Source organism: Enhydra lutris, unplaced genomic scaffold (assembly GCF_002288905.1).
Source record: "Enhydra lutris kenyoni isolate GAN:26980312 unplaced genomic scaffold, ASM228890v2 scaffoldscaffold34, whole genome shotgun sequence".
Lineage (NCBI taxonomy): Eukaryota > Metazoa > Chordata > Mammalia > Carnivora > Mustelidae > Enhydra > Enhydra lutris.
In genome coordinates this window covers 11,845,672-11,989,850 of record NW_019154118.1, presented here as the reverse complement: position 1 = coordinate 11,989,850, position 144,179 = coordinate 11,845,672, and the positions used below count along the sequence as shown (strand labels likewise).

General features: G+C 43.5%; 3 protein-coding genes across 5 annotated transcripts in view; all 3 read left to right on the top strand.

Moving 5' to 3' along the window:
* LOC111153743 (ubiquitin associated and SH3 domain containing B) overlaps positions 1 to 34,089 on the top strand; it is a 136,272-nt gene extending 102,183 nt beyond the window's left edge. For 2 of the 3 annotated variants that reach the window (XM_022512943.1, XM_022512946.1), the window contains exons 2-14: positions 216 to 269; positions 993 to 1,179; positions 2,574 to 2,772; positions 5,526 to 5,695; positions 9,920 to 10,128; positions 14,036 to 14,168; positions 15,345 to 15,465; positions 16,103 to 16,225; positions 17,652 to 17,744; positions 19,157 to 19,301; positions 26,501 to 26,607; positions 28,145 to 28,254; positions 29,498 to 34,089. In XM_022512943.1, coding sequence (XP_022368651.1) covers positions 216 to 269; positions 993 to 1,179; positions 2,574 to 2,772; positions 5,526 to 5,695; positions 9,920 to 10,128; positions 14,036 to 14,168; positions 15,345 to 15,465; positions 16,103 to 16,225; positions 17,652 to 17,744; positions 19,157 to 19,301; positions 26,501 to 26,607; positions 28,145 to 28,254; positions 29,498 to 29,635 — 1,789 coding nt within the window. In that variant the 3' untranslated portion in view covers positions 29,636 to 34,089. Of the gene's footprint in view, positions 1 to 215; positions 274 to 992; positions 1,180 to 2,573; positions 2,773 to 5,525; positions 5,696 to 9,919; positions 10,129 to 14,035; positions 14,169 to 15,344; positions 15,466 to 16,102; positions 16,226 to 17,651; positions 17,745 to 19,156; positions 19,302 to 26,500; positions 26,608 to 28,144; positions 28,255 to 29,497 lie in introns of all 3 variants that reach the window. The other variant, XM_022512945.1, reaches the window with a different exon arrangement.
* Positions 34,090 to 43,432: 9,343 nt separating this feature from the next.
* On the top strand, positions 43,433 to 69,134 carry LOC111153927 (cytotoxic and regulatory T-cell molecule). The gene is made up of 10 exons (XM_022513243.1): positions 43,433 to 43,478; positions 50,744 to 50,890; positions 53,442 to 53,594; positions 55,676 to 55,819; positions 56,693 to 56,854; positions 60,713 to 60,793; positions 63,156 to 63,239; positions 65,013 to 65,159; positions 67,149 to 67,235; positions 69,004 to 69,134. Exons 1-10 carry the CDS (start codon positions 43,433 to 43,435, stop codon positions 69,132 to 69,134), a joined length of 1,182 nt encoding a protein of 393 aa, XP_022368951.1.
* Positions 69,135 to 87,223: 18,089 nt separating this feature from the next.
* LOC111154025 (chromosome unknown C11orf63 homolog) lies at positions 87,224 to 138,904 on the top strand. The gene is made up of 8 exons (XM_022513375.1): positions 87,224 to 87,540; positions 99,811 to 100,330; positions 115,150 to 115,263; positions 123,334 to 123,992; positions 128,352 to 128,646; positions 135,205 to 135,312; positions 136,075 to 136,203; positions 138,707 to 138,904. Exons 1-8 carry the CDS (start codon positions 87,224 to 87,226, stop codon positions 138,902 to 138,904), a joined length of 2,340 nt encoding a protein of 779 aa, XP_022369083.1.
* The last annotated feature ends 5,275 nt before the right edge of the window (positions 138,905 to 144,179 follow it).

Here is a 144,179-nt window from a genome sequence, read left to right as displayed (position 1 = left end):
GAAATTAAGTACATGTCCTCATTTCCATATGCCTTGCTATGACCCTGGGTTGGGGGGGTTGGGGGGGCGGGGGGCAGGATCCTGACGCAGGTGTCTCCCCCACCCCGCCAAGGAGGCTGGGGTGTCGCCTACTTCACACTCTTGCCACAATAGTGAGAAAAGCTGATAGGAAGCTAAAAATACTAACAATAGAAATTTGATTTTTTTCCTTCCAGACAAAAAGCCTTGGCATCCACAGGAGGAAGAAGTGTTCAGGCAGCATGTGACTGGTTGGTATGAAATAAATAAATAGAGAAAATAGCATATAATTAGCTCTGAGTGTATGTGGAAGAGCGGGGATATGCAGCCTTTCTCTAATGGACTGTTGGGGGAGGGGAGCGGCGGGATGAGCCAAAAGACCATGTGACAAGCCCGTTTCTCAAGCCAGTTGCCTCCTCGATCCCAGCCCCAGGATGTGCTTCTCCTTAAAGCTGTTTAAAGAAATTCCAAGCATATCCAAGACGGGGCCCTTATCACAATGTCTGCCCATATTAGTCACTTAAAGATACACTTTAGGGTATGGGGATGCTAGGTAGATAAAAGAAAAAAAATCTTGCTTGCATTGTAGGACATCACTACCCAGGGCAGCCCCCACAGCCTGTGCTCCTGACGCTTCCCATATGTTTGGAGGCGTGTGGGTTTAATGGGAGCCGAACTGAAGGGTCAGACGGGGTTGGAACAGCCCTAGTGGGCGGAAGGGATTCGGAGCGTATCTGGAGTGACTTTAGGATTTTGGAGGGAGTTGTGGGATGTGGTTGCAGTAAGACATCTAAGAGTTGGTCATGCCATATGAGCTTTGAGGGATGGGTTTTTAAAGCACAAAAAGTACCCCCTTGGCAGAGCCTGGGGTATGGAGCATGCATACGGATCTGTCTCTGGGTCTTCCTTCCCTTCCGTTGTTCTCATGTGGGGCCTGCTTGGCTCCCTTCTCTCTCTCTCTCTCTCTCTGGCAGGCTGTTCTCTCATGTTGGCGACCCCTTCCTGGATGACCCCCTGCCCCGGGAGTATGTCCTCTACCTCCGACCCACCGGCCCCTTAGCACAGAAGCTCTCCGACTTTTGGCAACAGTCGAAGCAGATCTGCGGGAAGAACAAGGCCCACAACATCTTCCCACACATCACCCTCTGCCAGTTCTTCATGGTGAGTCACAGACCACCCCCCCAACCCCCCACCATGGGGAGCCTGGCTGCCTTACTCCCGCCAGCGCCTCGCAACCTGGAACCAGAGTCAGGAGCCCCCCAGACAGCTGGTGGGAGAGTCACGGGCTCCTCGGCTTGGATGGCCCTGCTCGGAATGAGTAAGGTCCATGGCTCCTTTCACTCGCTCCTCTTTCTAAGACCTACTGAGGCCCTGGAGCACCGCAGGTCTGATGAGCCACCATGATGACTGCTGGACTCCAGGGGCAAGCCTGACCCACTGAGTCAGGACTCGGACAGGCAGCCACAGCCATGAAACGAAGGCAGTGTCCACTCTTGTCCACTGTACGAGTAGATATGAGATGGGAATGACAGATGTACTCTACAGACAGGCGGAGGTGACCTTAGCCTCATGGACAGACACTGTCCACAGGTCTGTCTCACCAGATCTTTCCAGAGACAGCAAAGATACCTGTGACCTTGGTCACAATCCCGGGGTCCTGGGATAGAGCACTGGGCTCCCTGCTCAGCAGAGAGCTGCTTCTCTCTCTCCCTCTGCCAGCTTGTGCTCTCTCTCTATTGCTCTGTCAAATAAATAAATAAAATCTTTAAAAAAAAAAAATGATACCTGTGACCTGCCATGGTCACCTAATCTACATCCCAGCCATCACAGGCCTTACTTAATAACTAAATTAAATCCCCCTCACCATAATAAATATAAATACATTTCATCTACTTTGGTTTGCTGTGGAGAAGGAGCAGAACTGGTTTATCCAGTTATGTTAAAGAGGAGGCAGGACGGGAGCGTGTTAAGACAACATTTTCCAAAAAATCATTTTGAGGTATGTTCCCCCCAGCTTTTCTCTGTCTCTTTAAGGTAAAAAATGTGTTCCTAACACCTTCTTTCTTACCGTTCACTTTGAAAATTAAAATAATTACCACTTCCTCTTAGTCATCCCAGGATCTTTCTCAAAAGCATTCAGAGTTCTAGAGACACTCTTTTTTTTTCCCCACCCAGTGCTCCAAAGAGGGTAGGAGGATGACGTCACAGCTCTCTGAGCCCCATTCTTCCCAACTATCATGGGACTGACAGTCAAGTCAATTTCCAGTCGTCTAGAAGGGATAGAAATGTCACAGATGATGGGAGGCCGTGGAAGGCACACCCTTTACCCTGGGATGCTGTGCTCTCCAGGCGCGTTCCCTCCTCCCCTTCTGCTGGATGATCTTACTGGCAAATTACACAATGGACCAAATCTTCTGTTCCCCACGCCCCGCCCAGCTTCTGTACCCCTGAGCCCAGCCAGGATGCCTCCAGCTCCAGGTGGAGGAGACCATGAGCTCTGGAGCAGTAGACCTCTTTCTCCCCTCTGAATGGAGCGTCTTGTCTTCCCCTGCCAGTGTGAGGACAGCAAGGTGGATGCCCTGGGGGAAGCCCTGCAGACCACGGTCAGTCGCTGGAAGTGCAAGTTCTCGGCCCCGCTGCCCCTGGAGCTCTATACCTCCTCCAACTTCATCGGCCTCTTCGTGAAGGAAGACAGCGCAGAGGTCCTCAAGAAGTTTGCCGCTGACTTTGCCGCAGAGGCTGCGTCTAAAACCGGTGAGCTAATGGCCCTGGGTCCTGGGAACCAAAAAACTGGGAAGGAAAGGGGGAGGAAGGTATGGAGGGGCAGGCTGGGGCTGGGAGCCTCGGGGTCCTGCAGGAATGCCACCCTTTCCTGCAGCAGCCTTTGCCTCTTTGCCCCCTTTTTTAAAAAAACCAGCTACTGTTCTGCTAAGCCTCCTGAGAGAACGTCCAGGGCCTGCCCCGACACCGAAGTTAAAGGCACACAATTGGCTGTGACACACTGAACTAAATGCAACCTTTGTAGCTACACCGTGTTTCCCGTTCAGAGTCAAGGAACCTTCCCGCACAACCTCCCCCTCGGACAGGCATTTGCCTGGGTCTCCCGGCTCACTCTGTGAGGACCCAGGGCTGTGCTTGGGTGGTGGGATCGCACAGTGAGCTGAGGGGAACCACTTAGTATCAAATAATGAATCCACTTAGCCAATGTCCACAACTCGCAGAAACCCATGAGATGGGTCCCTGAAGCCTCAGCAGCCTGCCCCAAAACGTCACTCCTTCCAGACGTTTCTTCCTCTTCCCATGGCAGCTCTCAGTTCCAGTCAGCTGAGGTCTCCTGTCGGAGGAATTAGCGTAGAGAGGGACTCGGGACGCGCACTGACGTAGAGGCAGGAGGCATGGGAAGGGGACAAATGGGAGAAGCTGCCGACGCTGTCCTGTCTGCCGGTAGACGAGCCCGCTTAGGTCGAGGAGAGCTTTGCTGCAGTGGGACAGACTGTCGGGTAGAGGGAGGGAGGCGCTGGCGGGGGTGGTTCCCTGTTGGCCCCCTGGAGGGAGATCACGGGGATTTATTGGGGACCACTCTGTGTTTATCAGTGAAGCTTGCCACAGCAGAGGTGGGGGCAGGCAGTGTGAACCCAGGCAGGAAGGGAGGAAGGGCCAGGGTGTGTGCAGAGGACTGTGCCGAGCCCGAGCTGCGTGTGGGAGGTACAGCTGAATCTGAGCATTGACTCCAACGTTGGAGGAAGCCCAGAGCTGGCCAGGGCCCACCCCTGCCCCACCACCCCAGAGGTACCTCTTCTACTCGGGGAACCGGGCCTCGTTAGAGGCCCTCCCCAGGCACGCCTTCTTCCCAGGGCCCAGACTCTGTCTTCTGATGTCCCTGGAGCCCGTTATCTCCTAGCTTAATATTTCAGTGAAATAACATAATAGAGAGGCAAATTGTTTCCTGTTCCTATCCCTCTAACTCAGGGAAATGGCTCTTTTTCATCCCACAGTAGCTATTAACAAAACCACAAAAACTCCCACAAGACCCAAAACTGGTGTTGTAGCCACAAAACCCAAATCCTTCACAAATGCGTAAAGCAGGTATGGGCCAGGTCTGTGGCCAAGATTCTGAAGGCACATGAGCCAGAGACAGGAGGCCCTCGCTCCCTTTCTTTGTAGGGTGCGGGAGGGCCGTCTTCTCTTGCAGAGCTGTGGCCACTCTCTAGAAGAACCTGACCTTCTGGGTTTCCTGCCCCTGTGCGGCCCCCTGGTGGTGACTTGGAGAACTGCATGGCCTTGCCCTGTGCAGCTGCTCCTGCTCCTTACCTCCTTTTTGTGCAGAGCTGGCCATCCCATCTTGGCCCTAGAACTTAATCCTCAGTATTCTAGAGTGTTTTTGGCAGACCCAGATTCCTTTAGCAAGTAGATTTAGTTTCTTCATCCTGGGTGGTTTAAGGAGTTCCGTGCATGTGTATTCAATCATCTACAAATACTAAAAGCCCGTATGGTGCTGAGCGCGGGGCATACATTGTGAACAGGACCCAGAAAGCCCTTGTCTCATGGGACTTCAAACTAGAGAAATCCACCGTAGCATAACAGAGAGATGTAACCGGTACTTCTGTCTCCGTGAGACATGAGCAAGCCCCTTAATTTCTCAAATTCCCTATGTCCCCTCTGGTTGAATCTTCTGCGGTGTTCTAGCTTAGATAGTAGACAGATCTACCCCACGCAGAGATGTACAAAGGAGAAATAAAATCCATTGCCTTGGGTAGGTAGGTTGGTTTCTTTTATTACCCACGGGGTCTTAGAATAATAGTCTGGATACTTCAAGCCAGTGGTTTTCAGTCGGGGAGATTTCATCCCCCAGGGGCCGTGTGGCAATGTCTGGAGTCCTTTTTGCTTGCCACAACGCGGGGGGTGCTACCAGAAGCTAGTGGGTAGGGGCCAGGGATGTGCTTAAAGACACCCCCCCCCCCAGTGCACACAAGAGCCCCCACAGCAAAGAATTAATTCTGCCCAAATGCTGCTGGGAAGTGCTGTTTGAGACTTTGAAAATATTCCATCTTCTTCCTCCAGTTCTGGTTCCTCCATCGGAGCTGTCCAGAAGCTAAGAGACTTGATTTCAACATGAGGGTGATACAGCTCTGGCCCCCCAGTAAGGACATAATCTCTGTTTCTACATCAATCAGCTCATCCTTCTATGTCTCGGTTTCCTCTTCTGAATGGTGGGCTGTGATAACCAGTGGGAGAGGAGGAAAAGCCAACCCCTCGGTGACCTCAGCTGATGCATGGTTCCTGCAGAAGAGCTGAATGAGTGGCTTTTCGCCTCTCAGATTGTAGGTTGATTCAGGGTCTTTTCCACACTCCTCTCCCCTCATTCTGCCGCCGTGAAGGAGGGAAACAGGTTTCACCTGGCTGAGGGACTCCCTCCTCTGTCACTTGGGAGGCAGAACTGACCAGGGCAGGTCTCCGCCATGGCTGTGATGGCCACATTCTAATACTGGTTTCCTTCCTTTTTCCAGAAGTCCATGTGGAACCTCATAAGAAGCAGCTGCACGTCACCCTGGCTTACCACTTCCAAGCGAGCCATTTACCCACCCTGGAGAAGCTAGCCCAGAACATCGATGTCAAACTAGGTTGCGACTGGGTGGCCACCATATTCTCGCGAGATATCCGGTTCGCGAACCATGAGGTAATGTCTCCCCGTGGCTCCTGACCCTACCAGAGAAGCGGGGGTGCTGTGTGAACCGGGAGCACTTGTGGCCCACTGCTGCAGGGAGATGGGTACCAAAGGAAAGCAGTGTAGTGAGCACCAGACCAGGAGTCGGTTGGCCCACAGTTTTCTCCGGGCTCTGCCTGACTCCCTGGGAAGCTTGAAGCTTGCACCCCTCCTCCCTGGGTCCCAAGTGACTCATCTGCATACTGTCCCCATTGTTCTCTCTGCCCTGCCAAACTTCCTGGACTGAAACAGAAATGAAATGGGAGGATAGGAAAGTATACTGGCAACATTTTAATTCTATAAATTCACGGTGTTCATGAAAGACCTCATCCAGACCTTAGGTAAGAAGAATACAGAAGTACCAAAAAACCAAAAAAAGACAAAAAACTGCAAACACATAATTAACAGATATTTGTTGAGTATCAATGGCATATAAGTTACCATGGAACATACTAGAATTTTAAAACATGGTCCTGTCCTCAAGGAGTTTGAGTCCAGCACGGGGGGAAACAATAGAAACATGACATAAAAACAGAGGCCACATGTTGAGACAGTCTGTGTGTGTCCCCTGGGAGGCAGGAGGGGGACCACTGACTCCCAGCGCGTGTGGAAAGGTTGGCATAACCCTACCATCCTTCTTTTGAGCGAATGAATATTGATTTCCAGGACAAGCCTGTGACACTGAAGAGTAATATTGCCCTTTATTTTCCTGAAGGAGAACCAGAGGTCCAAAGAGAGTAACTCTCTGATTCAAGGCTAACTAGCACTTTAGGACCAGAGCTGAAGCCAGAGCCCAGCGATCCCAAATAATAAAGACAAGCAACCCATCTTAAAAACCAAAAAACCATAGTTTGATGAAAAACTTGTCATCCAATTTAACTACATTTATGAAACCGTATTTAATTTGTTTCCCGATTTTTCAACAGCAAAAGGACTGGTACTTTTGTCAGTTTATGTAGCTTTTTTTAAACCTGTTAGACTTTTTTTTTAAATATGAAAAACAGTTGGGCTCTCGCTCTAGCCCAGCTGATCTCATCACTGTTTTGGAAGTGAGAAGAGCCAACCCATGAACCAAAGGTGAGGGCCTGTGTCAGGGACATGTAGCTTTGACCAACGCTGCTGACGGGAATGTTGTGTCTTCCTTCCAAGTCAGTTGGTGGAAGTTTCTGGAAAGATACAACAAGGAGACTGGGCTTGATCTTACTTAAGAATTCTGACAACTCCTGGAATTGCTTAGGATGAGCCCTAAATATAACGAGGGAGGTATGGCTGACTGGGCTCCTCACAAGGACGAAGGACAAAAAAGTCAAGGGTTGCATGCAGATGGGCCGGGAGAAGTCACCTTTCTAGGAGAAAGGCGGCGGCAATGGAATTTTACAAGGAATATCTTCTAATCAACACTGCCCTCCAGTTAACTCGAAGGGTAATTGCTTTTCTGCCTGACCCACATTCTGCTCCATTGGCACTGAGGGAAAGAGGCAGCAAGTGCCCATGTGAAGTATTTTCTAAAAATAACTTGGCCTCTTTTATCTCTTATTTGTAAAAGCTCATTTATTACTGTTCCTGCTGATACAGCTCGCTCTCGGAGGTCATTTGGCTTTACCTGAGCCCCCCTGCTTAGAAACACCCTTTCTCGCCTGCCGCCTTCTGTCCCCGGGAGGCAGGTTTGATTGATGGTGCCGGGGAGGCAACAGATGACCAGAGGAGGAGAATGGTTTGGACAAGGGCACTCAGCAAGCCAGGCACAGGAAAGCATCCACGGCTCATCCCTCTGCTGGCTCCCACTTTGATTTGGACTCGCAGATGCCTACTTGTACGTCCCGTAGTCTTCCGTGTTAGTGACCGCGTGGGGCCACGCCGGGTCTCCAGGCCAAGCCAGTCTGAGGAAGGACAGCGTTTTACACACACAGCACATGTGGCTGTGGAGCCTGGCTCCACCCCTTTGGCGGTCATCAGGGTCCCATCCATCCAACACTTCTAGAACACACCCATCCTTGGCCGTCTCATGCGTACAATGGTGATAATATTTTGCTGGACGGCTGCTGTCACATGGACTCCTGAAGAAGATAATGGAAAGGTCCCGACAGCGCAGAATTTCTGTGGCTACAAGGGACACAAGGAGCTTTGAACGCGGTGTTAGGTTCCTACAATCACATAGGGCTGCCCCTTACGAGGGGAGAAAAAAACATCTTTGAGATAGACTCAACAATTCTCACAGGTTAGCGCTAAGCATAAAAAAAATAAGTAGATAATGCAGGGCACAAGTAGGCACGCGTTCCGCAGCTCTCGAACATAGGCTGACCTTTTGCATGTGCTTTTGGTGAGTGGAATGGGCTGTGCTGGTTGTAATTTTAGATTTGCTGCAACGTCTTATTTTATTGTATATTCAATAAGTCAAAGCTCCCCGTGGTCTAACTACCCTCTGCTTAGGACACACAGTCTCTTCTGTACCTTTGCTGTGCCTCAGTTTCCCTGGAGATAGTATACTCACCCCGCACCAAGTGAGAGGAGGAATGAGTTCTCGTCTGAAGTCACTTTCCTGAGTCTCTCAAAGGAAAGACACTTCTCGGCTAAAGACATAATTAGTCAAAACTATGCTATGCTCAAGTCTCTAAGAGACATGAGTTTCGACTTGCTCCCCCATGGTTTGGTGCCTCTCTCCACCCTGTTCCAGGAAAAGGAGTGTTCCTTTTGGTGCCTCATCACATACCTAGCTCAGAGAGTTGCTCTGTTTTGTTTTGCTTTTTAAGCTGTTTTCACAGCCCTGCAGAAAACCTCCCTGGCTAGTTTGGAATGGCAGTTCGTGCACGAACGTGGCGGAGGACAGGGGAAGGAGTAGGAGGCAAACAGGGGGCAAAGATCTGGAGCTGTAAGACTCTGGAGAGTAGGGAAAGGAACAGGTGCACTAAGCGAAAGGAAAAAAAATCATAATCCAGTGGTACAATTGAATCCTGTGCGTTTTCACACAGTCATGTCTTTTTGCCAATGCCTTTCCTTAGAGAATTCCAGAAGGAAGTTCTTTATAGCGTGTTCTGATGGGTTTCCCTGACAGACACCGGCATGCTGGTGAGCTCACAGGCACACAGTCCAGGAGTCTGGCTAGAAGGAAAATCAAGTGTCATGGTTCAAGAGACATAATTATGCGCCTTCTGGGTATGGGCTTTGTCCTATAAAGAGTTTTCTTAGATTGTCTCAGTAACGTTTATAGTCTAGGCATTATTCTACAGATGAGGAAAGGGAGGCCAGACAACGTTAAAAACTTGGAGGCAGAACCAGAATAGTTAGCCCTACCACTCATGACTTCAAGACTGCAGGAAAGGCTGTTTAGGCGTCTCCATTTTTGGGTCCCAGGTGACATAAATAGCATAGGAAATATTGTCCTAACTACTGAGGGCCCTTGCTCTTAATGAAAAAAGTAGGAATACTTTTTCCAAAGTATCTTCATGCCGATGCCATTTATATATCCCAAGAAAGGAGGCAAAAAATCAAATCAGCCAAGCAGCATGGTCTGTGGTTGGCTCTGAAGGCTCTTTCCGAGCCCAGAGAAGAAACACGCGGTCTCCATCTGTTCCCTGGTGAAAGCTGGTTGCCCAGACGTACACATCGATGGCTGTGAAAGATATTTTTCTTTCAAGGTCTTTGTGAGTCATGCAGATTTAGGGACAGCTCCTTGAAGGCAGAGACTGTCTTGTGTCAGCCCCAGAGTTACCTATAAAGGGAAATGCATCAGTCCCAAAGCCTTCCTCCAAGGAGAGTGTCTCCACCCAGACCATCTGTAACCCCCATATGGAAGACCGACTTTCCACGAGTGAGGTTTCAAGTGTCTGCGACGGTGCCTTCCCCTGCAGATGGAGAAGGGGAAACTAGGTCCAACCCCATTGGTCTAGCCGCTTAACAGAGCTTGAAGATCAGTGCCTAAAAACTGTATCTGAGTCCCAACAGGAAGAAAGACATGCCAGAGGGGAAGTCTGGAGCCATCCAGTAGCTCCAGGCACACATCCACAATACCCCAGGGGAAAAAAAATACAAAAAACCACATTTTCTGATCTGAGTCCAAATCTGCTCTGAGCCGGCAGACCCCAGGGGCTCCCGTAAATGTCAGCATCTGGATGTGTGCGCCATTAAAGCAGGACGCACAGACATGCCCCGGGCCACGCGCTCTGGGTCACATGGGGGCCTCGCTCCTCCCTCTTTCAGACATTACAGGTGATCTACCCCTACACCCCACAAAATGATGACGAGCTCGAGCTGACCCCCGGGGACTTCATCTTCATGTCTCCGATGGAGCAGACCAGCACCAGTGAGGGCTGGATCTACGGTACGTCCCTAACCACCGGCTGCTCAGGACTCCTGCCCGAGAACTACATTACCAAGGCGGATGAGTGCAGCACTTGGATATTTCATGGGTGAGCAGACTCGTGTTCTTCGCCCGCCGCAGCCTGGGAGAACGGGGCAGGGAAACAGACGTGAGCCTGGACCCACAGGGCAGCCGTGACAGGAGAGGAGTTCGTGGGGGCAGAAAGCTCTTGGTTCAGGGCATTCGGGAGGGGCTGACTCCGGGCAGGGGATCATGACGGATGGATCCGCTGTCCTGCTCTCTGCCGGCCCCACTTGATGAAGCGGTCTCAGTTCCTGATCAGAGATGGCATGCAGGCAGCTAGAAGGACCATCTCTTGGGGGAAAGTATAGGTCATGCCAGCACTGAGACTTCATGGTCTTTGGGCTTCTGTACCCTTGGTCCTGGGTCGTTGCTCTAGAGTGGTCTGACTCCCCAGAACAGCGGGGCAAGTTGCCATCACGCCGGCCAGGACAGGAGTGATAGGGTTTGCAAGGATCAGGAGACCTACCTGCCCCTCGCTTGTTGGGCGACCCTGAGCAAGTCCCCAGCCTTGGGCACATGAATGCCCAGATGAGAGAGACTGTCTCAGGAAATGGGCAATGCCGGAACCTTGAAAAGACACATGGTGGCCCTTAGTCTTCTTTAGAGGGATAACTGTCCACCCAGCCCCTCCCTCCTGTCTTGCCCCCAGACCAAACTGGTCCCATGTTCCAAGCAGCCTGTGTCAGATGGCCAGCTTTGTCTGGACAGATAAAAGAGGGACGAGAGGCACCTTCTCTTTCTTAATCGGAGCAGCTCGAAGCCAGCCCTTCCCCAGCGTACTGGGGCATCTTGCCAGGGCGCGCACGCTGGCTCGTCTCTCCTCCCTCCTGCCACATGCCAAAGTGGCTGTGAGCCGGGAGCGGGGAGCACCAGCTGCGTGGGGTGTCGAACGCTATCATTACTGCCGTAAAAGAGAAGCAGAGAGGGGCCGTTTCAGCGAGCGTTTTGCTTGGAGGGAGAAAAGACAAGTAGACTCTCTACCCTAGTTAGCAGCAGGCAGGCAAACCACACACCCAGAGGTGGGAAACATCTTCTTCTTCCGGAATGATCCCCTGCCCTGCCATTCCTTCCTCTCCCCCCTAGCCCACCCTCCACCCCCACCCCTGCCCAGGAGCGTTCTGTGGCACAACCGGGAGGTCAGAGCTGCCTCACAGTCCCCAAACATTTTGGTTTTTCAGAAATCTAAGTTGGATTTCAAAGTCACCACGTCATGCCCGTAAAAACAAGTGAAGCACAACACACATAGGTACAGGGAGGTCTCAGAGGGTTTGTCTGAGGATACACGGTGCCCAGACCACTTTTTTTTTTTAAAGTCAGGCCGTACGTGGGCGAAAAGTCTGTGTGAGAAGCCCTGCTGACCCATTTCAGATCGGTGTTTCCCAGACCACTTTTTTTTTTTTAAAGTCAGGCCGTACGTGGGCGAAAAGTCTATGTGAGAAGCCCTGCTGACCCATTTCAGATCGGTGTTTCCAGATCTGCTCCCATCCAAATTAGAGCTCGGGCCAAAACATGGGGACACTGGTCCAGGGACCATGGGGAGGTTTGCGTGTCCTCTCCTTTTATTTGGAGAGATCAGTAGCAAGGAGAGCACCCTGGGAACCATGTCTGAGGTGAAACTCTCAGCTGCCATAGCCAAGGCTGCTCAGAGTGGGAAGTACTACTAACTGTTAGGACACTACCATCAAGAATTTGAGTGTTTGTTCCTGTAGGCTTGGGTTCAGTTCCTAACAGTCCCACTCAAAAGCTATGTGACCTCGGCCAAGTTACATTACCTCTCTGAGCCCCTGTTCGTTAATCTGGAAGATGGAGATGAGAATTGCCTTTACCACATAGGGGTGTTAAGACAAGAAAGGACTTAACTTGACATTGATCAGTACCACATAGATAATAGCACTGAACCTAAGAAGCCATCAGCTCTATGGGTTTTTATCTTTTCTTTTCTTTCCAACTTGTGTTTTCCAGTCCTCTCCAACATGCTTGTCAAATGTCTCTTCCACAGAGGTGATCCTGTAGAAGAACTGCACTTTCCTGTTTAACCCCAGAAGCAGAAATGACCTAAGGAGGCTCCCTATAAGACAGATCTTCTCTCTCTTTCCCCACTAACCAAAGTCAGCCTTGAGGGGATAAAGCCCCCGGAAGTGCTCCAAAATGGCTGCCTTGATGGGAAGTTGCAGAGGGGATCCAAGCAACAAGTAGGGACTTGGGGTCAGTTACCCTTCGCAGCCCTTTCTTTCGGCCCTGTCATTCTTCTCATTTCTAAGTCCCTTCTAAGAAAATCTCTCTCACCACCCTTCTGTTGGGGCATCTTGCCTGGTTCTAAGTGTCTCGAGATGCTTTGTAGTTGGTGAAGCCCCATCATGTCCCTTGCATTGTGGGTGAGGGGCCGGCTGGTCCTTCCGGGCTTTACCCACAGGACTGATGTGGCCTAGGGATGTGCCAGCACCCCCCCACCCCCAGTACTTGAGAAGATGTCCTGGGTATCAGGCTTCAGCTTCCTCCCTCCGCTGCTCTCAGCATAAAGCCTCTGCCTTTTGTCTTCTGGAACTGACAGCACCAGACCGTCTCAGAGCGAGTCAGGTCCTTTGATTACGACGACACTTGAGAAGAGAAGGAGGTTGGCATTCTCCTTGCCAAGGGAGCTGAAGGAGAGACAGAGAGAAGGGATTCTGCCAGTGTCTTCATAGCTATAATAAAGGAAAGAAAATTAAGGGACGTGTACAAGCCGGGTGTCAAGACGATGCCATCTATCCAGACATTTCAGGCCCTGAAGCTTTGATGAATCAGACAGTGAAACTGAATTTCTTTAACGGTGATGTTTACAAAGGAGAGCGCCTGTCCATCAGGCTGCGAGCGGCACTAGATTTTCTTTGTCTGTGGTTGCTTAATTTTTTCACTAGGTCCCTCAGGCTGCACCCCACACTGGCTGGTGCCGCCGGCTAGGTCCCCCCTCCCGGGCACCCCAAACCTGCTGAATCACAGTCTCTGATAAGTGGGGCTCAGACATGTATTTTTTTTTTTTTTTTTAAAGCTCCCCTGGCGATTCTGATAGGCGCGAGGGCTGACATATCTCTTTTTCAGGGTAGGAAGCTTCTGAAACCCTTGTGTGGAAGTAGGGACAGGTCGCTGTACAGACACAAAAGGGGGTCCTTCAGAGAGGGGAGGGGGTCCTAAAATTATTAAAAGTCAGAGCATTTAAAAAACTCTTGGCGTCACAACTGGTCGGCTTTATTATACTGCTGAATCTAAAAAGTTCTTTTCCAAGATGAATTTCAAAGCCTACACCTGTGTTAACACTTAATATTCCTGAATGGATGGGGTTAATGGTACAAACCAAGACGGTGCTGAGGAGACTCAAATGAACGGCCACCCTCGTTATAACAAAGCAGGAAATTGAAAACGTAAACGCTCTCCCTTGAACACTGCTCGGGCAGGCAGAGGAGATCTTCGAGGGATTTGCCTCACGACCATACTTACAGGGCAGTGTTGATTAGATAAAGCTTTCTGGAGGCCTCGTTAATCACAGTAATTTGAATGTGGCCTAATTTGCTGCCCCTGCTGTCAGCGAGACCTCGTTGGGGCTTCTGTAGTCAGCGTCACACCCAGCAATGAGAGTTCTTGGCTCACGGCTCTATACATCTGGTAGAATGGCCTCCTCTGAAACAGTTCTCAATTTCATCATCTCGTTGGAGGTATTATTAAGACAGGGAGAGCGGTGGGGCGAGGGAAGAAGGTGGAAGAGGGGAGAACAGCCCTAAGGCTTCCTTGGTCATTGGGCACTACAGGCCAAGTGGTGGAGGGAGTAAGAACCCTGCCCCCAGCTTGTCGCCCAGGGCGTGCTTCCTGCTCATGCCCACACTCCTGTTGAGCCCAAGGGTGACATGCTGGTGACTTCTGGCCAAACCAGTAACCATCTTCCTTATCTTCCCCTGCAGGTCTTATTCGATCTTAAACACAGCATCTTCTAATGCGCTCTCATTCGGTGACGGTGTGTTGGAGAGGCGACAGTATGAGGACCAGGGCCTGGGGGAGACGGCGCCCCTGACCATCATTTGCCAGCCCACGCAGGTAACGCTGACCCGTGGGGTCATGGCCTCAGCTCTACTCGGGATTCACTGGGCACTTACTTGCTAAGTGGGAAGGCTTGCCCTCAAGGCCCGAAATGGTCCCCGATCTCTTGGGGAGAAAGGGCACAAAATTATAAAAGATACACAGAGATGTAAAGCTAGAGGAGTCACGTGGGGAGAACGGACAGCGCCTACCGCACCTGGGTCTCGACTCGTCGAAAAGGTGGATCTGCAAACAGGACACGTTATCTGTAAAGTCGTAAGAGTTCTATTTCAGAAGCCACTGTGACATTAAAGAAAATAAAGCTCTTAGCCCAGCGCCTGGCACATGGTGAGGGCTCACGTATGTCTGAGTGCTTAGTACACGCCAGGAGCATCGCAGAATGGAGGAGTAGGGGGTGGGGATCCTTCTGAAAATAGAGACAAAAGCAAGTTGGGGGGCAAGAGACTAGATCACATTGGCTGGAGCCCAGGCTTGAATTAGGGATGAGTAAGAGAAGAAATGGGAAGGATCATGGCACGATCCCATATACTAACCCTGGCGGGGCAGCTACCTGGCAGCAAATACAAAAAGTGTTGGCCGCACCAGGGAAGCTGGGACTAGCCAGCTATCAACAAGAAGGAACACAGAAGCGTCTACAAGGATCCACCCAGCAGTTATAGAACCTGAAGTCATTTGGACATGCCTTGGACTAGACCTACCTATTTCATCATTCAGAGGGAGCCAGTGTCCTCCCTGAATGGTTTCTGGGAACACCAGCACACATGTAGTCAGACAACAGAACCAAAAGTGGGATCAGAAGGGGCCAAGCTGGGGGAGACCATCCACCCCTATGGTCTCACCACCCTGTGTTAGAGGTGAGGCAGACACTTTTGTGATAAAAGTCCTCGCCCCCTGAAGTTGTTGATCAGGTATCCCTTTGGGGGAGGACTGGATGGCTCGCTTGACCTACTGGCCAGCTCTCCCTTGGAGCTGTAGAACTAACGGTCTTTGTCCTTGTGCCCCCATGTGCAGACAGGCCAACATAAATTCCAGGTAGTTCCGAGATGTGTCCAAGTCCTGCGCTGGCAGAACTTGTTCTAGAACTCGGCTCTGCTCCTCTGGCAGCTCTGGCACGTGTTCACTTTCTTATATGCTTTCCCCACTAATAGCCTTTCTCTCTCTCTCTCTCTGCAGCCTCTGAGGGTTAATAGCCAGCCCGGCCCTCAGAAGAGATGCCTCTTTGTGTGTCGGCACGGTGAGAGGATGGATGTCGTGTTTGGGAAGTACTGGCTCTCCCAGTGCTTTGATGCCAAAGGTGAGTGGGTAGTTGACCTGCTTGGCATTGGCATACCTATCATGGCCTCTAGGGGGCAGAGTGACGCTGCATTTGTCTAGATGGAGTCCTTTAGGGTTGTTCCACAAGCTAGAGGAAATGTCTATCATCTGTTACAGGGTACATTCTTCCCCCTGGTCTTGAGTGTTAGTGAAGAGGTAGGTGTTCTTGTCCCCATTCCGTAAACTGGGACACCAGGCACCAAAGACAGCAAACGTCTTCCCATGGTCATTTGGCAGAGGCAGAGACAAGTGTCCCGACTCTGTGGCCAGAAAGTCCCTCCATTAAGTCACCCTGGCTCCTTTTGGCTCCCTTTCCATGTGAGTGGCGCGTCTAAGATTGAGTGGCTGGTATATCCCAGAATCCTCCTGCTTTAAAGCGTGTGGCTCTTTCTTTCACTTAAAAACTCTCTCTCGTCACATCGTCAACAAATGCAGGCATAGATGTCAAGACTCTACCAGAGGAAGTGTCCGCTTCAGTGTTTTCTAGAAAGTTCACTTCTGTTTCTTTGGCCCAAAAGGAATGGAAATGGGGGGCTCTGAGGTTCAGCAACAAAAGTCCTAAGGAAAACAAAGTCATCCTTTCTCTGCCTTTTTTTTTTTTTTTTTTTTTTGGCCAGGCCGCTACATACGCACCAACCTGAACATGCCTCATAGCTTACCTCAGCGGAGTGGTGGTTTCCGGGATTACGAGAAAGATGCCCCGATCACCGTGTTTGGATGTATGCAGGCAAGACTGGTGGGTAAGTGTCCTGAACTGATTACGCAGTCTTTCCTGGTTACTTCTTCCAAAGACTGGTTCCAGTGGGCATGCCAGGACACTCTGTATGGCTTTCTACAACTTTCCTGCCAGCAGTTTATTTCCCCAGTTCAAAAGGGATTTATTACGTAACCATGAAGTTCAGAACACTGTGCTAGGCACTGGGCTGGTTTACCCAAGTGAATGAGGTGTGATCCCTTGAGGGCCATATGACCCAGGGATGGGGCAAGGTCAGCTTCTAGAGCAGGGGTGCAGAGGAGAGAAGCCTGCAGGGGCTGGGTATAGAGAGGCCAAGGGGACCCTTTGAAGAGGGTCAGTTCTTTGCAGGTCTGTTCCATACCTGCCCGGCGGAGACAGCAGCCGTGTCCCGTGCAGTCATGTCACGCAGTCACTGACCACTTACTTCGTGCAGGGTCCTGTGCTAGGTGTTGGGGATCCAAGCGAGGGCCCCCACCCTCGGGGAAACAGACTTATCAGTGGATAAATATCATACAGGCCGAGTATACTCAGAAATAGAACCGGGCACGGAGTATTAGGAGACCATTAAAAAACGCACAGAAGAGTGGAGAAGTCACTTGGGCAGAGAAGAACCCAGAGCGTAGGAGAGAACAACATAAAGTCACAGACATGTGGGGCGCCTGGGTGGCTCAGTTGGGTTAAGCCTCTACATTTTGGCTCAGGTCATGATCTCAGGGTTCTGGGATCGAGCCCCGCATCGGGCTCTCTGCTCAGCAGGGAGCCTTCCTCCCACCTCTCCTTGTGTCTCTGTCTACTTGTGATCTGTCAAATAAATAAAATCAAAAAAAAAAAAAAAAGAAAAAGAAGTCATAGACATGAAAAATAGCATCGAAAGGACTTAGAAAGCAAACTCTTTTTGTAGAACACTGCTTGTGAGCCACACGCGGTAAGGCTGGTGAGCTGGATAAAGACGAGTTCACAGAAGACCGTACCCCTTCATAGTAAGGTGTTTAGACTTTAACCAGTAGAGAAAAGAAGGGTGTTCCACGAGGAAAGTGTTAAAGTACCAGGTATAGGGATTTACCTCTGTTATCTAAGAATACAACAGGCTGAGACCTTGTTTAGTACAGGATAAAAGTAAATCAAGATCTAACTGTCACAGTACAGACCAACTCGTTTGTATCACAAGTGTGAAATCAGAGCATTCTCGTGTTTCTGCATCTCTCCTAGATGGATATTTTCCTGCTTGTTAGCACCAGAGAGAAGGGAAGAAAAAGACAAGGCGGGGAGGGGAGGGGCGTCTTGGAAACCAAGCTAACGATGCCAGCTGTGTGTGAGCCCCCACTGAAAAGGGAGGTTTGCAGGGTCTGCCTGCCGCCTGCTCCCACGCGGAGCTCCAGCGGAGGCTGCCTAAACCCAGCAAACTGGTTGTTCTTTGTGTTCTGTTGCAGGGGAAGCCTTACTGGAGAGCAACACCATCATCGACCACGTCTACTGCTCCCCATCCCTGCGCTGCGTGCAGACTGCATACAACATCTTGAAAGGTTAGACGCCATAAAGGTCCACAAATCCATCCACCTGCCTCCAGATAGCCCTACAGCTAGACTATCCTAGACTTGTGGGACATTAGCCAATGGGAAGCTTCAAATGTGGAATTTATAGCCGTGATTCTTTTGGAAGCTATCTTTGCAAGTATCCCCAAATCATACTCTGGTGGCATTAAATGAGATGAAAGGAGGTATAAAGATCGTTTTTTGCTTGAAAATGTAAAGCCCTCTTGGATGAATGGTAGGCTTGTGAAATATCGTTGTCTGGCAATAATTTGGAGCCTACAGCGTGTGATTTTTTTTTTTCTTAACAGTGAAATCATTTCCTCCCACTCTGCTCTGTTTGCTTCTTGTTTATAATAGCAACGGTGCTCCTGAGTATCTACAAATCTTAATCGTCCCTGTTTCTGTAGTTAATTGGATGGCTTTAGAAGCACCATTGCTATAAAGATACTCAACTTTCACCCTAAAATCTGGGGAAGCTTGAGTTACAGGGATCTCTGCTCTCATTTCACTGGAAGGAAAACCAGTAGAAACAGAGTGGAACAGAGTGGAGTAAGTATTCACTTATACCAAACCAATGAATGAGCCAGAATTAGCCAAGCCAGAGAAGAATGGACACTTCCTTTGAGACTTCCATTCCTTAAGTAAACCAGAATGCATTTATATATTAAAATACTTTGGGCACCTGGGTGGCTCAGTCAGTTAAGCATCTGCCTTCAGCTCAGGTTGTGATCTCAGGGTCCTGGGATCGAGTCCCACGTCAGGCTCCCTGTTCAGTGGGAACCTGGTTTTCCCTTTCCCACTGCCCCTGCTTGTGTTCCCTCTCTCACACTCTGTCAAATAAATAATATCTTTTAAAATAAATAATAAAATAAGATACTTTATATATTAAAACACTGGGCTAAAAGCATTATACAGAAAGTTCAGCAGGGACAAGTCCTACTCTGAGGGTAATTACCCTTCGAGAAAATGCAGGACTTGTGCACTGGCAATTGGAAATACTCAAAATTGGATTTCCTGGTCGAGAAAGTGAATAGTTTCCATGATATTCAAAGACCGTTTCAGCTGTTGTGGGGCAGAGGATGCTAAGAGAATTTCTGAAGTTTCTCCGTAAGGCCGTCTTGGGACTTCCCTTAGGAAAAGCCAGTCTAGTCGTCACAGAAGTGAATACAGGACACGGGTAATGACTTGTGTTCCTTAAGTCAGAGACCCCTAAAGCCAGCATCCATCCTGTCGCCGGGGCCAGAGGATGAAGCTTGTCTGTTTGTCGCACGTGGAAATGAGAAACCCTTGACTGAACCCCCGTGCTGCCACCTTCCATGCAGCACCCGGCAGAAAAGAGACTGACCAGAATTTATACAACAGTTTTGCCTGTTCCTTCATCTTCCTTTCCTTTCACATCTAAGGTTTACAACAAGAAAACCACCTGAAGATCCGTGTAGAGCCTGGCTTATTTGAGTGGACAAAATGGGTTCCTGGGAACACCTTACCTGCGTGGATACCTCCGTCAGAGCTAGCGGCCGCCAACCTGAGTGTGGATACAACCTACAGGTAACCCTCTGGGCTGCTGCCTCCCAGAGTCAGTGTGGAAGTACTTTTCTACACCAGGTCGGGCCGACTCAGGAGACGGAGGACCAGGCAGAGCCCATGGGCGGTTGTCCATAGTGGTGGGAGTCAAGTGATCATTTCAAAGACCACAACTGAGAAAGCCAGCATTCCCTCGTACTTAGCACCCCCTGTGCACACACTGGGCTTTCCTGACTTCGTTCTGTCTCTTTCCGTGAAGGATAAAACCATTTTGCATTCCAGGATTGTCCACCAGCGAAGCCTGATGCAGTTCCAGAAGCTTGCGGGGGGTGGGGGGTGGGTTGAGGGAAAGGACATGGTCTTGCCTTGGACTTTCCTTTTTCATTTTTTTCCAGAGCATTCTTAATTCTCTCGATCTTCATTTATTATTGCTGTCACCCCAAAACACAGGCAAGCCACTTGTCCTCTCTTACAGACAAAGTCATTCTATTTCGTGAGCACACAGAAGTGACGGCAGCAACAACTATAACCCGTACTGATCCTTTTCTGTGCGACGAGCACGCGTAATCTAATCGCTTTACCGTCTCCCATTCCTAGTCCTTTGCTTTTTCTGTGAGACTAGACGGTGCTGGGAGTAAAAAGGAAAGAAGCGTTCGTAGATGGATCACAAATGAATAACCCTCATGAGCCATTAGTGTAACAACATTATTACTGGTGAATTCTTAACTCTCAAAACTCCACTAGGGTGTTTGTAAAATGTCCCTGAGAAGGGATATTCATGCCCATTATAGAGGAGAATTAAGTTCCTATTTCTTAAGGCAGAATTTGAAGCAAGCGACCAAAGAGCAATTTCCTCCTTGTGATATCCTGTGACCTTTCATTTCAAATACCTGCCCAAACCACAAATGAAGCAATGTGAGCTTCTGGCAAAGATAGGAGAAAATATCTATTTTTCCAAATTCATTTTCCTTTTCTGTAAATAAAACTTCGGATGACCCCATAAATGAATGAATGTGTGCTACCTGCTTAAAGGAATTAGCATTCCTCAAAAATAAGATTAAACCAATCAATCAGATCCCCTACTAGTAATTCACTCTTGAACACAGGGGGTGAAGGATGCTGACCCCCCAACACAGTCAAATTCACATACAATTTTAGATTTCCCAAAAGCTCAACAACTAATAACCTACTGTCCACCAGAATTCTTACCGATAACATAGGCAATGGACACGTATGTTGTATGTTTATGTAGTCTATACCGTATTCTTACAATAAAGTAAGCTAGACAAAAGAAAATAATAAAATAAATTTATAGTACTGAACTGTACTTATCAAAAAAAAAATCCACATATAAATGGACCCACACAGTTCAAACCCATGTTACTCAAGGCTCAATCACACTTCACATTTTGCCCTATCTCCCCTATGGCAACTGTTTTTCCATCCTTTGGGGGAAATGGCAATCAATTATTGTCCCCATGCCAACAGCCCTCATCCCTCTGGGCTGGAAAGAGGGTGAGTTATTGTCAACATTGGTGAAATGACATTCTTGATTCACTCCCCCTCAGCATCTCCCAGCCAACCTGGGCCATAGTTCACCCCCTTAACTGCATCCTGCACATCTTCCCAAGCTCATTTACAAAGTTCTCCAGAATCATCCTGTCTGAGCCTTTCCATGCACATGCAGACACACGCAGCAACAGTAGTACAAGCAGAAGAAGGAACACTAGGAACTTGGGGGCCAGGACCTGGTCCTTACTCCAGATTTTTCTTTTGTTCTACAGTAAATCGAAATTCAGTTCAACCACTTTGTATACAAGGGGGAGAAAAGGATTAAGCCTCTAATACTATAAATTCATTGTGAAAGTCGACATCAACAATAAAGCATGTGAGAGGCACATGCCCTGGAGTTAAAGTCTCTGTGCATTTATGCCAAGTGTGCCAACCTTTTGAAGCAAGTAGTGATGCCCAAATGGTTGAGTAAATGTGGTGGGCAGAGGGGCAAGGACTGATAGGGTATTATACATCAAGCAAGCCCCAGTTGGAGAGTCCTCTCACCTTGGAACAAGGAGGAGGAGGGATGGAAGTAGGTTAAGGAAAATCCAGCCCGGTGACTAATACCCGGTGTCATCCACAGGCCCCAAGACCAAGCCTAGGGGCTGGGTGTTGAAAGCAGTACCAGTCTTAGGGAGCTGGGCCAGAAGGATTAAGACATAATATATATATTTTTTAATATATATTTTATATATATATATATGGTGTGTGTGTGTGTGTATATATATATATGTATATATATATATATACACACACACACCAGTTGGATTGGGCTTCAGAACAGGGCTCTAACTAGAGGTGCTAGGGGAATGGTGTGTAGATGGGGCATGAGTCTGGAGTGTTGGAGGGGCAGTGAATCATACTTTGGTGTGGGGCTCAAGGCAGAAGCCCACAGTATAGCCTATGTCAAAGCAAGGTTGGGAGTAGAGCTTGTACCACGATGAATCCTATTCCAGGGCTGCTACCTGAGCACCCAGGTCTAGCTGGTGTTTGGAGGCCTACCTGACTGTGAGCTCTAGAAGCTATGCCTGCTGCAGACGGCGGTGAGGAAGCTTGGACTCTGGCCTCCCCCCATCAGAACTAGTTCAACCACGGAAGCCTTTTGTAGGTTCCACTTCAAGGCAAGAACTGCCAAAGGCAAGAGCTGACCTGGAGAAACCGGATCCCAGCATCTACCTGCTCTTCCCTTCTGCAAATCTCAGACATGACCATGGTCTCACCATGGAGATGACTCTCTGAGCCATACAAAGTGGCCTTTTGTCACTGTGCTGGGCTCCTGGGAGACCAGGTGATGTAAGTGGTAATGGAACTAGACAGGAGGTGGGGATGGAAAAAAGGGTTTGCTCCAGAACAATGAGCTCCGTCCCTAAAAGTGGTGATTCACGTCTCCTTCTGTCCCCTGGGGTGTTGTGAGACTCAGAAGGTTGTCTCCTAGGAGAAGTATGCTTGCTGAGGGAATGTGATTTCAAGGAGTGTGGGTTTCCTTCAGATGGATGGGGATGGCACTGAAAATGCCATTCTTCCTCTCTGGACAGTAAACCCAAGTGCACAGAAGGGCTGCCTTGGGGGTGGCGCACTGTCAAAACCATCCAGAATGCCTCCGGGTTTACAGGTAGTGATCTCAGACCAGACTCAAATCCAGGCCCAAGAGTTGCTAATGGTATAAGTAGAGGCAAGTCCTCTCTAGCCTTTCTGAGCCTTAGTTTTGTCAACCATGAACAGGATTTTGCAAAAGGGTTGCTAGGAGGGCTATATTCACAGCATGCAAGTCGGTCACTTTGCACAGAGCCTGACACATGGGAACCTCTCAATAAATCTTTGTGGTAGTGGTAGCAGCAGTAACGTGTTCTGATCAAGATGCCGTGTGACTTCCCTTTGAGGACTCACAACCACCTCTATCCACTAAACACCAACAATGAAAGATGAGACAGAAAATACGATATAGTTGTACTCAAAGACAAGATACACATCTCATAGACTAGCAACTCAAAGTAGTACAGGGAGACAGGAGCAGACAGCAGTGGCTGAGACTGAAGACATGCAGTGTCACCAAGATGGGAGAGCCCTGCATTGGTCATCCTCTTACATGCCTTTGTACAGCGTTCATAATTACCATTTGCACAAATAGTCTGCACACCCCAGCCACACACTGAGAACTCCCTAAGCACAGAAGCTGGTTCTCTTCATCTCTGTGTTCCCTGAGCTTTTCCTATTTCCAGGTGTATGGTCTGTGTTCAAAATAAGAAAAATAAAAGACTGGTGATTTCACATAAGTTCACAAATCCAATGGACCTAATATCTGCATTCAAAATCTATCCTTACAACTCCCCAAACTCATTTTATAAGACCAGCGTTACCCTGATACCAAAGCCAGATAAGTATTCTATAGGAAAGAGATAAGGACTCTGTAAGAGAAGAGAACCGTAGACCAATACTCCTAATAAATATAGATGTAAAAATTCTCAACAAAATATTAGTGAACCAAATTCAACAGCACCTTAAAGGAATCATACACCGTGATCAAATGGGGTTTATCCCTTGGATGCCAGGATGGTTCAACATACAAAAATCAATATATGACATACTGCATTTATAGAATGAAAGTTAAAAATCATATGCTCAACTCATGAAGAAAAATCATTTGACAGAATACCCCACCCTTTAATAATAAAAATGCTCAGGCACCTGGGTGGCTCAGTGGGTTAAGCCGCTGCCTTCGGCTCAGGTCATGATCTCAGGGTCCTGGCATTGAGTCCCGCATCGGGCTCTCTGCTCAGCAGGGAGCCTGCTTCCCTCTCTCTCTCTGCCTGCCTCTCTGCCTACTTGTGATCTCTGTCTGTCAAATAAATAAAAAATAAAATAAAAATAAAAAAAATTAAGATGCTCAACAAATTGGGCATAGAAAGAATATACCAAAACATAATAAAGGCCATATATGACAAGCCCAAAGCTAACATCAAACTCATGGTGAAAGACTGAAAGCTTTTCCTCTAAGATAGGAACAAGGCCCATTCACAAAGTATTGAGAGCAGTCAGGCAAGAAAAAGCAATAGAAGGCATACAGATTGGAAAGAAAGAAGTAAAAATGTCTTCGTAGAGCATATGATTCTATATATAGAAAATCCTAAAGGCTATGAGAATTAATCAACAAACTCAGTAAAGTGCCAGGATACAAAAATCAACATACAGAAATAATTTGTCTTTCTATGTAGTAACAACACGTCTGAAGGAGAAATAAAACAATCCCATTCACAATAGCATCGAAAACAAAAAAAAAACGCTTAGGAATAAAATCAAGGAAAGAGGTGAAGGATCTGTATACTGAAATATACCAGACCGCTGAAAGAAACTGAAGACACAAACAAATGGAAAGATATCCTATGTTCATGGATCAGAAGAATAGTATTAGAATGTCCATACTACCCAAAGCCATCTCTAGATTAAAGGCAATCCCTATCAAAATCTCTGTATGGTTTTCCACAGAAATAGAAAAGACCATCCTAAATTGGTATGGTACTACAAAAGATCCTAAATAGCCAAAGTAAACCCAACAAAGAACAACAAAGCTGGAAGCATCACACCTCCTGAATTCAAACTATACTTATCTGTACTAATCAAAATAGTATGGTACTGGCATAAAAATAGACACAGACCACTGGAGGAGAATTGACAGCCTAGAAGTAAATCCTCAAATATATGTTCAGCTAACATTTGAGAAGGGAACTGAGAATACTCACTGAGGTACCATAGTTTTTTCAATAAACGGTATAAGGAAAATTGGATAACACCATGCAAATATACCAATGACAAAATTAACTCAAGATGAATTAAAGACTTATGCATAAGAACTGAAACCATATAAAGTGAAACTCCATCAAACTAAAAAGTTCTTGCAAAGCAAAAGAAACAATCCAAAAAATGAAAAACAACCTACAAAAGAGGACAGCATATTGCAAATCATATATCTGATAAGGGGTTAATATCTAAAACATATGAAGAACTCCTACAACTCGAGAGTAAAAAAAAAAAAAAAAAAAATCTAATTTAAAAATGGGCAGAAGGGGGCACCTTGGTGGCTCAGTGGGTTAAGCCTCTGCCTTCGGCTCAGGTCATGATCTCGGGGTCCTGGGATGGAGCCCTAATCGGGCTCTCTGCTCAGTGGGAAGTCTGCTTCCCTCTCTCTCTGCCTGCCTCTCTGCCTACTTGTGATCTCTGTCAATAAATTTAAAAAATCTTTAAAATAAACAAAACAAAAAAAAGGAGAATTTAACAGATATTTTTCCAAAGATGACATACAAATGGCTAACAAGTTCAGGAAAAGATGTCAGCATCACTAGTCATCAGGGAAATGCAATTTAAACCCACAATTGAGAAGTGAGGTGTGGGAAATCGGGGGTGGGGGGGATGAACCATGAGAGATTGTGAACTCTGAGAAACAAACTGAGGGTTTTGGAGGGGAGGGGGATGGGGTGTTGGGTGAGCCTGCACTGGAGCACCGGGTGTGGTGCATAAACAATCCTGGAACACTGAAAAAATAAAATAAAGTTTAAAAAAATAAACTATTTTGAACTAAAAAATAAAATTCCACATATGAGTGGGGGGAAAAAAAGGGAAAAAAAAAAAACCCACAATTGAGATACCACCTCACGCCTGTTAGAATGGCTGTCCTCAAAAAGACAAGAGCTGTGTTGGTGAGAATGTAAATTGGTGCAGCCACTATGGAAAACAATATGGAGATTCCTTTAAAAATTAAAAATAGAACTACCATATGATCCAGCAATCCCCCTTCTGGGTATGTATTCAAAGGAAATGAATACAAGAGCTCGAAGAGATACCCGCACATGGTATCACTCGTATGTGGAATCTAAAAAGCCAAACTCAGAGAAACAGACAGCAGAAGGAGGATTTCCAGGGACTGGGGGCTGGGGAAAATGGGGAGACGTTGGTCAAAGGATACAAACTTCTAGTTAGAAGTTCTGGGGATCTACTGCACAGTATGGTAATTAGTCCATAATATGGTATCGTATAGTTGAAAGTTGCCGAGAGGAGGGTCAATCTTAAATGTTCTCACCACAAAAGGGGAAACGGTGATTAGGTGACCTGATGGAGATGGTAGCTTAACACTGTGGTGGAAATCATTTTATAACAATAGGTAGACCCGATCAACACTTTTATACCTTGAACTTGTACAACGTGAAGCAGCAATTCTATCCCAATAAAACTGGGAAAAAACTTCAAAAATAAACAAAACCTATTCTTATAGCTTATGGTGTATAAGGCTAGAAAAGAGGGGCTTGGGAAATCTCTGGTGATCTATAAAGAGATCTAACTCTGCTTTGCTTCCTGTTAGCTGCATGACCCAGCGCTGATGGTCAGAAAATTAGTCAAACTGCTCATGAGTTAACCCACAAGTGGCACCTGTACGGTTTCCCTTTTCCACCGGTCACTGAGACACCTTGCATGCACGGCCTTGATTTCTGCACATTTCGACCCCACTTCCATAGAGTGGAACTACTCTTTCTCTCTACCTCCCTCCTTTCTAGGGAAATGGGTAAACAGAACTATGGGAACTCTAGAAAGGTCTTGAAATAAAAGTTTAGAATCCTAGCAGTTGCTTTGTCTTGGGATCAAAATGTTTTCATCGCCTTTGTTCATTTCTTCTCTTACAGACCTCACATTCCAGTCAGCAAATTAGTGGTTTCAGAATCCTATGACACTTACATTAGTAGAAGTTTCCAAGTGACAAAAGAAATAATAAGTGAGTGTAAAAGTAAAGGTAGGTGATATCATTTTGGACTCTCTCATTAATTATGTGGTCATTCCTCCCTCGCGGTCCGTAAGCTATTCAAGCTGTTGCAACTTGCTTTGGCAGACTTGCTTAGTAAGGAAGAAAGAAAGACTTTTCTTATAGATACTTTCATGTTAAATTTGTTTTTAACAAATTTAATTTAAATTTAAATTAGTTTAAATTACTCTCTAGTAAATGGTAGATATGCCATGGGAATCTACCAGACTTAGTTGCTATATGAAAGCATTTAGAATTCTGCACTACATCTGTTTATCTTGCACTCTATGAAGGAAGTTCCCCGTTAAAATTTCCAGACGTTTCTTAACCTAACACTGTTGTTGCCCAGGATTTGACCCAGGAGCATGGACACCCACACCTTCACCAACACAGTCACTGCTACCACTGACCAAGAGCGGTGTTCTGGAAGACTCCAGTCTGTCACTGTATTTGATAAACACTGAACTCAAATATTTAATGATACCTAAGACTAGTCACCATCCATATTTAGGGGAAAAAAAGAGATGCCGAAAGTCTATGCACATTTCCACTGCTTTTTAAGTTATCTTCATAGAGCAAAAACTGGTATTACACACACCGAAATGTGACCCATGGAGAGCCCCGGTCAGCAGTATTGCCACAATTAACAGTGATAAACCACTCATTTCATTTACTACTCCTGTGCTCCCCACTGTAAAGATACTCGCCGGCACAGTCTATCCTCCAGAAAGTATCAGGTGCTCCCAGTTCTACGGTGGCAGCTTTGACAACTGTATTATAAGAAGTAGCAGAGAGCCCTGTAGACACAGAATTGTTTTGTATCTTGACTGTGGTGTTTACAAAGAGTTTCACACGTGATAGAGAAAGTAAGCTGCATTACACCTGCACCCATTTCCTGATTTTGCTCGAGTACCATAGGTAGGCAACATGTTCCCACTAGGGGAGGTCAGATGCCTGGTATGTGGGACCTCCCAGCTGTGCCTATAGTATATATACTATAATGCAGTATAATATAGTATAGTATATGTACTATATACTACACACACACATAATATGTGTATCCATGTTTGTGTGTACCCATATTATGCAATGTCATAAATATATATGAGATGTAATTTTACACATTGTCTATATTTACATACTGTATATATACATAATTATAGCCTCCCGTGCATCTATAATTATTTTCAGATTAAAAGGTTATTTTTTTAAATGATATTAGTCTGCCTTAGAAATTCAAAGCTTTTCAAAATATTGTTTGGCCAAATTGTCTCATTTTTTTAGGATGTCTGTCCCTCCCTGGAACATTTGACCTCCCACATTTACAAAGTTTACATAGGTCTTTATAGAAACAGTCTTCCCAGGGGTGCCTGGGTGGCTCAGTCGGTTAAGCATCCCACACTGGCCTCCACGCTCAGTGGGGGGTCTGCTTGAAGATTCTCTCTCTCTCTCAAATAAATAAATCTTTAAAAGGAAGGAGGGAAGGAAGAAAGAAATGGTCTCCCCAGTCCCTGCTTTTCTTCCCCAGGAAATAACATCCTGATTGTGGCTCACGCGTCTTCCCTGGAAGCGTGTACCTGCCAGCTGCAGGGCCTGTCCCCCCAGAACTCCAAGGACTTCGTACAAATGGTCCGAAAGGTAATTCATTATTTCTATCGTGGAGGCTGTGGGGCCAGGCAGTGTTAGAACGTTCCCTGACCAGCCGACAGCTAAGCTGTTTGCAGCATGTGTTTCTGAGCTGGGAAGATGCACGTATCAATTCACTCGACCAAGCTGTACTGGGTGGTGCTCTGTGTAGGGCCTTGTGTAAGAGAAAAGGATGTGTCTGAGCGAGTTTTAGTTTCCAGGAGCACAAATTTGGGAAGTAGCTAAGAATTCAAGGCAGACTGTCTGGATTTCCCTGAGGAACCATGGACTGGATGAACAGGGGTGAGGGGACCCAGAAAGCATCTGACGGCTCAGCTAGACGAGAGGGCCTGGGTGGTAGGCCAAAGGAAGCGGTGATTTAAAACGATCAGCCTGCAAGGCAAACCAGGAACGAGGCCACGAGACAAAAACCCATGAGAGTGACCCACACATCTGGATTCTTCCTTCTCAAGCCTGTGGAAGAGGCTTTCCCATCAGCTGCCCTCCCACACACTTCCCTCCAGGCTTCCTGTATCTGCCCCCAGAGAACCGGATTCAAACTCGATTGCAATGCTTTTCTCATTTTTTTTTAAAGTTCCTTTATGCATCTGTGTCCACCCCCATTACTCTGTAAGCTGCTTGAAGGCAGAGATTTTTGTCTTGTTTATAACCACAGCTCTGGGCCCGTGCACAGAAATACGTTTAGGGACTCCATGGCTCCTGACATTAGGAAAGGCGAGCTTCGGCTTCGACTATTACGGATACCCATGCCAAGAAGGGGGAATAAAAGAAGAAAAGACGAAACTGGGTGAAAAATGTTTTAAAATAGCGTAATCTCTCCCATTGTCCAAATATAATTTATGAAATGTCTGAGCTCCATTTTCAGCTTGGTTCACAATTACAAATTAACTCTGGGCACCTCAGCTTTCTGTATGATTGTCCTCTTTCCTCCCACACTATTAAGCAGCAATCTATAAACAATTACTTAATTACACTAGGGGAGCTCACCGTTTAATGAATCTTTTCTGATGAATCCCTTTGCCGTGTAAATGCCTTTCCCTCTAATTTGTCAATTTTATCTGTTTTGTTTTCCTTTATTGATTTTTGGAAGAGAGGCCGGTCTACAAAGCCCCTGTCAATTCCTGGGACTGTTCCTTATTCCCAAGGGCCACCTGAAGATCTTTATGTGTAGGTTAAAATGAAAGCATTAAACTTCTGTTTTCTGTTTCCCCTTCCTTGACTGCTCTGACTTCAGATCCCATACTTGGGGTTTTGTTCCTGCGAAGAACTGGGAGAAACTGGGATTTGGCAGCTGACAGACCCACCTATCCTCCCTCTCACCCATGGACCAACTGGGGGCTTCAACTGGAGAGAGACCTTGCTGCAAGAATAAATCATGGCAGTGAACGAGAAGAGGAGGCTCTAGAAGGCCTTTGGGAGAAGTGTCTTTCTGTGTGTTTAGTGACAATGGCCAAGTCCGTACCACCTCCTAAGTGGACAGCTCAGAGTCTTTCAGCAGATTTCCTTTCATGCTTTAAAGCTCTGATGATGAGACTGTGGGAATGAGAAAAAGACCTGATTCAGGGATGGAATTCATTCTCTCTGGATGCTTACCTAGCTAACAAAGCTTTCGAGAACTGTCTTCATAAATCAAGGCACCTGCTACAGCAGCAGATGTGTTCTTCCTTCCTTCTGTGCGTGGCTGAGGAGCCGGAGAGCTCCTGAAGGGAGCAGTCAACCTGCTCCAAGGAAGAATGCGAGAGGGGGGCGGGTGTCCAGAATCCAGCTGGAGAGACACCGAGCTGCCAGTTTGGGGATGGGATTCTCTTTTGGACTCCATGTCCAGTTAGGCAAAGCCAAGCTGAGAGATTCTTTTTAAGGTTATTAGAAAACATGGCCCTGCAGAGAGTTGTTCTTATTACACATCAAATTCGACCCTCCCTAGGACCCCCACACCCATGCTGCTGGCTCAAGGCGCCTGCTGGATGACTCCGTCCACCCTGGTACCTACTCCCGCCGCGTTTTCTCTAGAACAACTGGCTACGGCTTTTTGCTATGGCCCTTCCCCCTCGCTTCTCTCTGTGAAATGGGGAGACCAAGCACTTTTGGACACTCAGGAGGAAGACAGACGTGTGACGTATTCAATTGTGAGAGCAAAGAACTTACAAAATATAAAGCGACCTGGCGTTATCCACGTCACAGCATTTCCAAATCACCATGATCTGCTCATCTTTGCCCCTAGAGTCTAGACTGGTAACTGGTAAAGGACGTTGGCATTTTGAAAGCGTGTGTGTTTGGTCCGTTACTTGAGTCAGCAAGAAGTTCATTCCTGTGCAATATGGACGTCTTTACAGACCGTACCCAGGGTCAGGTCGTTGTACACAGAGTACTTGTCACCGAGGGCAGAACACCCACCAATGCATCAATGACACCAGGGACGCTCAAAGAAGTCAGGGAACTAATTTAAAGGATGACAGTCACAATTGCTGTGCGTGCTGTCATTTTCTATTTGTTTTTCTAGAACTTAACATACCGAGGTAAGGCTACTTAAGAAAAGGTGGGAGAGCCACGTCCTGTGGCTTCTCGTCACACCCGCTTCCTGAATTCAGAGGGAGTTTATTTAAAAGAAAAATAAATGACAATCAAACTAAGACATCAGTGTATTTAATTGTGTGACTAGCTGACTGTTGGCCACACACGACGGTCTGGTGCGGTGTAGTTCACTGTGTAGACTATGTGTGCGGATGAGATCTGAGACATGTAGAGAAACAGTGTAGAACAAAACAGTGTATGTTGTAGCAAATAGTACATATGAAACCCAAAAACAGATCTGTGCTCCTATTTGAAACTGGAAAGTGAGGATTCCTAAAAAGAGGAGGAAAGTGAAAGGATGCTGGCTATGTGTCTTAATCAGCAAGAGGATTACAGTTGGGTTTTTTTTTTTTTTAGGCCACTTAGACAAATATGTCATGAATTTTAGATTTTAAGAAACAAACTTGATATTTTCTAGCATTGCACCAACACTGATCCAGCTACTGGGTATAAAAATACTCTGTGCTGATACCATTGAGTAATAGAAAATATTTGAACCTTAAAAATAGGGGAAATATTCCCAGTAAGAGATTTCTAGGAGAAAAATCACATTACGGGTGATAGGATGTCACTGCTATTCATTCTTTCATCTGTAATGAAATGAATCTACTCTTTAATCAGATCCGTAATGTTCGTTAGACTCTCCACAAATTTTCTTGGACATGCAATGGTCAGAATAATGCTTGAGCACCTCACATCTGACTTCCTTGAAGATTGTGGCTGTGTGTTCTGGGCAGCGTCTGTACCTGGACAGAATAGGGCTCGGGATAGGTTATCCTCTCCCCCTCTTGGCTGTCTTGGTCCTGTGATGACCTGAGATGCCAGTTCAGCTGGGTACCAGTCCATTGTCCTTAGCACAATATGGACGGAGTCTTAGGCTGTCCTCTACATGAGCAGGAGGCAGAGATCTGAAATCATTTGCTGAGTAATTGAGGTGGAAAACCCTGAATTCAGGAGTTTATCCTTCTGCTTTCATTATCCGGATCGTTGATCAAAATGGCCTGAATGATCTGAATTCACATTCAATTCTCTTTTCACATATTGGTATTTTAAAAACTAAGACTCCAACAGAGCTATTCTTTGAAAATCATGTTGAATCTGTGCGTAATAAAAAGAATGCAGGAATGTATTACACAATTTCATTTTCATCCCAAAATTCTAGGTTGACATCACACCCTGAACTTCAGCTCGGTTCTTTTTGATCCGAGGCTGATGCTTATTTAGAACTAACATTGGGGGGTGGGGAAGACAGGGAAGTAAGGAAGGATGAAGGAGGGAAGGACAGACGGACATCAAGAGAAGAACCAAATATTACTTGCAGAGGGGAATTTTTTGTTTTATTGTAGAAAGTTGCCTGAAATGGAGATGAAATTAACTAAAGGCTTTGTTCTGGGATTGAAACTCTGAAACAGTTTGCTGCTGGTACAGAGTGTCCCATCAACCTGCTAATGCCCCAGTATTATTCATAGGTAGGACTTCGGTTTCGGTGATTTTAACATGCCACGGCTATTCCTTGTGGACAAGAATAATTGGCACATTTTAATGCACAAGCTGGGGGTCTCACTTTCCCAGGCCCTCTTCTCCATCACTGCATCGGTAGCTGGGAGTTTATTGCTTTACCCCGGTGTGGAGTTAGAATACAGTGTTTTCCATTACATTTAGATTCATAGAATCTGAATGGCTGATTAAATGGCCATCTGATGGCTGAAAGAGGGGGGTATTTTTCACCCTGTAGTGAATGGCTTGGAGGAGTTTCTACTTTTTATTTGAATTATACTTTAACCAAAGAATTATTTTAAAATAACCTTATATTTAAAAGATGATTTTACAGAAAATAAAAAATTTAAAAAAAAATCTCCTGGAGTGATGTCCGTTTGGTAAATCATTGTGGATAATTTTCTTGCATTTTAGGCTGATGTGGTCATTCTCCTGTCAGTGGTATTTGGATGCATCTACATTGTCCTCCAACGGCACTTAGCATTACCATAAATGTATCTTTTCCACTCAACTAGCTGTGTTCCTATTGAAGGAAGTCTTCTATTTCAATTACCTAGTGTCACTGGGAACTAAGTGAAAAGCTGCAGTAAGAGAAGTTCTGTCTCATTGTCTTTGCAGAAAAGCGTCCCTCTGTAGCAAAAAGGGAGGCAATCCTCCGTAACCTAGGCACTCTGCAACTCCCGGGTTTAATTTGAAAGCGGTGATGAATTGCTCTTTTGAATCTACTCTGAGTAATGCGTGTGTTCGAATACAGATGAACCTCCCTCCCTTAATTTTCACAGGCAGAGTCACAACTGTACTGTGTCTGCGGGAACTCAGATAATGAGGCTCAAGGTTATTTGCATTTAAATTGTAGTCCTGCACACGTATGAGAACTAAGAGGCAGGAGTCTAGTCCGGCTGCCTTGCCAGCAGGGATGAGACTGGCCTTGGAGGGTAGGGGAAAAGAGCATTTTTAAAATCTACTTGGGTTAATACTCACTTTACAGAGGTGATGGGAGGATATTTTGTTCAGTGATGGCAGATGCTTTTCATGTTTAAACATAGGATTCAAATTGGATTTGCTTCTCTTTAACACTTCAACATAATGAATTTTTCCTGGGAAAGTAACTAGCTATAATGAAAATTCGAGGGAAGGGGGAAAAAAATGCCGCTAAAGACAGAGGAAATAACTTGATCTTTAAATACATATAATATTATGTTCAGCGTATGTAAGTTTAAAATTATAGTGAGGAGCAGTCAAACTTAATAGACAATCAGCTCTTACGGATGTCTTACACAGTACCACTTAGCTGCCATTACCCACACAAAAATCAGGATTTTGCAGCTGTTGAACTATTTTTGGACTATGTACGCATGTATCGTGGGAAATGTGTGCTGGTTCTTTCTCGGACGGGAACGCCATCCCAAAGCATTTCGGTTATACATAGACCATTCTCAACCTGCTGTGTTTAGAGGTATATTGGTTTCTTTCTCATTTTAAGGCTATTGTATTTTTTATCATTCTTCTATGTGATTCAGGTGTATTTATTTGAAGAAAAAGGTTTATCATTATAAGAAGGGAAACCACACGGAATTGTATCGCCAAATCCCTTGTAAACTACCTGCGGCGTCTATGCTTTCCCAGCTGTGTGCTCTTCCTCTGGATACAGCCCCAGCGCCATTGTAACTAGATCATTCCATTCCAGGAGCATCTCCGTTTACGTGGTTCACAGATGATTTAATAAAGAGGAACTGAGTCCTCAGTCAATCCAGAGCAATCTCATATTAAATTCTCAGTGGTCTCTATGTGTTCTTCCTTCCTTCTGTGCGTGGCTGAGGAGCCGGAGAGCTCCTGAAGGTCTCTATTCCTATCGTGTTTTGAGACGTTACTGTGGTCATTATTGTTTCATGAATGTCCATTAAGAGTGGGATTCTTCGCTCAGGGGCCCAGAGGGGGCTTTGCTGCTGATGGAAATGGAAAGATGCTCTGGGAGCACTGCGGGGGGGGGGGTCTCTGATTCCCCTTTGGCGAGGCTTCCCTCTGGGTCACCCAGGCTGGAGAGGTGACACTCGCCCAGGAGTGAGAAACCGTGCTCCGAAATGCTCTCATTGCCCATGTGCGAGCCCTCAGCCCTCACCCCTGCTTGCCTTGAGGAGGTAGGTGTGCGAGGGACCACCCATAGATTAAGAATTCGGGTAAGAAAAGGGAAATCCAGCGCAAGCTAGGTTCCGCACTACCAAAAGTCATAACAGGCCACCCCTCTTCTTTTTTTGAGAAAGAGAGCGTGAGCAGGAGGAGGGGCAGAGAGAGAATCTCAAGCAGACTCCCCGCTGAGCGCAGAGCCCCACGAAAGGGCTCGATCTCTCCACCCTGAGATCATGACCTGAGCTGAAATCAAGAATCAGATGCTCGACGAACTGAGCCACCCGGGCACCCCAACCCCATTTTTGAAGTAAGGCTATGTGAAGCTAATAGAAGTTAGAATAAACGGTGTATGCAGATTTATTCTCGGGACACGAACGCAGGTTTTCCTGGACAGAGCCAGCCACAATCTGGGCCTGGTTTACTTCCTGAGGAAACCTAACAGCGAGTGCTCCTACCTGACAAAGGACCAAGCTATGTTTAGCCTCGCGGCTGGTTCTTGGTGGTTCTCTGCCTGACAGATCCCCAAACTCATTTTGCCCTCTTGTGATGTATGTAAAGGCTGCCTGCACATCCAGGGAAAATGAATCCATGTGCTCTGGATTTGTTTAAGCCAAAATCAGCAAAAAAAAAAAAAATTTTTTTAAGTAAGTTGAGGACCAAAAAGCACTCTTCCTTCTGAAGAAACAGAATACTTTGTTTTGCCATCAATAAACACTTGCTCTTGACCGTGGAGAACTGCAGGTCTGGAGAGCTCCTGGGTGACACTGTGCTGGTGGTATAATCCAGAAGGTCTGTGTATCGCCAGAGAAGAATCTCGTGCCGTACCAGGGAAGCTGCCCTTATTCTGGCATCAGACAGAGCTGGGTTCTTATCCTGGCTCAGCCGCTTATTGGACCGCTTAAACCGTTCTCACCCGTAAAATGGGCACATGAGTTTTTACAGCACGGTTGTGGGATATGGAATAATGACTATAAAATGCCTAATAGGGACGCCTGGGTGGCTCAGCGGGTCAAGCGTCTGACTTGTGGTTTCGGCTCAGGTCCTGGTCTCGGGGTCCTGGCATCGATCCCGGGATCAGGCTCTGCACTCAGCGTGAGAGTCTTGTCCCTCACCCTCTGCACCTCCCCCTGCTCATGATTGCTCTGTCCCTAAAGTGAATAAATAAAATCTTTTTTAAAAAGGATTTTCTCTTTCTCCCTCTCTCTCTGTGTGCCCCGCCCACTCTCTCTGGCTCCTTCTCTTAAAACAAATTAACAAACAAATAAATAAATAAAATGCCTAATAGGACACCCTAGTAAGATACTATCTGCTAGTAAATAAATAATTGCTTTTCCTAAGGCCAAAGAGAAATGAACACATATCGCCATTTCCTTATCTGTGGAAAATATCAGAGACAAGGAACAAAAGCAGCCTTATTCATACCGGTATCACTTACTATTATCCCCAGAAGTTATCTTCCTCAGTAAGAGGATGTGTTGGTTGCATTCTGCAGTCTGCCTATGAGGCTGCCTTAAAGATTTACCACCTTCCTCTTAAATGCCCATTTTCGTTTCTCGTAATTTTACAAGGTAAGGAGAGCAGGTATTATGAATGCACTATATGAAAGAAACAAAGACACGGAGGGCGTGGATTCATCCCCCATTCTACAGTACTGACTGAACACGATGTTCTTGGCAGGGCGGCAAGCTGATGCTACAGTGGCAAAGAAAGCAAGGTCCCCGCCCTTATGGAGCAGAGACAGAGACACGGAATACACAGACAAGATAATGACAGAGGCTGATCAATGTCGTCTAGGAAGAAAACTGGGTTATCCAATAGTAACTCTGGGACGGATGTGGGGCAGGGCGTACTTGACATAAGGTCGGGCGAGGTGTCCCTGAGCAGCTGGCCAGGAAGCCAGGTGCAGGGCTAAATGGGATTTCAAGGAAGACCAAAGGAATTCAGATGCCTCTCAGTGAAAAGGAGTTCTCTGGGTTAGCACACCAGGGGTCAGGGAGCTAAAGCTTAGGAAGCACAGCAGAAAGTGGGGAGAGGGGCGCCTGGGTGGCTCAGTGGGTTAAAGCCTCTGCCTTTGGCTCAGGTCGTGATCCCAGGGTCCCGGGATGGAGCCCTGCATCGGGCTCTCTACTCAGTGGGGAGCCTGCTTCCTCCTCTCTCTCTGCCTGCCTCTCTGCCTACTTGTGATCTCTGTCTGTCAAATAAATAAATAAAATCTTAAAAAAAAAAAAGTGGGGAGAGACAAGATTGGAGAGGTAGGCAGACCTAGACACAGGGCTCTGTACACCAGGGCTTGGCGAGCTACACGCCCACAAGCAGAATCCAGCCCACGGCCTGTGTTTAAACAGCCCACAAGCTAAAAATGTCTTTACAATTTCAAATGGTTAAAGAACACCAAAAGAGGAATGCTATTTCACGGCACATGCTAATTATACAGAATCCAAATTCCAAGGCCTATCAATAAAGTTTTATTGGCACAAAGCCATGCTCATTCATTTACATTTTGCCCAAGGCTGCTTCCAGCCCGCTAGGGCAGGCGCTGCTGCAGACTCTGTACGGCCCACAAAGCCTAAAATATTTACCACTTGGTGCTTGACAGAAAAAGTTCACCAACCTCCACTGAGACCGTGGTGAAGCATTTGGGTTTTATTCTAAGCCTGAAGAATCCAGCACAGACACAAGTTTACCTGGCATAAAAATTGGTGGGTTCAGAGGCTGGCAAAGTGATAGCCAACATCTCCCGAGTGTTAATGTGTATCAGACACTGTTCTAAGTACTTAACAGGTAGAAACTTCCTTAATCTTGACCACCCTATTCAATAGATACTCTTATTATTCCAAGTTTATGGAAGAGGAAGCAGAGTCTTATAAAAATCTGATAACTCGCCCAAAATCACATGGCTAGTACACGCTAGGGTACAGATCTGCGCTGTGTCAGCCTTGTTCCAAAGCCTGGACTAATCGTTTAAGATATTTTTGTAAAGAAATCTTAAGGCAAATATTGCCCAGCCCTGAGGCACCCGGGGGGATACTTGGGTTTCTTCAGAATGCAGTTTAGAAACCACTGGTTTCATTTAACCCCCTCATTTGCAGACGAGGACCGCTTGGGAAGTCATTTGTCCTGGGAAAAGAGGTGTGAAGGGAGACGTGAAGCCTGCACCTGCCTGTCTGGGTGCGTTTCCCCCAAACCACAGTCATCAACTCCCACTTGGGTTCATTTTTCAGTGTGATCCATTTGATTCGATTCTAGGCATCAGTCTTTAGAACAAAAGCTTAGCGGATTTTCTCCTTTTGCAGGTCGATCTAACCTACCAGGGTTCAAGGGAGCATGAGATAAGAGCTCCGACTGATGGAGGATCTTCTGTGTGCCACTGTGCTGGGCGCTTGGGATACTATATTGAATTCATACCTCCTGGTCATACCTCCCACGCTGTAATTATTCTCCCCATTCTACAGATGGGGAAACTGACACCAAGAGGCTTGGGCGTTATTGAGGGCTACAAGGCCACCAAGTGGCAGGGCCCACATGACAAGTCCCGATCTGTCTGCCTCCTACCCTCCCCGCATACTCATCCCACTAGGCTTCGCTGCTGCTGAAAAGCCTTTTCTCAATAATTACTGCTGTTGCCCTCTGGTTTAGAAACTCTGTAGCCACATTGTGTATCTACAACAGAGCTCAAAGACTCCCCAGCACCAGCTGCAAAGTAGCCACCCAAGGCATCTGCTGGGAAATGCAGGCAAGACCACTTCATGCCCTAGCCTTGGGAAAGACCACAGATTCTTCCCACCAGCCAGAAAATGTCAAGAAGAAAGTTTAGGCCCCTCTTATAATTGCAACAAAAACCCCAGTGGCTTCTACACATGGGGAAATCCCCTGTCATTTCTGACCCTTAAAACCATCCATCTTTCACCTACTTCATAAATGTCTCCTTCTTCAGTTTTTCTTTTTCCCTCAGAAAGCCTAGATTGACCAAGGTGATGGTGGGAGAGAGAAGATGTCTATTTCTCTAAAATCTGTACACCCCCCCATGAAATGTTATTTCCTATTAGTACTGGAACATAGTAGAAGGATTCATTCAAGAAGATCAAAATGACAACCGGCCGTCAGCGGCAAGGCCTCCAACATGCAAGGTGGTCAGTAGACACTCTTCCATTAGCAAACAGGTAGAAGATCACTCCCTGACCACTGCACTCCAACCTCATCTTTTCCTTCCATGCAGCAAAGCAGCCACAGCAGCTGCCTTCCTCTGCTAAGCCCCCCCGGGGCTGCAGGCTGAAGGGGGGCGGGGAGGGGACAGGAAGAACCATGCAAACCACAACTGTGTGTCATTCACAGTCATAAGCCTGCCTTGAGGCTCTGCACCCACGGGCCATTTTAAACCTCAGTCCAGTGGACGACCATGACGTTTGTCAGGGTTTGTGACCAAGTGACTATCACACCCGTGGGTGAAAAATATACACTCATCATTGTCCACAGCACAATCTAAAGTGAGGTCTTCTTTAAGACTCTGGAAGAATTCGAAGTCCAGCATCCTTTTAGGCTTCAGAGCAAAAAGAACATCTCAAATGTTCTTTCATTCATTCATTCATTTGCTAATTTATTTCATGTGCTATTGTGGGTCAGGTGCCCCATATTAGATGTTGAGATGGAAGAGGGAGGATGTCGGGTGAGATGGGTCTCTTCCACTGACAGCAATTCCCACAGAAGGACCCAGCTGGCATATCCCGTCCTTCCAGCCCCTGGGGGACCAGGGGAGAATCTGGGTGGCATGTCAGAGAGTACATCCCAAATGCCAACTAAGGACCGGTATTTAATAAACTAACCTGAACTTTCTTTCTCTGAATTAGATTATCATGAAAAGCAAATGTGGGAACATACCAGGTTCTCTTTAATGTTACCCTACAACTGATTCAATGTAATAAACAATTATTTAAAACTACCCTATGATAAATAACCCAGCAATCTAGCTACAGGCAAACAGGTAAACAAACTGTGGTATATTTACATAATGAGCTACTACTTGGCGCTAGAAATGAATGAACCCTGAACACGTGCTACGCCGCAGATGAACCTCAAAATAATTATCCAAGTGAAAGAAGCCAGACGAAAGAAAGTGCACACCGTATGATTCCATTTATGGAAACTTCTAGATAATGAAAAGCGAACCAATAGAGACAGAAAGCAGATCCGTGGGGGCTTCTGGATGGGAGATAGGGAGGGACAGGAGGAAACTTGCAGGGATGATTGGAATAGTCACCATCTTGACACTGATGAAGTGTTCATGGGTGTAGGCATGTGTCAAAATGCATCAAATTGTATACTTTTGGACAGGCAGGGTCATTATGTCAGTTACACCACAATAAAGCTATTTGGAAAACAACTATGCTGTGGAAGGATCAGTGCCAGGAACACCAAGGTAAGTGAAACTGTGCATTCAGGAAGCTAGGAGCCTAGCAAGGGAGAAAGATACATACTCAATTAATAGAATGCTAATCACAAGACAAACCAGTATGAGAAAAAGAAAAAAACAATTATGGGGCAAAGAAAAGGAGAGAGGTGATTTCCTTTTTTTTCTAGGAGTCCAGAGGACAGTAATGGCTAACCACATGCCAGAAACTATGCACAGTAACTTCTTTCATTCTTACAGCAACCCTATGAGTGGGTATTATCATTGTACCCATTTCACAGGTGAGGAAATAGGCTTTGGCCCCAGAATGCATGTTCTAGTCCCTACTCTTCTCTGAGAAGTGCCACATTTGATCTGGGCCTTAGAAGAGGACTAGAATCTCCCTAGATAGAGAAGGCCATTTGGGGCCGAGAGGGCCATATGAACTATGACCCAGTAAGACTATGACTATCAAAATGTACTATATGCTTGAAATACGGCAAGAAAGTTCTAGGAGCATATTTTGAGTTGGGGTAGAGAAGAGGGCTGAAAAGTCGATTGTGGTTAGGGTGTGAATGGCCTTCGATGATGTGCTGAAGAGTTTGGATGACAATCTTCAGGCAGAAGGAAGCCACTGGAAGTTTCTGAGCAGAAGAATATTCGTGTTTTAGAAGAAGAATGGGAAGAAAACAGAAAATCTACCTGTCTGCAGTTAAATGAACACCTGGAACATTTCTTGGAAACTGATTCACAGGTGTGGCACTAAAATCACATTAAATCAATAGATTTGGGCTGAACTACACTGTAATTTTAATTTCAACCTCAGGATATTTTATTCTCTGGTAACCTGAGTCCTATGTTCATTCTGTTTTCACCTATGTTTCCATACATTTTTACCCAACAATGAAAATTACAGAAAATCACCCCTGGAAAAGAGAGAAGCAGGGGCACCTGGGTGACTCAGTTGGTTAGGCATCCCAACTCTAGATTTTGGCTCAGCTCATGATCTCAGGGTTCTGGGATGGAGCCCTGCATCAGGGTCCACGCTCAGTCAGGAGTCTGCTTAAGGAATCTCTCCCTCCTCTGCCCTTCCCCCAGCACTCATTCAACTCTCTCTCTCTTTCTCAAATAAATAAATCTTTAAAAGAGAGAGAGAGAGAGAAGTAAAGTAATCCTTCTCCAGGACTCTATCTGAATTTAATTCACAACTGGACCAAGATTTCTTCCCACTGGCTTAAAAGGAAAAGTCCCATGCTGACATTTTTACTTCTGTTTCCTGTAAAAGTGGTTTCTGACCTCCTCATACATTCGAGTTAGAAGATAAGCTCATGATCTGGAAAATGAGTATCTAGGTCCAGACAAGATGTTGGCGCCATGCTGGCCCATGTGATATTACCAGAAATAAACTCCTTGCCCTCTGTGCTTCGACAGGAAGCATTAGGAGATCCTATAAGGAACAGCACTCTTCCAGGTGAAAATGTGAGAAATTATCAACTAACCAAGGGCAATTCACATCTTCCATGGAAGACCCAAAAAGACACTGTGTCCCCCGTTCCTTGGACTTTCTTAAAGAGGTAGACAGGGTACAAAAAGAAGGCACCACCCTAAAGCAAGGACATGGCAATCACAGGAAAACTGAATGCTTAGACACCATAGAGCCTTAAATATGAAACTGGAAGTACCTGGAGGAATTTCATGCAAAAAAAAAAAAAAAAAAAAATCCAACCAAAGACTGAAGTCTTGTCTTGTCTTCTCAGCTCTGCCACTAACTGTAATACTCCAAGCAAACCATTCAGTCCTCTATTTTTTAAAAAAAATGGTAGGATGCAACTTATCCATTCCCTGTTTCCATAAGTAAGTCCGTATATGTCAAAAGAGTCAACAAGCAATTTATGGAGAATCCCGTCTGACCTCAGCCACACCAGCTGGTAACAGAGTGAGGGTTAGCTCCTAGATGTCTTGATTTCCGTTCCAGAACGCTGTCCGTGTTGCTCAAACTTGACTTATGATACCCCAAAGAGCTTGTTAAACACGCAGGTGGCTCCTCATTCAAGTGAGAGTCTGATTGAATCACTCCGGGGCTCACCCTAGCCGACTGCATTTTTTGGCTGGAGGCCCAAGGCCTTTATATCATCATACAATTAGGGAAACGTTACCTTCTATCATGCTATGCCCTACAAGGAAATTCTATTTTCTCTCCTCTTTTCATTCTATCTGTTAAAATAGGTAAAATATTTGAGAGGCACCTGGGTGGTCTGGTCGGTTAAGCGTCCGACTCTTGATTTCGGCTCAGGTCATGATCTCAGGGTCATGGGATCAAGCCCTGCATCAGACTCCAGGCTCAAAACAGAGTCTGCTTGAGATTCTCCCTCTCCCTCTCCCTCTGCCCTCCCTTTGCTCACACACCCTCTTGCTCCCCCTCTCTCTCAAATAAATAAAATCTGTAAAAAAATAAAAAGGTAAAATATTTGAAAGATATTTTTGATGGATAAAATTTTCTCTACCAAAGGTATCAACAGATTTACAGAGTAATAGTGGTCATTTTTGTTTTTAAGTTTTATTCCATTATTTTGTAAAGTAATCTCTACACCAAGTGAGGCTTGAACTCACCACCCCAAAATCAAGAGCCACATGCTTTGCCAACTGTCCAGCCAGGTGCCCCCTCATTTTAATTAGAACCAGTGAATATGATTTCCTCTATGATTTTCCAAACATTGCAGTCTAGACTATTTTTTAACCATAAATCTATTAGTATTCTGCTGTGTGGCCTAGAAACAACGAAATAGTGTATCTCAATTTGCCCAATTAATGATGATTAAATACCAAAATGGTACATTTGTCTATTGTCACCCCTCACTAGATCATATTCTCCTTTATCGTTAAGATATTTATCTTTTTAAATTTATTTTTTTAAAGATTTTATTTATTTGAAAGAGAGAGACCACAAGCAGGCAGAGAGGCAGGCAGAGAGAGGGAGAAGCAGGCTCCCTGCTGAGCAGAGAGTCCGATTCAGGGCTCGATCCCAGGACCCTGAGATCATGACCTGAGCCCAAGGCAGAGGCTTAACCCACTGAGCCACCCAGGTGCCCCTGATACAGATTTTTTAAATGATCAGATAATGTGAGTGGATGAATTCTACCCTTGAAACCATTATACACTGTTGTCAGAAATGAAAAACAAAGGTTTAGCAACAATCGTCCTGTTATCATTGTCTAAGACATCAGAAAAGTGACAACAAGGTCACATCACCACGCAGGGAAATTTTAATCTCTCTCCCACCCCTCCTCCCCGCAAAGTCTTACAACCTAGCTGATTTACCAGTACTACCCACGTGTGGCAGAATGACCTGTGCCACCAACACATCATTCACACCTCTCCACAATCGCGATGACACATGCTGTCCCCTAAATGTTCCACCCGGAGGTAGTCTGGGGGCAGCGAGCCAAGAGGGGGCTTCCAGAGCCAACGGAGGCGTTGAGACACATGAGGTCACAGAGCTGCTGCCTCTCCCCCTTCAAAAGAAACCACTCTGCTCCCTTTATTTCAGAATCTAGAGGAAGTTGACAAAGTGTGACAACAGCTCGGCACAACATGTGGTGGAGATTTTGCAGCTTGCTGGCCTGGTTCCCCTTACAAGGTAAGGACTTTGGGCTCATTTCTTATGAGACTCAGCTGACCTGGTACTGTACCAAATCTACCTGTCAGTCAGTTGTATTCACAGAGGACCCACGACGGAGGAGAACCCAGGTGTGTATGTGATTACTTTCCAAGCTACACCCCAATCACACATGGAGGGGTGCTCCTGCTTTATTTAATCTCTTGTTCAATGGTTCGATTAGTGTTCAATACTAGTAAGTATAGAAAGGGTCACTGTAACCTGTGTCTCTGTGGCATCTATGTTATGGCAAAATGTCACAAGCTTATTGGGCTCTGTCTCTTAAGTGTATGCAAGGTGGACAAGCATCACAGTGGGATTTTATTTTTTTAAAGATTTTATTTATTTATTTGACAGAGATCACAAGTAGGCAGGCAGGCAGGGGTGGGGGGAAGCAGGCTCCCTGCTGAGCAGAGAGCCCGACGTGGGACTCGATCCCAGGACTCTGAGATCATGACCTGAGCCAAAGGCAGAGGCTTAACCCACTGAGCCACCAGGTGCACCCACAATGGGATTTTAAAAGCTTCCTTGCTGTATAAGCCTTAGCCAGGTAATTCAAATTCTCTAAAAACTCAATGTCTGAACTTAACATGGAGAGATGATTAATTATGTTCAACAGCGAAACTCCCTGGATTTTTAAAGGGATCAAATTTCAAAATGGGAAAGCACTTTGAGGATGACAAAGTGCTCTACAACTTTTCATTAGCTCAGAGATAATAATGAGCCCCATGGAAAATGCCTGCTTAGTTTTTGAGTCTGTGATAGTTTACATTGGATTTTCAAATCTGACTTTTGATGCTTCCTGAATTTGAATGTTGCATGATGAAAATTAGAGACGCTGTTACCTCTTTAGCACAGGTCAAATTATTCCTGCTCAAAAGGGGGGACAGGGTGTAGGAGTCTCTAAATCTCTCATTGCAACTTGTACCAAATTCTTACAAAAGAAGCTATGCCAAAATGTATTGCTTGCTGCCTGTGTGTGTTTCCAAATATTGAACTGAATTACAGTTAGCTTTCAGGGAATGCACCAATCCTAAAGCTACATTCGCCATAGAACTGCAGCTGAATGATCCCATTTTAAAAAACTAGATTTCCTATTTTATGTAGTATTTCAATTCCCAATTTTGTACACTTAGATTAAGTGCTTTCTTCTTTTGTTCTTATACTCTGAGGCACTTCCTATAAATTCAGTATTTGGTAATAAATAATATTAGTTTCTTCAATAAGTGGCTTAAAGTACAGCTCATACATTCAGGAAAAGTACATTCAGAGAGCCAAAATTAGAATGTTCTCAATTCTTCCAAAGTTTAAAGCCCTTTACTGACTTTCACTTTTTGAGGATTCAAGTTGTTGCCTCCTAAAAATATCTCACAAAAAAAGTTTTTAAAGAAAAACAATAATAATCATGTCTTAAGGCAAAACCTAAAACAACTCTTTTAAAATATAAATTATTCAAATACTATTTATAAAGGGAGGAGAAAAATATATTTATGTACCATGTAAGGGGTGGGCATTTTATATTAATTATATTTCATCCTAGCACAGATACTGAGGTATTAATATCCCTACCCCAATTTACATGAGAAAATGGAGTTTAAAAGAAGTTAGATAACCCACCCACATTTTTACAGCTAGTAAATCAGCCTGCACAGCATATAAATAAGAATTATCTCATGAAGCATTTACTCTGTGTGTGTGTGTGTGTGTGTGTGTGTGTGTGTGTGTCTTTCTACAAGGTTGGGATAAAAAGTGTTTCTTAATGTAGATCAAAAGTTTGAAAGCCACTGATTTATACAATTTGGAAGATATGCTATTGAAAATCCCAAACCGTAAACTCACCCAGAAGGCATCTAGGCTCAATGGCATTGGGCACACGTTGTCCCCTCTGACCTAACCTTGCTTGGGCCTGTCAGAGTCCCAAAGAGGAGGGAGCTGACCATATTGCTTTCTTGTTAACAAAAAGGCAGCGAATCAATTTTGGCAACACTATCCGTTGTCAGCTGTTTGTAGCTATGAATCATGGGAAGATCGCTGTACCTTCTACCATGCAACTTCTAAGGTTGCCAAGAACTATGGACTAAAAAATTCTGTAATCTCTTTTCAAGGTCACTATCCACCTAAATAGCCTCTAGGATTGGTAAGATACACTAAGAATGAACAATTTTTCAAAATTAATCCCATTCAGCTATATTGTGGATGATGAAAACCCACCAGTTTGAACCTTCTATCCTGGTCTTCAGGGCAGGGTAGGATGCAGGAAACGAAGAACAGTTGCAAATTTAAGGTTCTGTTGATAATCCTTTTGCCTATGTTTGTTGTTTTTAACCATGAAAAAGTCCCATGTTTGTTGACATTCTGAGATGCCTTCTTGAAAGCCATACTGGAAATAATTTTGACAAAGCCAGATTCATCTTCACCCTTCTAATTTTCTCTGTTGAGTTTATCTAAATAATAATAATAATAACAATAACAGCAACAACAACAAGCCTTTTTTATAATGATCTAAATGGAAGCATTTGTCTACTACCTCATAACAGTCATGTAAATAGGGCTCTGATTTGAGACAATCATCCTGATTTCAACTTAGCTCATGTCTTTCTTATGCAACATAACAATAACAGAGCTGAATTGGAATCCTGTTACACTGTTTATTACTGGATATATAAATGTCCACATTTTAGCCATTAATTCAACTAATACTTTAAAATCTTTTCTTTTTTTTTAAGATTGTATTTGAGAAAGAGAGAGAGCATGAAAGAAAGAAAACAAGACAAGTGGGGGGAAGGGAGAGGGAGAAACCTACTACTGCTGAGCAGGGAGCCCGATGCAGGGCTCGATCCCAGGACCCTGAGATCATGATCTGAGTCTAAGGCAGACACCCAACTGACTGAGACACCGAGGCGCCCAATACTTAAATGTTATTTGAAAAAAATTAAATAAAATAAAACTTACTTTGTGTGAAGTCCTGGGACTGTAAAAATGAGTGAATGCCAAACGACTTCTCTATGAGAAGTTTGCTATCTCCACACAAAGATACTTGTAACCAAATGTAAAGCACTGGGCTAAGTGCTGTAATAGAAGTCCCTTCAGGGAGCTGGAGGAAAGGGCAGGTCATTGTGGGGAAGAAGAAGGCTAAAGACTGGTTAGGCAGTGGTATAATTTGAATTGAGTCTTAGAGGAGATAAGAAAGCTATCCTGGCAGTGGTGCCTGGGTGGCTCAGTCAGTTAAGTATCTGACTCTCGATTTCAGCTCAGGTCATGATCTCGGGGTCGGGAGATGGAGCTCTGTATCGAGCCCAGCATCAGGCCCCACTTTGGGCTCCTCACTGGGCATGGAGCCTGCTTAAAATTCTGTCTCTCTCTCCTTCTCCCTCTGCCCCTCCCCCTCTTTAAAAAAAAAAAAAAAAGGTATCCAGGTCAATAGAACAGCATGGACAAAGGCCAAGTGTCTTCTTGAGCCTGGACCTGGCCACGGCTGATAATCACATTAGATACGAGCAAACAGCGGAACGGAGTGGGTGGTCTCTCTGCGCCAGGTGTGTGTGGAGCCTAGGGGGACACTAGAGATGATGCGTTCTGATGGGATCTGACAAGTTTGGGGTCTCTGCGGGATAGACTCGCTCTGTTCTGGAGTTATTTAATTTATTGGATGCAATCATTGGGATACTAAGGTAAGGGGGGAAAAAAGGTACATTTTACTCTTTCTTCAGTCTACCATGATAACCTCTAGTAGAGGAGAGATCAGACACTGCGACTCTGAAAATCTTGGGGAAAACAAGGAAATCGTAAGAACTGCCCAGGTTTCATCTATGTATGCTTTGGCGGGTGGTTGGGACTGCTGCTTGCCCTTTTGACTGAGGGTCGGTCACACGTGCTTCTGGGTGAAGCCACTGCCAGGAGGTTGGGGGTGGAGATTATGAAGGTCACAGGTTCTACTTCCATCTATAAACCGGTCACAATCCATAACCCCAGAGTCAACCAGCAGCCTCAGAACACATGGCCTCGCATGGATGGATGAAACTAGTCAGAAGTCCATAACCCATTCAGTAAACAAGATCCACCAGCAGTAAGGGGGGACCTCCCAGGAGAAACTCCACGGTTATTCCCTGCCCTGCTTTGCACGCTTGGCCTCTGAGGAGCCACAGAGGGCCAACAGACAGACTGGAGCTCTGAAGCCCAGCTGGGGAGCCTAGGAAGTAGGCACACCGCACTCAGGAGCTACACGGGAAAGTCGAGGGGTGCATAGGGATATGTTTTTAGAGCCTGCAGGGGAGGAAGTGGTGAGCAAAGAAGGTAACCCACACCCCTCCCTCTGACAAAGAAGGTGAAAGTTGGACTCCAAACTTAGATGCAAAAAATATATATATAAAAGAGGAGTTCCGGTTTAGTTTGCAACAGCAATGAGAGAATCCTGGAGAACTTCCCCCTTGGAAGACGTACCATCAAAGCACAGGTACAGGGATCTTCTTCCAATGTTTAGCAGAGCTCGACACACCGAACGGTATCTGGGAGCGCTCACAGCTGAAGCAGCCTGTCTGTGGCTTCTCTCTGGGGCTATTCTTCCTTTCTACAATGATTTCCTGTCTCTCAATCAAACACGGGGTCTACATGCTAACTGAAAGAGAAATCAGCCTGTAAAGCTAAAGGCGAGGCTTGGAACAGAGTAGAGGATACAGCAATCATTCTATGCCTCGAACACAGCCCTTTCTACGGGAAACCCAGGCTTTTGTAGCTGTAATCAGTAGCCTGGGACTCAGTTCCCAACAACAGAAGCAAACACTGATTTTAGGAAATACGATTTTTTTTTTTTAATTTATTTGACAGATAGATCACAAGTAGGCAGAGAGGCAGACAGAGAGAGAGGAAGGGAAGCAGGTTCCCCGCTGAGCAGAGAGCCTGATGCGGGGCTCGATCCCAGGATCCTGAAATCATAACCTGAGCCAAAGGCAGAGGCTTTAGCCCACTAAGCCACCCAGGCGCCCCAGGAGATACGATTCTTTCGCTTCTGCTAAAAAGCCACCTTATATGTCATTACAATTTCTTAAACACTATAAGAATCAAATAACAATTTAATTCAAAAGCACATATCCCAAGAAAAAGGCATCTTTAAAGTGGAAGACATTTATTCATAAACAATCTGCAGATAAATCCCGACACTCCCCCTTCCCCAGACGCGGGCTTCCTGTCTAGACAATGGCTTTGCCAAAGGTAAGGACATGGACAAAACTTTTTAGTATCAACTTCTGGCCTGAGGGATGAAATTAGGGCATGTTGCTTTGACAGTGGTCTTTATTCTGTCATTGATTCAACATAGTAACTTCCCTCCTGTCTCTCAGTATTCTTATTAACAACAGGAGACCAAAGATGCCTGTCCATCGCCTGCTTTATGCTGCCATCAAGAGAGCTGGCACTAAACCATTACTTTTCAAGCTCACACTGTGATACTTTCTATAAGGAATGAATTTTAGAGAAGTAGAAAATAGTCTCTGCCCTCTAGAAACTTCGATCTGTGGGAAGCAGGATAATGCACAAGAAGGAGAAAGTAAAAAGCAAGAATCAAGATGGGAATGACTATGGAAGTAATGGAAGGTAGATGGTTCTAGATTCAATTTCTTGGCTCGGAAGCTCCTTAGCCTTAGAAGAAAATCCATTGTCACTTCAAAGTATCTCCACTAATATTATCTTTGCTACTCAGTTACGGGTTGATTTTATAGATGAAAATACTTCCAAATGACCCGACCCAAGCAGAATTCTGGGCTTATGCTTCAATGCTCTTATGAAAACACAGTATCTTTTTATGGACTCTTCATTGTTCATTAGTATTGGCTGATGATTTGGGTATTTTTCCATCAGAACTCCAGCAAACTTTTTTCCCGTGAAAGTCAATAAGAATACAGTACAATTCTGGGTTATTATTGCCAGAGGCTAGATTGAAATTAATGACCTAGAAATGGAACAAACTAAAAAGTCCAAAGCACTTTTCCTAATGCTTGAAATTTATTACAAGGAAATAAAATCCTTGTTTCTCTCTCTCTCTCTCTCTTTTTAAGGTTTAAGATGATACAGTGAAACTCATTATATCTGGTATTCATAATTTATAACCCCACAGCATTCTTCTGTTTATAGAAGTGCTTCGTACTTTCATTGATAAGAACTGTCTAGTCCTCGGGGAGGGGCGGGGGGGAGGTTTTTTTTAAACTTAAGACTTGAAGAAATAGCAGATGGCAATAAAAGTGCCAAATCAGCAATAAAGCCCATTTATTTTATTTTTTTATCCATTTCCTTTTTGGGAGATTGCATTTACAGCTGTTAACAACCCACTGTTTATCATTCTCTGGGGGTCGTGACTGGGGGAAATTAGATGCTCATGTTTGCCTGGAGAAAGTGTTGCTATGGACACCTGAACTGGAAGAGATCTTAGAACATCCTTCCTCTGGTGTAGAAGCTCTTTTGCAGGTAGGGCTTACCTACTCCCCATAAAAACCACTTGGAATCCTAGACACCTAACTTGTACTTAAAGCCACAAGTCACTTGTTTCAAGGTTGAGGCCAGAAACAAGTGTTTCTGGGGTCTCCTCATTTGGACAATCTGACCTAGTTACATGACCATGGACTCTGAACACAGACATGGGTACAGACCCCAACCTGTGTGACCTTCAGCCTCTATTTCCTCATCTAGAGAACCAACAACATCATTCTTTCTTTATAGGGTTAGTTCAAAAGTTAAATTAAATACAGGTGAATGTGGCCTGGCAGAGTTCCTGGCATAGGAGAGAGCAAGTGCCTAATAGATACTGTTCAACATTTTCCTTCTTTCCTATCAAAATCCCACCCCTTCATTCAGACCTCCTTCAGGAGGCATCTCACTGCCCCTACGTACAGTGCTTGCTCCTTTGTATTGATTTATGTTTTGTTTCTCTAAGAAGTGTGTAATGAGAGGCACTTGGGTGACTCATTCGGTTAAGCATCTGACCCTTGATTTTGGCTCAGGTCATGATCCAGGGTCGAGAGATCGAGCCCCATGTTGGGGTCCACTGCTTAAGAATCTCTCTCCCTCTCCCTCTGATTCTGCCCCTCTCCCCCTGAGTCTCTCTCTCTCTCTCGCTCTCAAAAAAAAAAAAGTACATAATAAATGAATAAATGACTAATGAATGAATAAGGTTGTGTTGAGAATAAGTCCCTGCCTCAGCTCGGGAGTGTGTCTTGGCCTATGCCAGCCTGACTGTCCCCAATTCTCTTCCTCTGCAGAAGCCTTTCTGACTAACCACACAGAAACAGTCACCGTGGAGGAAGGCCAGACGCTCATTCTGAAGTGTGTTGTTTCTCAGGGGAAGACCACCTCCCTGCAGTGGCTGGCCCCCTCAGGGTTCACCATTTTTTTAAATGAGCATCCTGGTAAGTGAAAGAAAAAAAAAAAAAAATCGCCACCAGACCTCAACCTGTGGGATTTTCCAGACAGACAAGTTGGTGGGATAGAAACCATCATGAGTCACCCATACGGTGGGCTTGGCCCCCCTACTATTACGTGGGGATCACACCCAGAGACCTACTACTTTACACATGGCTGCTTTTTCTGACAGGAAGTCTGAAAGGGAAACCCCACCAGAATGGTTGGTAAAGGGGGCTCAAGTTACAAAGCACATTTCCATGCCCACATCTCACCCCCACGTCACTCTTTTCCTCTCAGCAGCCATGAAACTGCCAACAGCACCAATGACAGTCAGGCCACAGACAGACTTGAGGCCTTTTGTCCTCCCGCAGCTCACGCTGTCACCCCACATCTGGAGCCAGCTGCCTCATTTCCCATCTGAGCGATTCAAAGCCCCATCACAAAGCTCCCTTCCAGATCTCTCCTTTTCTCCTGTTGTTCTCAACACAAAACCAAGATCACTGAGCAACTGAGGAGCAGACATGGCGCACTACCTTGGAAGGGAGGGCCGCCATTCCTGTTTTCACAGACACAGGTTGAGTCCCAGATGCCTGAGGTGGAAAGGGAATCCCCCACCCCCAACACTGCCAGTTTTATTGACATGTAATAAACACATAGCACCGCGTTAGTATGAGGCATACAATGATCTAATATTATGTATATACTGCAAAATAATTGCCACAGGGGGTCTAGTTAACATCCATCACCCCACACAGTCACAATGGTTTTGTTTTGTTCTTAAGGAAAGGGATTCTTAAAAGTCTATTTAGTTCCTCTCTTTGGGCAGGATTTTACTAACCCCTCCTCTTCCTAATGAGACCATTGTATACCTCCATGTAATATTCTGAATGGCCAAATATTTGGAAAAGTCTCCAAAACAGCAAATTTCATTCTATCTTGTAAAAGCAGAGCCTCTAAAAAACTTGATATGCTCCGAAACAGTTTTTTAAAGATTTATTTATTTTAGAGAGAGAGAGAGGGAGGGAGGGTGCATAAGCGGGAAAGACAGAGAGAGAGGGAGGAAATCTCAAGCAGACTCTGCACTGAGCGTGGAGCCCAGCACGGGGCTTGATCCCAGGACCCTGAGATCACAACCTGAGCGGAAAGCAAGAGTCAGAAGCTCAACCAACTGAGCCACCTAGGTGTCCCATGCTATGAAACATTATTAAATATCTTTATGTTTGATGTAAACGTACCATATATTTCAAGCTAAATTAACTATTAATAGTAGAATCCAGTAAAGAAAGTAGATGTTAATTGTTGAAAGTTCTGAGAGAAACAGTTTGAATAGAGATCATTCCTGTTAAATAATGTTTTCTCTTGGTTTGGTTTGGGTTTTAGTAACCTGGGAGAAGACGGGCACTCTCAAATTCCGCCAACAGAGAACCTTGGTTGAACTCGGTGATGCTCAAGCAAGGGTCATTCTTGCCTTCCAGGGGACATATGGCAATGTCTGGAGAGAGTTTTTGTGTTGTTATAACTGGGGAAGGGGGGCCGGGGGGGCAGTCCTAGCATCTAATGAGTAGAGAGGATTGCTGCTAAACATAGTGTACAAGATAGCCCCCACAACGAAGAATTAAGGACTCAAAAGTCAATAGTGGTGAGCTTGAAAATGCCTGAAATCTAGCTCAGATAATGCCAGTGTCCCAGGACACACAACCATTCTTTCAGATGAGAAACAACCTTCCTTGGTCAGCCATTCAGGGTTTAACTATGTTACGCTTGTTCATGTTACAAATCCAAAGAAAGAGAGAGAGAGAGGGAGGCAAAACCACTTATTTCAGGAGCCTCTGATTTGCTAAGGGACCTACGACCTAAGATAGAAATCCCAGGTCAACACAGAATCAAAAAACAAAACAACAATAACAACAACAACCCCAAACACTTGCCATAATCTTCAGGAAACTTCAAATAATAATAAATTTCAAAAAATTAAAAATAAAAGGAGCACCTGGCTGGCTCAGTAGGTAGAGCATGCAACTCTTGATCTCAGGGTTAGGAGTTCAAGTTCCACATCGTGTGTGGAGATTAACTTAAAACCAAAATCTTTAAAAATAAAAAGCACCCAAATGGAGAAATGGATAGTCACGTGTTAATTTTCCATTCTTTACATCCATTGTGACAGGACAACCTCAAATCAATTAGATTTCAAGGAGGTGACTCTAATGGGGTGAATCTAATTTTTCATAATGTACAAAAAATTGAAAAAAAATTAATCACCCCTCAACCCGAACCCTTCACCAGCATAGTGTTAATTTCCTACATGCACAAATAAAGCAAACGGTTTATTTCGCAGATCCCAGTATCAAAATATTTCATTTCCTAAATGAATGTCGAGCTTTTGAGAGGCATCCAACTGGGAACACTAGAATTTGGAAGGCAGCTCAATCGGAGATGTGACATTTGTTCCGCGAAAGTGTGAAATTCAAAAGCCATTCCTGTGAACAATCAACCCACTGAGAGACTGTATTCATCTGATCACTTTCTTCCTAACAGCTCTTTTTCCCTCTTGTCCAGCTTTAAAAAATCCCAAATACCAGCTTCTTCATCACTCCACCCATCAGCTTTCCATCAGCGTGCTTAATGTCGCCCTGCAAGATGAAGGCGTGTACAAGTGTTTACATTACAGCAACTCCGTGAGAACAAAGGAAGTAAAAGTAATCGTGTTAGGTAAGTGTCTGATGGCCGGCAACCCAGCACATGAGCGACAGACTTAGGACGGGACAGACCATTCTTAAACTTCACATTCTAGTTAGTAATATTGCCTAGAGCAAAGCATTTTCTTGGGCACCTCTACCATCTTTTGTCAAAAGGAAAACAGAAAGGAGCATTTTGACTCGCGAGCCCCAGATGAAAATGTGACTTTGTGAAATTTGTCTTTGGTATCAATGCCGTTTCTTGACCAAGGAAGTAAGAGAAAGGAGAATTAATCCTTGATAAGCTGCTACTATGCGCCAGGCACTGTGCTAAGCTCCAGGGGATCAAAGAGGAATCGGGCGTAGCCCCTGCCTAACAAGGAGTTGGCACACGGGTCAAGGTAGGAAGAGAATCCTGTAAATAAAGTAGAAGCTAACAACAGCATAAGCTAAGATAGAGTGAATTCAGATGTAATTGCACTGGACAGCTGGCTCACATCCTCTGCCAAAACCAGGTCCTCTCTTCCAGTGGGGAATGGGGTTGGGAGGTGTGGACAGGAAGCACTGGTCTTCTGACTGCCCAGGGCTGGCTCCATTCTCTGGACGGTCCGCTGTGTTCAGTGTAAGCCTTACTGTCTTTACTTTTCTGCTTTTTGTGACGGAACAGATCAATTATAAACATCACTTTTTATTGATCTCTAATTCAGATCAATTATATATACACATCACTTTATATAGAGCTCTAAGTGACATAATTCCACAAATCACAAGTGAATGTCTTAGGCTTCTTCTGTTGAATTAATGTAGCATGGTGCCTGCCATAAAGCAAAGGCACAGTAACGAAGTATCTGGGAAGGCTCCCGAGGCAGGTTGAGACCCAATGGGACCCAGCCCACCTTACTGGCCAGCGCCCACAGCACTCTGGCTCACGCTGCCTGTGTGTCCTTCTGGGCTCTTCTCCCAGTCCCTGCATACCTCTGTCACTACACTTACCGCATGATCTTTTAACTAACAGCTTAGGGACTGAGTCTATCACTAGACTGTCAGCTCCTCAAAGGGCTTTATCTTTTCCTTATGTGTACAGCCCGCATCTAATGCATCTAGTATCTACTTGCAGCTGACTTTGCAATGTCTCAATGGCAGATAAATGATCCAATCAATGTGCTGGGGTGCAGTTCTGGACCAAAGTGTGAAGGTGCATGGGAAAGAGGAAGAAGGTAGCCTACCCAAAAAGTGCACCTTGACCCTTGAACCGCACAGGTTTGAATTGTGCAGGTCCCCTTATATGCAAAGTTTTAAAATAAATACATTCCGGTACTATAAAGGTTTTTTCTCTTCCTTATGATTTTCTTAATATTTTCTTTTCTCTAGATGACTTTCTTGGAAGAACAGAGTGTAGAATACATAAAACATAGAAAACAGGTGTTCATCAACTGTGTTATCACTAAGGCTTCCCATCAACAGTAGGCTCTTAGTTGAGTTTGGGGGGACTCAAAGTTATGCATGGATTTTCAACTGTGCGGTGGTCAGGAGAAGTGTCAGCGCACCTAATCCCCACATTGTTCAAGGGCCAACTCTATTTCCAAGACAGGAGTATGAAAAAAAGGACAACTGGGCCCTCGATAAGAGAAATGCATCTTTAATATTAGGAGGGGATAGAACTCACTCACTTTGAGGTGAGTCATACACTCATGCCAGTCTAGAATTGAACCGACACTCATAAACCAATTCCTTCGTGACATAGACAAGGAAACTGACCCACCAAGATATGGAGGGACACACAAGGGTTCTTACAATAACTGGTAACCGATGTAACTAGACTAGTGTTCTCCCAAACACAGTCAAATAGCAAATGTAAAAATTACTGTTGTGACACTGGGAATTTCCAGGGACTAATCACACACTGGGTGACAAGCAATATGGACTAGAGCCAAGGTAGGTTTACAAGTACATAAAAGCCCTTTAACTGTATTCTGGGAAAGATCAAGTAAAAAAAAAAAAATGCCCATTATTTAGACCATACACTACCATGATCCCTATAGACTATTAGACTCCGTGCTTTACTGGGATACGCAGACCAGCTCAGTGAACACAGAAAAATTAATTTTCTTCCAGCAACACCTTCCATACCAACCCTGGAAGCTTCAGTTATCAGAACGCAAGACGGAAAAGAACACGTTACCCTTAAATGCTCAACCGTGAGAAGTAAGCCCCCTCCGCAGATAACCTGGATTATAGGGAATGACATAGAGCTCAATGGTAAGGACAGTGTTCTCTTTCCTCCTTTGTTTTCCTTCCTACGGCAATTTCCAAGGAATTTTTAAATCCTCTGGCACCCTCTGGTGGTGTCAGCGGCGGCAAAATAGCTTTCAACAATCCGTCGGATTTTTCTGGACAAATTATCTTTATAACCTATCGATACCGTGCCTTCATCTTGAAAACCTATCACAAATAATAGGATTAGATGTTTATACTTAAAAGAAAGTGGACACCTGAAATTGGATATTATGGTTTCTTAAAATTCAACAGAATTTCGTATATAGGTAGGATATAGTTATTATTCTGGCAGATAAGATCCTGCTGAAAAAGTGCGTTACGATGTCATGCCCTCAACAAAATTATTATGGTACCAAAGAATCTAAACTTTGATTAGATTAAAGCAGGGTTCAGTTGATGGAAGGATAACTAATGGTCACGTTTGGGAACTATTTAGAGTTTCTTTACATCGTAATGTATGTTACATTGGACTTTACACACTCAGAGAGAGATTCCGTCCAATGCCAATTCTACATCATTACAAGACCTCACCTTTCATTTGCCTGATCGATTCACCTTGAGTAAGGTCTTGGGTCTTTGTGTTTGACAACATCAGGCTGTCCCTGTGTCATCACCATAAGCTTTGGATTTCATTTTCCAGTAGTGAAGGTTAATAGAAACCTAACCACTGTCCTTCACCTGCTTCCCTCTGGGACTGGGGCCAAGCATGCACAAGGCAGCTGAGCGAACCTAGAATGACTTAGAAGTCTAACAGGTTCACCAAGATGTCAAGGCCATTGGTCTCTGAGAGAACCAAACCCACCCAATGGTATTAAGTAGCCACAACCTCCTACACCGCTTTCATTTGCTCCATAGGTGAGACCCACCATGAATTTGAAACGGATAAGAAGAAATGTAACAGCAGCAGCATCCTCAGAGTCCACAGACACAGCAGAAACTCAACAGTGGACTGCGTGATCCGACACAAAGGCCTACAAGGAGGAAAACTGGTAGCACCTTTCCGATTTGAAGCCTTGGGTAAGAAGAACAAATGATTGTCTTTAATCATTTAATTTACCTTAATATTACACTATCAAATGAAATTAAATGGAATGGGAAGAGTTCTTCAGAGCGAGATCACTGTCCACAAAGCTCTCCTTAACAGCAAATTCCTTTAATGATGGAAATTTCTCCAGCTGGGCATCCTAGAGCACCTGTTCCAACATCCGGGACCCCAGTTGTGCGGAAAGCCTTGCAGGGAGCCATATGCAAATGACGTCATGCTTGCATTTTGATAATGACGGCCGGCCTGACTTGGCCTTACATAGTTTTATTGCAGTCACGTTTTCAGGGAGGTCATCTGAGACATACTTTATCTTTGTAGTCAACCCAAAAGGAGATAACAGCCACTGAAATAAATCTAAACTTGCCTGTATTATTTTATGTTAATATAAAACACTTACACAGTCAAATTAAGCCATGATTCCTCTTTAGATTTATATTGTTATAACTGTTCTGCAGGTTTTAGTTTAACCGTGTTAATATTCTGGGCAGAACAAATATTAATAAAACATCAAATAGTTAATGTAAAGAGGCATTTTCAGAATGTGTTCTCTGATTCATCAAAAACAAAAAATAATTTTAAAGCTCCAGAAAACCTTTTTTTGAGAGAGGGGGGGTGGGGAGAGAGTGTGAGGGGGCAGTGGAGAGGTAGAGAGACTCTCAAGCAGGCTTTAAGCCCAGCTCGGAGCTTGAGGCAGGACTCGATCCCATGACCCTCAGATCATGACTGCAGTTGAAATCAAGAGTCAGACGCTTAGCCAGCTGAGCCACCCAGGCGCCGCTAGCGAACTTCCTGAGCCAAGAAGTATCTAATAAGAAGTACCATGAATCACACATCTGTAACGAATAAGACTCTGACCTTCGTTATTTTATAAGGTACTTCTCAATGTACAAAGAATTCCTCAAGTGCAAGGATTCACTCACGCTAGCAAAGGAGGGAGCGGCTGGGTGAGGATACGTTTGTTGAGAAAGGCAAGGCACTGGTTAAGGAGAATGCCATCATGGGAGAAGCACCCTACAGCCCTGTGGGGGTTGCTGCTGTGGCTAACGGCTCCCCCCTCACTACCATGTACTTTCCACCAGTCACTTTCTCATCAAACCAAAAGTAGCAAGTCTTGAGGAAGCTGCCTCCAGAAGACTGGGGCCCCACAGACTGGGCTTGCTACCATAATCTGACACACAGTCCTGCCTCTCCATGACTCGTCCCCCTCCAGTCCAGCCTCTGCTATCAGTGGAGCATAGCTCATGGGGTGGGGGGTGCTTCTGAAAGATCCTCAGATTCTTTTATTTTTCTTTAAGATTTATTTATTTATTTGAGAGAGAGAGAGAGCATGGGGAGAGAGAGAATCTCAAACAGATTCCCCACTGAGCATTCCAAAGCAGGACTCGATCTCATGACCCTGAAATCATAACCTGAGCCGAAACCAAGAGTTGGACGCTCAACCGACTGAGCCACCCGGGAGCCCCCAACATTCAGATTCTTCAACAAAAGAATTAGTGATATTGAAAAAGTATGTATTTTTACTTTTCAGCTACAATTCAGTCCATCTACAAAAATTACTCCAGAGGGGAAATCAGTTTCTTCTCCATTATGGCCATACTTCCAAAGGACTCAAAATCATAGTCATAAAATGCTTCTAATAATAGGATAATAATAATAATAATAACAGGAGGATAATAGGATGATAATAATAATAATAATAGTAGGATAAGACTTGACTTTAGTTTCTGATCTAACTGAGTCTTCAGAGAGCAGCTCCAACACCAGCTCTTGGCCGCTTCCATGTGTTTATGGCTTTTCACCCTTTGGCAAACAACTACGTTGACATACAGATACTACACACATTTTGTTCATCCAATGAGCTTAAAAAGTTTGGTTAGCTGAGGGTGCTTTAAAACACATTTCCAAGTAAGGATTCTGGCCCATTTCATTCCCATACTCTGTGTGGTAGGACCTGGGAAAATGAAGATCGGGCAAGCACCGTATCCAGGGACGTAAGCAGTGTCTGCCGTTGAAAAATCCACATTTCGATGCTTGTGGAAGTGTGATGCTTAGAGGAGAACAGAGCAGGAATGGATCAGACCCTCTTCCAAATGATTTACTTCATTGTTTAGTATTCCAAATGAGGAATCTTGATTTCCTATTACTTAACTGGAGGTGGGATTAAAAAAAAAACCAAAACTTGAGCAACAGTGCTCAAACTTAGAGATTTGGAGACCCCTCTGCACTCCTGCAAATAGCTGAGGACCCCAAAGAATTTTTAGTTATGTGAATTGTATCTGTCAATATTTACATATTAGAAATTAAAATTGAAAAAATAGTTTAAATATTTATTTATAAAATAATCCACTACATATAAACAGAAATGGCATTTTTTGTGGAAAAATAACTGTTATTTTAGCAACATCAAAATGTTAGAAAAATTGCACTGTTTTGCATTCTGAAATCTCTTTAGTATCGGGTTTAATAGAAAACTATTAGGTTTGAGGCGCCTGGGTGGCTCAGTGGGTTAAGCATCTGCCTTCAGCTCAGGTCATGATCTTAGGGTCCTGGGATCGAGCCCCACCTCCTTTCCTTCTCCCTCTGCCCCTCAGCCGGCTTGTGCTCTATTTCTCTCTCTCAAATAAGTAAAATCTCTTAAAAAATAAAAATTAAAAAGCTGAGAAGCACTCACAAATTGCATAAAGACATTGCCTGTCACATATCAGTATCAATATTTATAAAATTTCAGGTACCTTTTCTATACACTCCCTGGTTGCAGGTCTGTTCATTGGTCAAATCTACACTAAGCTGAATATCTGGAAATATCCCCAAACACTATTTTGATTGTTTTCTTTTGTTTTTTATAGAGAGAGAAGGGGGAAGGGGCAGACGGACAGAGAGAGTTCTAGGCAGGCTCCACGCTCAGCATGGAGTCCAACATGGGGCTCGATCTCACAACCCTGAGATCATGCCCTGAGCCTAAACCACGAATTGGACACTCAACTGACTGAGCGATCCAAGCGCCCCAACTATTGTTCTACTATACAATATTACATTTGTAACCATTGTGCTTAATAAATAGCAAAGCCCTGTGCTAAGCATGTTGAATGAACGAACTCATTAAAATTTCTTGCAAAAAAAAAAAAAAAAAACACCCCAAAGGCAAATGCTGTTAGTAGTTCCATTTTACAGGTAAGGAAAAACTGAGCATTCAAGAGGTTGGGTATCTTGCTCAAACTCACTTGGCAGGGGCGCCTGGGTGGCTCAGTGGGTTAAGCTTCTGCCTTCAGCTCGGGTCATGATCGCCAGGTCCTGGGATCGAGCCCTGCATCAGGCTCTCTGCTCAGCGGGGAGCCTGCTTCCCCCTCTCTCTCTCCACCTGCCTCTCTGCCTACTTGTGATCTCTGTCAAATAAATAAATAAAATCTTTTAAAAAAACAACTCACTTGGTAACAAGCAAGTTAACAACATCAGAATTCAACCCAGTCTGTGACTGACTCCAAGGCCACCTAACGAATAAATAAGGAGGGAGCTAGGGGACCGGGCAGACAGACAGAAGGACTAACAGGTAGATGGAGACAGAGACAGCAAACCGCCTTAGCATACTCCTGTGAAACACAGCGCTGTGGCCCCCCATGCCGAACTTCTCAGCCAGCCAGCCTAGCAGATGGGCTAGCAGCAGGACGGATTCAAAAACCAGAGCAAGAGCTGCAGGGCGCATAGTGCTGAGGTCTCCGCAGAACCTCCCAGGCAGGTAGCAGCCGTGTCCATTCCCCAACCTATTGTCCCAAGCACCATGTGGGTGAGACTGCTCTCCGTAGTTGCAGATTTCTGTTTTTCCCCTTTCCTAGTTACCAATCACGAGACGGCTTCAGATGCCCCGGAGAAAAGCTCCCCGTCCTCGCAGGACCCTCAGCAGCCCACTAGTACTGGTAAGTGTCAACCTGTTAAGATTAAAAAAAAAAAAAAAGTCCTTGGAAAGAGCAATTTTTCCAATTCTCATTTCTAAGATTTTTTTTTTTAATTTTAACTTTTTTTTTTTTTTTTCGTAAGAGAGGGAGAGAAAGAGGTGGAGGGGGAAGGGCAGAAGGAGAGGTAGTAGGGTCTCAAGCAGGCTCCATGCCCACCGTGGAGCCTGATGCAGAGCTCCATCCCAGGACCCCGAGATGGTGACCTGAGCCAAAATTGAGAGGTGGATGCTTAACTGACTGAGCCATCCAGGCGCCCCTGATTTTAACTTTTTCAGATTTCTTTTTTTTTTTTTTGACAGAGAGAGAGAGAGATCACAAATAGGCAGAGAGGCGGGGGGGGGCGTTGGGGGGGAAGCAGGCTCCCTGCTGAGCAGAGAGCCCAATGTGGGGACCCTGAGATCATGACCTGAGCCAAAGGCAGGTTAACCCACTGAGCCACCCAGGTGCCCCGATTTTAACTTTTAATAAGGCAATGCAGGATACCCTGCACTGGCTCTAGCTTAGTGGTTTCCTGGAGGGGCAGAGAACACCACCAGCAGAGTTCCCTTAGTGGGATAGGCTTTGGGGTAACTAATGCCTCGTAAGTTCAGTGCTGGTTTGCTTCATACACACACACACACACACACACACGCACGCACGCACGCACGCACGCACAACTGTGATATTTGAATTTCCTCTACGGTAAAGGGCAAGGTTGAATTCATTTATGGAGAGACTCGTTTCTTTGTTTTCTCATCCGGAGCACAGCAAACACAAAATAAAGACTTGGTTTCAGCAAAGGGCAAAGAAGCAGGATGTGGAGATGTGGGACTTTGGGCCACAGAATAACAAGCTCGCCTTTGAAAACACCTCAGTTGCTCGGTTGTCAAGAACTCAGACAGGTTTTGGATGACAGGATTGAGCTCTCAAGGCAGAATATACGAAGCCTGGATTATAATCCCAGTTTTTTAGACAGTGAACCCACTGGATGGTTAGCTCTGGGCAATAATCATATATTTATCTTTGTATCTTACTTGGCGTAGTATCTGGCACTAGCAGATACTCAGAAAATGCCGTATAAATGAATAAATACACGTATGAATACCTTCATTTGTTATGGGGTTTCGAGCAAGAGAGCCTCGTCCAAAAAGGGCATAAACTCCTATATGTCCTCTTTTTGTTTCAAACAGTGTGTCTGTAGGAATCTCCTTGAGTGGAATAAGCGCTTTCCTATCATTATCATGTCCATAGTTCTGAGTATCAGATTGCATTTTTAAACATTTTTTATCTGGAATAATATTTAAAAGTAAGTGCTCGGGGCTTTTAAACACCAACACAAACAATATGTACCAGCCCGTGTTTTGAAGGGCAATGGAGATTGAAAATGGTCTGAAGTAGAGCCACCATCTCACTTGCTTTAATAATTCAATATTTGTAAACGTGTTTAGAATCTACTTGTCTTCAAATTGGCTGACAGTGCCGCTAAACAACCCAATTTTCTGCTCTGCTTTTTCATATAGAACATAAGATTTAATATGGTTTCTAAATTTCCTTTCGGCTTTCAATTTCTACGATTTTATTACTGTTAATCACACCCATTTCCAGACGAACGGGTGGTTTCATTCCCCGCGGGATCCACACAGTGGCGCTGTGCAATGGGCTAAAAGGCAGGGGGTGGCGGGCAGGAAGGGGGAGGATGAGCAACAAAACCAGAAAACCCGGTCTTTGGTTTTTATGGCTTCTCTCGCCTAGCAAAAGCATCACAGTACATGCCCCTTCTAAGGGGGGAGGCAAGCAGAGGTTTGAAGGATAAGGGAGCCTATTTTTCAATATAGAAATGTTTGTTTCCCAGGCTGTTATGTTTTCTTGCCACAAGGCTTGGGGTCCCAATCTTTGGCATCCTGGCGTTGCTCTGGTGCTAATCTGAAGCCCTTCTCACTAAGAAGCCTGATTCAGGAAGCAGGTGTAAAACAGTGGTTTACATTTTGCGTTCTGAATTTCGACGTTGGCTCCATCACTCACTAGCTCCGTGACGTCAGACAATGTACTTAGTTTCTCTAAGCCTCTGTTCAGAGCTGTGGTGAGGAACCCGCGGAATGCTGTGTTTGGGGCCGAGCCTAGAGCTGGAGTGCAGTTATCATCGAGGCGAAATGGGCTGTTTGCAACTATTTCTGGAAGACGTCAGTAGTTCAAAAATGGTCTTGTTGTTTTGTTTGGTTTTGGTGTTTGTAAAAAGGACAACTTAATTTGGTTTCCAAAGCTGCTTCAGGATGGCTGTGTAAATATACACACTATTCATATACCGTCACATGTATATTTCATGTCTTAATTTCTTTCGACTTAGTTGCAGTAATGGAAGATTCCAGTATAACAGAGAGTGACAAGGAAGAGAAAGAACGACCCACTGAAGACCCTGCCTTGGCAACTGGTAAGCATCCCCCACAGCACTTAGAATAAACACTTGACATTTTAACCTCTTCATCAGTAAATCCAATGGCCTTTTTCAGTCCCCATTTTCTTGACCTTTTTATTGGTTAATCAATCCCTTGTTCTTTGACGTAGTTGCCTCCCTGGCTTCCTTGACATATTCTGCCTGGGTCTGTGACTTTTTGCTAACCACTCCTTCTATGTATCCTTCAGAGAATTTCCCTTCCTCCTCTGGCTTCTTTTATGTGGATACACTTCTGACTTGACTTCTTTATCCTTGATTCTTCCCTTAATTCTCAATGAGTTTACCCATTCCCAAGGTTGTTCCTATTGTCACCAGGCAGGAAAGCTCCATATTTATACTTCCAGAACATTCTCTTCAGAAGTAATCCCTGTTTCATTCCACCTTCTACATCCCTATTGCTGGATTTTCTGCCATCTCCTCGAACTTAACATCACTAAAAACCAAACAGCACCTTTTCCCACAAAATCACCTCATCCGGATGATCACAGAGTCCCCAAACCTTGATGTCATCCTCCATTCCTGTGGATGTGTGTACACACAAACACACAGAAAATCGGTCCATCTCCAAGGACTTTTGAGTGTCCTCTTCCGGAATCTTGTAGACCATCACTGCCACCGTTGGTCCAGACCCTCATCAGCTCCTGTACAAAGTTCTAGGACTTCAGTTTCTCCTTCTGTGGTCCATTTTTAGGACTATGTTCAAAACACCCCATTGCATTCTTCACACTTCTGTTCAGAAAACATCTGTGGCTCCCCTCATTTACCACACAGAGCAGGAGCCTCAACGCCTCCACCAAACGGCCTCCATCCCCTGTCTCTGCAGTCTTGTCTCTAAGGTCCCAATAAGAACACACAGTTTTCTCTGACAATATCATCCCTTTTTGACTGCCCTGCCCTTGATGACCTGAACTGCCCCTGAAGAAAGAAAGGGGCTCATCTTGCCTCTCCTTACCCTTCTCTCAAGGCCAAGATCTTCATTGAGAACTTTCCTGACTAACTCAGGGACCATGCCAGCCTCTGAATCCCTGAGCACATGATGCCGTTGACATTAGGGATCGAGAATTTGGCAGATTTCTGACATCTGTTGATTCGTGTATTTGTTTCCATAGAGAGAGAACTACCCCAAAAGCACAGGAACCATGCCTTGAGGAGGCCCAAACACGATGTCGACACTAGCTAGTGCTCCTTAACTACTTGTTGGCTGAGAGGGGGTCAGGACATCTGGGCAAAACTAGAGCCCATAGAATCAGAAAGTGAGGTTTAGAAAGATCTTAAAGACCTCACCTAATTTATGTCCAAAGCCCTTCATGTAGGACCACATTTAACCTAGCCAACATTCACGGATTTTATTTTATTTGCATAGTTTTCCACACTCCTTAACAACCTCTCCTATGCTTAACCACATTTTGCTAAGGAATCATTCCTTATAGCTCATTTAAGTTCCTGACTATAATCTAAGTCAATATTCTTGCGTATTTTCTTTAGAAACGAAACATCACGGCTTTGAAATCTGTGTAACTTAAGAGCATTTTTCAAATCACCTCACAGAATTGCTTTGTTCATGCGCCTGTCGCCTTGTTTTCGGAGAATAAATAATATGAATCTCTTTCCCTTCAGGGTAAAGCTCTCTGTCTTTTTACCCGAGTCGCCTATCAGCTGACACTATGCTTTGAAAGAATTGTGCAAACCCTGCAGTGATGAAAACCAACCAACCTTGAACTGTCTAAATTCCTTTTGTTTCCCATATAGAAGCCAGTCTTCAGTACGTGGGGGTGATGCGGAGGAAAAACGGCATCCTGCTGCTCACCCTTGTGTCCTTCCTCATCTTCATACTCTTCATCATCGTCCAGCTTTTCATAATGAAGCTCCGGAAAGTGCACGTGGTGTGGAAGAGAGGTGAGAGGCAGAGGACCCGACGAGGCGCTCGGGGGCGCTGCGACACGGGGCAGGGACAGAGGACATTCTGGCAACTAAAGCTTTTCTGTCCGATGCCGCACAGCCTGTTTGATACGTGCTGTCGTTCAAATAAGCACTGGCTGGTTTTGCAGTAAATACAGGATGTGAATCTCCAGGGGCTCTAATCAAAGAGTATATAACCCAGAGATTTCAGAGTCGCTCCCGGAATTGACATTAAGTTATAAAAGCTTCTAGTCACCAAAGGATCCCCAGTAGAAAACTCATTCACTCATTCAGAAAGCATTCACTGAGCCCCTCTGGTGTGCCAGGCGCTGTGCCAGGCACGGGGGTGATACGTCTGTCAACAGGAGAGACCAGCCACCCCCCCCCCCGCCGCCCCACAAGGAGTTCACATTCTAGGGATGGCCAGTCAAAGGGGGGATATAGACTGTGTTGGTTCTGTTCTTACTTTGCAAGAATGTATTCAGCCTCCATCAACCATACTATGTGAGTAACGTTTCTCAAGCTTTCCGATTAAGAAGTTATCATCAGACAATATATATATTTGTGAATGAATACATTCTTGCAAAGAATAATATATATAATATATAATAATATATTAAAATAATATTAATATAATATTAATATTATAGTAATATATTCTATATTAATATTATATTAATTTATTATTTAATTAATTTATTGATTTATTATTATATTAATATATTATATATGTTATCTATGCATATCTATCCCTTCCAGCTCTGGTATGTGTTGAATCTATGCATTTTAATAGTGTACCTTCCATGCTACATAAATTACATATATTAATATATATTAATTGCATAGATTCGTTTTTTATTTAATTTATATTATTTATTATTTAATATATATTAAATGCATAGATTATTTAATATATTATTTAATATATATTATTTATTATTTAATAAATATTTAATATATAATATTATTATTATTTAATATATATTAAATGCATAGATTCAACACATACCAGAGCTGGAAGGGACCTTAGAAGTTATCCAGAATAATCGTCCACTCAATGCATTCCATCTGTGTGGACCAGGATTAAATCCCCTCCTTAATTCTGAGTGATTATTCAGACCTGTGCTGGCCCATGCAGTGGCCACAATGTGGCTCTTGAGCCCTTGAAATGTGGCCAGTCGCTTTTGAGAGGGGCTGAAAGGATAAAACACACACCCAACTTCGAAAGCTCAATACACATACATACATACCACACACACACACACACACACACACACACACGAATACAGTACGTCTAATAATAATATATTGGATCTATTAGGTAAATGAAATGTATTATTAAATTAATTTCACCTGCTTCTTTTTGCCCTCGGAGCATGGCCACTAGAAAACTTAGAATTACACGTGTGGTTCGCATTCTAGTTGCCAACATTGTTGCCTTAGCCACATACGGCTCCAACACCTCCAGTAGCAGAGAACTCAGTATGTCCCAAGGCAAAATACTACCCCTTTGAATGGCTCTCGCCCTGTTAAAAATACAACTTCTCCTAGTTTGATGTCATTCTCTCGAAATATTCAACTGGACTAAACTTCATCATAAAGAGACCTAGAAACAGTGTCCGGCTTTTCAGCTGTACCTACACAATAGGCAAATGCCACGGTATTGTTTCAAGATCTCCCATTAATGCTTCAGTCCCATAAACTCCTTTAAGGGCCACTGGAATGGTTCCGTCCCAAAGAACAATACTTGATTCTAATCTGAGGTCATCTGATTTCTGGAACTCTTACACAGCCTAGCACAGTGCCTGTAGGAATCAGAGCACAAAACAAAAACAATTCTCAGAATGAATGAGAACATGAGGCATGGAAGGAGGAGTAGTGAGTCCACTGCTGTGTAGACAGAGGGATCGTGCTATTCAACTGTACATTTGTACATATAGGGGATGTCTGGGGCACCCGAAATTAATAATCTTGTTTTTCTTGCAGAAAACGAAATCTCAGAACACACTCTAGAAAGTTACAAATCGAGGTCAAATAATGAAGAAACATCATCCCAAGAGAAAAAGTGCCAAGGTAAGTCAATAACATGACCTCCGATTTGAAAAATGAGGTTCATTAATTTGTTGCCTTTAAGGGGGAGGGCAAAAATCAAAGTCTAATTTTAGCACTAGAAAGTCCATCAACTTAAATCATCTTGTAGAACACAGGAGCATCTTCCAAAAATAAGAAGTAGCGACCCTTAAGTTCCTATGGCTGCAGACATGTCCCTGTGGGAAGCTACCCCTGAGTTCTCACTGCCACACAAAGGCACATCCTGGGAGTATATGTCCCTCTTGTGCTCTGGGTATCTTTCCTACATCTTAACCATCCAGCATTTTCCACACCCCATACCATCTGGTCATTTCTGATGTATCGTTTTAGCTACCACAGTCCTCCTCAGGTGGTGAGTAGCGGGGTTTATCTATGTTATGTCCCCCGATTCTAACACAGGGCCTGAAGCAAAGGGAGGGGTTGATATATTTGTGTTGACTAAATGAACACAAGGATTAACTGAGTCAGACAAACATGTTTTGGGTCTTTTAAATGACTCCATGGTAGTTTCTCAAGCAAAGTATGTAAAGAAAGTGAAGGGAAGGGTTTCTAAAGGAGACTGTGTGCGTGCACGTGTGTATGTGTGCATTCTTGACAAAGATCTAGTAGAGTGCAGCTGGTACTACAGGAAAGCAAGAACCTTCTACCTTTCCTTCAGCCATTTTGGCTCCTCCATTGCAAAGTAACTTACACCACCCACTGAGAGTTGCAAGCTACGCAGAAGAGCTTGGCTGCGAGTTTCTACTGGTTTCACTGAGGTTTTTATAGGAAGCTGGCCCATCGCAACACCTCTGCCCTTTTCTTTTGTTTTGACCTAGTAAGGTGTGAAATGGAAAGAATCACTGTACTAGCTGGGACGGGAACAAGAGGGCAAATCATGAGAACTGGGGGTGGGAGGGGAAAGTGGGAAGTGTGTGCGAGGCACAGAGAGTCTGTTGCATTGCACATGTTTCTAGAACATCAGTGTTCTTGTCCTCAAATGGCGAGTAGGAGAATTTTGTCAGTATGATGTGTTAGTTGGATTATTTCTTATGCCAGTTTTCTTAAGCAAGGGGAACCAAAACAGTGAGTGTAGAACAATAACTTTTAGAAGGAAAAGAAAAGCCCTTCGCTCAGCTGCTGAAAAGGCAGAAAGCCTTTGCATCTCAACTTTAAGAAAGTTGAAAAGGGCTACCTTTGCTCAAGCTTCCCTTCCCAGGAAGGGCCATCCCCAGGGGCTGGCCACAGACTGTGGGAGGTGGTACTTCCTCCTGGACTGGGCCCCAACCTGCACTTCCGGCCTCCTTCCCTGAGCTCCCTCCAGCCCAGCATCTCGACTTCCATGTTTTTACTCACTTAAAAGACATCCTCTGGAGCTGTCTCCTGCCTCTGTGTATAGTTACCTGGGCTTTGAGTAGTCTGCCCCAACCCTATGTTTCCCATAAGTCCTACTACTTTTAGTATGAAATTTGCTAAATACAATGTAGGGTTCCCCCCCCCAGATTTTTTATAGAAATGTCTATATATTTTATTTCAGGTTTATTAGTATATTTATGTAAGAAGACTTAAAAAATCAGCCTATAACAATGCATTCAGGCCATTTATGATATGCATGAATTTCAGATTTGATTTTTTTAAGCCATTAGCCTATGAACCCAAAAATGCCACATGCCAAGTGTCTCAAAAAATGGATGCAGTGTTATTCAAAAGAAATGGTCATCTTTAAAAAAAAAAAAAAGAAATGGTCATCTTTGACACATTTTTCTCTCAGGTTTCCGCTCTAAGAGCTACATGAACTACATCACACAGTTGTACTCAGAAGCAAAAACAAAGAGGAAGGAAAATGCACAAAATTCAAAATTGAAAGAAGAGCCCACCCATATACCAGAGACCATTGTGTAGTGCTCCCTGCAATAGAAAATATGATTTTGGGGGCGACCGCATCATCACAGTGGAGCAGCCTATGGGAAGGTGCATGATTACTGTCACGTGAAAAATAGACTTTGAGTGCGACGCAAGACAGTGTCCTCCTATAGAGATCTGCTCTGGGTTCAGAGCCGTGAAATGAGGACTGGACCATGGACACAAAACCTTCATAGTTTAAAAAAGAGAAAAGAAAAGAAAAAAGAGAAGAAAAGAAAAGAAGAGAGAAAAGAAAAGAGAAGAACCATTATGCCTGACACTACTTCAGAGCAGGAATATTCTCCAAAGCCTTGGAGATCAGGGAACAGCCTACCCTGAAGGGAGAAGGAGGCCCAGTTGAGAATCACACATTTAATTTTAGTCTATCAGTTTGGAACTGTTCCTCAGTCTTTCCTGCATATTCATGACATTGGGATAGCCTTGAAGATTGCAACCTAGTGATTTTGTAAACTGTCCTACAGTTGGCCTTTGTCTGATCGTTTCTTCGTGATTAGATTCAGGTTACAAAACTCTGACGGGACTGTCCCAGAACTGATGTTTTGGTTACCCCTTTGGGTTTTATTTACCCCCTCGTTGATGTTCACTTTGATCCCTTGATTAAGGGGTTGTCTATCAGTCTTCCCCACTGCGAAGTTCCTCTTTCCTCCTTTGTAAGAGTATTTTGTGCAGAGATGGTATTTTGTGCAGAGATGCTTTAAAAACACGCAGATCTCCTGTTCCTCATCAAACTTCCAAGTTACTCCTTTATTTATATCTGTATGGACTCACAGTATCCTGTTATTCAATGTTTTACAATCTGTTACTATCTCAGCTCACTCATTGGGTTATAATCTGTTACTAATCTCTCGCTAATGGGGTGATCAAGTGGCAGAAACAGGCTTTTTGTGTCCTTCTTATCCTTAACCTTTGAGCACTTTCTTCCTTTCTGGTACAAAATATTCCAGGCTCCTCTTCCTACCCAGCCCTGTAATGAGCCATTTCTCCAAGGATCCCTGGTTCCTTTTAGTGGAAAATGACATTTAGAAGCCAAAACCCAGGAGCTATGTGTGTACATTGCTTTTGGGGTATCACTGGCCTCAAGTCATCTTAGTAGACAGAGCTAGGGAATATATCACAAAGTGTGCATATACTTGACCCTTGAACAACATGGGTTTGAACTGCCGAGTCCACTTATACACAGTTTTTGTTTGTAAGAGTTGACAGCAAAAGCCACAGGGTATTTCTTTACAACGGCCTGCCCCAGTCTCCAAATTGAAGGCAACTGGTGTAAAGGTCACACCTTCTGCCCTGAGAGTACCCCGGACGACCCACAGAGGCCCTCAGCAGCCCCCCGAAACCCTGGATCCCTCCCCTCCAAGTCCTCCATGAGCTGGGTTCCCTGCCGGTGCTAGGGTGGCCGCAGGCCTGGGGTCCCTCCCAGGTAGGGCACGAACCCCTCCCCATGCAGCACCCTGACCCCGTTGCCATCAGGAGGCTGGCGGGCTCAGATGTGGTCACAGCTGCCTATCACCACGGGCACTGCTGCCCCTCCAGGCAGAGGGGGACAGCTGTCCTGCACTCCCAGGTTGCTGTCATTGCCCATGGCCCACCAGGCCACCAGGCTGCAAAACACCATCCAGGGGCCAGGCCATCACTGCCACCACCTCTGTCCTGGCCCAGCCTCCCTGCAGGTGGATTGTTTTTTCAATAAATATATGTACAGTACTGTAAATGTATTTTCACTTCCTTTTGATTCTCTTAATAATATTGGCTTTTCCCCAGCTTTATTGTAAGGGGACGGTATATACCACCTAGAACACGCATATACACAATATGTGTTGACCGATGGGTTGTGTTATCAGTAAGGCTTCCAGGCCATAGTAGGCTATTGGTAATTACTTTGGGGGGAGTCAAAAAGTCATACAGCAGTTTTGACTGGGTGGGAGGTTGGCCCCAAGCTCTTGGTGTTCAAGAGTCAACTGTATATATGGATATACGTGTCTATGTGTGTGCATATATATTTAAATCTATTTAAAACCATGGTTTTTTTTTTTTAAAGATTTAAGTTACTTATTTGAGAGAGAGAGAGTCAGCATGAAGGAGAGAGAAGGAGAGATCAGGAGCAGGGAGGAGAGGCAGGGGAGAAGCAGACTCCCCACTGAGCAGGGAGCCCGAAGCAGGGCTCCATCCCAGGACCCTGGGATCATGACCCAAGCTGAAGGCAGGCACTTAACTGACTGAGCCACCAAAGCACCCTACAACCATGGGTTTATTCTAGCTTTCTTCCTTGCTATATATTTTTTTAAGATATTGATGTACTTTTTTTGAAAAGATTTTGTATTTATTTATTTAACAGAGAGAGAGTGAGAAAGGGAACACAAGCAGGGGGAGTGGGAGAGGGAGAAGCAAGCTCCCCGCTGAGCGGGGAGCCGGATGTGGGACTCGATCCCAGGACCCTGAGATCATGACCTGAGCCGAAGGCAGACATTTAATACTGAGCCACCCAGGCACCCTCCCTTGCTATATTTGTAACTACCTTTTCTGAGAAACCCAGTTTCATTATCCTTAACCTATTTACTTATTCGCTCAATGCCCTGTATCCTTGTGGTCTCCCAGCTCTGCTAGCATCCCATTCTCCTGGAGCACATCCTCTCTTCCTGTGCAAGTTCTGACTCCACACACTGTGCCCCCATCCCAGCAGGGGGATGCTTTTCTCACCAAGCTTGGGCTCTGATCCCACACACCAGGTCACAGCACCATATGGAAGCCCTAGTCACACATGACTATGTGGCCACCCTCCCCACCCTCTCAGGCTCAGACACCCATGCCGGGCAGCCCTCCTAGGGGCACCGCCTGTTCACCAGGCTCGGACACCCCTCTCTCAGCTCCCACAACTTCATCCCCAGCACCACCGTGGACCCCTACTTGGCTATCCTCTACCCAACGGCTTTAGGACTGAATTGTTCCAGAAGAGAGGAAAGTGAGGTGTTAGCCAGAGGTCCTGATTTCTAAGAGATTTTTAACCTGACATCAAGATCAGGCATGCCATTTTTACAGTTTCACAGCAGCTCTGAAGCAGAAAGCATGCACCAAGCCACTGGTATTCTGAAAACGGTCCAGAGAGAAGAAGAGCTTCACTTCAGAGATGGTGCTCGTCATGGCTGCTTAAACGCTACCACGGCACCATACTACTCTAAGTCAGTGTTTGCAGACAATCCTCCCCAAGGATGCTTCCTGCAAATGCTTCCCTTGCTCGGGTGTCTTTTACACAAGAAGCCGAACCGAGGTGACAATGTTACAGCATCATGCAAAGCAGAACGTGGGCTTCGCCTGAGAGGACTTCATAAAACTGGGATTCCCAAGTTTGTCCCCAAAGATTGGCCTCAGCAGACCTAAAGATGGAGTTTGGGATCTGCATTTTTTTTTAAGCTTCTTGAGTGATTCCAATAGGTAAGGGTGCCTTGCTAGAGCATAAACCAAAATTTTTCAAAACATAGCTGAAGCAGATGTACTCTCATTAAAGCTGAATTGGGAATAATATGCTCAATTTAAATCTGGCAAAGAGCAGAGGGAAGGCAGGAAAATGAAAGCTTTCTGGGCTCAAATAAGTTTGAAAAATGCTGAACATTGCAGCTCCCCATAGAGGTGATACGCATTAGCATAGCCCTGGCTCTGACAAGTCTTCTTATAAAGGAATCTCTTGTTTTATCCAACCCAGCAAAGCTCAGACTTAACCACCTAGAGCAATTCATAATGCTCCCCCCACCCGCCAGTGACCATTTGCCCCTGTCGTCCTCCTTACTAATGATCTGTGACTCTGTTCCAGTATCCACCCCATAAAATGTAGTCCTGTGCTTTTAGGGTAGGTGAAACTCATCTCCAACCAAAAAGAGAAATCACGGTTGGTCTGAACTAGTCATGGTCCCATTCCCCTTGTTAGAGGTCAGTGTATGCTGCATACGTTAAATTTTGGGGACATAAGCGGAAGTTCACAGAGGGGTTCTGGGAAAAATGTTCCTTTTCTTTCTTTCTTTTTTTTTTAAGAGAGAGAGTGAGGAAGAAAGCACATGTGTATGTGCACATGAGTTAGGGGTGGAGAGGGAGGCAAAGAGAGAGAATCTTAGCAGGCTTCACACTCAGTGCAGAACCCAGCATGGGGCTTCATCTCAGGACTCTTGAGATCGTGACCCAAGCTGAAATCAAGAGTCAGACTCTTAACTGACTGAGCCACCTGAGCACTCCAAGAAAGATGTTTCTTTTTTTTTTTTTTTTTTTTTTAAGATTTTATTTATTTGACAGAGAGAGAGAGATCACAAGTAGGCAGACAGGCAGGCAGAGAGAGAGGGGGAAACAGGCTCCCTGCTGAGCAGAGAGCCCGATGCGGGACTCGATCCCAGGACCCTGAGATCATGACCTGAGCCGAAGGCAGAGGCTGAACCCACTGAGCCACCCAGGTGCCCCAAGAAAGAGGTTTCTTAATGATAAAAAGAGATACTCAGAATGAAATCATCTTCCTTCCCCTAAAATGTTGTCATAACTGTGAGAGATGCTTGGAACTGCTATGGCCCTTGTAAGCCCATCAAGGAATCTGAGCCAACATGGTCAGAAGGGCATAGAAAAGGAACAAAATGACATGCGATCTCTGATGATTTTGTTAAGCTGATGAATATTCAGAACTTCTTGTTAAACCACATTGTTATTTAAACCAGGTGAACTTGATGTTAAGTCACACTCAGATCCAAAATGGAGCATCTTTTGAACTCTGAAACAGTTGTTTTATGAAACCTTAGTGTCCTAACAAACGCAACTTGGGAACCACTGATCTAGAGCAATTCTTTTGTATTATAGATGAGGGAACTGAGACCCAGAAAGGTTTCCATGGGCCATCAAAAGCCACATAACTAATTAGTAAGATAATGGGGATTAGAAACTTGATATCTTGGCGCCTAAGAAGACCAAAACAGGATTCTGCTTCTCTCCTTACGATATAATTTTAATCCCCAAAGAGAGCATTTCATCCTCACATCTTCTTGTTCATCGGAAGATGGAGCTAAAGAACAGAGAAATTTCCGTTTAATGATCTTTCTTAATCTTACTTTTGGGAAACTGAGTCAAAGGATGCTTATATTACTTTCTCAGGATGATTTAAAAACAACAACAACCCAGACCCGATTTTCTGGCTCCAAGCATCATTTGTACCATCTACCATTAGATAAACATAATGGAGGGCAAAAATTATACGACCCAACAGACCGAGTACATATCAAGTAGTGAGGGTCCCTGCAGATGAAAAAGATGGTTTGAACTGCCCATCAGTCACGAGTCCACTAATATAGCCTAACAACATAATGTCCTGCTACTTCCCCAGGTTGAGGTCGTGGTAATTTGCTGTATTTATGATGGGGTTTTGATCTAGATGATATGTAGTTCTATTTTTACAACCTTACACCTTCTAAGAGAGAGCCCTCTTCCTTCCTGGGATGCATTCATGAGCAAATTTGTCGTCACAGGTCATTACTCTAGACCTGGTGAATATGTTGATTTTTCCCTACCTCTTCTGCTCTACATCTGCTTTTCAGATAGAGGCAAACGAAAAATAAGGCAGCAGAAACTTATATTCTCCCCAGATGTCTCACAGTTGATCTAAAAAGGGGAAAGGGGGGAGAGATCTTGCCTAAATGTAGAGGGCTAACCTTGTGAGCGCACCCTGTGTAGACATTTTAAAAAAGAAAATAATTCTGCCAGGTCTTCTGCAAACCCATGAAACATCGGGTCACAATTTTTCATGAAGACAGGACACACCTCAGGGCTCCGGTGTGGCTCAGTTGTTTAAGTGTCTGCCTTCGGTTTAGGGAGTGATCTAGGGGTCTGGGATCGAGCCCCGCATTGGGCTCCCTGCTCAGCAGAGACTCTGTTTCTCCCTCTCCGTCTGCCCCTCCCCTCCCTTCCACTTGTGTGCTCTCTCTCTATCTCTCAAATAAATAAACAAAATCTTAATAAAAAAAAGAAAAAGAGGGTGCCTGGGTGGCTCAGTGGGTTAAAGCCTCTGCCTTCGGCTCAGGTCACGATCCCAGAGTCCTAGGATTGAGCCCCACATCAGGCTCTCTGCTCCGCAGGGAGCCTGCTTCCCTCTCTCTCTCTCTGCCTGCCTCTCTGCCTACTTATGATCTCTGTCAGTCAAATAAATAAATAAATCTTTAAAAAAAAAAGAAAAAGAAAAAGACAGGACACCTCTTTTGAATTGGGTCCCAATTTGTGAAATAAAAACTGTGTCTTAGAAAAATACTAAATCCTGTGTTTTCCTGTGTGGTTTAAGGGAGACTAAGCCTCAGTTATCCAGATCAGATTTTTAAATTGAATTGTTCCCTTTACTGGAGAGAAACATAGAACAAATATTTCTCTTTTAAATGAGAGAAGTGCTCTTTTTTGCTTCTTCCAATTCCTTATTCCTAAACTGTGGTAGCTTGGTTTTGGTCATTATTAACCTCTTGTATCTTTGATTTCCTTATCTGTAAAGTGAGGACAACAATTCTCCTCGCACAGGATTAGTGTAAGGATTGAGAAGAAATAATACAAAGTGTCTAGACCAGTATTAGATATGTAATAAGCATGTAAAAAATGTTAGAATTTTTCTTTTCTACCTGAGACTCTTTTCTCTCTGTACTAGTTTGAGGCAATGGTGTGGAGACCACAGAGTCTGGGTTTCTTTCCTGAGAGCACCCCCATAACTCAAGAGGGAGAATTTTAACTTTAAAGCTAATAGAGCACAAAGGGACTACTATTGCAGACAGACTCACAGAATGACCTAGTGACACTGAAGACTTTTGGTGAACATGGCCACCTCATCTCATAATAAATCAGTAACAATTATAGGAATAGGTTTGAATACTGACTATCAGATAAAAATGTCACATGTAATAAAGACAGTATCTCCTATCAGTAGGAAAAGATAAACATTTTACTAACTGGCATCCATGCAGAAAAAAGGTAAAATCAGAAGTATTGCTCACATCATAAACCAGAAATAAAACCCAAACATATGCAAGACTGAAATATACAAAATGAAACCATAGAAATACTAAAAGAAAACAAACATGGGCTGATTGTTCTATACCTCCAAGTGGGAGAAAGTTCCCTCAAAATTACTCAAAATTCAGAAGTAAGGGGATAAAAGATTGATAAATTTGACTACATAAATTTAGTTACATAATGCCTTTTTGTGGTTCCCCCCCCAAAATGTAAACAACAAATGACAAACTGGGAAAGAATATTTGCAAATTATACCAGAAAGAGTTAGATTTAGGGAAATAAAAAGAAAATTGTGGAACCACTATATTGTACATCTGAAACTGATAGAACACTATGTTAATTATACTTAAATTTAAAAAAAAGAGAGAGAGAAATTAAGAAAAAAAAACCATTCCACAAAAAAAGGCAAATTATTCTTAAACATATAAAATGACTCTTATATAAGGGAAATGCAAAATTAAAACAACACAAATATTATTTCTTCTCTATTACACTGGCAAAAATTCAAGCATTTCATAGCATGCTTTGTTGGCCAGGTTGTAGGGAAGCAAGCTCTCTCATATGTTGCTAGTTAGGATGTGAATTAATACAGCCTCTAGGAAGGGGAATTGGTCAACATCTAGCAAAATTACATGAGCACTAACTTCTCAATCCAACAATCCTACTTTTAGAAATCAAACTCAAAGGTAAACAACAAAATCACAATTTGACATACATACAGGGCTTTTACAGATCATTGTTTACTCACAAGACTTCAGACAATAAATGTGTGGCTTTTTTCCTCCACACCAACCAGTTTTCCAACTTTCTGGAAGCTAGCTGGGTGTTTGACAATTCAATTCGGACCCTAACCACCTGGAGGTAGCCCCAACCCCACAGGTTAAGGGCCTGGTCCCCCAACACTGTCCCCACTTCAGGCGCCAATCACAAGTTGCAGGCACCTGTACTTCTGACTGACCAGCTATAAGCCATGGATTCCCAGGACCCCCTCCCCAGGTTTGATAATTCTCTACAACAGCCTACAGAATGCAGAGAAACACTTTACTTACTATTCCTAGTTTACTGTAAAGGATATTATAAATGATACGGATGACTAGCCAGATGAAAAGGCACACGGGGAGCTCTGGAAGAGTCCCCAGGCCCAGGAGCTTCAATCCCTGTGGAGTTGGGTTGCATTATTCTTCTAGCACATGATTGCATTCACCAACCCAGAAGCTCCCTGAGCACTATTATTAGGGTTTTTTTAATCGAGGTTCCATTAAGTACGCAAGACTAAGTCATTGGCCATGGGTGAATAACTCTGTCTCCAGCCTCTCTCCCAAGTTTGGGAGATGGGGCAGAAAGTTCCAACCCTCACATCACATGCTTGGTTCCTTAGACAAAGAGCCGCCATCTTGAAGCTCTCTAAGGGCCCATCAAGAGTCACCTCAGTAGCATAAACTCAGATGAGGCTGAAGGGGGTTTATTATGAATAACAAAAGATACTCTCACCCCTATTGCTAAGGATCTTTCAAGGGTTTAACAGCTCTTGTTTCAGGAACCTGGGACAAAGACCAAATACTAGAAAAAAAGATGCTCCCATCACCCTTATTGGTCAGGAGATTACAAGTGCTTTAGGAGTTCTGTGCCAGGTATCAGGGCAAAGACCAAATATATCATAGCTATTCATTGCAGCACCATCTATAATAACTCACATGTGTATCAACAGGGAACTGATTGGACACACAGTGGAGTATTATACAACTATGCAAAGGAATGATAAGTGGTTCACTGTATATTTCTATAGAGTCATCTCTAGGATATACTATTGAATGAGAAAAGAGCAAAGTACAGAAGAGAGTACATATATTCCTTTACTCTGAGAAAGGGGTTAGGTTAGAACTATATACATATTGGATTGGATTTTTTAAATATAACTAATCTAAAAACTAACAAAAATCATCACATATATGAGCTAAGTGTCTGCCTTCAGCTCAGGTCATGATCTTTGGGTCCTGGGACCGACCGAGCTCCGCATCAGGCTCTCTCTCTGCTCAGTGTGGAGTCTGCTCCTCCGTCTCCCTCTGCCTCTCTACCCTGCTCATGGGCTCACTCGCTCTCTTTGTCTCATATGCATAAATAAAAACCTTTTTTTTTAAAGGTTAAAATGTAGTAAATAAATAAAACGTGGTATATTCATAAATGGAATATAATTTGGCAATAAAAAAGGAATGAAATCCTGATACACACAACATGCATGAACCTTGAAAACATTATGGAAAGTGAAAGAAGCGAAACACATGCGCACACACACACACAAACCACATACTCTCTGATTCCATTTATATGAAATACCCAGCATAGGCAAATCCATAAAGACAGAGTAGATGGGCGGTTGCCGCTGGCTGAGAGATCAAGGGAATGAGGGATGACTGCTAACTGGTGTGGGTTTTTGGGGGGGGAAAGATATTCTGGAATTAGATAGTTGTGATGGTTGCAAAACTAGTGAATGAATTATTTTTACATCATTGTGTGTTATGTGAATTATATCTCAAAGCTGTTATTTAAAAAAGAATCACTTTGTAGAACTTCTTTGAATCGATTCAAATCTACCCATTCTGAAAAGATATTTGGAAGTCAGTCTAAGTCTGAACACTGACTCAGTACTAAACAATACTAAGGAGTCATTAACTTTATTTTAAATGTGATAATTTTATTTTAAATGTGGTCATTTAAATGTGATAATTGCAGTTATTTAAAAATGATCCCTTATAGATAACTTAGAGATGAAATCATATGACAGCTCAGATTTGCCTTTAAATAATTTTGGGAATCAAGCATAGTGTGTTGAGAAACAAGACTGTTCAGGATGCCCAGGGTGGCTCAGTCAGTTAAGCGTCTGCCTTCAGCTCAGGTCATGATCTCAGAGTCCTGGGATCGAGCCCTGTATTGGGCTCCTTGCTGAGTGGGGAGCCTGCTTCTCCCTCTGCCTGCTGTTCCCCCTGCTTGTAATCTCTCTCTCTCTCTCTCTCTCTCTCTCTCTCTCACACACACACACACACACACACACAAATAAATAAACTCTTAAAAAAAAAAAAAAGACAGTTCACCTTAAAAAAAAAAAAAAAAAAAGAAACAAGGGGCGCCTGGGTGGCTCAGTGGGTTAAGCCTCTGCCTTCGGCTCGGGTCATGATCCCTGTGTCCTGGGATCGAGCCCTGCATCGAGCCCTGCATCAGGCTCTCTGCTCAGCGGGGAGCCTGCTTCCGCTTCTCTCTCTCTCTCTCTGCCTGCCTCTCTGCCTACTTGTGATCTCTGTCAAATAAATAAATAAAATCTTAAAAAAAAAAAAAAAGAAACAAGAATGCTTACATGTCAGTCTTTGTTGAGGCTGGGTGAGGGCTACATGTAGGTTCACTATCCTTTGCTCTCTACTGTTGTATGTGTTTTTAAATGTTCATAATAAAAATATAATTTAAAATGTTTTAAAATTATTTTTGAGAACGAAAACAGAACAAAAAGGAAAAGAAAAGAAAAGAAAAAAGGCCTTCCTTGATGATTTATTGTTCTGTATTCAAAAGAACCACCCCATAGGATCATCTCCTTCCTAGAGCCTCTGGTTCCAGCCCGGCAGAATCCCCCTCTTCCCCTCTAGGGTCCCGAACCCTTGACTGCATCTTGTGGTACAGCATCAGTGTTACTTATATTTCTGTTGGCTGAACTGCACTGTCTCTATAAACATACAGATATTACAACGTCAGTCCTCTGGAATTCTTGACAAGTCATTCTAAATAAATTCTGGAGGTGGGCAGAGAATTAAGGGTTTGCTCCCTTGAAGTTTTAAACATTTTAATATTTGGAGGGAAAATTCTTTGTAAAATATACTGCATGAGGTTTAGCTTTCTACGCACATTCACTAAACTGATCTGCTCTGTAAGAGTTTTTTAAAGATCATTATGGAAATTAACCCTTGTGCTTGCTGTCGTACCCTGATTTTCACACAGGGTTTTCCACTAGTTGGATACCTGTTGTCTCTGGCAAACTACCGCAAGGTGCTTTGTTTTTCTGAACATCTCTTATTTGGGGGACACTTCTGTCTCTTCACTTGCGGGCAGTGTCCCTTCTCTCTGTCCTCAGGGTTCCTTTCCTTACCCTCTTCTAACTTGCTTCGAATTTAACATATATGGAAAAGAACCGGATGATGCAACTTCTTAGAGTTACACATAGAATTACCACACTTCCTAGCAACCCGTGAAAATTTCAGCTTATATCTGTTAATAACAATAGCAATTAGTTTTTGTTCTTGAGTGTACCCTGGGCTTAAATTAATTATCTATCTCATCATCCTAGTTATGTGCCAAATAAGAGTAATACCTCTATTAAAAGGTCTAATAGGGCTACATTTATCTACCCTCCATCCAAAGGCTACATTACATTTAAGGGTATTATGGTTTTTTACCATTATGGAGCATCTACTGAGTGGCGTGCTCACTGCTAGTCCTTGCTCTCTGGAAGCTCATCATAGAGTAGGAAGGTGACAGAATCATTAACTAGTAACTCATCAGTAATATGCCACCACAGCTGTGCATGTATAATGATGGAAGCACGCACTTGGGTACCTTGGGGCCACAGACCAAGGGCCATTAGTCTAGCATGGGGTTTGTCAACCTGAACACTATTAACATTGGAACTGAGTGGCTTTTTGGCAGTAGAGACTGCCCTACTCACTTCTAGGATGTCTGGCACCATCCCTGACCTCTACCCAGTAGACGCCACTAGCCCCTCCCCAAAGTCATGACAGTGAAAAAGTGTCTCTAGATGCTGCCAACATTCCCTGATGGACAAAACTGCCCCGTGGGGGAACTCCTTGAAAATTCTCCCTGTAGGGGATGAAGTTCAGTGAGGTCTTAGAGACTGAGTAGCAGTCTGGGAGGCAAAAACTAGTGGAGGAAAGGACTTTGCTAGCAGAGCACTGGAACAGTATAAGGACAGGGAAGTGAGAAGTAGGGAGCCAAAGGGATGGATGGAGAGAGGATGGAGAAGGATTCAAATCAGTCCAGCATTACTAACCTACCTATGCTGATTTTTTGTTTACTTGTGTTTCTCACTGGGTCAGGCTGACAGCTTAATTCTGAACAGGTAATGCATGGAAAAGCACTTTGGAAACCCTGGGAAGTATTACTCATACATAAATTGATCATTATGATTGCCATAACGGCTGATAGAAACGATGCACTTTATGGCTTTGCTTATATGTGTTCATTCTTTGGAGTTGTGAAGAAGAGAAAATTGCTGTGCTGCTTACTAAACCAGGTCTCTCTGCTTCAAATACACTCACAAAGTCTGTTGTGATACTGGGACAAACCCTCCTAACCAGCTTTCTCCAGCCGGCTCCTTGTCAAGCCTGCCAGTAGGGGGCAGCACAGGGAGACCGCAAGGCTGGAAAAGGGAAAAGGGAAATGCTCCGCCTTTGCTCCCTCTTTGTTTCAGTAACAGCAGTTAATTTCCAGTTTTCCCAAGTCTCCAGAACCAGCCTGTGGTCCCTTTTCAGACACCGGCACACATCAGCTTTCTGTCTCCTTCTTGGAGACCTGGATCCCCACTCCGGTCCCTTCCTCCAAGCTTGGCACGGTGAATAATTCCAAACTCTTCCTAGGGTTCTCCTAGAAACAGGGCTGGTGGTGGCTTCCTTCTAAGAGATACGCCTGCTCGCCTTTCAGAGTTTCAGTTCATAAAGCTTCACATGAGATTTCTGTTCGAGTAATTTGGTGTGTCTTCCGTCTCCTGACTGGGCCACGACGGCCGCTCGGAACTATTCTTTGAGCCTTTAGTTGCTTTAAACCAGAATAATCAGGAGAGCCATTCCAGAGGAGGGAGGAGGAAAATCAAGGTCAGGGTGTTCCATCTGTGTGTGACCAGTCTCCGAAAGTAGGTGCTGGATTGGTAGATTCCTGAATCACACAGGAAGCATCATTTGCAGAAAAGCAGGACAAAATCTCTTCTGGAGAATGCAAACGCGCCTGATGAGTCTGAAGAACCAGAGCATCTGTTCCCACAGACCAGCAGAAGAGGAGGTGGACAAGGGAATGACTCAGCAACCACGCCCTCACATATTCCAGAAGCTGCTCTGGGGAACAAAGCCTTCTGCTTGGGGTTGGTTGGCACATTTGCAGTGGCTCTGATGTTACTTTGTATCATATGCTGGGCAGAATACCCCCACTGTTTTTGGCTACCTTGCTTTCCTTTCTTAAATGAGGTTCCATTGTATAGTCATAAGACAAGGTAACTGCTGTCAAAGAAGTTTCTTTTTTAAAATATCCAACTAGAGGGGCGCCTGGGTGGCTCAGTGGGTTAAAGTCTCTGCCTTCGGCTCAGGTCATGATCTCAGGGTCCTGGGATTGAGCCCTGCATCAGGCTCTCTGCTCAGTGGGGAGCCTGCTTCCCCCTCTCTCTGCCTGCCTCTCCGCCTACTTGTGATCTCTGTCAAATAAATAAAATCTTTTTAAAAAATAAAATAAAATATCCAACTCGAATAAAAAGCAGAATAAAAAAAGAGTAAAATTGAGTAGTAAAGATATTTTCCAATTCTCTGTTTCCTGTCGTGAATGAGGCAACTGGAATCATTCTTAGCTCTGCAGTAGTTATTCAAATCTACTTGTGGTTTTAATGCTATGTTAAAGTGAATATAATTCCCAACACTTTTTTTTTTTACTCTCTTTTTTTTTAAGATTTTATTTATCTGACAGAGAGAGAGAGACAGCGAGATCAGGAACTCAAGCAGTGGGAAAGGAAAGCAGGCTTCCCGCTAAGCAGGGAGCCGATGTGGGGCTCCATCCCAGGACCCTGGGATCATGACCTGAGCTGAAGGCAGATGCTTAACAACTGAGCCATCCAGACATCCCTTTTTACTCTTCTTTAAAGGCTTTTTAATATTAAATATTCTATATACATATATGTAAGTGTAAATAAACTTAATGAACTATTATAAAATGAGTATCTATGTAACTAGCATTAAGTCAGGAACAGCAATCTCACAAACCCTGTGTCAACATGCCCTCCCCCCCCCGAGCTAACCACAGTCCTAACTTTATGAGAATCACTTCGCTTCTTTTCAGTTTTCTCCATTAACTGTACATCCATAAATACAGTACAGTTTAAATTTTCCTGTTTGTAATTTTTATATATAAAAATCATACAATGTGTATATTAAGGAGTTTTTTCCTCAACATTTTTAAAAAGATTTCTTTATTTCAGAGAGAGTCAGCCCAAGCAGAGAGGACAGGCAAAGGGAGAGGGAAAGAAAACAGAAGCAGACTTCCTCAGTGATCAGGGAGCCCCACCCACCGCTCCATCTCACAGCTCTGAGATCATGACCTGAGCTGAAACCAGGAGTCTGACAGACTTTCAAAAGTCCCTCTGTGGGGGTGCCTGGGTGGCTCAGTGGGTTAAAGCCTCTGCCTTTGGTTCAGGTCATGGTCCCAGGGTCCTGGCATCGAGCCCTGCATCGGGCTCTCTGCTCAGCAGGGAGCCTTCTTCCCCCTCTCTCTCTCTGCCTGCCTCTCTACCTACTTGTGATCTCTGTCAAATAAATAAAATCTTTAAAAGTCTCTCTGTGTTGTTGCTGCATTTAATTCATTGTCACTGTTATATAGTAAGCTAGAGGATGGAAGAGCACATTTTAATTAACTGTTCTACCGTTGGACAGTCGTTTTCAGTTTGGGTGCACAGAAGTTTGAGAGGTAGGTACCTATAAGTGAAATTGGTTTATCACAGGATAGGTACATCCCAGCTAACCTTGAACTATTTTCCAAAGCAGCCGCGCCACTTCACACTCCCATCTGTAGCGCACGAGGGTTCCTTGCTCCGCATCCTCCCCTACCCTGGGGGCTCTATCTCTTTTTGACTTACGCCTATCTGAGGAGTATGGAGTGATAGATATCCCATATGGTTTTAAGTTGGCCTCTTCTGATTATTAATGAATTAAGCACCTTTTCAATAAAAAAAAACAAATATTTATCTGCCATTTGGATTTCTGTCCAAGTCATTTACCCATTCTTTCACTGGATTTTCCTTCTTAATTTGTAGGAGTCCTTTGCCCCTTCTAGCAGTATTTGTCGGAATTATTTCCTCCCACTCCGTGGCCTGCCTTTCCTTGCTTTCCAACCATGGAAGTCAAGACGGCCCTACACCAGCCAGGCCCAGAGTTCCCTGCCCTTCAACACAATCTTCACAACCGGTCCCACCCGCTCTTCGGGGGCGGGGAATGCCACCGCACTGGTCCCGCCCTCTGAGCCGAGCCCCGCCCCCTGAGCCGAGCCCCGCCCCCTAAGCCGAGCCCCGCCCCCTAAGCCGGGCAGGCGGCAAGCTCTGTTGGCCGCGGTCTCCACGGCAGCACCTGCCACGCGGGTGGGGCGGGGCTGTAGCGGCTCGGCAGGATGAGGTCTGCAGGGGTCGCGGTCGCCGAGGAGCCCTGGGCAGGTGACAGGCGGTTGCCTCCTGAACGAGGGTGCGCGCGCCGGGGAAGGGAAATGGGAAGGACTGGGACTGGGGTTGGGGGGGACAGCAGGAAATCTCCAGAGGAAACTGTATCGGGACCAGGAGAACCGCAACTTTGGGGCCCGGGCGGGAAGGCGGGACCGTGGCAAGGCAGGCACAAGGACCCAGAGGCCGGCACCTGGAGAGACTTTGGTGCCCAGACTCTCAGAGCAGCCCTGTCTTCTGTTGATAAACACCAGTCCGGGGCACCAGACCACCCCTCCCCCGTCCCCACCTGTCACCTCCTTGATCTTAAAACGCCTTTGCTGCTAGGTTTTGTCCATCAGAAAAAAGAGAGAAAACAAACCGATCATCCCTTATGGGCAGCTTCTGGGCTGTTCCACAATAGGGCAACTTTTTCTCTACCTTTCATCTTGGCCAGAGTGAGCAGGGTTCCTTTTCACCTACAGAAGGAAATTCGTTCCTCCCGCTACTAGAGGAAGAGACCCAAGGCCTTGAAGGGAACCCGAGGGAACTGGCTGCGTCTTCGTGCCTGGATACCACTGGCGACACCCCAGTCCGCCTTGTTTACTTTTGTAACGAGACTGGTCAGAAATTTCAGTGAAAAACAATTGTGCCACTAGGGAGCCACATTCATTGCATGTAAAATGCCTACTTGCTAATGTACTAGAGATACCAGCTTTTCCTTCTTTAATCTCATGCCTGTATAAGATCAGGCCTCTCCAAAGCCCCAGGTTTGCTAGTGTTCGGCTTTGTATTCTCTGCACTATTCCAGATTTCACTAATTACCACAAAATTATCTTCTATGGACTTTTAAAAAATGTGTTATCACTTAAGAAATCTTAGTCTATCTCATTTAAGGAGAGCAATTGATAGGACTGACTGATTTCATGAGCAATACCAAACTGAAACAGAATGATCATTTTAAGCTTTTTCTTTAACAATCCCAAGTACAGTGACTTAAACCCATCCAGTAAAACTCTTACAGATGTTTATACAAACTGTTTCTGTTAAATGCTAGTTAGTACTTGGATTTGCTTTCTAAAGACTCCCTAAAAAGCAAGAGTTCATCTACTTGTCAATATTAAAGTAATAAGATAGGGCACACTATGTATTTTTAAAATAAGATGATACAGCAAAGCCGTCTGTACGGTTAAACAATAATATATTATTTATATGTATAATACCAGCTTGGGAAACTTCAAATTAATAAGAAAACCACTTTGTATGCATTTAAATCTGAATGCTACCTTTTGTCTGTCTTGTTTGTTAAGGTACTTTCCTCTAAGGTGTTTGATGGTGTTAGCAATGAGGTCAACATTACTAACAGTGCAAGGAATAGGAATAAGTTCATGTTATCTAATTAAAGCCGGCATTTGCCAAAAGAATAGGAGCAAACCCTTAGAAAATGTTATAGGAATCTCGGACGGTAAAAAGTTTCAGTTGTCTGACCTATGGGGGGAGAAAAATGGCACAAAGGCAGTGAGATAGAAGACTGAGCAAAATAGAAATGCCGGGGAGAGATGAAAGGAAGCACAATCCAAAATCATCATCTCCTTTCAATCTGATACGAACTTAGAGCACCCTTTCCATAAACCATCTCATGGGTCTTCATGACAGCCCTCTGAAACAAGGAAGGCTCACTTAGAATCACACACTTAAGAGAGTTAGAAGGGACCCTAGCTGTTACTCTGGCCAATCTCCCACCCACCTAATATTCTCAAGGACAACATCCTTTTCAGGTAGGCAGACATTCAGCCTCTGCTACGAATCACTTAGTGGCAGGATTCACAAAACCTCCAAATTTTGCATTAGACAGTTGTAATCACTGTGTACACACACACACACACACACACACACAGATTAAGCTGATATTAATCTCCATGTAATGTCCACCTAAATTACTCATTCCTATCTAGTGGCAACCGGGGATCCAAAATGTCTTCTAAATGATGAAACCAGCCAATATAGATCTAGGCATAAAACAGCTTCCCTCTTTACAGTTCCAACTATGGAAACCACTCTCTTCCTCACTCTCTTCTCCACTCTCTCCTTTGCTTTTCAAAAGGTAGAACCGAAATATGTTTTACTCTATTCATAAATACTCCTAAATGTGACATATTTATGTTGGTGCCCTGGGTATTTGAAATAAAGCCATCGAAGTACCCTCCATAATTAACCATTTAGCTTTATCTAGGCTTGTGTGTAATAGGCCCTTGGAAGGTAGAAAAAGGAATCCAGCCATTTGATTTCCTCAATAAAGCTGTATTTGATTACTCAGGCTGTTTATGAACTCCACATCAGATATGTTTCTGTAGAGAGAAAAACACAATAGGTTTTCCAGTAGACCTTCCTCAGACAAAAGCGTACATACAAAAGGCTGCAGATAATGTAACAGGGTTCTGCTCACTTAAATGTTTGATTAACATTGAAATTAAAGAGAATTCAGTAGTCACAAAGTGACATAAATACAATTTTTTTTTTTTTTTAGGTAATGCCTTTGTAAACCACAACTTTAAATATTCAAGCCAACTGCTCCTATCATCAAGAATATCTGTGTTCATATTCACATTTGTATGTTTCCAAAATGAGTCATAGTAAATTAATTCCCAAGCTCTCAATTCAATCTCCTGTTCATCATACCAACTTAAAGATCCGGTCCACAGAGCCACCTTTTCAGAAGGACTTACATCTGATTTCAAAAGACTCCTTGGAATCTGATTCGGGAAGCTTCACTCAAGAGAGTAAGTCCCAGCTTGAAGACCAAATCCGAGACAACAATATGGAGCCGGACAGCTTAGAGGAGGAAAGTCTGAGTGAGACGGAAGAGGAGGCAAGCAGAAAAGTAGCGCGGAAGAATGGCCGAGAAAACCTCCACCCCCGGAGCAATGGCACGGACAACAGGTAAGGAACTGGCTTGTGTACGAGAACAGTGGGTCCTGAAACGTATTGTCAGGTCATCACTGGTAGATCACAAGTGACAGTGAGGACAGGCTATGGTAATGAACTCCTTGTAATGTATGTGGGACAGGTCCCAATCAACTAAGGACAGCTTGAAGCCAGGATTTTTGCCACGCCCTTTTTAAAATAAAAAATATGCAAAAGGGGCACCTGCGTGGCTCAGTGGGTTAAGCCCCTGCCTTCTGCTCAGGTCATGATCCCAGGGTCCTGGGATGGAGCTGCATCGGGCTCTCTGCTCAGCGGGGAGCCTGCTTCCCCCCCCTCTCTGCCTGCCTCTCTGCCTACTGGTGATCTGTCAAATAAATAAATAAAATCCTTTTAAAAAAAATGCAAAAGACACGGCATGAATAAGGGCGTATGCACCCCTTCCGCTCCTTGCTTCCTGTCTATATTCCAAGTGTCTCCACTGCTATGACCTGACCTTGGAGAAATTCCAGAAAGCCTGCTATAGAAAAGTGCCATGACTTGGAATCAGGTGGTATTGATTGGGTCCAGGCACTGCTGTTCGGTGTATAATTTGGAATAAGTCACTTAACTCTTCTGTGGCTCACTTTTCTCAACTGTCATTGATATGGCCTGTCCATCTCCCAGGACTGCTATCCGTGTCAGTGAGTACATTCTGGGAATGCAGTCCTACCCGAGTTTTTGAAGGTCTACCTCCCGGGGCTTACATAATCGTGTAAGGATTTAATTTCTAATAATCGGTATTTATAGGGTGTTAACATAATGCTAGGAGTGACCAAATAATATAAGAGAATATAAAGTAGTGGATTACTCAGTTTTAATGAAAAAACTATACGACACAGCATGGAAGAAGTTAAAGCTATTGTTAGAAAGAGGTTTTCATGGGGCGACAAAGTATGTAGTCCGAAGCAGACCATCTGCGTTCAAGTTCTGCCACGTACTAGCTGTGTAAGTTGGCCAAGTCCAGTTAATCTCTCTGTGCCTCAGTTCCCTCATCACTAAAATGGGATGACACTAGTTACTTCACAGAGTTTTGAGGATAAAATAAATGCAAAAATACACAATGTAGAACAGTGACTAGCACTTTATAAGTTATAGATGTGTTAGTTTGTTTTTAAAATAAGTGTTGGAAATTTTAATATTTTTATTTATTTGGCAGACAGAGATCAGAAGTAGGCAGAGAGAGAGAGAGAGAGAGGAGGAAGCAGGTTCCCCGCTGAGCAGAGAGCCCAATGTGGGGCTCGATCCCAGGACCCTGAGACCATGACCTGAGCTGAAGGCAGAGGCTTAACCCACTGAGCCACCCAAGTGCCCAGTTTTGTTTTGTTTTGTTTTGTTTTAAATGGGTAAAATATATTGAGGAAAGTTTCTTAGAAGGCCTAGAACTTGGGCAGGCAGGGTTTTGGAGAGAAGATAAAATGTGGAAACAAGAACCAAATTAGAGTGAACGTGTGACACATTCAAGCCCCACGTGATGGCAGAGGATTTGTTCTGAGCATAGGGAAAGAGGACTATGTAAGAGACCTGATGTAGGGGCTTCGTGTGTGCAACCAGCCCACACCCCAGACAGGGCATTGAACACAGAACCTACAACCTGTCTCAGCAAGACAGTCTCAGCAAGGGCACCTGCGGGAACCAGAATTAGAGCCCAACCCTGAGTCTTTTTCTTCCTTTCTGCTTTCCCTCCTTATTTCTTCCACTGCAACATTATCGGGCAGAATCAAGCTCACTTGCTTCTTAGGGATCTCGAAGTACAGTGCAAATGGTAGGCGGCATGAGCAAGGGACCACCCCAGCGCTGGGGGAGGGAGAGGGGCTCAGGAAAGCATCACACGGATGGCCTCCCCTGCTACAGCAGGGGGATAGAATACAGGTTCTTGGGGGAGACCTGAGAGAGTTAGCTGTGTTTGAGGAAGATTATCCTACAAGCCGGTGCATTCTGAATTAGAGAGTAAACTCACGACGGACTAAGAAACTACCAGATGGTAATCACAATTACAACCAAGACAACAGTATCTCTTTTTAAAGGCCCATCCATAATTTCATTTAATTCTTCCTTGTCATCCTGCCAGAAAAATGCTGGTCTTCCCATTTTACAGATAAGGAAAATGAGGCAAACACAGATCAAGTAACTTGTTGAATAGTGAGTCCAGTGCTGTGGGAGAACGTTTGTGATTTTGTTGTCGATGTTGGTTAAATGGTGACGAAATTCTAACCTAAAGAAAAGTACAACCATTTTGCACCAAAAAAAAAAAAAAAAAAAAAAAAGTACAGAAAAATACCATATAACCCTTATTGCCATATTTATTTCAGATATGTATTTTTTAATTAATTTATTTTAGAGAGAATGTACACATGTGTGAGGGGGCAGAGGGAGAGGGAAAGAAACTCAAGCAGATTCTGCACCAATTGCAGAGCCCAACGTGGGGCTCAATCCCAGGACCCTGCCCAGGACCCTGAGATCATGACCTAAGCCGAAACCAAGGGTTGGACACTCAATGGGCTGCACCACCCAGATGCCCCTCATATATATTTTTTATAGACATAAAACATCAACAATAAAACTTCCTTGTTCCCCTTCTCAAACTGCCCCCCATCTGCCTCCTTAGAGAAAACCAATATGTTCTCTTGCGTGGGTATGTATCCTTCTTAGCAATCTTTTATTCATTCGCCACATAGGCAATATATGGGGGGGGAGAATGAGTATATGAATTGACAGGGCTTGTTGACAGATCAGATATGGTGGCTGAAGGAAGAAGAGAAGCCAAAGGTTACTTTAAGGTGCTCATAACGATAGCTGGCATCTATAGACTGATTAGCACGAGCCCATCCCTATGCTAAACAGTCTTTGTGTATTATCTCATTTAATTCATATGGCAACCCTGTTGGGAGACACTGTAGTAATCCCCATGTTAAAGGCTATACATGAGGCTTAAAGGGCTTCTATTTATACCCATTTATTACATCCACGGAGGGGTGGAGTAGGGAACTCATGCAGTCTGACTCGATGCCCTAAGCTGTGTTTTTATCATTAGCTCTGATATAAGAGAGTCAGAACCTCCTAGGCAATAAATGGTAGTAGTTTCACTGCTGGGTTGTTTGTTGTTGTTTTTTTTTTCTCCTTTTTCCAGAAACAAGGGGAGAGGAAAGATGTTTTGCAGTAGTCAGGCATTCTGGAGAAACCAAAACAAGGACCCATGGAGGGACCTCATTTCCTCACAGTTGAGTTTTTCCTCTTTGAGTCTGGTGCTCAGGTAGCAGTCTTTACCCCTGGCTCTTTACCCAAGGACCATGTAAATATCACTCAGTATATATCAAAATAAAGAAAAATACTTATAGAAATCAAAATTATGGTTCAGGTCTTCGTCTTCTGATTCAGAGATCTGTAAATATTGCTGTTTTCCTTAGACTAATTTGCCTTAGAAATCTTCAACGACAGACGATCATCCTCAGGGTTAGAATGGCTTTTAGCCCTAGTAATTATTGGGCAGCGGAATAGTGCTTGAGACATCGAACATTAGGAGGAGCAGTTCCCCACTACAAAGGAAAATACAACCGAAGCATTAAGCCAAATAATGCCTCAAAAATATTATTCGGGTTAGTTTAGTTACTGGCCTCTTTCACTTAAGTCCTGGAAACGTTTTCTACGTGCACTGTTGCTTGGCTCTGAGTAGTGCACTAGCCGTGAAACAGACAAATCGATCTCAGACTCTCAATGTGAAATTCAAGTAAGCTTTCATTTTTATAAGGTAGATGGCATTCTGGGAATTGTAGTTCAAAAAAAAAATTAGTCAAAGCCTTGCCTTAAAACCATGAAAAATCTTTCTTCTTGCTATTAAAAACAACAATTTTAAAAGCTGCCTGACAAATCACTGGAGCCCTTCTCTTCTGTTTTGATGTTACTAGAACCTCCTCAAAGCAATTACTCTCTTATATCTCACCAAAGTCAAGCCCCAGTTCAATGTATATGGATTAGAGAAAACCTTTTACTTAATGGAAATTGGAGCGGCATTGACTACAGTGAATGAATCAAGAGTGGAGAGAGGATCTCCACGTGATAATCCTTAAACCCCACTCCACAGCTAGCCTTAGGACACTTGGCACTGGTGAAGAAAGAGATCAATGTAATTCCTCGAGCACTGGAAATAATTTCTTCAGTCCTGGGGCCTCTGAAACCTTATATGATTAAAAAAATTAGAGGGCAGCGGTACAGTACCTAGTATACGTGTTTAATAAGAATACTTATATGTAATTAGCTACCATTTGTAGAACTAGTTGCATTATATACACTATTGTATTTATCCTCGAAAGAGCCTCTTATGCATTATTACCCCCATTTTGCAGATAAGGAACCAAGTCTCTGACAGCTGCGTAGGTATATGTAGTTACCAAGGGGCAGAACCAGGAATTGAGCTGAATAAGTGCTTCCCTAACCAAAGCCTGAGCCTCTAATTATAAGTTATCTAGATAGGTGATCAGGGCTGATCCGATAAAGGATTCAGTTTTACAATCTAGCAGAAATTAAGGCTGTAACAATTTCCATATGGACTCAACTGAGGCCAGAGTAAATATACATGGAAAATCACACATTTTAGTAAAGTAATAAAAGTGTTTCAAAGATACTGTGCCTTCGGAATAAACCAACATTAATTGTATTTTGCTTTGGGTAGCCGGGTCATAGTCTCCAGTATTCCTCAGGACCTCTCCTGGGAAAGAGAGATGTTTTCATTCATTAAGGTCTGTAGAGGTCTTTCACATCATTTGGGAATGATAGCCTTCACCAAAGATCCCATATTCTTTTTTTTTTTTTTTTTTTAAAGATTTTATTTATTTATTTGACATACAGAGATCACAAGTAGACAGAGAGGCAGGCAGAGAGAGAGAGGGAAGCAGGCTCCCTGCCAAGCAGAGAGCCCGATGTGGGACTCGATCCCAGGACCCTGAGATCATGAACCGAGCCGAAGGCAGCGGCCCAACCCACTGAGCCACCCAGGAGCCCCAAAGATCCCATATTCTAACGAACCACCTTGTGAGAGAAATTACTGGGCAGGAGAGAAGGCAAAATGAGTTCTTAACTTTTTATGCCCAGAATTGTCTAAAAATAAGAAAGGGACTCGGTAATAATAATCTGCATTTTTATTGTGTTATGGTGGTCTAGGATCTTCCTTTCAAATGCTTTTATATATATTATTTCTGATTAATAATACAAAAATCAGGGGAAGGGTTCAAAAAGCAGTACTGGGGAACCGAAACAGCGAGTGAGTAAAGAGAGACTGAGTAAAGACCAAAACTCAGCCTTTTCATTTCCCCACACGTTTTCCAGACTGTTCCGTAGAACACACTGGGACTGGGAAACTGACGGCAGACTTTTCTCGCACAGGTGTTGTAGAGTGTATTTGCTTTCTTGTTGTTGTTTGTGCTGGTTAGGAGGGTAAAGATGACACCCGAGGGCATGTTTAACATTCTAAAATTGCTAAGAACACTGTGGGAGTTTCCAGGAGCCCACGTGCATCCCTGTCGGTGTCTAGAAACATTCATCCATGTTGATGTTTATGGACTTTATAAGATAGATTTTCAATTTAAGGCCCTGGGTCGGCCGTGCACTTCATGTACATTACACTACATCCTTCACACAATATTTTAGGGATGGCTACAGCATTTGAGTTATTTCTGATCACTTGGGAATGGTTATACGGGAGAAGTGACTTTCCGTCGCAGGCATACGTCATTTCTGTTGTCTGTGCAACCATCCGCTCGCAAACGCTACTGTCTTTAAGCCCTGGTGCTCTCCCAGGGCAGGCATGGTGCCATCACAACAGATGAGCAGACAGGGACGGAAGTCAAGTGTGTGCGTGGGCATAGCTTGTGTCTGTTAAAGGCAGAGGCCCCGCCAGAAATGCTAACACTGCAGTGGCCTGGGGTGTAATGCCCTCAGAGACAACCACGAGTTCCTTTCTAGCTTATTTCAAAATCGGGAGGCTTTTGGTGCTAAATTAGTAAATAAACGGTGAGTTTGAAAACCGCCCCAAGTATTGTTTTAAGTCCCCTCGCCTACAATCCTGCGAGGTTATCAAGACGATTAAGAGGCTTGTAAGCAAGTTAGTAAAGGACTAGTTTAATTCCTGACCTTAACTGTATTATTTCTACTCCCCGGCAAGTGTGAAAATATAGAGAGCTTAATTATTCTACATGTTTAATCTACTGAATTTAAAATGAGTGCTTTTTCCAATGCTTATATACCATCGCTGAATTTTGCATGATGGTTGTAATCCAGCAAATAACACTACGGGTCCTCCGAGCTGCCAGGCTCATAAAGCACAGCCTCTTCTCCTTACTGTCCGCAGGAGGAACCCAACGCCTAGGGTGGGGAAGAGATTCACCCAAGTACCCACGGCCGGGCAGTGGCAAAATGTGGACTGGGACCCACGTTTCGAGGCCTGTCCTTCCATTGCCTTTCTCATGACACACGGCTTCCTTGCAATTACAATGCTGTCAATATCAGACACTTAGAAGACAGGAAATTCGATGGGATGCCTGGGTGGCTCAGTGGGTTAAGCATCCAACTCTTGATTTCGGCTCAGGTCATGGCCTCAGGGTCCTGAGATTGAGCCCTGCAGAGAGTCTGTGCTCAGTGGGGAGTCGGCTTGAGATATTTTTTTTTTTCCACTTCCCCCTCCCCCTCCCCCACCCACCCTGGCTCTCTCGTGCTCGCTCTCTGGATAAACAAATCTTTGACAAATAATACAACAAAACAAATAAAAGACAGGAAATTCTATCTACAGAGAGCGTAAACGCCTACAAATTTCATAAATCCAAGGCTTCTAAGCTGCTGTTTCTGGAGAATGAAAAGGACATCCAAGAGGGCCATGGAAAATTCCTGGCATGAGCACTGTAGACTCTCCCTGAATGCGAGGAATTGTGTTTCTAAATACTGGGTCATATATCATTTCCCCTGTGAAGACGCAGGCTTTGTTTCACATAAGAGAAGTGAGGTACGAGAATTTTACATCCCAATTATGACCCCGTGTTCTTTAGATCATTTGTTTTCATTCACCTCCCAGACTGTCCTTGAATCAAGGCTGGTACTTATAAGAACGCGGGGCAAATATCCGGTTATTTTGCAGCCATAAATCTGTTGTCAGAGACAAAGAAGGGACTCTGGTTGGAATTATCCAAATTATATAACTGCTGTAAATTATGTTCACTAGGTAACAATCCACACTTCTGCTTTTGAGTGTGCTTCTGTAGACAGTCTGGCCTTTGGTTCATTAAAGCAACTTTTTTCCAATTAAAATGCTTAATTTTTTGTAAGCAGGATGCCTACATTAAATGAAATTTCCTGCATGGTAAACAACCTACTTGACGTGCATCAGCGTGTTTACGGGACCATTTTCTTTCGTGCTTGCAAAAGTGATTTTTTTTAATCCTTTGGATTTATTTCATTTGATTTACTTAAAAGCCATTGATAAAAAGATTAAGAGGAGCCTAGGATTCAGAAATCCTTGGAAATAACTGTCAGTTTTATAGTTCCTTAAAGAAGCTTTAAAAACTTTACACTTAGGCAGAAATTGAATTTGCAGTTCATATGCATAAAAGATTTAATGGCATATAAATTGGGAATAATTGTTCTGTTTAAAAGGATTAAATTAAACCTAAATCAATAATAACATGTGCAGTTTCCATTTAACTGCCTACTTAAAATAAAGTGGCAAATAAATAACAGCTAAATGATTAATAGCAGTGCTTTTATTCACCTCCTCAACAGGCAAAATGGCCAGTTATTGAATATTTTATTATGAGTGCAAAGGATGTTAATTGTACTAGAAACATGCTCTAATTTTAGTAATTTTTTGATTGAATGCTCCACTAAATATGAGGCTCTTCATTAAATGGAGATTTGATTTTATTTTGCTTGAACTTGGGTACAGTGAGTACTCAGATATGGTCCATTAAAGCCTGCAAATATCATGGCGTATGCGTACGAGACCACCTCCCCTTCCTCTCTGCATCCAGGTCTCACCTAGGCATCTGAAGAGGAGACCTGGCATCTGTTGTCTGAACAGCAACAAAAGAGTTGTGCATGCATTGTCTGTGTAACCTTTCTATCAAATGGGGAGGAAGAGAAGTGTGTGTTTTGTGTGCAGATGATTACTGATGGAGCACTTCACACTCATTTTGTTCCACTGCGTTGACCTGGACCACGAAACCTAATTGAGCTTCTTAGCACACAAGCTCAGCACAATGGGGTTCTTCAGTATCAATGTTCTATTTCAAACATTAGATTTGTTTCTGTGAAGTATTACAGCCTCCCGGGCTCATGATTTTGCAAAACATTTGTTTCGACATAGAGTTTCCATCTAGAAAGGGGACGGAGGGAATACTTGGAGACCGTCATTGCAGGTGTAAATGGGGCAGTGTAATTAAAGCTCTTAGAAAAGCCGCATTTTCAGATTCAGATTTCTTCGGGATCCATTATTAGAGTTTCTCTTCCCACGTTTGGTTCAGAAACATTCTTCTCAATCAAAGCAATTTTTTTTTTTTTTTTTTCCTGATTTGTTCCCAAAGCCCTTGTATTGCTTGGGTTCCACTTAAGATACCAGTCCTTCTGCAATGTGTGATATACCTCTAGGGGCATTTAAGAACGGCGATCTGTTGAGACCAGAAATTACAGTTCTTTTTTCTTTCTTTTTAATTTTATTTATTTATTTGACAGAGAGAGATCACAAGTAGGCAGAGAGGCAGGCAGAGAGAGAGAGGAAGGGAAGCAGGCTCCCTGCTGAGCAGAGAGCCTGATGTGGGGCTCGATCCCAGGACCCTGAGACCATGACCTGAGCCGAAGGCAGAGGCTTAACCCACAGAGCCACCCAGGTGCCCCAGAAATTACAGTTCTTTCTGAAGATCTAAAGTCCTTTAATTCTCCCAGTTTTATCTTCCTCATCAGCACTCAGCAGGTTCTTAAAATATTTCATCGTGTGGCTGAAATTTCTTAGTCCCATTTCCTAAACTATAGTTCAAACAGGTCATCCACAGGTGCCTAAGGCATGGTAACAAAAATCGGATTTTTGAAGATAAAGCTTAGTTCCTTCAAGCCACAAAGGTGCCCCCGAGTGCATCACAACACAGCTCCGTGCCCTGGAAATAACTTGAGCCCCAGGGAGAGAAGAATCCCTTGAGATCCACCCATAGGAAGCACAATGCACGACACAACACGCTTTGTGTCATGGTGACTGAATGCAACACAGGGCAAAGAATGGCCACGGAGCTCGAGGGCAGAGGTGGTCCTAGCAAGCCAGCCCTCACGGGGTACTTACTCTGTGTCACGGATGTGTAAGCATTCGTATGTATTCACTCACTTAATCCTCTCAACAGCACCCTGAGATAGGTACTGTTATCTCATTTCACTGACATGCAAGCTAAGGCACAGAGAAGTTAATGAATTGCACCTGTTCACATGGTAACTCAATCCCAGGACCCCGGGATCATGACCTGAGCTGAAGGTCAGGCAGCCGAGCCACCCAAACGCTCCTGGATACTCACTTTCAAAGAGTACCAACCCCTGCTTTAAGGAGTGCAAAGAAGGCGGCTAGCTATCCTAAAACTTCACAAAAAAACAAGCAAACAAAATGCCTCTGTAGATAATCCCTTCCAAAAACTCATCACCTGGGCTCTCCAGAAGTATTTAGATCTTACTAACATCTTTGCTCTCTAATTATTTTTGCTCAAAGCCAGACTCTCAAGTTAACATAGGTAAGCCAAATTCCTTCACAGAGTTTACAGAGTCCTTCAGGATCTTACCTCTGCTTCCCCGTGAGCTCTCCTCAACCCTCCTTTTATCCGTTCAGAATCTGTTCTTTTAAAAGCATCACATTCTGGGGTGCCTGGGTGGCTCAGTGGGTTAAGCCTCTGCCTTCGGGTCCTGGGATCGAGCCCCGCATCGGGCTCTCTGCTCAGCAGGGAGCCTGCTTCCCCATCTCTCTCTGCCTGCCTCTCTGCCTACTTGTGATCTCTGTCAAATAAATAAATCTTTAAAAAAATTTCATATCTTTACTTACTCAAAGATGGAATCAAGGTACCCCTTAATCTGTTCTTTCCCACCTAAACAATCACGCTTATGTTTAACTCATCACACGATAGGCCCAAAAATCATTCACTAATTTGCAAGCTTTTCTGCATGTGTAGATTCTATTTGACTACTATTGGGTTTTTAAAAATTGATATCTGATACTACATTTGTGTTGACTCAAGTAATTTTAGAGGCTCAGTTATTTGAGAAACACTCATTAACTCCTCTGTCCAGAGCACAGGCTTGAGTACTCAGGTAGAGATTAGGGAAGGAAGGAAGACTCAGACCCTGCCGCCCAGAACTGTAACTGGGTGAAGAGCCAAAGTTAGCATAGTGAAAGGCAAAATTAGCACAAATACAGAATGTTAAGGTACATTGTCTCATTCTGATGTTTATGCAATCCTGAGAAGTAACCAGAATATAATTGCTACTTACGGACAAGAAAAACTGGCTCAGAGATGGCATAATTTTATGCACAGATAATAACAGACCCAGAACTTGAGCCCAGGTCTGTCCAGTCCCAAGTCCAGACTGTGCCCTGTTGGACCACTCCACGTCCCACTCTATGCCCAATGAGACCTAGAGAGCAAAAGCTCTCTAGACAAGGCTAAAACACAGTATGAGTTCATAAGACATCACACAGGAGAAACCTCCTCCTCAAAAAACCCAGAGGCAGGTAACCCATGATGCTTAGGACATGGGGTGAGTTGCATAATTTGATATCTAACTTCCCAACAAATGTGCACCATCTCCATTCAGGCATTTTGATGGAAGAGAATATCATTTTTCTTCCCTTGGTGGAGAAAGCAGAGCAGCCTACTCCAAGAAGTCCTTCATCTTTTCTTTTCTTTTTTTTTTTTTTTTAGATTTTACTTATTTATTTGTCAGAGAGAGAAAGCATACACAAGCAGGGGTGTCGGCAGAGGGAGAGGGAGAAGCAGGCTCCCCACTGAGCAAGGAGACCCACATGGGACTCGATCCAAGAACTCTGGGATCATGACCTGAGCCGAAAACAGATACTTAACTGACCGAGCCACCCAGGTGTCCCAAGAAGTTCTCCATCTTAATTCAAAATGACAGTTTAGCAAGACACAGGAGTTTTGTCTTCTCACTCTAATTTTTGCTTTACCTCAAATCAAAAGATATCCAGGGCCACATTAAGAGAAGTAAATCAGTAGCCGGGGCACCATTCGCTTGTTTACCCAGCATAAAATTATGTCCTCTGTAAACGGGAATATCAAGTAGCATAAAAAGCCTAGGTGATTTACATTTTCTTTTTGATTAGAGGATTGCATCTACTATACTCAAGGAAGGAAAATCTCTCCCATTTAGCTTCTGAAGATGAAAGGGGCCATTAAACATGCCATATTACCAGCATTTTTTTTTTCTTTTTTAAGACCAGGAGGTGCTTTACAAATTGAGACTGTCATGAGGAAAAGGGAAGACTTTACTCGGGATCATATGCCCTGATTAGGGACTAGCCCGCGTCCCTGTGGTGAGACCATATGTTTAACCTTTTGCTGAAGTAGGGCCGTCCTACAGCCAACCTGTGTTCTGTTTTGTGTGCATCCATGTGACAAACCCACAGAATACAAACTAAGAACTAAGAACTTTTCTGTGAGCCACCGTCTGATTCTAAACATTGGGGTTCAGTATATGCATTGAAATCTACAAAGACAAGATGAGAAGCAAAATACTTTAAAGGAGGATGAACCTGGGTAGGAATTCAGTTAAGATCAATCTTGCTTCCCCTCACAGGTGGGGCAGACGGAGGAAACGCTCATCCAGGCAATAACGGCATTTTCTTCCCAGATAAGTACCCAAATGTATGCATCACTGGCCAAAATGAGAAATCAGGTTTATCTTCGCTAGTTGAAGTGTTCAAGGTGTGCGTAAGTCATAGCTCCCCTTGAACCACAGCGATTCACTGGCGTGTGATTTTCAGAGGTTTTCAGGCATTCATAAATGAACTATCCCCCATTTTTATTCCCTAATTTAATGAACGAATAATTAAAACCTTTTTGCCCTTATGTGTACTCCATAAACCTAATTTGAGCCTCAGTTATGTCTTCGATATGTAGGTAATAAAAGGAAAGTTATAGGAGAAAGATTCAACTAAGATAATTAAACATAACGCACAAATTCATTTTAATTAAGGACTTGACATTTCCTTTCTGCTTTGCGCAGCCAACAACCAGTAGAAGACAAATATTCAGACCTCCGATATGACCCGAACTGGAAGAGTAAGAAAGAGGAGAGGAAGTTGTTGACTATGGATGCATTGCCACAGTCTGTAGACAGCTCTTCCGAAAATCTGAATCCGGATCCCCTGTACCCTTCCAAGGAGACGTCGATGGAACTCTCCGGGGAGAAAGGTGAACCCAAGAGTAGCCCCCAGAGTGTTGCCTCCTTACTTGGCAGTGAATTTTTAAGCCCAAACTATGAGCGGGGTGCCCACTGCCGCCAGCCATTTTCGGAGCTGAGCGACAGTGACCTGGTGGAGAAGTCCAGCAACCTCTCTCGTTGCTTGAAGAGTTCAAGTTCACATCATGAGGTTTTCCTGCCAGGATCACGTGGCCGTCGGCGAAGGAAGTCCAAACAATATTTCGTGGAGAAAAACAAGCTGACTTTGGGATTACCTACTCCTAAAACGGATTCTTATCTTCAACTTCACAATAAAAAAAGGGGGGACATTCTCCCGGAACAGGTATGTAAGTGCTACTTATTAATCTCCTCCAAGCACTACTGGCCTGGAATGTGCCTTTGTTTGCAATGGCTGGAGATCATTTCCTTTGAGACGGTGATGTCATTCTAACCATGCGGCTGAGTAAAACAAATGCCCTATCCCTTGCTCCTCTTTGAAGAATCAGGGGAATTATTCCATAATTTTTTTTTCAAGATTTATTTGACAGAGAGAGAGAGCAAGAGTGCAAGTAGGCAGAGCTGCAGGCAGAAGGAGAGGGAGAAGCAGGGTTCCCACCGGGTTGGATCCCAGGACCCTGGGATCATGACCTGAGCAGAAGGCAGATGCTTAACAGACTGAGCCACCCAGGTGCCCCTCATTCCACTAATTCTTAAGAGCAAAATCAAAGCCATCAATGGCTTACAGTGCTGTAATTCAATTAATATATCCAAAACATTTCCATTCAGGGAACCATGGATTTTTTTTTTTTAATTGCATACTCCATTAGATAAAATCAGGACTGGAGGTTTGACTCCCTGTGTTGGTTGCCTTTCTTTCTACTACAACCACTGGCTTTCAACTCTATTAAATGTCCCAATGCGTTGGAGGTGACATGACACACTCATGTCAGTAACAGCAACACGCACACAAGTGATTCTCAACTTCGATTTTTATATACATTTTGGGCAGTGGTAGGACGGCGGCAGGCTATAGCATGTGATGGTTTGGTTTGGGGGCTTTTAAGATTGATTTATTTGAGAGAGCTCATGCAAGAGAGAGACGGAAAGCACGAGAGCACGGACGCAGGAGTCGAGGGTAGGGCAGAAGGAGAGGGAGAAGCAGACTCCCCCATGAAGCAGTGAGCCCAATGTGGGGCTTGATCCCAGGACCCCAAGATCATGATCTGAGCCAAAGGCAGATGCCTAACCAACTGAGCCACCCAGGCACCCCTTGGTTTTTCTTTTTAATTATCCAGATGATTCTACTACCTTTCCAACCACAACTGATAATCACTACACCGTCCTTTATTCTGTGCAAATGATATAATTAAACTTTAGTCTCTCCATCTATAAAATCAGAACAGTAAGTGCCCTCCCTTTCTCATCTGATCATTTCAAGAGCGAATTCTATCCTGGATGATGGATTCAAATCTATTGGAGTCAGTAGCCTTAACTCTATTTGCTGGGCACTCGGATCCTATCAGACCAACTCCTAGTGGACATGTCCATGGACATAAGAAAAGAATGGCTAGATCAGTATATCCACCATGCTTCTTGGGAGGATCAGCTTGAAATTCATTACCTACTGTGAGGTCATTTTCAAATATGAAGGAAAGGTTATTACATTACATGGGGATGCCCTTAGACCTATTCCAAAGTCAAACTGGTATTATTTAAAATGCTCTAACCTGTTCTAACCTGTAAGTATTTTTTGATAGAACATGAAAAGGAGGTAGATGAACATTTGTGATTTTCTCTTAATTCAGAAACTCCCTTTATAGTCTTAAAGGATTATGGTAACATCCTTGCCTTTATAACTGATAATAAAACAGAGGAATGGATATAGCATATTCAGCTGTATTCTCAAAACAGTTGGCTGAATGCAAAAGAATTATCAACAATCTGTCCCAATTTTAGATGTTAATGTACCTTTCATAAAATATATGAAATTTTGAATTTTGCTTGGTTGCTCCTTTAAAAATATAAATTCTACAGTCCATTATCTGTGAGAAGTATTTATAACCAGTAATTTCTCCCAGACTAGAACAATATTTTTCATTTATTTTTAAATGTTCTCAAAAGAAGCCAGTCTAGAAGGAGAGACAAATAGGCCAAAAGAAAGTTATAATAGAAGTGAAAATAGCTTTATTATAAACTCTTTAATTGCTGATTTCTTAATTGCTAATTTTTCTTAGTAGTTATAACTTCATTTACAAACAATATTGGGGTGAGCTGACTTACAGTGATTCCATAGCACAATTTCTTGTTAGGGAGTGAGAAAACTTTAAAGCATTTTTAGCTTGCTCAATCTTTAAGCTCATAAATTAGTCTTTGAAGTGGCCGTTGACCTTGTCTACCACTTTCTCCAGGTTCAAATGTCCGAGGGCCGATTGCTAATTATATTCAAAACGGTTTCTTCACCATTTTCCAACATACATTTCCTTCCTCTTACTCCTCTTCTTTTAAAAAGGATAGAAATTAGTTTGACTTAACAGTGATAGGATATGTGTAACTGTTTTTATTGAATTATAGTCAATAGCATTGAACAATATGTTCCTTTAGAGTCATTATTTACATATGACATATGTACAGGTCTTTCTGTCCCTACAGATTATAGGTTTCCTTATGGGCAAGAACTTGATTGATTTGTAGCTATTTTTAATCTTCATGGTAACTAGCCTAACATAATGTAAGGTCTCAGTAAATAGACGGGGAATGAAAAATGGACCTCTTATATCACCTCCAGACTTACTCTCTTCCGTACAAATTTTATGTGAAGGGAAAATGGTATTTTCTAGAGCAGTGGTTTGAAAACCTGGCTGGATATTAGATTCACCTGAGAAACTAATTTTAAAAAGTGATTCTTGGCTTCACGTAGACCAACTGACATCTTTGGGTAAGACGCTGAGCGCCAGTATTTTTGTTTCAAAGATCTTCAAGTGATTCTAACGTGTAGCCAGGTTTGAGATGCACTTTTCCAGACTAGAGCAGTGGTTCTCATCCTTGGCTTCATGGTGGAATCATCTGGAAAATTAAAAGAATACGGATTCCTTGGCCTGCTGAAGCCCTGAATTTCTGAATTAATCTGGGGTGCACTGTCAGCATGGGGATTTTTTTCAAAGCTCCCCAAGTGATTCTAATGCTTAGCCAAGATTGAGAACCATTGCTTTACATCAGGGATTCTCAAACATTAGTTGAATCAGGATCAACTGGAGGGCTTGTTTAAACAGACTGCTGGACCTAACTTAGGGGCTTCTGATTCAGTAGGTACAGGGTGGGACCCAAGAATTTTAATTTCCTACACAGTTCTGGGTGATGCCACTTCTGCTGCTCTGATGTCACTGAGAATCACTGATCTCTTTTCCCCCTCAAACTTGAAGGCATTTATGAACCACCCAGAATCTTGTTAACATACAGATTTTAATCCAGTAGGTCTGGGGTGAGACTTAGGCGTGTGGATTTCTAACAAGTGCCCAGGTGATGTCAAGGCTGCTGGTCCATGGACTGCACATAAAATACATTCAGGGTTTTCCAGAAACCGGAAGTCATAGTTGTGTAAGTCAGTAGCCATAGAGCACTGAGGTGTTCAATGGATGGTAGGATTATTCTGCCGATTTGCGAGCAGGAGGTAGAATCTGAGGTGACAGGTTTGGAGGATATGGTTTTAGATTAAGCAGCATCTATCTGGAAAGTTTTCATATTTGAAAAGCTATTTTCTCCTCTTAACTTCTTTGAAAGAGATGAGCAATGTCTTACAACCAGAAATACTGAGAGAATAAATGACATCTGTCCCAAATGAATGACTAAATGTCAGTTACCGTTACACAGTGAAGAAAAGCAGTTTTTTGTTTTTTGGTTTTTTTTTTTGAAAAGCAGCTTTTTAATACATCATTTTGTCACAAGTATTTAGGCCCAGTTGAATTCCACATGGCCTTAAATTGTGTATTGGCTTTGGGAAGATCTGAAAGTACATCTAAGAAGCTTATGACATCCCCAAAAAATGTCAACAGTTTTTTTTTTTTAATAGAACTCAAAAAGCTGAATAAGTTCAGATGAAAAATTAAAGCAGGGATAATAAAGAAAGCTCCGGACATTAAGAATCATGAGAGAATTTAGCACTACCAGAGAGTGTATTTTAAATCCTCAATAATTAAATACTAGGATGATATTTGATGCATATATAGACAAAAGTGGAACAACAGAGTAGAAACTGCAGAAACAGAACAAAACTACATATGAGAATATAGGAGATGATACTATGATTTGATAAGGCAGTATCTCAAATCATTGAGGAAATGGTGCATTGTTCAATAAAACAACTGGGTAGCCATCTGGGAGAAAATGAAGTCAGATCCATAACTCATATCATACAACAAGATAAATTCCAAATGGACCAAATATTTAATTTAAAAAAATTAAACCACAAAAATACTAGGGGAAAAAAAAGCAGCACATTCTCCCATGACCTCAAAATGGTTGAAAATCCAAAATCTACAAAAGATTGATAAATCTGACTACATAAATACAAAATACTTCTATAGGAAAAAGCATGAGAGTCAAAATACAAAGAACAAAAATATTTCTAAATCGTATCACAGATGAAACTCTAATATTGCTAATATATAAACAGCTTCTAGAAATCAAGACTAAAAATCCCAATACAAAAATAAAGACCAAAGGTCAATAGAAAATTTACAGAAAAGTTAAGTCATATATCTATGAAATACATGAAAAGATACCCAACCTCAGCCATTAGAAGAGAAATGTAAGTCAATACTACATTGGGATTCTATTTTTCACCTATAATTAAACCAACAAAATTCCAAATGTTTGAGGAAACTGTAGGCAAAAAAGTACAACATCAGGGTGGTAAGATAAAAAATTGGTATAACCGGTGTGGAGGATAATTTGTTAATATCCCTTTAAAATACAAATACATATACTCCTTGAAAAAGTAAAACCTAATGGAAGAGAATAGACTTCAGAGCCAAGGTTTTTGGCACTGCCACCTGCTCTCTGACCTTGGGCAGGTTGCTTAACCCCTATGTGCCTCAGTTTCCTCATTCTTTAAAAAAATATATAGATGTATGTATATATTCATACATATATATATAACAGTACCTTCCTCACAGGATTGTTAAGAAGGTTAAATACATAGGTTAATATATGTAGTGTGGTTAGATCAATGTCGGCCTTATAGCCAACACTATATAATTGTTAGCAAAGATTATTTTTATTTGACCCAATACATCACATTCCTAGGAATTTTTCCTAGTTATATATGTGCAGTTTTGAAATAACTCCTGTACAAGATTATTCATTTCAGCCTTTTTTCAGAGAAAGATTGGAAACTACCCAGATATCTATCACATGGGTAATACTGAAATTATAGTACATCCATAGAATAAAGTACACTGTAGCTGTTAAAAGATAATAATAATAATGAGGATGTTCTCCATGAACGGTTTTGGACAACTTACCAGAGTTTTTTATTATTAAGGGAAAAATCGAAGGTACAGAACAGTGCACACAGTGTAAAAAAGTGAGGAAGGATAAAGCTCTGTGTTTCATTAGGTATGCATAAAAAACTGGAAGGATATGCTGGTGATTAATTGTGAAGGGTGGACAGGGATGAGAGCACAACCTTCCATTTGATACCCTTTTATAGCTTTTTTTAAATGATTTTATTTATTTATTTGACGGGGCGGGGGAGGCAATACAAGCAGGAGGAGTGGGAGAGGGAGAAGCAGTCCCGCCCCCACCCCACAGTAGGGAGCCCAATGCAGGGCTCCATCTCAGGACCCTGAACTCAGGACCTGAGCCAGTGGTAGGCGCTTAACGACTGAGCCGCGCAGGCGCGCTATAGCTCTTATTTTTGAACCAGGCCTATGGATTCACAAGACAACATTTTGTAGTAACTTGTAACTTCACGCCCACTGACCGCTCAGGGTCACCTAAATTGCCTTCTTTGCTTGTAAATAATGGCTCAGAGCAGAACCATCTGTTTCTAAATTAAACTGCCCCACAATTATTTTTGCCATTTTTCATCTGTACCATGTGCATTTTTCATCTGTTGATCGTACATTAGAACGCCCTGGGAAAATCACCTTGGAATCCAGGAGATCTCTATCACGGGACGTATGAAGGAAGGCCGGTTCCTACTGATATAAAACCCAAAACACACTAGAGGGCGCCTAAGTATCACCGTCAGCCAGTGACTTTGCTGCTGAACATTCAGGACCTTCTTTTTTTATTCATGAGTTGTTCAGGGTTTGTCTGAAACTCATTAGTTAGAATTTGAGTCCATTTCTGAGCTACCATTAAAAGACATTTGTGTCTTGGGGTGCCTGGGTGGCTCAGTGGGTTAAAGCCTCTGCTTCAGCTCAGATCATGATCTCAGGGTCCTGGGATCCAGCCCCACATCGGGCTCTCTGCTCAGCAGGGAGCCTGCTTCCCTCTCTCTCTCTCTCTCTCTGCCTGCCTCTCTGCCTACTTGTGATCTCTCTCTCTCTGTCAAATAATAAAATCTTTAAAAAAAAAAAAAAAGACATTTGTGTCTTGAAAAAGAGCTAGCTTTCTATCTTGATTCCAATGTGACTTTGAAGACTGATGAAGGGTGCTTTAGACCTGTTATTCTTCTCTTGGAAATTACAGATACTTTATGAAAACAAATATAGAAAGGTTACTCGGTCCCCTATAGTCTTCCAGACAAAATGAAGCGCTATCAAGAATCTACTACCCAGGGCCACCTGGGTGGCTCAGTGGGTAAAAGCCTCCGCCTTTGGCTCAGGTCATGATCCCAGGGTCCTGGGATCAGGCCCCACATCGGGCTCTCTGCTCCTCAGGGAGCCTGCTTCCTCCTCTCTCTATGCCTGCTCTGCCTGCTTGTGATCTCTCTCTGTCAAATAAATAAATAAAATCTTAAAAAAAAAATCCACTACCCATTTTGGGGCACCTGGGTGGCTCAGTCGTTTAGTGTCTGCCTTTGGCTTAAGTCACAAGCCCAGGGTGCTGGCATTGGGCTGGGCTCCTTGCCCAGCCTGCTTGTATTCCCTCCCTTACCATCTCTCTCTAATAAATAAATAAAATCTTGAAAAAAAAAAGAAAGAAAGAAATCCACTACCCATTTTAAGATCAATGTACATTCTGGCTCTTGCTGGGACAGCAGGTCAGTCAGCCGACAGACCTTTATTAAGCACCAGCTATGTGCTCGGGGCTCAATGCTAGGGAGGTACCAGAGAACATCTCTGAGGAGATGTCATTCAAGTTGAGACGTGAACAGACAAGGAAGAGAAAACTGTGGAAGCTCTGGGGGACAGGTTTGGTCTGTGCCCCCTGTGGCAGCAGCCCTCTCCCCTAGGGACAACACAATGTTACAGGAGAAAAAAATAAAACCAAAACAAAGCACTAATTTGGAAGTCACAATCACGGGTTATATCCTGGCTCTTCAGCGAACTATGTGGTAGCACTTCCTAGATATTTGAGCAAGAGACTCTTTAAGACTGATATTCTTTATCTATTATATGGGGTCAATTCCTGCCTTGGAGGCCTACTAGAAAAAATTATACAAAGCTCCTGACACGTGGCAGACAGTATAGGGAAGCTACTGTCAACACTGGGCATTCTCAAGCTATGGCTTTCTCTCAAGCTATGGGAAGAGAAAGGAACCACTCAGAGTAGGACCTTATAGATTTTTTTTCCCTTTTTTCAGGTCATAGTGCCTCAAAGTAAAAGGGATAGCACTTCAGGTAGAATTTAAAAATCGTACCTAAAAGGGTAGCATTTCAATGCCCTAGTAGCCCAATCTATGGTAGGACTCTCAGAGAACTCAGAAAACACACGTTACACTTGCCATGTTGTGGGTCAGATTCAAACTCTCAGAGTGGTACACAAGGCTCTCCGAGTCCTAGCCCCTTCTGCTGCTTCAGCCATTTCCTTTGTCATCTCCACCCCCGGCCCCGCCTCCCTACCACCCCTAGCATCTTCTGGGAACTCAGTCAGCGTCTCCCCTGCGTTTCTGGTCATGCTGATGGACCACTCTTCCTTGCCTTGTTTGTTTGGGAAAACCTTACCCTCCCTCTTGAGGTGACTGAGCCACCCACTGCTCTCGTTTTCTGTAGTTTTAGATTTAGTAAAACTTTTGGTTGTCTATAAAATTAAGCTATACATTTCACTGATGATCATCTTTTTCTAATTTGTTTAGAAATGGATTTTTTTTTTTTTTAGAATTCTTCCGGTTTGGGTGGTACTTTTTTTATATATATTTTATTTATTTATTTGACAGAGAGAGATCTCAAGTAGGCAGAGAGGCAGGCAGAGAGAGACTGGGGGAAGCAGGCTCCCCGCTGAGCAGAGAGCCCGATGCGGGGCTTCATCCCAGGACCCTGAAATCATGACCTGAGCCGAAGGCGGACGCTTAACCCACTGAGCCACCCAGGCGCCCCCTGGGTATTTTTGAGTCTCACCTCTATCATACTCATAAAAATTATTCTTCTATAGAGTAAGTGCTCTGTATCATCATTGATTGGGTTTTTTTTTTTCTTTTGCCCTATGTGACCATGACAAGAGCACTTACTTAGGACAGCATAATTCAAATTGAACTTCATGGTTTTTTCCCAGCATCACGCATTTCCTCAGGCATCTGTCTGCGTGCACTGATCAGCACTTGGTTTAGCTACGAATTGTGTGATCTATGGAGCGTCACTCCATTCAGTCAACATTACTAACGAGGGATCCATGAAAAGGAAACTTCCCTCGTAACTAAAGCCTGCCCTTTCAGAAACCAGAACCTTAATCTGAGCCATCATTTCCCAGGTCAGCTTTCACCGACGTGCTGGAGGGCCTGACAGGCTGGTGCTAGCCTAGCTGGGGCCATGGCATTTGGCTCTGTGGTAATGTCCCTGGCTGTGGCAATGGGAAGAAGGATGCTCTGCTTCTTCCCTGAATGCCCCAGACCACTAAGGGTCTGCAGTCGTTTTTGCTGCTGTCAGTGTATCTGCTGTTAAGCATCTCCCGCCCTCGTAGGAAGCAGCCATATTGGGAGTCAGTACAAGGCCGCCTGGGTGGCTCAGTCGATTAAGTGTCCAACTCTTGATCTCAGCCTAGGTCACGATCTCAGGGTCCTGGGACTGAGCCCCACATTGGGCTCCTTGCTCAGTGCAGAATCGACTTGGGATTCTCCCTCTCTCTCTCCCTGAGTCCCTCCCCCTGCTCAAGTGAGCTCGCTCTCTCTACAATAAATAAGTAAATCTTTAAAAGGCATTTTTTTTTAAAGAAAGGACCTAGAATATAACCTTCTTTGATTTTATTTATTTATTTGACAGACAGAGATCACAAGTAGGCAGAGAGGCAGGCAGAGGGGGAGGAGGGAAGCAGGCGGAGAGCCGGATGCGGGGCTTGATCCCAGGACCCTGGGATCATGACCTGAGCCGAAGGCAGAGGCTTAACCCACTGAGCCACCCAGGCGCCCCATGATTTTTTTAAAATAACTATTTCCCTAACCTTTTTCAGTTTTCCATGTCCCACCCACCCCCAGAGTTGTTCTCTTGCCTTTTGCTTTATTGAGCCATTCTAAATTCCTTTACTTTGTTTCCATGAAAATAACAACTCTATTCACACTCAGATTTCTCCAAATTATCCAACCTTTATATACATGTTATAATTTTAACAAAACAGACAATAGACATAAACAGGTTTGTGAACAATTGTAAAATATTCTCGGTAAGTATACAACCCAACTGATGGACAGAAATCCCAGGACATCCTAGAGAGGAGTGGGGAGTCATGAGCCTCAGCTATGAGTATCAGTTGGGAGATCTTAAGGACTGGAGAGGATTGCTGAATCCAATGAGTTGAGGAGAAGACGAATACTTTTGTGTTGTACATATCTAGACTGTGAGGATGGGAGTGTGGGTATTTAGGCTAGAGAAATTGGCAGGTGCCTTTCATGCAGGCCTTTGTACGTCATTGTAAAGCACGGGCTCTCAGAATATGGTCCCTGGAACCCAGCGGCATCATCATCGCCTGGGAAATTGTTAGAAGGGCAAATTCTTGGGCCCCATCCCAGACCTCTTGAATCAGAAACTCTGGGGTGAGGCCCAGCAATCTGCTTTAATAAGCCCTCCAAGTGATTCTAATGCATGCTCAAGTTTTAGAACCGCTGTGCTAAGGAGTTATGCCTTTCCTCTACATGCCGTGGAATCACTAAAAGATTTTAGTAATGGAGTAATTTGAATTCTGTGGAGATCCAGAGGTCACGCTTACATATCCCTAGTTGTGTCATATAGAGTTCGGGTTACTTGGTTAATCAAACACAAGATATTCCTAAAAATCTCTTTCATATTCTTGAAAATAGTTCATTGCTTCATTCATTTACATATATTTAGTAAGACCTTACTAGGTACCAGGCATTGTCTTAGGTACTTAGAATATAACACTGAACAAAAACCAAAAATCCCAACCCCCATGGGGCTAACTTTCTAGTAGGAGGAGATGGACAATAGACAAAAATAGATAAATCATGTATAGGTGATGGAAGTGCTAGGGAGAGAAAGAGAGCAGAGAAATAGGGAGTTGGGGGTTTGGGGAAATTACGGTTTTAAGGAGGTCATGAAGGAGGTGAGGGCGCATCATGCAAATATTTGAGGAAAGAATGTTCCTCAAAGAGGTAACAGCACACGAGAACGGTGACAGCCCAGTGGTCCTGGGCAGAGTGAGCAAGGGAAAGGGAAAGATAAGGCCTGCTTTCCACATTATTTTGTTGACGGCTAGCTACCTGACTTTATTATAAACCATAAATTTAGCCAGATAAACAAGTAGATTCTATGTATTCTGATGTAAATGGAGAATTCAGTGCTCCACGTAGATAGACCTTTCATTCAATAATACTTACGGAGCATGTATGTGCCTGGCTCATGTGACTAGCCCACCAAAACTGAGACTTTCAGTCTAGAGGGGAAACAAACCTCATTACCAAGCCAACACTTGTTACAAAAAGGAAAGTACAAAGTGCCAAAGCCGTGAGCTCAGGTGCCTTTGTTGTAATCTCTGAGCAGTCAAGGAAGGCTTCCTGGAGGAAATTCTATTTCAGCCCAGGCTGGAACAGCAGCAGTGAATGGGACTGGTCAGAATAAGTGAGGTGAAGGGGTGTTTCCCAGCAAAGATGGCCTATGCACAAACCAGGAAACAAGGGTGCCTATGACCCAACCACAGAGTTAAGAAAGTACAATGTGAAAAGAACAAGAAGTACAGAATGAAGGACCTCAAACCTTTAAAGATTAAGGGCAATGGGGAAGCACTGAAGGCAGTGGCTGGCGTAATTAGTTTGGGGGTTTTAAAAGTGGCAGGACCTTATGTGGAAAATGAATGCAAAAAAGTAGTATCTCCAATGGTTTCAATGTCCTCACATTCTGATGGAGCGTCTGCATGTGAAATGCGTCATGAAGTGTTCTGCACGAATGGATAAAGTGACCAACAGCAGAGCCAAATGTTTATTCTCTGATGGCATTAACAACTGTTTTGTCTCTTAATGGCTGAATCATGAATACAAATCCCCAGATAATTCAAACAGCTGTGCAAAATATCCGTGTTGGAGCCCGACAATGGCGGGCTCTTGGTGCCGCCATGCCTCCGCCTCTCCCGCCGGCCATGTGTCAAGAGAGAGCTGTTTGTGGGCTTGGACTGCCACAGAGCACAAAGTCTCAGAAACAGAACAGAACTAATACAGCAGATCACTCGTTAGCCAAGTTAACCAACGCTCGCCGAATCCAGCGCTTAGGTCCCGAAGACAGGGATTAAGTAACAGATGTGTTGGACTGACGGTAAGCAAATAATACATTTAAGAAAAAAAATCCAGACACTCTGGCCTATTTTAATTTGGCTATGTGCTAGTTGTTAATACCATCAGAGAATAACAAGGAAATGGATAGGTTAACTGGGGGGCCCCGTACAACATCCGTGATAATAAAAAATAAACAATAAACAATGTCAAGGAATAAAGGAGCAAAACTTGCAGTGATTGCAGAACTTAAGGATGATATGCTTTCTAGACATGTTTCAGTGTGTGTCTGTGCAGAGACACTAATTCACATACAGCTCTCAGTGTAAAGCCTCAACTTTTTTCTGTGGTGCCCGTTCTCTAAGAACCTGATGAGTTTCTTTGAGAGAGAAGTAGCCGCCCAATCTAGCTCAGCTGTACTCAATCTGAGTTGCTTTCCTTCCTACAAACCCTCACTTCAAAGCAAGGAACATAATGTACAATTTTTTAATGGCTCTAGACCCAGGCACTCAGGCTCTCTGCTCTGCGCCTTACCTCAGTGTAAACACCTAATCAGGATTGCCCGCGTTTCATCAATAGCAACCAAATGCAATTGGAGAACCACAAGCCTTTGAAGTCCTCCCAGCAAAGGCCGGTTTTCTAGTCTGGGATAATGACATGCCATGATTGCTGTCTTTGTTGTATCTTTTCAGTAGAGAAGCAATTATAGGCCCCAATTTAACAGAATAGACATTACACAGCTTATGATGCTCAAAATGCAATTTCATTTGATCATTTTCTCGATTTGATTGGTATTAATAGAATGGTTCACAAAAAAAAAAAAAAAAATAGCTGGCAGAGGTTGTGTCCCATTCCACTTTCAAAGAGATAATGTAGAAGTATGCTTTACTTGCCCTGAGACTCTCACCGGGGTGATTCTGACACCCGAGTTCCGCCCAAACAGCCCGTGGATGAAAATATCGCACATCCTACACTCTCTGGGGAAAGAAAGCATAGGACAACGTATTTGTAATTTGGAAACTTTTTGCCAGAGCTATGTGTAAGGGATCGCATCCCGGGCAGTCCAACAATCGGAATCACCAGCGGCAGACTGAATTAACTAAACCAAGTCCCCTTTACAAAAGCCAGAGAAATCAAACATCCTAGCGGCGGGTCTATGATTCAGCCCAATTTTTTCTCCCAAGCTCCAGATAACATTTTTGTCCAAGACATCACCTGTGTGAGGTTTGAAAAAGGATTATTTCCTCGCCCACTTAGGCAGCCTATTTAGATTCCACCCCCCCACCACCACAACTCTCTTGGCCTTCATTCCTTGTCCAGGAAAGAGATGATTTTACTTGTAATTAAGTGGTGTTTCCTTTTAACATCATGGCAGTAAGGGATAGAGTCCTTTGCAATAACAAGGGCCAACGTTATGAAACCTAATACTTTTATAGTCCCCTCGGGTTTCTTAAACCAGTACCAGGAGAGGGACTGAGAGATGGCATCATGACACACAGTTCCTCACCTGCGGTGGCAGCATTTGTATTCCTAAACTCTCTGTTGCATAGCGGGTTACACCGTTTCATGGTGTTGGGAAGTTTTCCTTTTGCAGAGTAGGTAATCTTTCAAAATATGTTGTGTGCTCCTATTTAATTTTTTAAAAGATTTTATTTGTCAGAGAGAGAGCAGAAGCAGGGGGACAGGCGGGCAGAGGGAGAAGCAGGCTCCTTGACACAGGGCTCAATCCGAGGACCCTGGCATCATGACCTGAGCCAAAGCCAGATGCGTAACCAGCTGAGTCACCCAGGCCTCCCTAGTACTCCTATTTGAAATCAGGAAAATCCCATGATCCAATAGCACTTTTCGCCCTTGTATTTGCTATGATATTCAAACATGAAGAAGTCTCAATTTTCATTTTTTCCCATTTTCAGATCAACCTTTAAGTATCTAAACTTCCATACCATCTGTTTGCCATATCTATGCATTCGAGTGCAGCAACGATGACGGGTATTGCTTGTGGCCACAGAACCTGCATCGAGCAGTGAGGAATGAGGTTATCTTTACTGTCAGACACTGGCTTATTAATATTTAACAGATATTTCCTCCTCTCTCCCGATTGAATAGCAGTCTGCATAAATGCAAAGTAAAAGTAAGAAACAGCAGGAGAATCTGAACACAAATGTGACGAATTCTGGGGGCACCTGGGTAGCTCAGTTAGTTAAGCATCTGCCTTTGGCTCAGGTCATGATCCCGGGGTCCTGGGACCAAGCCCCACGTCGGACTCCCTGCTCAGCAGGGAACGTGCTACTCCCGCCAACCCCACTCTTGCACTCATCCTTTCTCTCTCTCTCAAGTAAAGAAATAGAATCTTTTAAAAAACAATAAAGTATAAAACTATCTGGGACCACCCCAGACCTTCTGATTTAATTGGTCTGGGATGGGACCAGGGCACTGATATTTTGTCATTCTAACATCTAACTAAAGTTGAGAACCTCCGATCTACATCATTCAGATTCACTGCCGACATTACAAATTCTGCAAGTCAAAGATGATATTTCAAAATTGCCAAATATGAGGCTCTGGAGTTAGACTGCCCTGCTCCTCCACTTACTGATTCTGGGCAAGTTCCTTAATGTCTCTGTCCCTCTGCACAAAGAGGGGTAATAGTAATACACACGCGATAAGGTTTAATACAGTAGGACTGATAGAATATCTTCGAAGTGCTTACGAAGTGACTAGCACACCATGGGCATTCCAAGTATATTAAATATTGTTATTTTATTGTGCTCATCATCTTGAAGCATAGTGGTATTTCACTATTCATTATTTCTCTTATTACACTCAGCATTTGTTGCTACATCCAGGTCAGATAACTGTTCTAAAATTGGGTCCCCTGAGTATGTACTGAACATTTTTTTTTAAAGATCTATTTATTTATTTATTTAACAGAGATCACAAGTAGGCAGAGAGGCAGGCAGAGAGAGAGAGAGAGGGAGGAAGCAGGCTCCCCACTGAGCAGAGAGCCCTATGTGGGGATCGATCCCAGGACCCTGAGAGCACGACCTGAGCCAAAGGCAGAGGCTTTAACCCACCGAGCCACCCGGGCACCCCTGTCCTGAACATTTAAACTAAATAGCAGTTTGACCTCAAAGCACCAATTCTCACATCATGCCTATAAGAAAAAACATTATTTATTCCCATTTTCCTTGGGAACAACCCAGGTCCCCAAGGACTAAGATATATCCTTGAACTGAAAATAAAATGTAACCCTGCAGGACCTCTTTCTAGAGTACACAGATGAGCCTCGTGGCTCTAAGACTTAAAACGAATCCCATTAACATGCTTTATATGTTTTACCCTCTTAGATCTCCTACCCCATCAGTGTAACTGACAAGACGTCCATTCAGAACGCCAAAGAGAGCGAAAATGCTGCCATCAATCCTGAAGACCAATGGCATCAAAGAGCCCAACAGCTAAAGGTTACCTGCTAGATTGAACTTTAAATGGGTTTCAAGGATTACTGCTAAATATGAGTAATGTTCATGACTCACTTCTTATCCCTTACAGGGTTATTCTTATGCCTGAGAGTAGTGACCCACCCTTGTGAGGGTAAGACTGGTTTCTGCCCAGATAGGACATTGCTTGTTCAGCCTGCCAAGTCTACCCATTTTTCCAAAGGTTCTAAATTTCCTAGGAGAAAAATCATCACATCACCCTTTAAACATTCAGACTTAAAGCCCCAAACAGAAGCAAGGCATGGAGAAAATGTGGGGGGGGGTGGGGGTGGGAGGAGTCACAGCTGCAGAATACTGTCCCAATCTGCACTGCTTCCAAGTCTGTTTCCTTAATGGCATCCCTAGCTGATGGGGAACACAGTTGCTGAAAATGGGTTCTCGAGAATCCCCAGAACTTCCCTGAACCCTCCTTTTGCAGGATGGGAACGCCTACTAACAAGTAATTTAGCATGAAAACATCCTTTTCTGGCCCTGGGTTTACTACTCTGACATCATAATGTGATTTTAGGGAAGATTTTTGCGAAATAGTCCCCACCAACCGTTTCTCTAGAAGAGAAAAAACACTAGCAGATGATTTCTTCTGGAACCAGTATATGGAGTTCTGTGAAGCAGTCATTTTTTTTTTTAAGATTTTATTTATTTATTTGACAGACAGAGATCACAAGTAGGCAGAGAGGCAGGAAGAGAGAGAGGGGGCAGCAGGCTCCCCATCAAGCAGAGAGCCTGACTCAGGGCTCGATCCCAGGACCCTGAGATCATGATCTGAGCCGAAGGCAGAGGCCCCAACCCACTGAGCCACCCAGGCGCCCCTGAATTTAGAAAAGAGGGCCTGCCTAGATCATCTTTTTTCCTTCTCAGTGGTTTCCAGGTCACTCTCAGAGTTGCAAAAAAAAAAGTAAATAAAAAATAAAAGAATAAAAACAGTCATTCACCCAGAGCTTCCTGAAAGCTGATGCCAGGAGGACAACCCCCAGAGGTGGAGAGGTACTGAAATGCCCGTGGCAGTGAGATGTAGAGGACAGGGTCAACGCCAGACCTCAGAGAGAGCCCAGGGAGCTTGGCCAACAGGATGGAGAGGACAAGGGAAACACTTTAAGATTTTGTCATGTGTTACAGATAATGGCCCGGGTCAGAAGACACGGATTTCTGGACCTTCGTTTTTGTTTTTTTTTTTTTAAGACTTCATTAATTTATTTGACAAAGAGAGACACAGCAAGAGAAGGAAGCAGGGGGAGTGGGAGAGGAAGAAGCAGGCTTCCCACTGAGTCTGGAGCCCAACTCGGGGCTCGATCCCAGAACCCTGGGATCACAACTGGAGCCAAAGGCAGACACTTAATGACGGAGCCACCCAGGTGCCCTCACTTGTTTACAAGTTGATGCAGAACTTTGGGGAAATCTCAACTCCCCCCACACCTTAACTTTCTTCCTTATTAAATGAAGAGTTGCCCGAAATGAACTACAAGATGCATCCCAGCAGCAAAATGCTATTATTCTAGGATATTTTTCTCCAGTTACTTAAATTATTATAGAAAACCCATTTGAAGATTATAAGGTTCTTGCAACCTAGAGCTTCCATAATCATCACTACAGAAAATTATAGGATCTCAGTCAGTGATAACATAATCACAGGGCTGGATTTTGTGGCATGGCCTTTGACAGAGGCGGTAAAAAAATTTATATGGAAGAACACTGGAAGAAGCCAAAAGAATGCTTTGTGTTCTCTGGGTGTACTAAAATTCATTTGTTCATAACCCACTCGTGAATGAGGACAAGGAGGAGCCAGACATCTAAAGGTCATAGACCTAAAACAATCAACGCAGAGTGGTCCTCGGGATGCTTCCCTTCAGTAAGAACGGATTTAACTCCCTCTGCATATGCCAGCGAGGCAGGCATTCAGCTCCATTACCTTTCTTTTTCCAGTTCAACTACCCAAATGCAGAGCCTTCTTTCTGGTCCCCATCCTTCACGGGGATTGCCCAGTCTGTCCCTCTCCATCCTCAGCCCCTCTCTCCGAGACCGCTGGATCACTCCCTCGGGGTTTATCATATCCGGCTGCTGTACCTGTGTTCTCTCTGTACCAACTACACCAGAAGCTGCCTGAATGTTAAGATGGTTATGTTTCAGGACACCTGGGTGGCTCAGTTGGTTAGGCCACTGCCTTCGGCTCAGGTCATGATCTCAGGGTCCTGGGATCAAGCCCTGCATCAGGCTCCTTGCTTGGTGGGGAGCCTGCTTCTCTCTCTGCCTTTGCCTGCCACTCTGCCTGCTTGTTCTCTCTTTCTGAGAAATAAATAAAATCTTTAAGATGGTTATGTTTCTTTATATCTCTTAGCACAGTGCTTTGCCCAAAGCTAACACTCAGTAAATATTTACTGGCTGGTTACAGAAACATTTAAAAATCATTTCATGAAAATGGGCCTCTCTGAAAATTTTTTTTTCTTGAAAGATCGCTTTAGATGACTCTACATAACAATGAATAGCTCCCACTAATAAGAAATGTCTTTATATGAAACCAAAATAATTCCCACAACAAATATTTATTGAGTACCTACTATATTCCAGGCACTCAGGGTCAGGGGTCTGGCTCCAAAAACACATGGTTAAAAAAAAAAAAAAAAAACTTAAAAAAAATAAAGTAATAAAAGATCTTTAAAAAAAAAAAAAAAAAAGGTCCCTACCCTCAAGGAGCCCAAAACTTTAGCTGGAAGACAGTTATGTGATCATTATAATGCAATAACTGAACGTGCAGTAGGAACTTTAAGAAGCACCAAATTCTGCCTTAGAAAGACAAGAAAAGTCTCCTGAAAAGAGACAGCATCTGAACTGACCCTAGAAGAATGAATCAAAATATGGCAAACAGGCAAGTGGCAGCAGAGGTCTGAGAGCCGGAGAGATGTTGTGTGTCCTCAGCCTCACCCACAGGTCAGCATCCGGGAGAGCAGGTGTGAGGGAGGGCAGTGCTGTGACACGGGCTGGACAGGTAACTAGAGGCAGGGCTGTGAAAGGCTTTCATGTTGGCCAAAAGATTTCAGATTTTATCTTGCAAATGGCAGGAAGCCACTGGCCAATTTTAACCAGGTTAATGACGTGATCAGGCTTAACATGGTAGAAAATTCATTCTAGCCAGGGTCTAGAGCGTAGATTGGAAGGAAATGAGAGTGCAGAGACAGAAAAAGCAGTTAGGGGCGGTTTGCTGCTGTTCCCGCAAGAGATCACACGAGAACTCAGGGCGGGGCTGGGTCTGTCTCACGCTCTGCACACCAATAGCTTGTTTCTCAGTACGGTGGACAGATGTAAATCCACCAAGGGCATGAAACTTCCCTCGGGTCAGGGCTGCTCCCTCAGAGCCTGCCAGAAGCCATCAAGGAGTGAGACTAACAAACTCAGCAATTGTTTGGATACAAAGTAAATGGGGGAGAGAGAAAGAGAGTGGTTTCCGAGGGTCTGAGTAGTGGTACTGACACCACTGAGGAAGAAAAGGAGGGCTTTCGTCCGGGGCTGGAATGGGGGAAGGGCATGAGAACAGGGGTGCTGAGCCTGATGTGGAGTTTGGAGGTGGAACATGATCCGAGAATAGAACCCTGAAAGACATCTGAGTTAGCAACATACATTTGATGGTAAGATTCCACTCCCTGGTGGACTGAAGCTGTAGGCATTTCTGCGATGCCCCCCGAATCACAGGTAGTGGGAGAAGAGAGAAGGGTCAAGAACAGGGCCTGGTATAGGATGGTTAAATTTTAAGGGTAAGCAGAGGAAGAGAGCAGAAGGTGAGAGACCATGAAGGGCTTGCCAGAGAGACAGAAGGCTGCCCAGGGTTCAGTAGTGTCATGGAACCCAAGACCTGAAAATCTCAAGAAAGAGACATCAGTGGGCAGGGTCAGACTCTGCAGGGCTTAAAAAGGTGCCATGAAAAGGGAATGAAACATGCAACTCATACATGCCAGTCTCAAAGGATTCAGAAAAACACTAAGTAGGAACAATGCACACAATATCACAGAAATGACGCATACGTGCGTTTGAGTGTCCGTCTGTCTATAGGTGGACAGACACACAGAGAAAGATGAAATTGGCCCAAAGTTAGCGAATCTCAGTAAGATGATCTGGGAGTCCTCCATGCTAGTCTTGCAGTTTTCCTGTATGTCTGAAATAATGTTCTGTGTGAAAAAATGAAAAGGTAAAGAAAGTGGTGCCCAGAGGATTTCGTCACGAATTGTTTAGCGGTGGCCAGAGCAGAACAGCGTGGGGGTGGTGGTCCGTTTTTCAACTGACAGTTGGTAGTTACCATCCTCTCTTTCTATGTAAGCATCCTACTCGGACCTAAGGGCTTTACTTCAAACCAAGTCACCCCTCTTCACCCTTCCACATAGGTCTTGTCCTGAACCACTCTGTGCTCCCCTGTGAACCTTCATGGCTTTTCCAAATCCCAGCTTCATTGTGTGTCCAGAACTGGACCCAGTACTAACCTAAGGGTCTGACCTTTGCTGGCCGGCGTGAGGGAGCAAAAGATAGCAGATCCTTCTCTGGCCCAGAGCACGTGGTCAATAGAAAAAAACAGAAAGTTCTCTAATTAAATGAAGCTTCCAAAAAAATGAAATAGGCAGTTTCCTTTCTTGCTGCTGTAAAATGACAGGAATGACAGGGCGAAAGGTACGGATGATCTTTGACTCATTAATATCAAAGTCCTTGTAATCACGTCCTAAGTCCTCTTCCCACCCTTCCTATTATTACATGACTCTAAGAGCTATTGTTTTGGTTTTGCCTCTAACACCATCAAGAGAGCTATGCTTCTTTTTTTCGTCTGAACACAGAGTCCTCCCTGACTGACGCTGAAGATCAGAGCCAGTTAATACGCGTTCTCTAAATGTTCTCAATATTATCAGACGAATTGATAACCCCCACCTTCAAAGTATTTGGGTTTTGTTGTTAATAAACACAACAGAAGGGGAGCCCAGGCACAACCCTCAGGGCTGATCAGGGTAACAAAGAACAAGAATGGCTTTTGTTTTAAAGCAGATGAACCTTTGGCTAAGACAGAGCGTGCATCCTTCCCTCTGTTTATGGCTTGGAAGCAGGAAAGCCGTTAAAAGAGAAACAGCCAGACACTGCCTTTCACAGGGTTGGGGGCAAACTGCCCTTGGATGGCACAGTATGAACAAACATTAATAACTAAGTACGGATCTTACTAAGAAGTTATCATCCCTGCATCAGGCATCAGGATTCCCCAATGCGAACGCTGTACCAATGGCCACTGCTGTGTGTGTGCTGGGAAAACCCAGTGCCATTAAGCAGTTATTCTGAGTGCATGGAGTATGGACTGATTGTGAGTATTGGTAACAAAAGAACCCCATTGAGAGCGGGATGGAATAGAGGATTTCAGTGCTGGTGGAGATTAAGTAGCCTGAGAATGGCTTTGTATATTAACTTGAGGGAACTCAGGTCTTGCGACCTAAAAAGTGACACCTGATGTCTCAATTGTCGGGTAATAAATCTTCAGTAAACCACAGATCTCAAGTAGTCTGCTCAGAAGGTGAGAGAAATCACATCAAGCCCGTAAATGTCTTCTTTTCTGGGGACTGAAATGCCATCTCTGGGCACTTACGTTTATGTGAATAGCGGATTTAACACTTGAGACAATTGAAGTTTCATAAAATGACGAGTCCTTGGCCTTGTTGACAAAAGCACCCTGCGAAGAGTACTATTGTAATCTGAATTGTCAGCTGCAAAGGTATAACAGGATTAAAACCAAGTGGCAACCCAAGATTTCAGGTCTGGTAACCTAAGGGAAAAAATCCTGATAGCTTTTTTCTTTGTTGGTGGGAATGAGGACAGAGAACAGAGACATGTAGAATCCGATGGCAGCAGAAAAAACTCCTGTTCACCTATTTTTCTAATAGTTAAAAGCTGACAAAATTTCATTTTATTTAAGACTTTATTTAGTGATTGAGAGAGAGAGAGAGCACGCACACTTGCACAAACGCGCATGAGTGGGGGGAGGGGCAGAAGGGGAGGAAGAGAGAGAATCTCAAGCAGTCTCCACGCGGATTGTCAAGCCCCACTGGATCACAGGACCCGGAGATCATGAACCCGAGCTGAAATCAAGAGTTAGATGCCCAAATGACTGAGCCACCCCCTGAAAATTTTTTTTTTTTTAAATGACCTTATCAGGAGCACCTGGGTGCCTCAGTCTATTAAGCACCTGCCTTCGGCTCAGGTCATGATGTCTGGGTCCTTGGATCGAGTCCCGCATTGGGCTCCCTGCCTGGTGGGGAGTCTGCTTCTCCCTCTCTCTGCTCTTCTCCCCTGATTGTGCCCTCGCTTTCTATCTCTCAAATAAGTAAATAAAATCTTTTAAAATAATACAATAAAATGACATTATCGGCATCAAGAAATATTTATAGCTTGTAGCACAGGTGGGTGTTTTTTGTTTTCTTTTTTGGTTTCTTACCTTCATGAACAGTGATGGTCATGGAAATAGCCACTGTGTTCCATCAACACACCTGATAAGACTGTACAGTAGCAGTTTTCTTCCGGGTCCACCATAAGGAAGGATGCTCTTGGCCTATCTATTTGCAGAGCCTCCCTGCCTACCTTCCCCCCATGCGGCTCCATATAGTGCATGGAAGGAAGAACGCTTCTCTCGACTGAAACACCGAGAAAGAAGTTCTTCCTTTTTTGGAGGGCCACCGGTAAAAATTCAAAGTGTAGACGAGCTCATCAGAACCTGGCCAATCCTCCAGAAAGGAAGGAGAACATGCTTTGAATTTCAGATAAGCCATTTATACTTAAGAATCTGATATGCAAAGTAACATTGTATGGGATTGTTTTTTTTTTTTTATTTAACAGCCTCAACCTCATCATTACAGGGAGAGGTCATTGGAAATAGAATACCACTTAATATTATATGGAAGAGGTTGTTTTAGTAATTATATCAGAAAAGTGAAAAGTTGAACTCATTGCAGTAATTTGGCCATTCTTCATAGCAAGCTGAAACCATTTGAGCAAAAATAGGAGTTATTCACTTTAAGGGCTGTTTTTTTTTCCCCCCTCGAATGACCCAGGTAACCGGCATTTTTCAATTAATGTTGCACAGAGAGAGATTTCTTTTTATATGTGTGTTCAGAAAGAATTTGTAGTTCTATACCACATTGATGCATATGGTCATGTTACTGTTTTTACTAAGCAGTTAATCATTCTTTCCAAAGGCCTCTTAACTCTGCTAGTTTTTCACAAAGTAATGAGTGCTTTATTCCTTGGAAAATATTTCTAAATGGCTTAGCACAATATAGTTACATAGTGTATCTATTATACCAGGAGTACATTTTGTTGTTATAAGACTTTGAAAAGCATAAAGACCGTTCTGAAATTGAAATATTTCCCCCAGATGTTTGATTGCCTAAGTACAGGCTATATTAAGGAATTGAAGCAAAACAACCCTTGTGGCTTCACAAATGTCCTATCACAGTGCAGACTCTTTTATAATCCTCTGAATAAAATCTAATTTGTTTCATCTGGTGAAGAGGTCATTTCTAGTTTCTGACCTATATGAGTAAGAAGATCTGATCATCTAAATGGCATCTTGTATTTGACTTGTACTTGTTCGGTAAAGCGAATCACTGATGTCCTCTCCGGTTGAGATTTTTAAAAATGTTCACCTTAGTTGAAATAAACTTGCATATTTCGATGTAGATTTGTACTTTCTTTGTAGTCCTGTGGAGGTAAATCTCCTTCCCGTAACCCCCCATTTGGTAACACTTCATTTTACACTTGAGGTCAAAGACTTGTCTTTAATATCAAGCCCACTCTAAGCTCTCTACTTCTTTTTAGAAAATTCGTAATCTGAAATTGCCAGGAAGACTTTCTCAGCTAGTCACGCTCATATCCTGAAATTAGGAAAGGACCTACTGGACTCTTTATCTCCTTTCAAATCTGTGGTCCCCTTCCCAGCAGTCTCAACTCCTAGTCTGAAAAAATACTAAGTAAAATATGAAGACTGCCAATCATCTGAGTTTACATTAACCAAAGATATCTTTTTAGGATTACCAGGAACAACTGTCTCAAAATGAAAGTGCAAAATCAAACAGCACGCCGAGAGGTCCATCTTCTGGAACAACCAATGGCCAGCAACCTTCCAGAAAACCAGTCCGGCACAAGATTCGAAACCAGCATAAACGTCAGCATGGCCGGAAGCCTCTGGTGACTGAAGAGCTGAATGTCAGTCACAGAAACCGGCATAGCACTCCCAGACAGCAACACAACCAGAATAAGCCTGCTGATACTTCAGTAAAGCACGAAACACTCGGAATCATGAATGCGCCTAACAATGATTTACAACACTCAGGCACACTTAGGAGCCAGGAGCCTGAAGCAGCCTCCAATAAATTTGCTGCACCACAGCAGGCTTTTGGCAAGGTGTTGTACAAAAACTCTACTGGAAATCACTTGGTGAATGTTAAGAAAGAAAGAGGACACAGAGGCCGAGAAGAGAAAAGACCGTCACATCACCAGCTACACCTCAACACCCTTTCCAATATGGACTTGAACTTCCTTAATGAGCTTACAGAAAGACCAGTGGCACTGAGCCAGAAAGGCTCCCAGTCTGCTAGTAACAAAAATGTTAATGGATCGAGGGAAAATAAGAAGCAATCCAAGCAGACCTACACAGAGACAAAATATAAGAACTTAGAAATATTATGGTAAGAACTCCCGTTTTCTCAAGTGTTTTTTCTAGAGGAGAAACGAGAGACTACTGAAGACAGGAGAAGGAGAATGGGGGGTGGGCACATCATGGGGATGGTCAGGGGAGAGGAAAACATCACCTAACACGGTCCTTGGCTCTGAATTTTTTTTTTCATGATTTATTTTATTTATGGGGGAGAGAGAGAGAGAGCAGCAAGTGTGGGAGATGAGAGGGGCACAGGGAGAGGGAGAAAGAGAATCTCAGGCAGACTCCCTACTGAGTGTGGAGCCCAAGGCAGGGCTTGATCTCACAACCCTGAGATCGTGACCTGAGCCAAAACCAAGAGTTGGATGTTTAACAGACTGAGCCATCCAGATGCCCCAGTTGGCTCTGATTTCTGCCTCAAATTGTCCACTTTCAATGTATTTTTCTTCTTCTCTGTCTCCTCTAGTTTTTCCACTGTAGTTAAGCCGGGTGGCAGGCGGCAGGGAGGGGGCGGACAGAGGGACTAGTCATTTAAAAAAAGATCTCTTTTGATCTTTTTGATATTTTGAGGGTTATAAGTAATGTTTGGAAGAAACGATCTCTAACTCTGTGTTGACCTATCCTAAGGATATAATCAAAAATACAGAAAAATATGTATGCACAAAAATACCGTCGTTTACCAAAATGACAACAATAACTCAATAAGGAAATATTTAGGTAAATTATGGCATTAAATATCATGTAACCATTAAAAGTTACGGTTATGAGGAAATACTTCTACAAAAAAGAAAATAATAAGGTACAAATTTACACCTGAGGTGTAGAAGCTCTGCTATGTAAAACTATGCACAAAGAAAGAAAAATGCACCAAAATGTCAAAACTGGTTATTTCCGGCAAGAGAGGCTGGATTATTTCTAATGTCATCTTTGTACTTCTGACTGGTTCAAGTTCCCTGCAATGTAGATATATTCCTTCTATAATCAGAAAAAAAGAAAAAGCGGTTTTAAAAAAAAATCACTTCCAGGGAGCTTTCCTGATGTCATTCAATCAAATGTGTTTTAGCACATACCTGCCATGCACTAAATCCAGCACTAAAATGCTATAGAAGATACAAAAGTAGTACGACGCACAGGTACCTTCCAGGGGCTTACTTTCAAAGTAGGGAGACAATTTTGCATATCTGAAGTGATGAAAAGGCATTTCAGTGCTGTATGCTGTACTTAGAGGCATGAAACATTCATTCATTAAAATTTGGATTTAGCTTCCTGGAGGAGATAGTGATAGGTAGCAAGGATCCTGGTCTTTTTCCCCCAACTTTAGAGGGAATGCTTCTAACATTCATATCATTAAAAATACTTAACTTTGGGGGCACCTGGGTGGCTCAGTCGGTTAAAGCCTCTGCCTTCGGCTCAGGTTATGATCTTGGGGTCCTGGGATTGAGCCCCGCATAGGGCTCTCTGCTCAGCAGGGAGCCTGCTTCCTCCTCTCTCTCTGCCTGCCTCTCTGCCTACTTGTGATCTCTGTCAAATAAAAAAAAATAAAAATCTAAAAAAAAAATACTTAACTTTTGGAAGACAGGGAGGGGAGACAGTAAATTTCTCCTATTGCTAATCCTTTTGCAAAGGGCTTTTATCACAAATGGACTTCCAATGTTAGACTTACATTTATTGTGATAATCATATTTGGATTTATTTCTCCCATCTTAATTTGTCCTTCCAATCACCCTATTTTCCTGTACTTTTACAGCTCTCTCCATATACAGATATCTAGATCTTCTATTGAACTAATAGAGTTTTGTTACTTTTTCCCCTACTGATTTGGAAATAAATATTCTCTTTCTAATTTGAGTATTGTTGACAAAGTCCCTTTAGTTTTAAGTGTACAACTCAGTGATCTGACAAGTTTATACATTATGTTATGTTCACAAGTGTAGCTACCATCTGTCCCAGTACACTGCTGTTACAGTACCAGTGACTTTGTGCCTGATGCTGTGACTTTTATTCCCATGACTTACTCATTCCATAACCGGCAGCCTGCACCTCCCTCTCCTTCACCCATTTTTCTCAATTCCCTACCTCCTCCCCTCTGACCACCATCAGTTTGTTCTCTAGGTTTATGGGACTGATTCTGTTTTTTATTTTTTGGATTTCATTTATGAGTGGGATTATACAGTATTTGCCTCAGCGAGGCTTAATTCACTTCGCTTTAACATTGTATACAATGTTTTAAATTTAACTGTTTATGTCTTTGCCTCACAGTTTTTCTTCCATTTTATTCTTTCTTCCTGAAGTAGACAGCTTTGGAGATTTTTTTAACAAGAGTAGGTCACTGGGGGACGCCTGGGTGGCTCAGTTGGTTAAGCAGCTGCCTTCAGCTCAGGTCATGATCCCAGCGTCCTGGGATCGAGTCCCACATCGGGCTCCTTGCTTGGCGGGGAGCCTGCTTCTCCCTCTGCCTCTGCCTGCCATTCGTCTGCCTGTGCTCGCTCTCTCTCCCTCTCTCTCTGACAAATAAATAAAATCTTTAAAAAAAAAAAAAAAAGAGTAGGTCACTGGTAAATTTACCTGAAATTCTTTTATGCTCTATCTTGAATTATAGTTTAACCTGATGAAGAGTTAAACTCTTTGAAAACATTTCTCTACCTCCCAGTTTCCATGAAGAGTTTTTTGTCAATATAATTTTTTTTAATCTTTTCCTTTATGCTTGGCATTTTGAAGTTTCACTATGTTAGGTCTAAGTATGAAATGTTTAATCCTGCTGTTGATTCCTAAATCTGGAGATTCATCTCTTTCATAAATTCTACACAATTATCATCCATTTCCCTTTATTAGGAAATAGGCATAGGAAATACCATGAATCTTATGAAATATTATTTACCCTCTTTCCCTCCAGGAACACCAAAGAGATGTTAAAAATCTTTTATTCTAGACTCTATGTCTCTTTAATTCGGTTTCTTATTTTCTATTTCTTTTATCTATGTGTACTCCTGAGAAATTTCCTCCCATATGTTTCCCAATGCAATAACTCTCTTCAGTTGTAGCCAGTAGGCTACAATGTACCCACTGAGTTGTAAATTTCAATCCTAGTATTTTTCATGTCTAGAATTTTTATTTGGTTCTGATTAAAACCTTCCTGTTCTTTTTTCAAAATAGGTTTCCTGGGGTTTTAATTTCTTCTTTCAGGTCTTGAATCATTTTAAACATGCTTGCTTTAAGAATGCTATCTAGGGGCGCCTGGGTGGCTCAGTGGGTTAAGCCTCTGCCTTCAGCTCAGGTCATGATCCCAGAGTCCTGGGATTGAGCCCCACATCTGGCTTTCTGCTCAGCAGGGGGCCTGCTTCCCCGCTCCACCCTGCTTCTCTGCCTACTTGTGATCTCTGTCAAATAAATAAATAAAATCTTTAAAAAAAAAAAAAAAGAATGCTATCTAATATTCTACTACCAGAAGTTCTCAGAAATCTACCACTGCTTCTTGTGTGTGGGTGGGTGTCTGCTGACTCTCCTACTTGGTAGATTATCTCCTCAGAGATTCTAGGATTTTGAATTGTGAATGTAGTTTAGTCATCCTGTCTGTAGATGCCTCGGCAGGCTTGAGAAGGAATAGATCCCTCCAGAGAACTTTATATTTGCTTCTGCCAGATATGCAGAGGCATCCCTCCTCTGGGATCATTTTTATGTCATTTTTTTGGTCTTAGATTCCATGACTAAATGGGAATGTAAATATGAACCCCAAATACTGTCGTATAGAAATTCCTAGACCAAGACAGATCGGCTTGCTTTGTTGAGTCTCAAGGCTTGTGACTGAGCTAATCACTAATCCAACTTTTTATCCAGGACATAGCTCTCCCAGGCCTTCACACAAGCATCTCGACTGATGCCCCAGCTGACATGGGGCCAAGATTTCACAGATCCTGTACCAGAGTGAAGTGTTAGAACCTGAGCGCATATGTCCAAAACTCCCACAAAGCAAGCCACAGCTTCAGTTTATCCAAAATCTGCTTTACTTTCAATTCCTTTTTTGGTTTTGGTCCCAAAGATTCCCTACCTCATACAAATTAGTCTAGGTATTCAAAAAGATGTTTGTTTAAATTTAATCCAACATTTCCAGGTATTTTATAGCAGCAAGGACTTTTCAAAGGGGTATTTTCTTTTTCTATTCTATATTTTTTCTATTCTATATTTTTCTATTTCTATATCTCACAAAGCAGCACAGTCTGCTTTGGATTCTCTCTCTCTCTCTCAAATAAATATTTTTTTTTAAAGATTAAGCTAAAGGTCATTAATTTGATTTGGAGAATGATGAATACATCAAAGTCATAAAGATGTTCCTGCTAAAAGTCTTAAGTATCCCGTTTTTAATAACAGATTGGTGGGGTGTTTTTCCCGTCAGGAAATTCGATCCTTCCTCGGACAGCCAGCCTGTTAGAGCTTCTCCAGACTCCCAGCTCACCCAGATAATGGAACAGCACCAGCAAGCCTTAATACAGCTGACCGACGTGCAGCCCAAGGAAGGGGCCCCATCCAACATCACATTTCCACCTCTGTTGTCAAGGGTCGAAAGTGAATCCCAGCTCGGTTCAGAGAGAAGCCAAAGAAACCAAATGGAAATGAGTCGTAGCAATTCCGAAGGCTATCTGCTTCAACTGGAAAAAGGAAGAAAGCATAGGAAAAGGAGCGGCTTCAAGGTAACAGAAGCATTTTAGTGAATAATCTTTTAATTCTCGTTATACAGATGGCCCCTGGTCTTCATTCCCTTACTTCTAGCCTGGGCAACGGATGGTCCTTACTGAGCAGCTGCCATGCTGGGTGGCCCCAAGTCCTGAGGCACTTCCTAGTGTGACCTCCTGCTGTTGCCTGGAATGGGCCTCCTTTGAGCTTCAGCTCAGGGAAGGGTCTCCTTTTATAAAGAAGCAGAGACCTCCTTTTGGACCCAGATTAAACACCAGCCCCTCAGAAACGGTCCTCACACCCTGTCTTGACCCCTAGTCAAGGCTGAGCCTCTCAGCACGTTCTCCTATCTGAGGAGACAAAATAGGGCTGAGGGAGGTTGCAAAATCTTTCCAGGAAGACATGAAGGCATACAGAAGGCGTCTTTGTAGGTCCTCTGCGTTTCTCCACTGTTGCAAGCATTAAAAACCCCTCAGGAAAGGTCGCTCGCCTCTCACATGGAATGCTAAGGAGAGAACTGGAAAATGCATTCTGTGTTATAGGGCCCCTTCCAACCAGTGGGAAGCAAAGGGCCTGTGGTGATCTGGGTTCCCCAGGAACAGACTCTGAAATGGAGATTCATGGGCAGGAGGCTGACTGAGCCGTGCCTCCCAAACCAGCCCTGGAAGGGGTGAGGGGGGCAGGGCTGGCTGAGGAAGAGTGTGTTGTGATGCAGGTGCAGCAGAAGCTCTAGGAGTCCACATGGGCTCTGAGTTGGGATGGCTCTTTGAAGGTAAAGGGTGCGGGCGTTTGCTCCACCACATGGAACAGACGTTGGCTACAGACGGTCTCCCCAGGGAGAGCCCCAACTTTGGGTACCGCAGCTCCATCTGGCTGAGGGCAGTTCTTAGGGAGGGACCCGACTGGGAGGCATAGCGGACAGCAAGTGGAGGAATGATTATCTCGGTCCCCAGGGACATCCACTGCAAGGCGGTTTAGGGAATCAACCATAGTTCAATTCAACATAGGTGCTGAATTCGTATTAGGAACTGTGCTAGGTGCTGGGATGTAAAGAGAATGAGCCATGACCCTTCCTCATGTAGACACACATGAAAATGGCTTCACTATAACGTTGCATTTATTTTTTATTATTTTTTTTTAAGATTTTATTTATTTTCGGACGCCTGGGTGGCTCAGTTGGTTGAGCAGCTGCCTTCGGCCCAGGTCATGATCCCGGCGTCCTGGGATCGAGTCCCACATCAGACTCCTTGCTTGGCAGGGAGCCTGCTTCTCCCTCTGCCTCTGTCTGCCATTCTGTCTGCCTGTGCTCGCTCTCTCTCCCTCTCTCGCTCTGACAAATAAATAAATAAAATCTTAAAAAAAAAAAAGATTTTATTTATTTGACAGACAGAGATCACAAGTAGGCAGAGAGGCAGGCAGAGAGAGAGGAGGAAGCAGGCTCCCTGCTGAGCAGAGAGCCCTATGTGGGGCTCGATCCCAGGACTCTGAGATCATGACCTGAGCCGAAAGCAGAGGCTTTAACCCACTGAGCCACCCAGGCGCCCCTATAACGTTGCATTTAAAAAAAAAAAAAAAAGAGGTATGTGTGGATTGCGCAGAGGAGCAAAAAGGAGTTTGGATTGACAGTCTAACCTAAGGGGTCAAGCAGAGCTTCAGGGGATAATTCTGAGTTGAGATGTAGATGATCAAGAGTTAATAAGAGGGATGTTAGGGTAGCTCACTCGGTTAAGCGGTTAAGCGTCTGCCTTCAGCTCAGGTCATGATCCCAGGGTCCTGGGATCGAGTCCCACATCAGGCTCCCTGCTCAGTGGGGAGTCTGCTTCTCGCTCTCTCTGCTGCTCTCCCTGTTTGTGTGATCTCTTTCAGTCTCTGACAAATAAATAAAATTTTTTAAAAAGTTAATAAGACCAAAAGAGCATTTCAGGCAAAAGGACCAGCCTGTAGTTTAGTCCCTAGCAAACAGAAGACCATCAAATAAATGTTAGTTTCCTTTTTCTTTTTCTATCAGTAATTTGAATTCATGTCTTACAGAGAAGAGGCAGCAGAAAGTACCCCGATGACCGTGTATATCACCAGAAGTCTAAGAGCATGGGAGAGTCAGAAGGGGAATTAAAAAAGAACTTCTAGTCACTGTTGCCCAAACCCTCTTTCCAACTCAGAAAATCCCTCCCTTCCTGCTTTCTTTCAGGAATGTTCCAACCTACCCATATCCATTTGCTCGGCCCAGCACCTCCAACTTGCATCTAACAAATGCTCAGAAGTGCTCTTTGTCCATTAAGCTACTCCAGAAGCTAAAATGACTTAGAATCGAGCTGTCCGTATAGGACAGCAGGTAGCTAGGGCACCGGACAGGGGAATCATTATGTGGGTCGTGCCCACTTGCTGGTCACAGCAAATCTTGTGGTTTCCTAGGGATTCGACTTGAATCACATTAAAAGTTTGAGGATTTGTACAGCTAACAGGCCCAAGCACCTTCTCCTTCCCTTCTCCTTCTCCTGGCAGTTCTGATTCCCCTTCTCCTGGCAGTTCTGATGCGACTGGTTTATGAACACTAAGCATTGTCTGTGCTGGTAAATCCAGACGTCAGGAGGGAAGGGACAGATGCAGCAGAAGGGATGACAAAGCACATAAAAGTATCTGTTGGGACCAGCCACAAAACAGCTGCTTAAGCAATTCTGGGACAGCTGAGCTACAGGTACTAACTCCTGTGCTTGTTATTACAGACTGTCTGGGTATTGCTGCTTGGTGGCTTCTAAGAAGAGGTTTATTGAGATGAAATTTAGCAACCACAGAGCAATTTTCCTTCATTTACTGTTCCCCGGTAGCGGAGGCATTGTTTTGTTGTCCTGCTTTTGAGTAACTTTCTCACACTCAGACATCTGAGGAATGTTCTAGAGAAAAACCCTGCCGTGTCCCCCACAGCAGGGTACAGCACTTCAGAATCGAAACAAGTCCTCACGGGACTTTTTTTTAGTCAGGCATGCTTTGCCCCACGTTTACAATAGAAGTCACTCCTCTAGCTTGAGAGGTGGGATCAGTTATTGGCAGAAACGTGCCATCAGGAAAGTCTGGTGCCATCCTCTGCCCAGGGGACCATCAACAGAGAACACCAGTTCGGAGGGGCGGGTCTGGGGTTTGAAGTCCTCAGCCCGGGGCCAGGGATGGTGGAGGTCAGCTAGGACGGGTCTCATGCAAAGACTAGCAGTGAACCCCCTCAGGGGTTTGTTGAGAACAGGACTCTATTTTCCTCCTGTGTTTAGAGACGTAACAGGACTATCATTGTTGATTTAATTTGGGGGGAGGGGGAGCATGCTATTGTGACCTTTTAGTCTTGTAACAGCCAAGGAGAACTAAATCAAAGTAAATTCTGAGGATTATTTTACTATAAAGCCTTTTGAAGAGGCAGAAAGTAGATTAGTGGTTGCCTAGGGCTGGCAGTAGAGGGGGGCCGAGGAGTGGCTGCTAATGGGCACAGGGGTTTCTTTTCAGGGTGATGAAAATGTTCTAAAATCAGATTGTGGCGATGTTTGCACAACTTGATGAATATACTAAAAAACCATTGAATCGTACAACTTCAAATGGGTGAATTTGGTGGTGTGTGAATTCTGTTTCAATAAAGCTGTTAGAAAAGACTTTTGATGGAAAGAGATCAAACGAAATTACAGCACTGAGAGCCAATCAAGATTACTTGAGGCAAACTTAAATCCAGGATTTTTCATTGCCAGTCACCCAGAACAAACTCCGTTAGGAACCATGTTCTCTCCCCCTTGAGAAAAGGGCGCTTTGCTAGAAGTAGCTCAGGCTGGAAAGGAGATAGTAGCATTGGGATACTCATGTCTGTCCTTGGGCCACACTGTTTACTTTGTGTCAATATTTCATGTTAGTCCCTTTGTGTTTTCCTATGACAGCCAAGATGTTTATTCTGGTTATGCGAGGGGATAGTAAGAACTGGGACCACAGACCCCGGGCGGGGGCAGCAGGGAGCAATGATTCGTGCTTCACACTGTATCTTTTGTGTCAGTGCAATGATTAAAGTTAATCTGCTTCACGCTAAGTCTGTGATTTCTGGCCACTGATCATTTCTCATCCGTTTTGGACAAATTGGATTTATGACCTGGATATGAGTGAGGCTCTCTCCTTTTTCATTATTGGTTTACTTTGCCAAATAGAAAGTAACTTAGCGATTGCGAAACAGTGGTACTGATGGCATGTCCGAGATAAAGAACCAGATAAAGAACAAATTTGCAATTGCCAAGTAGAAGATACCCAAATTCATTCACCTATTAATCATTAGTGGAGATTTTAAAATGTGATCATACCCAGTGTAATCAAGGTTTGGACAAAAAACGGCATTCTTACACATTGCTAATGGAAGTGCTCACTTAGGACCTTAAGGGTGTTTGTGATTTTGTCTCAATAATTCCACTTCTATTAAGTTTAGATCTCAAAGTGTTCATCAGAGTAGCCCACAAACAATGCTTATCCCTAGGACATCTTAAATAACATTTAGAATGCTATGTATAAAAGTCACATTTTTTTTTAAGATTTTATTTATTTCTTTGACAGAGACAGATCACAAGTAGGCAGAGAGGCAGGCAGAGGGAGAGGGGGAAGCAGGCTCCCCGCCGAGTAGAGAGCCCGATGCGGGGCTTGATCCCAGGACCCTGAGATCATGACCTGAGCCGAAGGCAGAGGCTCCAACCCACCGAGCCACCCCGGCACCCCTAAAAGTCACATTTTTGAAAGATATTTAGTGATAGGGAAATACAGCATAATGCTAAGATACTTAGTGTAAAAAAATATAATTTGTAGCACTTGGCCATTTTCTGAAAATATGAACAGACAGACGTTAACAGACAGGAAGTTGTTGGACTGGTTTTGCCAGGTGATTGTTTTCTCTAAGGAGATTTAGGGTTTTGAAAAGCCTTTCATAAGCAATTTTTTCTCTCTATACTTTAATATTTCAGTGATTTTAGCCCAACAACCTCTTAAAAAAAAGAGCCTCTCTCTTTTACAATTAGATATACTCTAAGACTTTTGACTATACATTTTGAACATTCTAATCAGGGAGATTCTATTTGCAGGACTCAAACCTTGCGGCATAGAAATGTTGCCTAAAAGATACAGGATTCTGGCTCTCTGAAGTACTGAAATTCTTGCAATACTGCTTTTGGCTCCAAACACCTTCAAAATTATGACTCATTCTTCTCACCTGCAATTAATCCACAAGTAGATGGTAACTAGTACTGGGGGTCCACAGCTCAAAACATCAGAACCAATATTTGTATGGCTCTCTCATGTCTTTCCTGACACAAGATTGCTGGTACAGCTCCAGCTATCATATCTACATGCAAGGCAGGGAAAAGGAAAGGGAGGGGCTGCACCAGCTTGAATAAAAGCTAAGCCAACTTGCATTTATGCCTCATGGGCCAGAGCTCAGTGCTGCAGATCTGGGAAAAGAAAGTCTCCAAGCCTCTATGGTGGGGTAGGACAAGGGAGAAACCAGCTGGTAGGAGCTATGGGTAGTCAGCCAATAGGCCAGTGGGAGTAGAACAAATTCTTGTAACCAATGATACATTGATATAAGATTACTTACACCCTTCAAATTATCCAAAAATCACATTAACTAAATGGCATTTCTCAGATCGTACCTAGACTTTTTTTTTTTTTTTTAAGATTTGTTTGAGAGACAGAAAATGTGCATGCACAAGCAGGGGAAGAGGCGGGGAGAGGGCAAAAGAGAGAGACTCCACACTGAGTGTGAAGCCTGATGTGGGGCTTGATCTCACAAACCTGAATGGAAATCAAGAGTCAGAGACTTAACCGATTGAGTGGCCCAGGTGCCCCAGTTCTTGCTTGGACTCTTAACCCTTAAAAATTTACAACCTTTTCCTAATCGGAGAGGGAGACAAACCGTAAGAGACAGAGGGTTGCTGGAGGGGAGGTGGGGGCGGGGGGGGGGGGTAACTGGGTGATGGGCATTAAGGAGGGCACGTAGCAGTAATGAGCACTGGGTGTTACAAACAACTGATGGATCACTGAACTCAACCTCCGAAACTAGTAATACACTTTAATTGAATTTAAGTTTAAAAAATGTTACGGTCTTTTGAATGTTAGGACATGATGAGAGCACTCGCCTTTCGAAGCAATGCTTACCTGATTTAGACTGCCTCTTGCTAGGAAATTTTTTGGTTTCATGAACCGTACAAGAACAGATAGATTAGTAATGACAGTAAAAGTAAAAGCAGTAAAGTGGTAAATGTATATGTCGTTTAGAACGTTAATAATGAAACACCTCTTTATTCACTTGGAAATTTTTATTTATAATTTTCAGAATTCCAATTTTCTTGTTGTTGTAGAAGTTGGAAAAGTCAAAACATGTTACTTGACCAGCCACAAATTACCCAAGATGCTATAATCAATGATTACCATTAGAGTGAAAGAATTGTCAGGAAGTGTACCGTCTCCCAACCGTCCACACGGGCTTCCATTCTTTCCTTATGTGGCTATGACAGCATGGTGGGGGCGGGGGGGGGCACGATTCCTTAAAAGAAACTGTCTCTTTGTATTTATAGAGCTCCAAGCTGAAAGGTTATCAGAAAAGAGACGGGAAGCTTGGAGGCCTTGGACCTGACCTTGAGTCTATCAGAGACAAAATGAGTGAGATGTACATACAGCATTCTGTAGGCTTGGATATGCCCACCTGTGTATTAGCAGAACAGTACAGAAATGTCTCCCACCCACCCCCACACCAAGTCCTGATCCAAATGTCTCCCTCTGAATAGAGGCCCTTCTGAAATAGCATTAGTAATAGAGACCCAGATACTCCTTTTACTATAAGATAAAATTACCTAGCCAATGTTGTTTTATGTATCCACCTTTTAGTTCATCTTGAAGGCCTGCAGAGAAAAGGGGGCCACGTGCACATGAAAAGAGATGTGTGTGTTATATGGTCGTTGGTCTTTCCCAATAGAGTGATCTTGGTAATTTTGAAGAGTGGCTACAGAGAAGACACTTAGGATAAGAGTTTCCCAACCCCTGAAAAGTGCATCCACTTTATTTCCTTTCCTCTAGTGAAAGAAGATCTTCATTTAATGTGTTTTAACTACAGTTGCACTCAAGGCATAAAAAGAGTATAGTTCAAAGTTGGAAGCCAAAATGAAAATAAATTGGGTAAATGCAACAAAGAAGGAGCTGAATGTGATTTAGACCCTGTTAAGGGAACACTGGGTGTGCTTCGGCAATGATGTCCCCCCTCAGAGACACACTGTTTCTAGGAGAAACATTAACTGTCTCACTGCTGTTGCCTTAAGCGTGGTAATCCCATTTCCCCACTACCGCTAATACAATATGGCCAGCTCACTAAAAGGAGTGCCGCTTTTAAAGAGAGAACAGAGAGATCTAGAAGGACCTGTGTACTGTTGTAACATGGTTTGTCTGAACAGATGCAGAAATTAATCCAAAAAAAGGAATATGCAAAGCAAGTTAAGGAGTATAACATGAAGACATTATCCATTCTGTCAAAACCACAAACAGCGAAAACTGAATGTCAGTCGGCCATCCCTCGGCAGAAGGTAAGAAATCCCCACCAGGGCAGTTAGCCTCTCAATTAGAATGAAAAGGAAACCTTTGTCACCGCTTGACAAATTCCCCATGTTTTCTGAACCCAGGAGGGGTCTAAGCTACTGCCCTTCCTGTGGCTACCCATCATTCAGAGACATTGATACACAAAGAACATGAACACAAATGACGCTGTAAGGTTAGCCTGAAGTTCATCGTGGTCTTAGTCCTCCATGTGTTTTCTTCTTGTATTTCAAATCCGACACATAAAAATGAATAGTAAGGCCAGCAGACAGAAGAGATACTCAACATCACTAATCATCAGGGAAATGCAAATCAAAACCACAGTGAGATCACCTTACACCTGATCAGAATGTTTAGAATTAAAAAGACAGGAAATAAGTGTTGGTGAGGATATGGAGGAAAGAAAGAACCCTCGTGCACTGTTGGTGGGGATGTGAATGGGTGCAGCCACACTGGAAAACAGTATGGAGGTCCCCCAAAAATCAAGAATAGAATTACCAAAGGATCCAATAACGCCACTACTGATTATTTACCCAAACAATACAAAATACTAATTTGAAAAGATATATGCACACATGTTTATTGTAGCATGATTTATGATAGCCAAGATATGGAGGCAACCCAAGAATCCATCTCTAGAAGAATGGAGAAGATGTGGTGTGTACACACACACACACACACACAGAAGCTTATCACACAACCTTAAAAAGAGGAAATGGTGCCATTTGTGGCAACATGGATGGACCTAGAGGATATTACGTTAAATGAAATAAGTCAGAACAGAGAAAGACAAATACCATACAATTTCACTCATATGTGGAATCTGAAAACCAAAATGAACAAAACAAGCAGAATCCAACCTATAAATACAGAGAACAATTGATGGTGGCCAGAGGGGAGGTGGTGGGGCAATGGGCAAAACATATGAAGGGAAGAGAGAGGTAACAGGCTTCCAGTGATGGAATGAGTAAATCATGGGCATGAATGGTATAGCCCAGGGAATATGGTCAGTGATACTGTGATAACGTTGTATGGTGACAAATGGTAGCTACATTTGTGGTGAGCACAGTGTGACACAGAAGCTGAATCACTAAGTTGTACACCTGAAGCCAAAGCAACATGTGTGTCAACTATACTCAAAACATTTTAAATTGAATAGTAAGGCGATTTCTTAGAAGAATCTAGCAATCCTGATAAATCCTATCAATTTCCTTCTCTACCATTACATTTTAAAGAATTAGTGTCTTCTTGCCATTTATGGGTACAAAAGTCCTTTGTTGTTTCTTTCAAGTTCATTCCCCTACATTTTTCCCAAGGGACTGTAATATATAGATCCCTCTAGCCATGAAAAATGATTTCATAAAATACAGAATGTTCTCCCTCTCAGAGGTCATCCAACTCTAAGTCAGGATGTGAATGAAGTACTTTCAGCGGAGACACCGAGCCTCACAGTGCAAAGTCTCCATCTCAGTCCCAGGAAGAACATGGGACCCTTTGCATGAGGGACAAGTGACCCTTTGGTGCTTTTAGGAATTTGTACTTCATGTTCTCTCACACAGACCATCCTATTTTCTATTTATTGCCTTTCTCGCTGGGACCTTGAAGACCTCAGTCCACTTGATTGAGTTTCCATGGTGCCACTTTCTCTATTTTCCCCAAGCCATTATTTTTTTCCATGAAGAGATTCAAGACAACAAATCTGTAATGAGAAATTCCTACAGAAGTCACCTCTACACACACTGAGAAGTTTGGACATGTTTTTCCCTTCCAGCACCTAAATATACTACTCCTGCTTCAGCTATCAAGAAACTTACTAAAATATAAAATGGGTATCAAGACAGATTTAGAAATCATATGTAGTGATCTCATCTTTATTGTAGTGCCTTTTGGAACTGACATCACTGAAAAAAAAAAAAAAAAAAAGACTTTTTCCAGTCTCCAGGCTTTTATGGATATACTAAAGAGAAATTTCCAACCTCTAATAAATAGTTGCTAGAGATCCAAAAGCCTGGGAATAAGAAGAGTTGATGTAATAAATGGAAACTCAATTTTGTCAACTACAGTGACGTCTTTGGTCTGAAGCTGTAGCAAGTCCACTCTGAATGGAAAGGTCTGTTAATATCTCCTTAACAGAGGCTTGGTTTTAATAAGACCACTAGAAGCTAAATAGAGCCCACACATGAGAAATGTATTTTCAAACACTTGAATAAAACCTCGTTTTAGAAAAAAAACACCTGAAGGCACAGCTCGGTTTCATTTTCTAGCTCTTGTCCATTGCATACTCATGTGGCTAACTTACTTTGTTGAAACTGTGCGTTAGAGAGCAGGACTCGCATTTCCCATCCACTCTCCCTTCCCATCCGCATCTTCTCACCTTATGGTAGCAATGTGTCTCTCCGTTCTGCCAGTGAACATGTCCTAAGACTTGATTTCATTTAAGGAATGCAGGGCTCACTATCCATTTCACATAAAATGTTCTCTTTACGCTTTTAGGCTCTGGAATACGCCAAGACCATCCCCAAACCCAAACCTTCAAACCTGATGGACAACGTATCCAAAGAAAAGAAAAATCCCATGTACACTCGAAAAGACGACACTCTGCCTGAAATCTCACTGCTGGAGAGACTGCAGAACAGACACGAGAGGGAAAAACAGGCTGTGGCGGCTTTCAAAGTCCTTCACATTGTTTAGACAACACATTTGTCGGAGACCAAAAATGCCCGGGGACTGGACTTGGAGAAAAAAACTCCAACCACCTCTCTGTGTAGAGAGTGGACCTTCTGTCCTCCAGCTGCAGTCCACGTTTGCTTTGTACAGGATTTAAAACATGAGGCCTTATTAACTTTACAGAGCTGTGTTTTACTTTCTAGGAAGGTTATTATTTTTTATTTTCAAATCAAAATTTTGGGTAGAATAAGAACTAAGGAACAAAGCTTTTTTAGTTTCATAGCGGATCTTTTAATTTCTCACAATATCTCTACCCTTCCTTGTAAAATGAAACCTTGAAGTGACCCAGCAAAAAATTATCTAACTTCTGCTTCTCTCTTAACTTCCCGATAAGGAAAGAAAAAAGTATAGAAACACTTCAGTTTTGAATAAAATGAATGTAAATTGGACTAACTGCCAGGACATTTGGAGATAGTTTCCCAAATAGTTCTAAAGTCTCTAAATTAAAAAAACAAAAACAAAATAAAATACCCCAATGTCCTAACAGAGCATCGTGACATAAATTAGAAATCCAACAAGTCCATAAACATCCATTCCGACAACTCTGAGCGATATATTTTCTCAAAGTTACTTGCTCCAAGTGTGTGAATATACCAGGCATCTTGCCATCAAAACATCTTAAAATGTTACATCTGTGCTTACACGCTTACACACACACACACACACACACACACGTACGTTAGGTAAGAGAAAGCATTCCACATTTTACTGCTGAGTGTCACTATTAATAAATATTATCTACTTTTGTCTTTTGAAACTGAATACACATTATCAATACACATTATCACATTATCAAGGAATAAAAATTATCAGGTCTTAAAATAAATATGGAAGAATTCAATTTTTTCTTACTTGCTTGTATTAGATGGGCATTGGATTCTTTGACAGCCATATCCAGAAATGGGCAATTTTAACACTAATTTAGGGGAAAAACTCTTTATCTATACAGGTGGCATAAGAAATAGCTTTGGAGAGTTATTCCTTTGTTATAAACATTTTACATAAACCATGATGTGGTATATAAAAGCTACCTGTACGTGATTTTCTCTTAAAACTGAAAGCAATTAGAATTGAAAGTCTGGAAAAATTAAACATATATGAAGATAAATAATAAGCTGACAAATCATGTTTTGGTGGTAAGTTGAAAATCATATATGAAGCATTAGGTGGGAAAAATCGTATCTCAAATGACTCCTAAGATATTTGTAAAAGAAGAGGACCCTTCATGGTACATGGTGAAGACTTTTCTAGAAGCTTAAGAATTAATTTCTTTTTCCAAATGGCCTTAAATTTAAACTTAACTCTGGAAGATTAAATAATCCATATAGAGACATTTCCAAATTTAAAGGGACAGAGCAACTTTTTAAAATATTCCACTTCTATGAGAATATTTTAAAAGTATTTTAGGGGCACCTGGGTGGCTCAGTGGGTTAAGCTTCTGCCTTTGGCTCAGGTCATGATCTCAGGGTCCTGGGATCAAGCCCTGCATTGGCCTCTCTGCTCAGCAGGGAACCTGTTTCCCCCTCTCTCTCTACCTGCCTCTCTGCCTACTTGTGATCTCTCTCTCTCTCTCTCTCTCTCTCTCTCTCTCTGTTAAATAAACAAATGAAATCTTTAAACAACAAAAAAGGTATTTTTAAAAGAGCTTAGAATGGGCTTATCTTATTCACATACTAATTTTTCAGAAGAGGAAATGGAGATTAGGTTAGGATAAATGACTCTTGACATATGTCAGTCCTACTGATAACAGCAGACGGAGTACAGTCTAAACTTCAGCCAATACCAAGGACAGTGCTATTTGATTATTTCTAGGAAGGGGTTGTTCTTGTTTTCTGTGTGGGCAAGGAGCATATAATTATTATGAACTTCAGTTTTGGACATGAACTCCCACTGTTTCATTTCTAGAAATACTCATTATTACATACCTGATCATATTTTAACACATATAATCTAGCAACTTCATAACTATGTTGTTAAAGTTGAAAGAGACACATAAATTAACTCAGATGTTGACTCATAAGAGACACTATTTTATTTTTGAACATTTAAAACCCTCCTCCAACCATTTCTCTGGTAGCTAAGCACTGTTAAATCCTTCAATCCCTTCACTCACTATGGAGAATCACACTTAGCTGAAGCAGGTGGCACAATTCAGTCTACATCAAACATTTCACAGAATCTTTACTTCGAAGGCAAGTCTATACCTCCAGCATGTAAGCCCTAGAACATCACAATTCTTTGTACACAGATATTGAAAGTGATGAGTGGCATCTAAAAGGGCTATTCCTACAGAAATAGAACATGTTTGCTAGAAGCTGGGGGTTGAGATCAAAGAATGAACCAAGGGGCACCTGGGTAGCTCAGTGGGTTAAGCCTCTGCCTTCAGCTCAGGTCATGATCTCAGGGTCCTGGGATCTAGCCCCACATCGGGCTCTCTGCTCAGCAGGGAGCCTGCTTCCCCTCTCTCTCTCTGCCTACTTGTGATCTCTGTCAAGTAAATAAATAAAATCTTAAAAAAAAAAAAAAAAAGAATGAACCAAAACAGGCCATTGTCTGAGCCCACCTGGTAAGATCTAGCAGATCACTAAGCCATCATGATACTAAGCGTAAGATTCTGCAGAAACAGTGAACGACACATACTTCTTTGCTCCTCCTTGAAATTAAGGCAACAACACTGATCTTCTGCAGACCCAAGTGGATCAATGATCAATTTTTACAGAACTTCTGCTTCAGATATTAAGAAGTAAAAACAATCTGCCTATTAGAAAGCAAGGACTTTAAACTCGAGTGACAGAATAAGGGTGGGCTTGTATTTGACCAGATGTTATATAGGCCCACTGAAAGACACACAGCTTAATCTGCCTAATCTCTATGAAATGGTGTAAATAAAGGACCTTTAAACCACATATTCTCTCTTATTATAGACTCCTCTTCATGGTGTTTTTCCATCTTGAATTTCTAAGGACAGCATCCTGTTAAGAGGAAGCTTTGTTCCAAGTAGCTGAATTTCATGACAGCTGTCTTCATGATATTGTTTTGTATATTAAGGAGTCTCTTGGGAGTTATCCAGAAACCAGCCCAAGAAAAGACAATATTGAGAAACAAAATAAAAGGTAAGTCTAGCAAAACACCAATGCCTAATGGTTCCAATTGGGGCCCTATTATTGGTTAATGAATCATTGTTAAAACCTCCCAGCAAGCATGAGTGTGCAGTCTAGTCTATAGTGAGAAAATGACTCTCCATCCCAACAGTTATTAGCTGGGAGTTGTTTGAAAACACATCCAGTAATTATTACAACACTGGAGCTAATTGAAAACTTTGAGTTGATAGCAAATGGTCTACAATAGCAAACTTGGGGGGGTCTTTTTTAATTACTTATTGACAAACAGCACACATTATCAATAGAATCTGGGTCATAGTCTGAAGATCTCAGGACACATTTAGCTAATTATCTCCAAAATATTCTTGAAAATATAGATTACTATCATATTCAAAGTAGTGCTTGAAAATTTAAAATTCTTACAGAAAAAAAAATCAGTTACTCATCTAAATATGCCTTTTTAAGATTAACTTTATTAGAGCAAGAATAAATCCTGATGAATAATACACATTTCATCCAGCTTTCAAGTATTCATCAGATGATAACAGGACTTCTCTTCCCTAACTCTAAGTGTGCTTTCATAATTTCTATTCCTAAGGTAAAGAGACAAAAAGATACACAAATACTCCATTTGCCTCTAGTTGTTTTCCCAGTAAGGCAAGGGTTTCAAACAACACAAATAAAATTGTTAATTATTGTGGATTTTGTTCATCCAGAGTGTCTCACTCCCCTTTTATCCCTGACTCTAAGGAGTTGTCTATATTGTCAGATGAAATCTGTATGCTATAAAGGTAATATAAAAGAGAAATATTATAATAATTTTGTGTAGATATTCCACTCTTAAAAATAGACTAAAGCAGGAATCCAGAGTAGCTAAAATCTAATATTCAAAATCAAATTTAAAAAAAAAAAAATTTTGTGCCCTTGGGGTGCCTGATTGGCTCAGTCAGTAGAACATGCAACTCTTGATCTCGAGGTCATGAGTTCAAGCCCCACATTAGGCCTACAGCTTACTTAATACAGATCCAAAACAGTCCCCTCACCCCACTGCCTCCAGGCTAAGTACAATATTTGTTCCTCCTGCTCCTCTTTGTTGAGCAAAACCATACAGCTTTTCACAAAGGTACTAAGAAAACATATCTCCATTTTCTAGCCAAATATCTGGTCAATGGAAAGCAAAAGGTTTTGGGTGGCAAAGTTTTTATTCATTGATTAAGTTTATTCCCTCATCTTAAAAATTCCATTCTTTTATCTTTGGTTACTAAGTTTCAGTTCAGTGAAATAACCGGAATGTTAGGGCCTTCCCAAAATGTTGTGGAAACATCACATTTCAAGATGAAGATGCAAAGTAAATAGATTTTTCAGTTCTCTCTACCCCTCAATACAGGGAAGGCTCTTTGGGTAATATAAAGGGAGGAAAAAAAGAATTTGGTGGGCAGGACTAATCTCCCTTGCTGCCTCTCCGCTGCCTTTTCATTTTCCCTGGCAAACCTGAGCAATGTAAGTAATTAATTTTCAATAAACTGAGAAAACGGTCTTCCATCCTTAAATAACTCTAATAGGTTGAGAGGATTACAATGATATGAACATTTCAGACAAATATATTTAGTGAAGACCTGGAGATATGGGATGATTTCATAAATATTCTTTACTGAGTTGACAGCTCGTCCCTGAGACCAGCCCCAATGCTGGGACTGCTAGACCGGTTTCTCAAGGTCCCATGCTTTAGCAAAAGATATTTAAATAGTAGATATCCGTATGATGCCAATTAAACAGTGGGGAAAATAATCTTCAGATATTTAAAATTCTAAAAGTGTGATCAGTTATTCCTTCAGAAGCTGTCTACATAGACGGAACTAGATAACAGAATATCCATATATAAATGGATATATATATATTCAATAATATTTATATTCTTGAATAAAATCAATAGAGCTCTCTCTGCAGAGAATATAGCTAAATAATTTGGGCTCCAAACATACTCTCTCCTCTGTGACAAATAGGTCTCCCGAATTAATTTTACACTTTCCTTTTTCACCATCTGGACAACTACCAAAGTAAGTCACTGCTATGAAGCCTGGGGGACCTCACCTCATATTTCCAACCCATCACCTGGCAGGGAGGTCTCTCCCATTACC

Excerpts from the sequence above, each read along its gene's own strand:
- LOC111153927 (XM_022513243.1), top strand. The coding sequence starts at position 43,433 with ATGTGGTGGAGATTTTGCAGCTTGCTGGCCTGGTTCCCCTTACAAG. Across the intron at positions 43,479-50,743 it reads GGCCTGGTTCCCCTTACAAG|AAGCCTTTCTGACTAACCAC; the intron begins GTAAGGACTTTG and ends CTTCCTCTGCAG. Across the intron at positions 50,891-53,441 it reads TTTTTTAAATGAGCATCCTG|CTTTAAAAAATCCCAAATAC; the intron begins GTAAGTGAAAGA and ends CCTCTTGTCCAG.
- LOC111154025 (XM_022513375.1), top strand. The coding sequence starts at position 87,224 with ATGAGTCATAGTAAATTAATTCCCAAGCTCTCAATTCAATCTCCTGTT. Across the intron at positions 123,993-128,351 it reads AAGAACTTAGAAATATTATG|GAAATTCGATCCTTCCTCGG; the intron begins GTAAGAACTCCC and ends TTTTCCCGTCAG. Across the intron at positions 135,313-136,074 it reads AGATGTACATACAGCATTCT|ATGCAGAAATTAATCCAAAA; the intron begins GTAGGCTTGGAT and ends TTGTCTGAACAG.